Consider the following 144179-nt stretch of genomic DNA (forward strand, 5'->3'; position numbering starts at 1 on the left):
TATTTGTAGTTGAAAATACAAATTCCATTCCTCCAGCTTCTTCTGTGTTCTTAGAAGAGGGTAACATAATTAAAGACATTATTGTTAGAGTGATGTATGACTTGCCACTGACAAACTTAAAGTGAATAAAACACCGGGGCCAGATAAATATCTCCGCCTTTTCTGAATGAAGCAATGAATGTAGTATCTAAGCCATTACCTGAGCTATTAAATAATTTAATAAGAAAATGAAAGGTGCCTCAACAATGGAAACTAGCAAATGTGACTCCAGTATTCAGAAAGGCAATACATCTCAACCAGAAACTTACTGACCTATCGGCTTAACTTCAGTGGTGTGCAAGTTGTGGTTAAGCACTTAGAAACAGTCATATCATTCATTCAGATCACGATTTCAGGAATAATCGCTCGTGCCCTACGGATATTTTTTTTTTTTTTTTTTTTTTTTTTTTTTTGTGTGTCCGACTCTGGGCATAGGCTTCACAACCTGTTATCAAGGCCCAGCAGTCCTCCTACATACCAGGACCCATATACATACCTGTATATGGGTCCTGCTACATACCATACACCTCTGCATGTCACCACTTCGGCGCTAACATCCACCGTCCATATTGAATACATGCTAGGGCTGTCTCATACAAGACTGGTGTATTTGTATTAGCGGGGGTATTTTTACGACATGTCGGCGGGTCTTCTGGTAGATCAGTAAAGCCTGATTTAATGAAATTCAAATCCTTAAACTGTTCCCTGCCCCAGCCGGGATTTGAATGTGGGTCCGTTAGGACTGCAGGCCACCTCTCTACCGATTGACCCACCGCCTCCCCCAACTAGAGACACCTTCGTTAGAATCCCAGGCCATTCCTGTTTGCCTCACCTTTCCTCTGTTGGATTTCGTCTATGATACATTCAATATATACGATGAGAGCAGATTGGTTCACATTAGCTATCTTGTTTTTTCAAAAATTAATCGATAAAGGTCCTGAAAAAAGACTACTTCGGAAGTTTAAGGCGTCTGAGTTCGGCAGCGATGAGGTCGGGTGGGTCAACAGCAGGCTTACAGGAGGTAAACAGAGTCATAATAAATGGTAAAGAATTAGATCGGAAAGATGTAGCACGTGGACTGCCACAAGGCTTAGCACTGAATCTGGTTCTGCTTTTAAGTGCTACAGGTGAGGGTTTATTTTGAAAACAAAAAATCGTAATTTGCTGATAATACTAAATTTGAAAACAGAAACATTTGTTAAGAGGTTGGATAATCATAATGACCCCGATCGACAGCATAACTGGACCTAAACATGGCAAGTGGACTTTAATATATATATATATGCAGAATGCTAACCATTCAAAACAAAACTGAAAAAGCCCGTTACGCCATGAAAGTTGTTCAACTAAATAATCAGTCATGAAAATTATTTTGGAAATATAGCCACAGATATTCTTAAATGAAACCAAGAGCGTACGGAGGCTGTTAAGAAAGCAAACAAGTTAATCAGATTCCTTGGTAGAGCATTCGAATAAATACCAGAAAACATCGCCCTCATCTTGTAATTCTCTAGTATGCCCACACTCAGAGCCTTGTGTCCAGTTCTGGTCGCCTTATTCCAAAAAATACATAAATAAATAAAAGAGATCAACTTGAGAGAGTACAAATAACGGTGACAAAGCTGATATATAGATTGAGACATTTCCATGGCAACTTTTTTATGCTGCATGGTGGTCTTTCTCCCTGTTTCCTGCCGGCTTCGGCTGAAGGGTTTGATGGGTTGAGGGAGTCTTTCTGCCTTTCCATCCTTGTCTCTAGCTGATAGATTTTTTTTTTTTTTTTTGGGGGGGGAGGGCAATAACCATCTCTAAACAAAAGAGCCAAGAAAGCACCAAAAAATTTTGTTGTTGTTTACTGTTCTCCTTTGTATTTCCCTCCTCACCGCCTCCCCTCTCTTTCTCTTCACTCCCTCACTGACTCCCATCCCTCCCCTTTCCTCCCTCATTGACCCACTTCCCTCCCCTTCCCTATCTCCACTTTCCTGGTGCATCCTCTCCCCTCCTCTACGGTCCTGACATTTCAATTCTCTCCCCCACTGCTTCCCCTCTTCTCTCTCACATCCTCTCCCTTCTCTTTCCACTCCCCTTTTCTGTCTGTCTTCATTGGCAACCCCTGTCCTCCGTCCGCCCAATAATTCCCTTTCACTTCGTTCTGTTCAATTTCTAAAGCCCCCCATCTCTCTCTGAAAGGGATTTATAAATAAATATTCTATATATTTATATATATGTATCAGTCAATCAATCTGCCTATCTGCCTATTTATTTATCTAACTGCCAGTGTATCTGTCTATCTGTTCTCCATTGAAAATCTGTATGTACAAAAAAACTTTAATCGGTTTAATCAATTCGATTAAAGCCTGTTCTTAATGAACGTGGATCAACATTATACCTCTGCCACCACATGATATAAGCTACGTTGGTATCTCTAGTACTGGAATATAAAATCCACCCCACGGCCGCCAGCTTTCTCTGTGCTCCTCACTATCTCTTCTCTCCACTCCCTCTCTCCAGCATTCCTCCTTGCCGATCCCCGCCTCAGTATGACCCGCCAACCTAACACTCCCTCTTACCCGCTGTCCTTCCTTCCTCTCTGCTTGTATTATATCATTTACCTTCACGTATAGCACCAGTTTTTTCCATGAAAGTTTGTACAGAGCATCAAACAACCAATAATTTCCTCCGATAACTACTCGTATAAGTAATGCTCCTTAATAAGTAGCATATTATTTTGCTGTGCGTATCTCTCATGGTGTCCTGTTCCATTAACCAACTTAGTAGAAGCGGTCCTTACTAAAATACGCAAAGCTCAGTTGGCAGTTGCAATGGTATAGCTAAATTGTGATTGTGCTGGGAGTGTTACCGATGATTGTTTCTAGGCCCATGTTACGCGGGATCATTTCTAAGCTGAATAAACTGCCTGCGAGTGACATCTCTAAAGTAAATATGACATTACTGAAGTCTAGAGGTTAAAACTCAGCTATACTACCAATGAAATTACGGAAACGAACACGACATGATAGTCCCAACAGTGGGAGGAATGGAATTCAGGCCACAAGGATCTACATAAAGTCTAGCACATAACCAGTGAACCAAGATGTATTCTTCACTTAGATAACAGAATACACTGACTTTAGTATGTGTCCTTTTACCTACCTGTGCCGCGCTTTCGTACATAAACACACCTCCATTTTCCTTCTCTCAGTTACCTTTGGAGTACTTTCCTTCCTTCCTTCGTCCCTCCCGCTCTGACATACCACCTCACTCCTTTCCTTCTCATTCACAGATTTGTCTTCAAACCACTTAAGTATTTGCTCAATTACCTTTTCATGGCAGTTCCTGGGATTTCCTAGCCTTCAATTGTCTCCACTGCTTCCCCCCTGTCCATTCCTTCCCCTTATAACTCTCTGTTCCCTCCTACTTCTTTTAGAAGCTCCTTATTTTTCCTGCTTATTCCCATTTGTTAGTCACCTCTCTTCCTTCTTGCATTACGGACTTCGAAGTAGGTATACATTTCCGTCTTTCCCTCGTCAACCTCCAATCACTTTTCTTATCTCTTTCCCTTTTTCATTTTTTCTTTCAATATTTCTTCTTTAACATCACATACTGTATTACTTCCTCTGTACATTTAGCCTCTGCACTTAAATCTTCCCTCACCAAGCATCAGCATTATAATTTTTTCTGTTATTTGCTTTCCTTGTCCCTTCTTCCTTTCTTGCTCGTTGATCTTATCATGTTAGATACCTCCTTTCTTCCATCGTTTCTCATCCTTCACATAATTTCCTCACTTTATCCACAACATTAGTATTCTCTCGCTATCAGTCATTCACATATAACTCCTCTCATGAATCATTAACTTTCCTTCTCTTTGTCACTCATACCGTCTTCACTATCACTTCTCTCACCCCCCCCCCCCACGCCTAATTCTCTCTTCACACCTTGTATTATTTTAACATTCTTCCCTCCTTCCTCCCCTCATTCTTACCTCCAAATTCTTCCTTTCCTTCAGCGACTCACCTAACCAACCTCACCTTCATCACGCCTGTCTCTCCCTGCATCTTTTCCTTAGTTTTCTCCCCTGCGCACCTTTCCTTTCAACGCCCCGGTCATCTCCCCACCCTCCCCCTATTCAGTTCCTCTGCCCATTCGTCACCCTCATTATCGGTCTATCCTCTTCACAGATTGGTCTCTATCCATTCTTTCCTCCCCTCCACTCCCCATGTATTTTCCCAGTTTGACAATTCTTCCTGTTGCTTGATCATCACATTTTCTGCCTATGTTCCCTTTCAAATGTTAATGACTCTTTTCACCATTCCCTCTCCTGTCTGTCCGTCTGTCTGTCTGTCTGTCTGTCTCTCTCTCTCTCTCTCTCTCTCTCTCTCTCTGTCACCTCCACCGCCCACTCTTTTCCTGCGTTCCCACTTACCATGCTCCTTTCAGCTCCTCACCTCGTCCTCCTGCACTCACCCTTAACCCTCCACCTCCAGCCTAATCTCGTTCTCCAAACACATTCTTTCCCTTCCTCTGCTGTCCTCCAGTTTCCACACGGTACCTAGGCCTCTCTTATGCCCTGCTTCCGTCTCCACAGTCCTAGGAAATCCAGGGAAGTTTAAACGAGCCGAAAGACTTTTTTTTTTTTTTTTTTTTTTTTTTTTTAGGTCCGCCACTGAGAGAAGATGTAATTGGAGAACTGGGAGGAAAGCGAATGGCGAGAGGAAATATGACAGTTTAAAAATAAGAATGATGAGTGGGAATACAATTAGATGGGAAGTACAAGCGAAAGGGATAGTATGAGGAATTACTAGAGTAAGTGAATGCTAACAGGGGAAATGAGAGGGAAATGAACATAATGGTCATGAATTTATGGAAACTAAAGGGAATAAGTGACATTTCGAAAGGAGAAAGAAATGAATGTGTTCGCGGGAATGAGAGGAAGTTAGGACACAAGTTACATGCACTCTGCTTTAATTATTCACTTCCATTCATGCATGTATTTATTCAACTCCATCCTCTTCATCAACACCTCCCATGTAAACCATTCCCATGTCGCTGATCACTTACCCTCCACTGCCGACCATGATCTGTCGTCTCTCATCATATTTGTTTTACTCCCGTTCTCCCTTTCCGAACACCCGTTATTTCTGTGTATTCTAGTCAACTGACCTTTCGCTTCATATCTTTGCTCTCCTTTATTGAAAAGTCGTGTTTTCCTACTCTTTCCTCCCTCCTCTCTCTTCCTTCCTCTATCCTTTCATATTCCTACACACCTCGCTCTTCATTGCTTTTCAACTCTACATTCTTCTTTTTAAGTTCCTTTATCGGTGTATTATCTTACCTGTTCCTATCAGTTGCTAATATTCCATTTTACCCTATCACACTTATGTTGTTTACTTTCCTGTTTATTCCTTTTATCATTCACTAAGTTGTATTGTGTATTTACAGACTGCCTATCGAATCTAAAATAAGTCAGGAAGTTTATTTCTGTTCTTAACGCTGCCAGCGATGAAGGATGTAAGTGATCTAGACTATGAATGCTTAAGAGGACCCTGCAGAAATAGACCGAGGTGGTAAGAAGATGGCTGTTTGTGCTAAATTTCCATTGCGTTTTCACCTTTGCTTTCACAGTTCCTCATTCGTCAGTCAAACATTTCTTAATTCTCCAATCCATACATTACGTTAAGTCTCTTCCTCCTGTGAGTTCCATGTTATTCGTGTTCCCCCACCCTTTCTTTTTCTTCTTGTGTTACCTGTTCCTGATCTCGAACCCCTTTCTACCTTTATTCCTCTCCCGCCCTCTCGACATATTTTTCTCTTTCCCAGACTCCGTTTACACCTTTTCTGTTTTATTTTTAAAAGAAAAGAGGTGCGGCAATGTAGAAGTGACAGCGGAAAGAAATGTGAAAGTGTGAAGGATGTAAGTGGTAGATTATTAAACCATGGGGATGAAGTAAGGACCAGATGGAAAGAATATTTTGAAAGCCTAATGAATGGGAATAGAGAGAGCAGAGCCACTGTAAACATGATTGGTTTTGTTGGTGTGCAGAGAAGGAATGCAGTGCCAGGAAACGTGACACTCGCACAGGTGAAGAACGCTGTGAAGCGGCTGAAAAATGGGAAAGCAACTGGGGTTGATGAGGTGTATGCAGAGATGATTAAGTGTAGAGGAAAGAGCGGAATGCAGTGTTTGTTGGAGACATGTAAGAAGGCATGGATAAGTGAAATTGTGTCAGCAGAGTGGAAAATGGCTGTGATTGTACCCCTGTACAAAAATAAAGGCGAGCAAAGTGAGTGCAAGTGGCATAAGTTTATTGAGTGTGGTACGGAAGGTATATGGAAGAATTATTACAGTACAGAGAAAGTAAGAGAGATATCAGAAGTCCTAGTGAGTGATAAACAGGGTGGCTTTAGGAGTGGCAGAAGATGTGTGGATCAAATATTTGCAGTGAAACAGGTAGCAGAGAAGGCTTGTGAGAATGACTATAATGTGTTTATAGCATTCGTGGATCAGGAAAAAGCATATGACAAAGTGGACAGAGAAGGATTGTGGAAGGTTTTGCACATATACGGTGTAGATGGTAAGCTGCTAGGTGCCGTCAAGAGTTTTTATGATGGTAGTGAAGCATGTGTAAGGGCATATGGGCATCTAAGTGAACGGTTCACTACCAGTGAGGGTGTGCAACAAGGTTGTGTGATGTTCCCATGGTTGTTCAGTAAATGGTATATATGGATGGGGTGATGAGAGAAGTAAAAACACGAATAATGGAGAGAGGGATGGTGTTGGTAATGAATGGTGATGGATGGAATATCTCAAAATTGTTGTATGATGATGATGCAATATCACTTGCAAACACAGTACTGGACAAGAACTTGATAGACTAGTGCAGAGTTTTGCTGATGTCTGTGAGCATCATACCTTGAGAATAAATGTAGAAAAGAGTAAAGTGATGGTTATTGAAAGAGAAGGTGACTCCCAGTGTGATATTGCAATGAATGGAAGAAGACTGGAATTGGTGAGAGAGTTCAAATACCTGGGTATAGTGATAGAAAAGAGAGGAAAACGTGTGAAGGAAGCAGATAGTAGAGCGACACAAGGAAGGAAAGTAGCTGGTGCCATGAGGGCCTTGATAAGAAACAGAGGCTTGAGTGTTGCAGCTGCGTGAGGCTTACATGAAGGAGTGTTAGTGCCAACTTTAACATGTGGATGTGGCATGAAAATAAAAAGTCAAAAGTAAGAGCAGTGGAGATGGGGCTCCTGAGGAATGTATGTGGAGTACAGAGGGTGGATAGGATCCGAAATAATGTGATTCGTGAAAGATGTGGAGTGAGGAAGTATGTGGACACCAGAATTGAAGAGAGTGTATTGAGATGGTATGGTCATGTGGAGAGAATGGATAACAATAGAGTGATGAAAAAGGTATATCTGAGCATATTTGAAGGAGGGAGGAGGCGAGGTAGGCCATGGACAAGGTGGAGGGATATGGTGGATGAGTGTGTGAGGAAGAGAGGTTTGGAAGTCTGTGAGACTAGGGAACTGACAGGAGATCGAGCTGGCTGGATGAATGTTGTGAAAAGTGCATGATCAGGGATGCGGCACTCGTTTTTAACATGGCAGCATCTGGATGGACTCTATCAGATACGTTCATGTGAAGCTGCAGAATGTGGTGAATGTTTTTGGTGTATCAGATAGAGCCAGGATTCCGGGGGCTTGAATGATGAGTGAATGGAAGTGTGGCCCATTGGATTGGGCAAACTTGGGCTTTCTGGACGTTGCTACCCCTCGCCCTGCCCTAGGGGGGGAAAGGAGGTCCAGATGATTGATGGTGATGACCTTTGGATGACTGTACAGTATTCTGCTGAGGGGTAACTGTTCAAGATGAAGGTGTTAGATACAGACTTCCTTATCCCTTTCATTACTATAGGTCTCTTTCTTCAGATGAATATGTTGTAGTCGTAGTTGCAAACCAAAGTTAATATGACCGTGGACTTGATGGACTGCAGGCTTAACCCCTCCGTGGCCGTGCCTCCGGAATTTGTTGGGTCCCACAGGCCGACCACGGGGCCAGTTTTTCAGATTACGAAAATTGTTTTTTTTTTTTTCTTGCCAATTGAAGAGGAATGTCAGATGCACCTGGCAGTGCAATTTTGAGCTTCCTAGACCCATCCTGAGCCATGCACTGGAGTGCAGAAGTTGTGCAGATTTAAACATGATGTTGGTGACAATTTTTTTTTTCACCCCCCCAAAAATTTCAATGGTGCTGAAATGATTTGAAATTACTAGGTATGTGTATTACGAACAAAATCAGTACATAATATGATAGGTTTCTGAAATACGTGAAATACAGCATAGGGCCCCAGGAAACTCCCTAACACCCCCACCAGGACCCCACAGAGGAGCAGCAGCAGCATAGCGAGACTCAGCGCAACAACGGCACAAGCCAGCCTGGGCCGTACGCCCCTATAACGCGCAGCTGCCTCACCGTCGCCATAGCAGGAATCCTGCACTACCTTATGGGTGAGGTTCCACCAAATCAGATCGGGGTGGAGCTGTCTATCCAGCTCCAAACAGCGCCCCTCAGGGGTTGGCCTGTAGCCACTCCTGCCTTCAACAGGAGTGTGCCTGTAGCCTCTCCGAAGGTGTCTTCCTCTTTGGGACGGCCGGTAGCCGCCCACCCCTCATAAGGGAATCGTTGACTCATAGACCTGAGGGTAACCAGGAGACGGCCGGTAGCTGCTCCCACCTTCGTCAGAAGGTGTTTTTCCAGGGACGGCCTGCAGCCTCCCTACGCCCCCTCCTGCAGGAGTCGGCCTGTAGCTGCTCCTCCCCCTGGCAGAAGGAGACGGCCTGTAGTCACTCCCACCTTCTTCAGACGGCCAGTGGCCGCTCTGAAGGTGTTGCCTTCGAGTCAGCCTCTAGCCGTTCCTCCCTCCAGCAGAAGGAGACGGCCTGTAGTCGCTCCTGCCTTCGCCAGACGGCCGGTAGCCGCTCTGAAGGTGTTGCCCCCGAGTTCTCCTGTAGCCGCTCCTCCCCCTGGCAGAAGGAGACGGCCTGTAGTCACTCCTGCCTTCGTCAGACAGCCGGTAGCCGCTCTGAAGATGTCGCTCCCAAGTCGGCCTGTAGCCACTCCCCCTCCCTCCAGCAGGAGATGGCCTGGAGCTGCTCCAACCTTCGTCAGACAGCCGGTAGCCGCTCCGAAGGTGCCCAGAGGTGCACTGATTCCCCCACTCAGGCCACAGCCAATAGCCGGGCCTTGGTGCCTCATAACCGCGCCCTTGGGGAGCCACGGCCGGTAGCCGGGCCCCACAGCCGGAGACAGGCGAGAGCAGTACCACCCCCAGTGTGAGACGATGACCCAGACTCCTGACGCAGGGGACGTGGGAGGATTCCAGAGAGGCCCTAACGCCTCCCCTGACCTCTATTCCCTAAGCTTGGCGCTGGAGAAGACCCACCTGACGGACCCTGATTCAGGTCGGAGCCGCAGTCCCTCCCTGACGGCGCCCCTTGACTCTGGGGGCCGCGGCCCTAGGGTACTCCAGACCCTCCCCAGGACGCCCAGGTGAGACCTCCCTACGCCCCGACGGCGGAAGACCTCCACCTCCAGCCGAGATCTGAGCCAGAGGTTTCTGGACCTGTTTGGCCCCAGTCCTGAGGGCCACACCCCTGTACCCAGCCCGGAGAATATGGGCCCCTTCGCCACCTGCAGCCCCGGACGAGAGAAGACGCCCCTGCGAGTCGTCCTGTGCCCTCTTGGCACGCTCTTCCCTGGCGGTGCCCCAGTTCCGGCAGAATTGTCACCGGCGTGTCTCCCCACCACCCTCACCGTATAAGTGACTTATTAAGTGGATGTTGCCCCCAGTTAGTGTAACAGAGATATAGTGACATAGTGCCCCCCTAATAACAGGTCAAGTGTTCACGAGAAGATAGAGGGGGAATAAGTGATACCACGGGGCGGACTAATAATAACGAGTGCAGAGTCTTAAGTGCTGGTGAATCAGACTCACGGAGTGACGCCCTTATATGAAATCATTAAGACGCCCAACCCGAGAGATTCACATTAGTAAAATATTCAAATGTCCCTTGCTACTAGAAAATAGTGAAGAGAAAGTGTTAATAATACCCTCCCGCTCATATTACCATAAACATAACGAGACTCTCAGTGCCTTACACCCTCCCTTAGTAAATCTCCTCTCGGCATTCGAGGCATATGTGAAAACCTGGACTAGTGATATAATAAATTACCAAAACCCTCTTGCTACCAGAAAATACCAAGTCAAACTCTTTAACATCAATTCCCACTCGATACTACTATAACTATAATCGGACCCTCAGCGCGTCACCCCTCCCGCCCCCGTGTGAGACTCACCCCTCGGCTCCCCCAGGTGCACCGCGACCCTGTGTTCTAAGTAAACCTGTACACTAAACCTAGAGTGTTAGCATCAGTGCCTGTAAAGCTAGTATCCTGTGAGATACTGATTATCTAGTTAAGGTTTTATCATCCACCAAATATTGTGTTGTACTATCTGCTGTTTTGTCCTGTGTCTGACTGAAGTAATATACGTATAAAGGTTATTGCCTGGAGTTTTTGTGTCCTACCTCTCTCTTATTTGCACTAAACCCCGGTCTCGAAAGAGGACTCCGCTACACGTTAGGTGTTCTAGGACCGAAGAGTTGTGCCTTTTTCATCTAGCATTATAGTTTCATTAAAAAAAAACATAATTTTTTTTTCACATTTTTTGATGCTTGTTGTGTTTATCCAAGTATCGAGTTATTTCTGTGGTGTGGGTGGTTTAATTTGTGTCCAAAAGAGAAGTGAGAAATGATATTTTTAGACTGTAACCAGATAAGCGTCCTCCTTTGTGTGAACAGGCTGAACTGCAGAGTCTAAAATTGATATGACTTGTGATAAGCACCTAGCACGATGGAATTAGCGTGAACGGAAGGGATGGTTTTACATCCATAAATTCACCACAAGAACACCATATGTTGCTAAAATGCTAGTGCAAAACAAGCAGTTTGTATAATGAATGAATTCAGTATATAATATATGTACCTAAAAATCTATCTATCTATCTATTGCCAGACGCCTCAATCCCGTACGGGGGGGCCACAAACAAATTGCCTCCACGTTGCCCTGTCCCCCGCCATTTCACTGCCCTGCTCCCAACTCGCACCTAAAAATACAGTATCATAATTATTAATGTTTTCCCTCTTTTTTATGTTTATATTGCTTATTCCTGTATGGAGTTGTTGTTTTTTACTGTGGGTGGTATAAATCCTGGCGAAAGAGAGAACAAGGATGCTATTTTTAGTCCGCTGTGTGTGTATAGGCCAAACCGTTTTAACGAAGACTGCATCTCCAACGAAGGAATTAGTGTGAAGGGAAGGGAAGGCTTTACATCCACATATTCACTAGCAGAACACTTTATATGTTGCTGAAATTTTTGTGCAGAATAAGAAATATGTAAAACGAACAAATTCAGTACGTAGTATATTTATGTACTTATAATTATGAATGTCTTCTCTATTTTTTTTGTTATGATGTTTATTGTGGTGGCGACCATCATCCACTCACTTGATGTAGTGCCGCCTACTTCTTCCTTAGCCTTTATCATTCTTTTTCTGTGCCTGCCCGCCTCTCTTCCTATTTCTCCCATCTTTCCTGTCACTTCTTATTGCTTTTCTTTCCTTTACAGGTGGCTTTACATTGAGTGACAAGCCAAATGGTTTCCTGTAAGCCAAGAAACCATTTACAACGCTGGGTGGTAACCATATAACCAAACCATACGTGCTCCCTACGTGTCAACAAGTGGGTTGGTGGGGGGTTAGTGCCCCTCCCCGTAAAACAAATAACTCAAAGTCAAATGGCCACCCCTTACGGGATTGTGGCGTCTGGCAATAGATAGATAGATAGATGTTTATTCCTGGATGGAGTTTTTTTTTTTCTTTGGGTGGTTTAGGAAAGAGAGGAGAAAGCTAATGGGTGCAGCACTTTCTTTTCTTGGCTTTCTTGCTTTCTTATTCTTACTTCCACTAACACTTGAGGGGAGCAAAAGACTGAAATTCACTCGTGACAGATTCACGCGATGTACTGACTGTTGGAGTGGGTTAGAGGCTAGAGTAGGTCTATGTCAACATCTCCCAAAGCTCCATTCCTTTCCCAAAAATGTTTGCAGTTTTTTGTAAGTCGCGCTGCATTGACGCCGGCGACCACACTACAGTCACAGTCTACGTAATATTACTTAGACTGTGGCTACAGTAAAACGTCATTTGATGCCAACGGCCTCAGAAGGGTTAAGTTACCTATCTGCAGCCCACCATCATACTTTCATGGAGAGAGCCACATGTCACTGGAGCCACCCAGTCATACCAGTACTGTACCGTCATGTGCAGACATCTGTCTCCAGCACCAAGCTGAATATAATCTGCCAGTACCAAGAATAACATGAAAATCAGTAAAATCTCGTCAAGTTGGAAGTACAGTGCACATAACCTTCATTAACCCCTTCACCACTGTAGGCCTTACCTACCCTGAATATTAATGTCAGGTGGTTACTAGAGTGATGTCTGATGTCATGTTACTCGTATGATGTCTGATATTCTTGCCACCACCAGAGACGTTCATTCAGCTCCCTGGGAGACGTTGTGGTGATGGGGTTGCTGAACACTGCTTCTAATCCCTTTACTAAGTGAGAGCTTCCCCACATGGAATAAAACAATCTGGCTGTAACAAGAATACAATTAACACAGCTGGTTTATGATACTAGTGTTGTCCCTACCAGGATTAGGTATTGGTACCAGTATTAACCTTCATGCTCTCATTACTTGCTTAACTGAGTGGAATTGTCAGACATTAGGTGGAATAGAATAGTAAAGTTCACACACACACACACACACACACACACACACACACACACACACACACACACACACACACACACACACACACACACACACACACACACACACAATCTCCATCTATTGTCAGACGCCTTAATCCCGTAAGGAGTGGGCACAAACGAATCACCTCCATGTTGCCCTGTCCCCTGACATTTCACTGCTCTGCTCCCAGCTCACACCCCCCTCTCTCATATACCTCTCTCCATCCCTCCATCTCATCCTTAGCCTCCCCCTCCCTCTCTTCCCCTCCACCTCACTCACATACACTCTCCTCATCAGTCTTTCACTCTCCATCCTCTCCACACGTACAGAGTTCGTGAGTTCTTCACTGACGAGCAAATGGCCACAATATACAAAAGTCATGTGCGTTCTCAGATCGAATACTGTTCACTGTGGAGTGGATGTGGAGCGGTTGCACTAAGGCAGTTGGACAAAATTTAAAATAAAGCCATTAGATTAATCAATAATCCTGCCATCACGCAAGACCTTCCTCCGTTATCAGTACGTAGAGATGTAGTTTCTTTAGCACTGTTTTATCGATATTTTTACCGTAAGGATGGTGAGGATACGGAGAATGTGAGTGCATTCAAGTACTTGGGTAGTGTGATGAGTAAGGATGGAACGTTGGGGGATGAAGTGCGTGAAAGAGTACAGCAGGGAAGGAAGGTTGTTGGTTCACTGAAAGCAGTGATGAGAAATAGGGAGGTGAGTATGGAAGTTAAGAAGTCACTGCATGATAGTATTGTGATCCCTACCCTGACATATGGAAGCGAGGCGTGGACCCCGCAAGAGGGGTACAAGTCAAGAGTGAGAGCAGTGGAAATGAGTTACTCGAGAGGAGCATGTGGAGTGACATGGAGGGACGGGTTGACGAATGAAGAAGTGAAGGAACGCTGTGGGGTGGATGTGGATGTGGTTGAGATTAGGAGAAATACCCTGAGGTGGTTTGGACATGTGGAGAGAATGGAGAATGAAAGACTGACTAAGAGGGTATATGTAGGTGAGGTGGAGGGAGGGAGAGGGAGGGGTAGACAGAGGATGAGGTGGAGGGATGGAGTTGAGAGGTATATGAGGGAGGGGGGGGTGAGTTGGGGGGAGGGTAGTCAAATGGTGGGTGACAGAGTGACTTGGAGGCGTTTTGTCTGCGGCCACCCTTTGCGGGATTTGGACGTCGAGCTATAGATAGATGGATTTACCGTAAGTGCTCTGACAAACTGGCTTCAATTGTGCCTCCCCTTCACATTTTCTCCCGAAATACTCAGGCAGCTGGGAGCGCCCATGAACTCACACTCTCTCCCCCACAATGCAGAACCTCTGCTTATCAAAATTCATTTATCCCCAGAACTACTACTCTCTGGAATTCACTTCCTGGGAGTTGCTTCCCACATACATTTAATCCTCTCAATTTTAAATCCAATTGTTATAAGTATTTTATGAATGGAGGATGCCTTTAGGCACATGGACTTATTTTTTTTTTCCTTTGTTTTTCCTTCCTCCATTCATAAAAAAAAAAAAATGGCCAAACCACCTCAGTGTGTTTCTGCTAATGCTCCCTATCACATCCACATCCACACCACAACACTCCTTCTTTTCCTCATTTGTCAGTCTGTCTCACCATGTGACTCCACAGGCTCCTCTCAAATAACTTATTTCCATTGCTCTCACTTTTGACTTGTGTCCCTCCAACAAGGTCCAAGCTTCACTTGCATACATTAGAGTTGGTATCACAAAACTGTCATGCTTTCTGTTTGTTGTTTTCATTTTTAAAGGCTCCAACTTGCTTGCATGTGTCGGCCTTGGTCACCTAATGACGGCTCTCCATGCTCCACGATCTATGGCAGCCTCCCTGTTCAGTCCCTTATCCCTGAGGTCACACTTAATGACCTCGTCCAACGCCTTTTTCAGTGTACCCCTCGCAACCCCACCCCCAGTATTAACACTTCTCACCTTCCTCACCCAATTATCATCCCCCATCCTCTCCACATGCCCAAACCATCTCAATCTACCTCTCCTCATCACAACACCAATACACTCCAGTCCCATCCTACTACTCAACTCTTCCATCGTAAACCCAGCCCCACCAGGCCTTGCACGCAAGGACGCACTACACATCCACCTAATCATTGTCATTTCTGTACGTTTGAGCCTGCGAATATCCTCTGCCCTTACTGACCAGGTTTCACTACCATACAGCATCACACTCCTAACACATGCTGCATACAAAGACCCCTTAGCACGTAGGGAGAGTCCTCTCAGTGTCAGGAGAGGCAACAGCTCCCTGAACTTCTTCCAACCACTTCTCACCCTAGCCACAGAACTAGCTCCAGCCCCGCTTCCAGTACATAACAAGTCTCCCAAATAACAAAACTCTTCCACACATTCAAGAGACTCACCAGCAAGTTCAATCCTTTCACGCCTGACAATCTCCACCTGCTCACCCCGACACGCCACACACATAAAATCAGCATTATCTCGCAGTGTACCTCTAATACCACTACATCTCTTATGCACCCATTTATCATAAACACTGCACAAGATGGAACTATTTCCCATGCCCTTGTGGCAAACTGCACATGGCCACTCTCCCTCTTCTATGACTGTACCGCCACCAACCCTAGATATCATCACTTTTGTTGTATCTGCATTTACCCTTAAGCCCTTGTGCCCCATACCATCTCTCCACTTCCTAAATCTTTCATTCGCCTCCCTTTCGTTCTCTGCAATCAACACCAAATCATCAGCATACAACAACTCCCACGGGAGTCCGTTTCTGAAGTCACGTGGAAGGGCTTCAAGTACCATGATAAACAACATGGGACTCAAGACTGACCCCTGATGCACATCAACATTCACGGAAAACTCATCACTCAAATCTCCATTCACTCTTACCTGGGTGTGAGCACCCACATACATAGCCATAACCACCCTAACCAGCCACTCCTCCAAGCCAAGCTTTCTCATTGCCCACTTCACCACCTCTCTAGGGACTCTGTCAAAGGCCTTTTCCAAATCAACAAAAACAAAATAGAGATCCCTTCTCCTACCAATATATTTTTCCTGAAGCTGTCGAACAATGAATATAGCATCAGTGGTTCCCCTACCTGGCATAAAGCCAAACTGCATCTCATCAATATTCACTCTTTCTCTAATCATACCTTCTAAAACTCTCTCCATTACCTTCATTATCTGATCTAAAAGCTTTATACCTCTATAATTTCCTCTTTCCAGGGCATCACCCTTCCCTTTATACACATTTACAATTACACTCTTCAGCCAGTCATCTGGGACAACACACTCATAAATAATCCTATTTATCAGGTCAGTGACTAAACTCACCCCTATATCGCCTGAGGCCTTCAACATTTCGGCAGTCAACCCAGACACACCTGCTGCCTTCCCCACCTGCATCCTGCCTATTGCCTCACTCACAGTAGCAGTATCAATCAAAGGCCAAGGGCCAGACACTGGATCTGCTGGCTCCAAAACCTTCCCTGTCCCAGTCAAACTCCTCATTCAACAACCGGTTATAATGCTCTCTCCAGGCATCTTTAATATCCTCACTGTTCACCACTACCCTTCCTTCATCATTCTTCACACACTGCTTACCTGTAATATCCCGATTATCCCTCTTCACCTAATTTGCCACCTGAAATATATTTTTCCTTTCCTCATGATTTAGGTTATCAAGTAAAGTCTCTGTGACTCAGACTTTGCCCTGTATACCTCTCTTCTAGCCCTACGCTTGGCAGCCAAATATTCCTTTTTGCTACCACCCTTCCTCCATTCCCGGAAAATCCTTCTTTTCTCCTTAACTGCAGCTTCTACACCCTCATCCCACCACCAAGTTACTTATGTCTTGGTGGGCCTCATGTCCAACCGTATATTGCATCAGTAACTCTCAAGAGATTGTTCTTGAGGGCTCTGTACTGTTCATTAACACATCTGTCTACGGCTCCCTGTTCAGCCAGCACTCTCCTCATCTCACTATAGAAGGCATCCCTTACTGCTTGCTTTTCCAGCTTCCATATTTTCCTCCTGGGGTACATAAGTCCTCTTTTTCGTCAATCGTTCTTTACGCACCATATCACAAATCAATAGTTTGTGCTGGTGCACACACTCCTCACTTCCTATAACTTTAACATCCCTCACTGACCTCCTATCAGCCCTCCTGACCAGAAAGTAAGCTAACTGACTGCTATTTCCCCCAGACTCGTACGTAATTAACCTACTCTCCCTTTTCCTAAAATGTGTGTTGCACACAATCATGCTCATTGCCTCCCCAAAATCGAGTATCCTTTCCCCTTCCCCATTTCTTATACCATACGCACATCCCCCATGTACTCCTTCATAACCTTGAGCTGCATCACCTACATGATATTTAAGTCCCCTCCCAAAACCACTATCTCATCATCCCTCATACCACCCACTACACGTATTAAGGCATCCCCAAATCTATCCTTCTCTACCTCATCCAGGCCTGCCTGTGGAGCATATGCCGATATAATTGCAGTGATCATTCCACCGAACAAAATTTTCACTACCAATATCCTATCGCTTACTCTCATAACATTCATGACATATTCCACGCATTTCTCCGCAACCAACACACACACACACCCATATCCGTCTATCCCCCCCTGCCAAAACAACTTATAGCAGCAGTCCTTCCCAACAATCTTTCTGGCTGATCCACCCCTGTACTGGACTTCCTGGAAACATGCCACATCCACCCACCTCCTACTGAATGCCTCAACGACTTCCCCCGCTCTTCCCCTCAAACTTACCACATTCCATGAACCCACTCTTATCCCCTTGGTTGATTTACTGTCCTCAGGCTTGCTTTGAAACTTATTCTTGTGTTCTGTCATAGTCAGCATTAATAAAGGGGGACAGACACAGCACAGGTCCCACTCACTGCACAGTCCCAGGTCCAGGCAATGGATCTGGGACCCCTAGCCCACCAGCTTACCAGTGGCTGTGGTAGTGGCCTCGGGGCACCCCGCCAGGACAGCTGCAGGGACACAATTCAAGCACGCCTTGGCACTGCAATTGTCCCGCCATTATACACCTACTGATAGGGCAGCCTCCTGGGGCGCTACTACCAGGTTCGGGCCCCTCTCTATTGGGCGGAAGTGGCGGCCTGGGAACCGCAATGCCCTGTTCCCTCTAGCACAGGTTCGTGCCCCATCTCGCCCCGGACCCATTATCTATGCCGGTGGAACCCCCGTCACGTCCCCCCCTCCCCCCAGAAGTCCGCCACTAGGTAGCGGGGGCAAAGATTTCTGGCCGCATGCCCTTGCTGGTGCCAACCCCTGTAACGTAGTGGGATACATTGTGTGAAATGCAAACTGCATGTGGTGTAGTGCATAAGATCGATAGAGGAAATGTTTGGGAGAGTATGCTGGTCTACTTTCCATGTTACTGTCACACTGAAAAGGTCAGCAAAGGGGGGTGGTTAGATAGCTAGAGAAACAGGAGCTCCAGCTTTCCCTATTACCAGCATTCCCATTCCCCTCGGGAGGACCACCATGTTCGGCCCGTGCTACAGCCTCCTCCTATCATGTAGTAACTTTTTCACTTCCGTGCTCATTTCCCTGATTCTTATCACTGTTTTCAAAGAACCAGCAACCTTTCTTCCTTGTTTGGACCCTTTCAAGCACTTCACCCTCTAAATTTCCTTCGTTACTCATCAAACTACCCAAGTACTTAAAGGCACTCATATTTTCCATTTCCTTCTCATCCAGCCTCACTGCACATTCAGTGACTTTATTTCTCTCGAGGACCATAACTATACTCTTCCCTACATTCACCTTTAAATTCCATTTCTTACACACTCTCACACACGTTTGTGTTGAATTAGAATACGTTTTCCTCCTCATTTATTGATGGAAAAAGTATACAAAGACTTGGTGGTCTTCACACGGTCACTCACATACCTGTGTATAATTGCCCTCAGATCTGAACAGATGCATGTGTCTCACACTAGCAATCTTCTCTGGCGAGACCAAACAATCCAACAACAGAATGAGGTGATACTGTAGAAAACATAACTAGGCTATAACCTTCTTATATAGGGAAACACCTTAAAGCAACTCACATTCACACATTTTCCTAACACACATACTGTTTGCAAGATAACTAAACGCACTGTGATGAAGGGAAATACATCAAATACTATTACATTACATTACATTGGTCAGCCATGATGTGAACTGTCCCCACTGGATCAGTTATTTATTTTTAAAGCAATTTAAAAAGCATGGATAGGCCAGCAGAACTGTATAAAATGGCATGGGCAAATAAACGCAGGTACAGTACAAGGATGTAACCTAAGGAACATGGTAGAAACTACTGTATAAGACACATGATATAACAATACAGAAATATGATACAGTATATCCATGTAAACATACCATACTAGAAGCCATTGAATATAGTATACTGAACTAAAGAAAATATAGGAAAGTATGTTAATATTAAACAGTATTGCAAACTTACTAAATCAAAGTAATATGTAAATATTAATTATACCATAATAATAATCATACTGTTATGTGAAACCGTCTAACATGCCTTTAGAACTGGACTCCTATGGGAGGTACTGGGTGCTGGTAACTTGGTGCTGGTTGTCAAGACTGAGAAGGTAACAGAGGAGAGATTTAGGAAGTAGAGAGACAGAATGGGGTACAAGTGCTTCAAAACAAATGCAGACAAAACAAAAGTTGGAGATGATACTATCAAAGCAGAGGGAGTTCGACCATGCAGTTTGCTACAAGGATATGGGAAGTAACTCCACCTTGTTCAGTCTTTGTGATAAGTGGGTGCATGAGAAATGTAGTGATATTAGAAGAAGTCTGTGAAATAATGCTGTTTTCATGTGTGTAGGAGAACTTTATTGTCTGGGGGACATGCTGTGTGCTGAAGGTGGGTAAGAGTGACTGGAAGAAGTTCAGTGAGCTGTTGCCTCTCCTGGCAATGAGAAGGCTCTCCCTCTGTGCTAAGGGGTTCTTGTATTCAGCATGTGTTAGGAATGTAATGCTGTACAGTACTGAAACCTGGGCAGTAAAGAAAGAGGATATTCATAGGCTCAAATGTACAAAGATGATAATAATTAGATCGATATGTAGTCCATGCCTCAGTGACAGATCGAGTGGGGGAGGGAGGGTTAGGATTGTGAGTGACGAGTTGGGAGGAAAGGTGGAACTTTCATGTATTAGTGTTGTGATAAGAGGGGGCAGACTGAGATTGGCTGAACATGTGGAGACGAATGATGACAACTGGTGTGGAGGGTGAGAGGAGCGAACGTTGAGAGTCAAGTTGCGAGAGACAGACCGGAAAGACCTGGGACGAGGTCATAGGATGTGACCTCTGGGGTCAAGGGCAGAACAGAGAGGCTGGTAGAGGTCAAGCAGCACAGAAAGCTGTCATTATGTGACCAAGGCTGATGCAGCAGGCATGTTGAGCCTTTATAAACAAAATGATGAAACAAATGTGAGAATATAGAAAACAGTTAACAAGCAAAACAAATAATAAGTACCAGCAATACATGTAGCTAAATACAGTGCAGTGCAAAGAATGAAACATTCAGTTAAGTAACATATGCTTATAGCAAGCAATGAAAGTGAATACACTTAACTAGAGGAACACAAAATTATAATGAAGATAAAATGACCATTACGAATATAGCTCATAATAATGAAGATAAAATGAACACTCGGAACGTAGTTCATAACAGTGAAGATAAAATGAACACTAGGAATGTAGATCATAATAGTGAAGATAAAATGAACACTAGGAATGTAGTTAATAATATTGAAGATAAAATGAACATTAGGAATGTAGTTAATACAACTAATATGAGTAATCTAAGTAAAGTAAGAAACATAATTGGGATATGGACAATATTAACATGTGCAATGAGACGAACAATGCCAATTACAGTAGATACGTAATAATGCAAGTAGCCATCAAATAACATAGTCTATGCTTATCTATCTATCTATCCGTCTATAGCCAGACGCCATAATGCCGTAAGGGGTAGCCATTGGTCTCTGAGTTAGGTGTTTTACGAGGAGGGGCACTAACCCTCCGCTAACATACTTGCTAACACGTGGGAAACACGTGTGTTGGTTATATGGTTACCACCCAGTCCTGTAAATTATTTCCTGGTTTACAGAAAAGTATTAGGCTTGTCACACTTTGTAAAGCCTCCTGAAAAGGAATGAAGAGTAATGAAAAGTGACAAGGAAGATGGGAGAAATAGGAAGAGAGGAGGACAGACAGAAAAAGAATGACAAAAAGGTGTAGCAAGAAGTAGGCAGCGCTATATCAAATAAGTGGATGATGGCTGCCGCTGTGTGTGTGTGTGTGTGTGTGTGTGTGTGTGTGTGTGTGTGTGTGTGTGTGTGTGTGTGTACAGGCCCGCAACCAGACTTTTCGAGGGAGGGGAGGGGGTCGTTTTCTGCTGAGTCTGGACTTGCGTAGCAGCTGGCTGGTCAAGGGTCTGTTGCGTGCGTGCTATGGGGGTCTGCGTGTATGCATTAGCGACGTTGACAAGCAGCACAAAACTTTTGAACAACGGAGAGGGACTCTTTTTGCAGATATTAAAAAACAGACCGTGAGAAAGTGAACTTTTAGGCAGGTGGGAGGGGGGGTCGTGGAACCATCTCGACCCCCCACCCCCCCAGCTACGGACCTGCGATGTGTGTTCTTACCTAATTGTATCTTAAAAGGAATGAGCCAAGCTCGTACTGCCCCGCGTATTATACCATTTTTATCATACACAGCCTTCAATTTATGAATTGTTTTGGCACACCTAATTCATTCGGTAGTGCATTCCACTGATCAATTGTCCCATTTGAGAAACTGAATTTCCTTGTCTTTATCACCTCTCTGTTTATGTAGTTTTTTGCAGTGTGTGTGTGTGTGTGTGTGTGTGTGTGTGTGTGTGTGTGTGTGTGTGTGTGTGTGTGTGTGTGTGTAATCAAGAATACAGTGGACAGTAGCAATACATGGAAATATACAGTAGACTATGCAGTAATACAGGCTAAATCAAAATGTGTCCTTAAATAGGATTACATGGAATTGAGATGAAGGTAGGCATATCCAGAGAACAGGATGACAATAGGTATATCCACAGCAATAAATAAAAGATGCAAAATACTGACTTATAACACAACTTCAAAATTGCCATATGCATCCTGTTACGAGTGATGTTAGCAATGGGCTGGAAGTTCATTGCCTAGTGCCAAAACCAACCAATTACATCCCAACAGTTCCTGGAAGCGGTTTGGCCATGTGGAGAGGATAGAGAGCGAGAGACTGACGAGGAGAGTGTATGTAAGTGAGGTGGAATGGGGGAGAGTGCGGGGGGGGGGGGCCAAGGATGGAGGGAGGGATGGAGTGAAGAGGTATATGAGAGAGGGGAGTGTGAGCTGGGAGCAGGGCAGTGAAATAGCAGGGGACAGGGCGACATGGAGGCGTTTGTTTGTGGCCACCCCTTACGGGATTAAGGCTTCTGGCATTAGATAGACAAATAGATAGTTCCTGGAAGCTCTTGGGAAAAAATATATATTTGATATGTGTGATAAGAGCCGTGGCAATGTGAGAGTTTCAGCTTGGACTTTGATCTGTGTAAAGATACTCCGAGGAAATATTACCAAGGTTCACATTCTCGACGGTTAAGGAAGTTTCCTAACATCTCTTCCTTGCCGATTTATTTTTGGATACGGTTGACTAATATAGTTATTTTTTTATTTTACGTTATTTACACAGAGAATGGTGGTGATATTAGAAATATTTAAGTAACACAGAGAAGGACGGCAAGGTGTAATAAGCAAAATAAACTGCAGAGGAAGAGGAGGACGGCAAGGTGTAATAAGCAAAATAAATCGCTTAGAATAGGTGTTACGGAGCTTCCTTAACCGACAAGAATACGAGCCCAAGTGACTCCTTGTGGGTGAATGTTTCCTGCCTAAGAGTGGTGATTGTTGTGGCTAATTACCAAGCCTGTAGCCACATTTCACTCTCATGGCAGTACATGTACAGTACATCCAGGGGCGGTGGTAGTGACCCAGCTACTACCTATAAACCTCATAAATATGAACAGGAGTAATTATGACTTAAGGAACTATTATTATTACAAAAAGCAAGCAGGTAATCATCAAATAATACACCTAATAAAATAAATGACCCAACATGAAAATAATTTAACATCCAATCTCTTTTGGACTTTGAACAAGACCAGCAGCAACTTCGAGATCATGGAGATGAACGTCCATGCGCTTCAAATACTGGAACACAAGTATAACACACAACAGAAATATAAAGCAAGTAATCCAGGTAGCATACACATAGTAAGGATGGACAGGAGAACGGCTAATAAATAAGGACATGAGGGCCTCCGAAATACTACTGTCATTGATTTTTGGCAACATCTTAAGCTTATCTGAGGTAACAGGCAATTTGGAGACTGGTAAATTAAAAGAAACATTCAGAGGCTCAAACATCTCATAGCTGTGAGAACGCATGTCATAATGGTAGCGAGCAGGGTAAGTGGACAAGGACTCTGACTTCACTGAACAATAACCAGGCACAACATAAAAACCATCTGCTGTCAACGAGCGAACAGGAGCACCAGGACAGGCAATACTGACAGGCACAGGAGAACGAAAATAAAAATAGTGAACCTGATCAATGTGAACATGGAACCAAGGAGACTCAGGTGCGGGGGTAAATGAACACATGGACCAGGCTGAGAGGTTACGGACCAGAGAAGCCTCACAGGAAGCAGCAGTACTAGGGAAGACAGTAAACAAGTAAGCGGGGCACACATAGAGAGAAGAGAGGCTAGTATAACATTTATTTAGCATGGCAGAGTCAGCAAATGAGACAGACATATGATCATGAGATAAGAGGACAAAATTAGAAGAAAGAGAAGCCATCAAAAGAGAACCACTGATCATAAAAGGAAAAGGAAACAACTGAAAAATATCAAAAGAAATAGAGGAACTAAAGGGAACATGAACAACAATGGAATCAGAAAGCAAAACAGTCTCAAGGACAGAGTAATACAACTGAAGCTGTGGATCAGAAAAAATAGGCCTAAGCCTGAACTTGGACTGGGCCCACTCGACGACAGAGCGAAGATCAGACAAAGGCACAAGTTGAAGGGCAACTGTACTCACATCATCATCCCTCAAAAGACGAATGAAACCTGTCACATCGGAGGTAAGAGAATCTAAAGAAAGGTACAGGTCATGTAAATACGAGGTAACATAAACTATTTCATTAACATTAATCTTCTTCACAGACAAGTCATCAAGAGCCTGTGTAAAGTGGTTAAGCCCAGCATGTACCTCATTCATATGGGTGTGCATTTCCTGTATCAAGTGGTGATGGACATTAAAGACTTTATTTTGAGACTCAAGTACTGAAACTAAATCATCTAACTGAGACTGAAAGGCTGATAGAGCTTCAGATATGGCAAGATCAAAAATACTACCCAAAACACCACCACCCAGGTCAAAGTAAACACTCTTGTCATGGGATCTGACCGCAGAAGCCTGAGAAAGTAAGTCTTCCGGGTGTGCAGACAGATCCTGAATATCATCTAGTTTCCATTTCAAAGCGTCACACATGGGAGACCAAAACGTTGTGTTAGTAGGGTTCATGACTGAAGATAGCTGGAAAAGAAGTGTATCAAGTCTTCCAGCAAGTGTTGGTAGTGAAGATGTCAACTCCAGGAATGGCCGTAGATGATAGCGTATGGACACCACGTCTTGGACAACGACCACTGACCCCATTGGACGCACCAGGGCACCCGGACGTAACACGTCATGGTCCAGTGGTGAAGCACGGGAACATAACACCAGAATGACGATCCACTTGAACCACATCACCTATAAAAGAAATGCAAATTGATATCCAACTCCTCAATACACTCCTGTAAAGAAAGTCTATAAGGAAAAACACAGGGTACGACAGAACGATGAGCAAATCTGAGTTTCAGGCAAAAGTCATTCACATGGCGGGAAGCAGGAAGAGAGAAAGAAACCTGTGGAGAAGAGGTCGGACCAACTGAAGGAGATGCAGAAGATAAGGATGACTGATTAAAAAAAAATATCCTAGGTGCACATATCAAATCATCAGCATAACTTAGCCTTCGGAAGCAGAGCTCTTTAAGAATATTAAATTTATTGCAAACACGGGATGGGACACAGGAAGGTTCCTTGAACTTAACATCAGACTTAGAGCCACGGTTCTGGGCAAGAGCCAAAACTATCTTCCTGGCCACTGGCATCTGAGGCATACCGATTTTGATGACGCGGCATTTCAACACTGGAAAGGTTAAGTTATCCTGAAAGTACTGGCAAATCTTCTGAAAATATAACTATGGATAACGAGCTCGTATCCCAAACCCATGGAGAAGAAAGAACGGGTCTTCTATCGACTTAATGGCCATTTACAGACGTAGCCACTTGGGTAATCCACTCATCCATAAAGGTTAGTCATAAAGTGTGGTAACGCTTTTGTCTTTCCACCAAACCATTTGGCACAGGATGATGAGCAACAGCATTACATGTAGGAATGCTATATTGGTGACAAATCTCCCGAAAGCATGGCATTAAACTAAGTATCATTGTCCGTAATTATCAAGCTAGGAGTCATAAAATAGCAAATCTATGAAGGTGCGTGAGATGAATGCACCGCTATCTTAGCTGAGTGGCACAAGGATGCAGAAACGAGAGAAGTGATCAGCAACGACGAAAAGGTACTTAAAACTGGATTAGCGAGTGAAGCCTAATAAGTAGATCGATAGATAAAGTCTCTCAGTGTGAGTCGGTACTGGATATTGTAAAAGAGGCGCTGGAGGTCCAGCAGTACCCTTTTGTTTAGCACAAGACAAACGGGAATCAACAGGAGTGGATTTATGCATGGTTGGCCAGTCATTCCCTAAGTAATAGGCAGTCCTTTTCCTCTCTCTCTCTCTCTCTCTCTCTCTCTCTTAAACGTAGTATATATAGATAGATAGATAGATAGATAGATATAGATAGATAGAGAGATAGATAGATAGATATAGATATAGATATATACAGTAGATATATATATATATATATATATATATATATATATATATATATATATATATATATATATATAAAAAAACACACACACACACACACACACCAGTGGACAAATAACATATCCATTCATCGGCAACATGATGTGAAAATGGCATTCATGAAAGTTCTTTCTCATTTGTTGGAAAACCGAATTTTCCGCCGGTGGGTCATATATACAATAGCACTGGTGAAGATTCCGCGGAGCTACGGACGACAGAAGGTGGCAAGGGCTATGACCATGGCCTAGAACAGGGGTCGGGGAACAGGAGTTAATTACCCCAGATGGGGTAAATCTAAAGTCTGAGGGGTAATGCTTGCGGTAAGAGAGGTAATGCGTGCTGTATATTACTGATTTTTCACATAAATGATGTAAGTTTTAGTGAACAAGATGTAAAACCATGTAACATGTAGTATGATATTCGTTGCTTAGCCACAGTACTATTGACATGTGTACACAGACGAGGCAATTTTTGTTTGTTCGTTTCTTTACTTTGAATTCTGGGGGTAATTTCATTTTACTCAAATAAATTTGGGGGTAATACCCTAAACAGTCCCCCGACCCTTGGCCTAGGATAACGCAGGCAACGGCTGGGAGGCCGAACCAGGGAGGGAACACAGGATAATGAATGACTGCATCTCACAGGACTTAGCATCAGGGAACTTTGGTTGTTGGGCGTACCACAACTTAAGTGACGTCACATAAAGGTGTGCCAGCAGCTGTTGCAGTCACCACAGACGCTAATCAACGTTCACAGCGCGGTAACTGCAGACGCTACCGGGGGCAACAGGGGTCTCCACGCATAGCAGCCGCGCGTTGTGACTGGATACGAGTGGGCTCCACATGTCGACTGGGGCGGGCGGCATAATTATTTCTGTTCTGCATGCTTATTCGTCTCACCACCGGGAACCCTCGTTTCAAAACTAACCGTAGGTTATTCTCGAAAATATGCTCAACTTGTTTCCCAGGTAAAAGTACTAGTGCTAACCTAGCTTCACCTAACCTAACCTATCCCACTAGGGCTGCTTGGCTGAGGTGGCTGGCTGTGGTATTGAGACGAATACCCATACAGAATGGAAATATGCGGGCGGGTCCTATTTTATTGGGGGGGAAGGGGGTTGGGAGCAAATATTCATATAAACCCCAGTTGATTGTAGAAATTACCTGTGGAAATACACTGGCATATAACACAGGAATATCAGTGCAGATACAGTACAGGAACTCGATCTTGAGTGCAGGTACACTACTGGTATACGTACGTCAGTGCAGGATCAATATCGCTGTTGAACAGGAACAAAGTTGGCCCAGAACAATGGTCAATCAGCAGGAATAAAGCAGTGGAGGACTTGGGAGAAAACCTTCGGGAACGAGGTCCATCAGCGTTGCTACCCCAGGCGAGTTGACTGATACTCGATGGCCTGAGGGTGAGCATCATATTAGCAGGAATATAATGACAATCACCCCTATATCAGAAATATATCAGCGTCACAGCCACACTGCACCTAAGCATCCCACCTCTGCCCCTAGTTTGTAGATACATTAATGTTGAATTAAATTTCCTCTTCCTCATTTACTGAAGAAAAGAAAAAAAAATCAAGGCTCGGTATTCTTCCTACTGTCACTCACCTGTCTTTAGCCGCCTCCAGATCTGGACTGTGGCACTGTGTGACTGTGTCTCTCACGCTCATACAGTCTTCTTCTCCAGCGACACCAGACAACCCAGAGATAGAATGTGCTGGTACGGGAGAAAGTATGCATGGTTACATCCTTCCCATGCAGCAAACATCTTACAGCGACCCACACTCACACATTTACCCAACACACACAGAACATACCATGTAAATTAAGTAAACGCATTATTTGATAAAGAGAGATATATTTAATAGGCGTTCATTACATTGCATTACACACACACTGTCAGCTTTTACGCAGTTGTAAAATACAGTCAGTGGTTATTATAAGGGAAGGACATGTTAAGAGACTTCACTATACTATACTCTTATTACTCTAACTTGGCCTAAATTTTCCATCTCTCCATTTTAAATGTTGAATAACAGATGAACAATTACATTCGGTGTTAATCACAAAGGAGTGTTGTAAAAATGATGTAGAGCTGTAGTGCTTGTTCTGCTACTGAATTACGTGAAATAAGCTGCATGAGGACGAAAATTTGGGCCAAGTTAGGGTGAAAACAGTATACTGTAGTGATGCACCTTGAACGTGAAAATCCCCGGACAGCCAAAGTGATGTACCGTATGGGGTTTTGTTCGAATAAACCACCATGCATGTGAAGATCTTTAGGGCTTGACTGACTAACCAGGCCACTCCAAAAAATGCTCCTGTGTCTAAAAAATAAACCAACAATATAAAGTTTTGGTTACACTTTTTTTCTTATGTCAACTTGGTAGTGTGTGTGTGTGTGTGTGTGTGTGTGTGTGTGTGTGTGTGTGTGTGTGTGTGTGTGTGTGTGTGTGTGTGTGTGTGTGTGTGTGTGTGTGTGTGTGTGTGTGTGTGTGTGTGTTTAACAGGTGAACAGAGGAAGGAAAAACAAACAAGAAAAAAATCCATACACCGTCAGTTGCCTATAAAAGTTTCAGTGATACCCATAAAATCGATTTGCCAGTTTTTCCCAGCTCACAGTACCATCTAAGTTACCAATATATATAATGAGGATTTACTACACGTAGCAAAGAACTTTTAAATAATTAATCTAATCACATGGCATATTTATCCCCACCAAAGTTCCGTATGGCGGGGATATAGGAATCGCCTCTGTCCATCCGCCTGTCTCTCGATCGGAAACTACCACGTCGATTGGCTTCATGTCACACAGAAAGAGTATGTGTCAGAGTTGATGCCCATACATGTAAAATTACCATATTAACTTTATGAGCTATGACCATATAAGGAAAAATCTGTCTTGAGGTAGATTTTGGAAACTCCTTGCTGGATTCTCCTCATATCTTAAAGAAAGATAGAGTATGAGGCCTAGTTTATGTTCTTAGATATGAAATTCCCACATATTAAGTATTTTACAAGCTATTTCCAAACTAATCTGTAAATAACTATATCTGGGAAACTACTTGCTGGATCATCTTCACTTCTTAAAGAAAGATATGGTGTACGAGTGCTAGTTTATGCCCCTATATATGAAACTGCCATATTTATCAGTGCATATCTGTATACATTATTCTTTACCACATGGTGGGGATACGTCTTTGGTAAAGGTTCTTGCTGTCTCTATCCGAGGAGAGCACGTCCATGTTAGTAATGAAGGCGTAAATGAAGACTATGAAATGCATCTTGTTGTAAACGTATACTGTGTACATAATTATACAACAAAAGCAGGTGATCTGCAATATGCTACAGTTCGTGTTCCGCTTGTATACTTACGTCATAGCATATGTCTTCCACATCTTAGCGCAAGTCGCTAGCAAAATTAATATACTTCACAAGCCAGTGAAAGAAAACACAAGAGTGTACCAATGTATAAAAATAAATGATAAATAAAAGTTGTCAAGCTGAGAGAGAGAGAGAGAGAGAGAGAGAGAGGTGGTGTTGGTGGGAGAGTCGGCTCACTCACCAGCCCCATACGACCCAGCCGCTGACAAGGCGGTGATGTCATCACCTCAGGCTGTGGTAAGTGCCTGTGTTTCTGTGCTGCCTCTCTCCTTGATGTGATATATCTTATGAATTTCTTTACATTTTATAGCATATACTATTATCCACTTAGTTTATGTTACTCCATCTATTTGCTAAAGGCCATGAAGCAGGACCGACATTATTTTATTATTTTATGTATTATTATGTTTTGTGGTAAGTGGGGGCGCTCACCATCCACTCAGTCGATGTACAGTAATGCTGCTCTTGTGTGCCTGCCCTTTCCCTCCATCCTTCTTTCCTTCCATCCTCTTCTGTCTTTCTTTCCTTCATTCTTTCCTCGTCCTTCTGCCCATGGGTGACTTTACACTCCCTCTTCTGTCTTTCTTTCCTTCATTCTTTCCTGTTCCTTCTGCCTGTGGGTGACTACAATGACATTTCAAATGGCTTCCTGTACACCAGGAAACCATTTACTACGCTGGGTGGTAACCATATAACCAAAAGTTGGCGCCTGGTGGTTTAGTGAGTAATAACGGCGCTCCAGTCGGATTGAGCCGGTGAAGGTTTATATCCAAGGGAAGGTTGGGGTTTACTGCTCACGTAATGCCACTCAGGGATGAGTGAGGCTGGTCACTCATCTGAAATGTCAGGACCAACTTGCCTAGCCCCAGGCTCCTGTGCTCTTCATGGGGCAATGTAGGATTGGATGATGTATGAATGATGATTTTTTTTTCTCTCTCTCTCACCATATGCACGAACCCGTGACCGAGTATGTTTGCTGATGATGTGTGGCAAGACCTACTAACTACTTTTGTTGTGTATTACGTACTCCGTATACCTTTACAGCAATAAATATTTCATATATAACGCATAAGAACTGATAAACATAAATCAGTATTGAAAAACAGGATCGGTTCCCGCACTGGAGAAAAAGGTTGAAATGAATCATACGACGATAACAATATTCATAGCTGAGGTATCTGATAATTTTTAATAAAGACCTTAAACCAATTTCCGATATTTAAAAAGGCTTCACAGCATTTTAAAGCATTAGAACTAATACTGTTTGGTCGATTGTTTCGGGTTTTATATAAATATATATATATATATATTGGCTTGGTTGCATGAAAACTAAAAAATAAACAAGCAATTTTATACACAATCCCGGACGCTCAAAACATTTATAATTTTGGAACCTGGGCTTAGTTACTGATGTGATGCCCGCGAGGTTCAAATTGGTGTTCTAGTTTTGATCAATTCGCTGGTTTATATGCTAGTGTCGCTGCACTTATGATCGAGTTAGCTGTGTAAAAGATTTATATGCTACATTATTTGCATGGATGCTACCCTCTTACGGGATATTTTGGGTTTGCTGACGATAACATGAAGCCAAGGTCAATAATTACGTACAAAATTCCCACATCTGGCATCCGCTTCTAGTTTCAAGTTCTCTCCCTAATATTAGTTTAAACCTCAGCAGTATTAAATGTTACCCTTTTAGAGACTTGGAAGGGGAATCACGGTACAATTTGCTCTTGCTTCCCTTAGACGAATGTAATGTACTGTGACAGATATCGCGATGCAGTAACAAATAGCATGTGTAGTTAGGTAGCGAGATTTTTTAAGAATACACAAATTACATACTTCTGCCTGTCTTGATGAGTTGTCTAATAGTTCGCTGTCGATATTACACACCCTTCCCAGCACCTTACACCCTTCCCAGCACCTTACACCCTTCCCAGCACCTTACACACCCTTCTCAGCACCTTACACACTCTTCCCAGCACCTTACACACCCTTCCCAGCACCTTACACCCTTCCCAGCACCTTACACACCCTTCCCAGCACCTTACACCCTTCCCAGCACCTTACACACCCTTCCCAGCACCTTACACACCCTTCTCAGCACCTTACACACCCTTCTCAGCACCTTACACACTCTTCCCAGCACCTTATACCCTTCCCAACACGTACCTTACACACCCTTCCCAGCACCTTACACACCCTTCCCAGCACCTTACACACCCTTCCGAGCACCTTACACACCCTTCCCAGCACCTTACACACCCTTCCCAGCACCTTACACACCCTTCCCAGCACCTTACACACCCTTCCCAGCACCTTACACACCCTTCCCAGCACCTTACACACCCTTCCCAGCACCTTACACACCCTTCCCAGCACCTTACACACCCTTCCCAGCACCTTACACACCCTTCCCAGCACTTTACACACCCTTCCCAGCACCTTACACACCCTTCCCAGCACCTTACACACCCTTCCCAGCACCTTACACCCTTCCCAGCACCTTACACACCCTTCCCAGCACCTTACACACCCTTCCCAGCACCTTACACACCCTTCCCAGCACCTTACACACCCTTCCCAGCACCTTACACACCCTTCTCAGCACCTTACACACTCTTCCCAGCACCTTACACCCTTCTCAGCACCTTACACACCCTTCCCAGCACCTTACACACTCTTCCCAGCACCTTACATCCTTCCCAGCACCTTACACACCCTTCCCAGCACCTTACACACCCTTCCCAGCACCTTACACACCCTTCCCAGCACCTTACATCCTTCCCAGCACCTTACACACCCTTCCCAGCACCTTACACACCCTTCCCAGCACCTTACACACCCTTCCCAGCACCTTACACACCCTTCCCAACACGCACCTTACACACCCTTCCCAACACGCACCTTACACACCCTTCCCAACACGCACCTTACACACTCTCCCCGGTACGCATTCCGTATGGACATACACAGTCACTTGTTCCTTTGTACGTAAACTTTTCCTGCAAGTGTATGTTTGTATTTTAATCTGTGTAAAGGTACTGGCCAGCCTGTCCTTGGCACTTATGGCCTGCCTGTAGTTTGTACCTTGTTCTGGATGTCTGGTTCAGTCATTCGTAAGGCTTCATTACACTGGGTGGCACATAGTCTTGAATATCGTCCGAACTTTTCCTCATCACTTAAAAGTCCTTGGTCTTTTCACGTTTGTCTCATGTACCCATTTCTTTTCTTTTTTTTCATCTTCTTGGAAATGGCTAGAGTGAGCAATAACAGCTCCTCCTCCTCCTCCCTTACGGCCGCATGGTACTGTCTTCCATGGCTCCAGTGATACAATTGATCGCAACATCCGCAGCGTAACTCCCAGACATCGCTTCCCGTGTGAAAAGTCTCATCTTAAGCATCACGAACGGACTGGGGTGTATTGGTGTTGTGATGAGAAGGGGCAGACTGAGATGGTTTGGGCACGTGGAAAAGATGGAGGATGACAACTGGGTGTGGAGAATGAGAGAAGTGAATGGACAGTTGAGAGGAAGGATGGGACTAGAGTGTATTGGTGTTGTGATGAGAAGGGGTAGACTGAGATGGTTTGGGCATGTAGAAAGAATGGAGGATGACAACTGGGTTTGGAGAGAAAGGAGTGAATGAAGAGTTGAGAGGAAGGATGGGACTGGAGTGTATTGGTGTTGTGATGAGGAGGGGAAGTTTGAGATGGTTTGGGAGGAAGGATGGGACTGGAGTGTATTGGTGTGTGTGATGAAGTGGGGTAGAGTGAGATGGTTTGGGAGGAAGGATGGGAGTGGAGTGTATTGGTGTTGTGATGAGGAGGGGTAGACTGAGATGGTTTGGGCATGTGGAGAGGAAGGATGGGACTGGAGTGTATTGGTGTTGTGATGAGGAGGGGTAGACTGAGATGGTTTGGGCACGTGGAGAGGAAGGATGGGAGTGGAGTGTATTGGTGTTGTGATGAGGAGGGGTAGTTTGAGATGGTTTGGGTATGTGGAGAGGAAGGATGGGACTGGAGTGTATTGGTGTTGTTATGGGGAAGGGTAGACTGAGATGGTTTGGGTATGTGGAGAGGATGAAGGATGACAAGTTGGTGCGGAAGATGGGATGTGTAAACGTCGGGGGTGGGGTTGCGAGAGGCAGACCGAAAAAGACCTGGGACGAGGTCATAGAGTGTAACCTCAGGGGTAAGGGACTGAATAGGGAGGCTGCCAGAGATCAAGCAGCGTGGAGTGCCGTCATTAAGGACTGTCTGTCTCCTCGAAGTTGATGTTGCCCCATGCTAAGGTTGTGACAGATATTAAAAATTAGTCTGGGAAATAAATCGTTAAGGAAAAGGTGTTAGGGAGCCTCCTTACCCGTATGTATGTTTCTTAGCACTGTAACCTCCTGAAAATGATAATCTTTGGTCCGCATTCTCGTCGGGCAAGGCAGATCCCAAGAACCTCTTCCTTAACAATTTACTCTCCAAACAGCTCATTAATGTCTTCTGGCTGGTTTATGTCTTGTCAATATCGACATAGACTGCGTGAATTACACACAAGAATATAGTAACAGAGCAGAATTAGAAATCAATTGTAAGGAAGCTCCCTAATGCCTCTTCTTAACGATTTACTTTCCAAACTACTGTACTGATCAGGTAAATAGAAATAAATAAATTAATATCATCCTAAATATGAGAGATTTCATTGTACCTCTGCATCAACAATTTACTTTGCATATTACACGTTAATATTATTATTCATGTAATCTGTGACTTTTAATATCAACGTAGATTCCATTTTTAACATACTGGAGGATTTTAAGGTATATGCGCAAAGACCATTATGAGAGATTACGGCTGAAGCATTAATGTCGACACAACTGCAAGTCAGCAGAGTAACACTGAAGAGAATACTAAGGTGTATGGTGCAAAATAAATCGCTGAAGAAGTGTTGCGTAATGATCAGAGTTGAAAATTAATCCGTAATATCGGTGGAATGGTGGCCTTCTCATCATTTTTTCCTTAGCGATTTATTTGCAAATTAGGGCTTTCTGTTGGCTTGTATGATATTAATACTTTGCTAATACCGCCACAGTTTGCATAAAAAACACACAAGAGGATATTAAGGTCGTGTGCAAACTAGTTCGCCGAGAAGGAAATGTTACGAAATCTCCTATATGAGAGAATACGGCATAATTTAAATATCGGCACAAATGCATCAGTTACATACAATAGAATATTAACGTGCAATGTGCAAGACAAGTCGCTGAGGAAGAGGTCTTACGAAGCGTCCCAGGTCGGGGTTGAAAATTATGCCTTTATCTCGTTGAAATGGAAGGATTATTAGTGCCTTTTCCTGAGCAATTTATTTTGGTACAGTGCACCTCCTTGTCCTCTTTGATGTTATTGGTATTTTTTAATACAGCTGTAGTTCCTATTAGCACCACACTGGGGGATATTAAGGTGTAGCGGGCCAAATAAGTCGCCGAAGAAGGTATGTTACGAATTCTCCAAGGCCTGTCCCGCCAAATGTCAACAAGATCAGCTGGTTGATGCGCGCCAGCATGATTTTCTGATAATATTTTATTCTACTTCTGTTTGGTGGTATTGGCATGTGTCTATATAAGCAGAAAGAGTGAAAACCTGGAGCTGGCGGAATTTGCTACGATTTCGCTTGGCAACACTGCAAATCCACCTTTTACTCTCAGTCAACTAAAACAAGAAACACTGTCGTGCTCAAGGAAGTTACCTTTTTGTGTCGGTCACTATTTTATATCACTGCTGTTTTCAAGGCAAGCACTATGCCTCCAATGTCCAAAAAGCTACAGTACTGTACCTGGTATGTTCTTGGCTAGAGATAGTTGTTGAGAGACGGGAAGGGGTCCATCGCTGGCGCAGACAAAACCCTGTCAGTGATACACTACGATATCCTAAAAACCTCAGCAGTGAGATTCACAAACCGCATGCACAAAACTTCATTCATCCATCATTCATTCATTCATTCATTGCCAGACGCCATGTATCCCAAACAGGGTGGTCAAGGGCTTAGAGTTAATTGTTTTACAGGGAGGGGCACTAATCCTCCACCAACCCCACTTGACACGTAGGACATATACAGTTAAGTCGACCTTGATGCTTATTTTCTCAAAACATGCTGTACTATTTCTAGCTTCTATTTGCATCTGCTCCTATAATTCTTCTCTGACTTTAATCATTTTTGTGTCATTCCCCACCCCCCATTTAAATACCTTTGCAGTATTATTTTACAAGTTGCCGATGTACAGTTCACGAATATTACCACCACAAGCGCATAGTATATTAGCTAAAAATGATAATGAACCCCCATAATCCCATTTGGAAATTGATATTTACAGAGATAATGAATTTAATTATAATTTCCCAAAAAACCATACCTTGGATCTTTACTCGGCCAGTCCATATAAAAAATGCATGCGTTCGTACGTGTGTTTCTCTTTCCTTCAACTGCGCATGAGTCTGCTAGGTCTGTTTCATCCACTCATAGGAATACTTTATGTCACGTGATGGTATTCTACCAATCAATTTGAAGCACGGTCTTTGATTTCTTCTGGGTGGAAAATTCAAATTCTTCTCGCTGTGGGCGTGGCCTCCGAAGAAGAAGGACGTGATCTGAGCACCGGGTGTGATACTGATTATTTATGCGTTAATAAGCGTTTCCAGTCGGTGGTTTTTGGTGCGATTTGAGTGATTTTTGCCTTCGTTTTCTGTCGAAAGTGCTTCATTTCAGCTCCTCATCCAGTCAAAGTTCATGATTGGAAAAGAAGCAAAATGAAGCATTTCCCACAAAAATGAAGGTCCTCAAATCTCGTCAAAAACTACCAGAAAAATATACTGCACAACCTGGACCATCACATCTCTAAGGTAAGCATTCCACTGCAGCAGGTTAGGTTAGGTTAGGTTGGTTAGGTTAGGTTAGGTTAGATTAGGTCTGTTTGGTTAGGTTGTCCGGTTGCGCAATATATTTTTCTGGTGGTTTTGATGCGATTTGAGTGATTTTTGCCTTCATTTCACCTCCTCATCCAGTTAAAGTTCATGATTGGAAAAAAGGCAAAATGAAGCATTTTGACAAAAATGAAGGTCAAAATTACTCAAATCTCATCAAAAACTACTAGAAAAATATACTGGGCAACCTGGGGGGTGTATTGGCAACTTGTAAATATTTACCACCTTTGCTTCCTAAAATGTAAAGTATCCCTTACTCCCTTTTATTTTTTTAATCCACATGCCATTTTCTGTGAGAATATTTTCCGCATTTTATTGCCTTAGGTACAAGCTAACAAAACCATTTTGCACAACAGATAAGCCATTATGCATTTCCAGGAAGTTTAATTATGATTTGACCAGTTTGCAGGAAAAGAAAAATCTTAATACAGTATATTCGGTAACTCCAAGCCTGATGTGGTGTAGCAGAGGAGTAACTGGAAGAAGGGAACCCAACAGCACATCTGTGGGCATCACACCTTTGTTTTCCAGGCATGTGTCCAGGTCAGTTCCAAACTTGTTTTATCAAAAGCTGTGCAGGCTGCCTACCACTCCTTCCATAATTGCTTCATTATAGCTTAATATTCTACTGCCAGTTACACGGGAAACGGTGGCAACGATGATGATGATGATGGTAATTATGATGATGATGGTAATGGTGATGATTTATCTTACTGTCTTTATTCATGACAGCCGTAGTTCAAGCCAGTGGTGGGATGCACAGGTGATGGAAAGTCTACCCATACCTCTAGGCCATGTCAGCCACAGAACCCAAGGTCACAGACTGTATGGTTGTCAACTCCCTCGGTGCTCCTTCCCCCTACCCATCAATCCCAATCCAATCCTACTCCTACTTCCTTCACACCTCTACAGCCAAACCCACCGACCCTTCCCATACCATCCAGTCCCCCAACTCCTTCCATTCCAACCCATCCTAATCCACCTCAACCCTTACCTTCATCACAGCCTCCTCCTACCCCTTCCCCTCCGCCCACACCACCTCCCCCCCCCGTGCTGCAGCAGCCAACACACATCTCACACACAACATAAACATCCTTCAGTTAAACATAGATGGCATTGACACCAAAAAACATGAACTCACACAATTCATCAAACAACAGAACATACACATTGCCATCTTACAAGAAACAAACTTACACAGAGCACAGAAAACACCGACATTTCATAACTTCACCACCATTCGACAAGACCGGGCCGACGGCGGTGGTGGACTCATCACCCTGGTACACAAATCCATTAACTTTGCCGATACCAGTGCACACACAAAGTCACTTCTCCCCCCACATGACACCACAACAGAAATACAATCAATTAAAATACGCTCTGGTAACAAATCACACATAACAATCGCTAACACATACATTCCCCCCCAGTCGTCCCCCACAGTACCACACAATTACTCTCCACAGATACACCACATCACTAACATACCCAACATCATCCTGGGTGGTGAATTCAACGCCAAGTCGTCGGCCTGGCATGTCAACAACCCTGACACAGACAGAGGGACAATCCCAGACAGATCATCTTTTCATACTAAACAGTCTAGACCAACATACCCATATCCCACACCAAGCCCTCTTCCTCCCATCATCTCCAGACATCACCTTCTGCTCCCCAAACCTCGCCCCCACTACATTATGGAGAGTGGTCAAAACCCTTGGTTCTGATCACCTCCCAATCATCATCACTACCAAAACCAGAATCACCCCAGCTGGCCACAAACACACATACACTAATTATAAGAGAGCCAACTGGGAGGCCTTTGTAACTGAAACAGAACAACATTTCGAAACACTAAACAGTACATCCATCACAAACATCAACACCGCTGTGAACACTTTCAATACAGTCATACAAAACGCAGACAAAAGACACATCCCTAGAGGCAACAGAAAGAGACACAACCCCAACTTCACACCAGAAATTCAAGGCCTCATCAGACAACGGGACACACTGCGACACTCCCAAACACCCCATACACAAGACACCATACAACAAATACAAGAACTCAACACTCAAATAAACAATAAAATATCAGAACAGCAAACACTAAACTGGAAAAATTACCTCCAAACACTTGACCACAAAACAAACATCAGCAAACTCTACAAAACACTAAACAGCATCACACTTTCCAACAGCAACACCACACAATCACACGCTGCCATCACAACAACAGACACCATACCCTCAAACAAACAACAAGCAAACACTCTCATCAATCACTTTTCACAAGTCAGCCATCTAAACCCCCATCCCGAAGACCGACGTATCATCCGACGTAAGAGACAGTTCCCCACAGACCCAGACTACGCACCTTTCACTTACAACCAGACGAAGCACATCATTAACAACCTCAAGCACTCATCTGCCTGCGGACCAGACAACATAAGCAACATTCACCTTAAACACCTAGGACCACAAGGCATACAAGCACTCACCAACATATCAAACTACGGCTACTCACACAACATAGTACCCAGCATCTGGAAGCATGGCAATATCATCACTATCCCTAAACCCAACAAAGACCCCACGTTACCCTCCTCACATCGCCCCATCACACTCCTCTGCACCCCCTCTAAAGTCACTGAACGACTGGTACTACAACTAGTCACACCTCACATTCCCATCGCCCAGTCACAATATGGCTTCAGGCCACTACACTCCACAAACACCTTTCTTACAGACCTTACACAGAGAGTTTTCGATGGCATGAATTCAGCTAGGCCACCACACAGAACACTCCTAGTCACACTAGACATTAGCAAAGGTTTTGATTCCATCCCCTGCCACAACCTCACAAACAAGATACTCAACACAAACATGCACAATAACACAAAAAGATGGCTGGCAAACTACTTAGCAGGCAGGTGTGCACACGTAACATTTGCCGGTCAGTCTTCTAACATCAGAAACTTCACAGACGGCGTCCCCCAAGGATCTGTTTTGTCCCCTACACTCTTCAACCTATACATGCACGACGTACCCACACCCTACACACCACAGATACACATAGCTTCCTATGCAGATGATATAACACTTACATGTACACACCAAAATGCAAACATAGCTGCACACATCCTCCAACCTTACCTCAACACACTACACGAATGGTTCACCATAAACAGGCTCAAAATAGCCCCAGCCAAATCTACAGTGACTCTTCTCACAAACTGGACAGCAGAACACAGTCACATCCCACACCTCACCATAAACAACACTCCCCTACCACACACACACACACACACACACACACACACACACACACACACACACACACACACAAAATCCTTGGTGTAACATACAATACATCAATGTCATTAAAACAACACATCACAAACATTAAATATAAAATAACACCAAGACTCAATGCTTTGAGGTCACTTGCTCATACAACATTCGGACACAACAAAGAAACCACCACCACAGTATACAAACAATACATACGTTCAGTGATGAATTATGCAAGCCCTGCCTGGGCTTCTAACCTGACCAAAACACACTACAACACTCTACAGACCATACAGAACAAGGCCCTAAAAATAATCACAGGCTGCACAGCTACTACAACCACAGACCACCTACATCAAGAAACCAAAGTCCTCAAAGTCAAGGATCACCTAGACATGAGAGGCACCCAGTTTCTTGCTGCAGCCTCCACAAACCCACAACATCCACTACAGTACATGGCAGCACATCCACCCACACCAAGGAACATCAAAACAACACCCAGCTCACGATACCATACACAAATACTGTCATCTCTCCCCCCTCGCCCACCTCAGACCAGCTTCCAGAAGCATATCCACACTCAGATCACTCGCCGCTTCATTCAGTCACTTAAAGACAACAAACAGCTGCATGCACGGCCTCCTGACATCCACCCTTCTGAATCTTATCTTCCTCGTGAGGACAGGGTCCACCTGGCCAGGCTGAGATGTGGGCACCATCCAGCCCTCTTAAGCTACCAGAAGAGGCTGGATGACTCTGTCGCTGATGCCTGTCCATGATGCAACACAGCACCCCATACTATTAAGCACATTATGGAAGACTGCATTGCACACAATCACCTACGCCAACAACACAACATACACTCTTTGAGAGCTCTGTGGGAAAGCCCGGTCTCGGCCATGGCCTTCCTAAGGGACTCGGGGCTGTTCGGCCGGACTGCCTAGGGAACAACTACTACTACTGCTACTCCCTCGGTGTCATGACCTGTTCTTGTATTTTTTCATGCCATCTCCAGATGATCTTGTTTGGTTTAGGAGAGACTTATTACTGGGGTTAGGTACAGCCTTCATTAATCACTTCACTGTTGTATCATCATCATCCGGACCTCCTTTCCCACCCTAGGGCAGAGTGAGGAGTAGCAACATCCAGACAGTCCAAGTTTACCCAGTCCAATGGGCCACGCATCCATTCACTCATCATTCAAGCCCCCAGAATCCAGGCTGTATGTCATACACCAAAATGAATTAAATTATCTAAAAGCAGTAACTGGACCCGGACGGACCATACGTTGACGACAAAGGAACGGACGAAGGACATTCTTAGGGTGGGGACATGGAGTGTGAGAGGAGTGAATGATGAAGTGAAAGAGAGAGAGATTGTTCAGGTCCTTGAGGATGCAAGAGTGGATATATGTGGATTGACTGAAACTAAATGGAAAGGTGAAAGGGTGAGAGAATGGGAATATGGTTTAGGTATATGTGCGGGAGTCATTGAGAATGAGAGGGCAAGAGAGGGAGTATGTCTGATGATAAGCAAGAAGTGGAAGGAGAATATAAGAGAGTATGGAACAGTGGGTGCAAGGATTGTATGGGTGAGGATGAAAGTTGGTATACAAGCGTGGGCGATTGTATGTGTGTATGCCTCGACAGAGGACCGAGTGGCAAGAGTGAAAGATGAGTTTTGGGCGAGAGTAGAAGCATGTATGGATGGAGTGAGAGAGTGCTGTTGATTGGAGACATGAATGGCAAAGTTGAGAATGTACGAGTGGTTGGTCAGTGGGGTGTGCCAGCTGAAGTAGATGGGAATGGTAGAGCTTTGGTGGACATCTGTGCTTGTAAGGGGTTGGCAATAGCCAACACCTACTTTCGTCATAAGATGATCCACCGGTATACATGGAGAGTAATGAGGAGGATGGATGGTAAACTTGTTGAACGAAAGGCAATGATAGACTACGTGTGTGGGGATGAACGAATGAGAAGACAAGTGTTGGATGCAAGAGTGTGGAGAGGGTGGGGGAATGGAGTTTCGGACCATCACTTAGTGATGGCCAAGGTAAAGCTGCAAAGAAAGTGGATGAAGAGACGAAGGGGAAGACAGGAGGAAGCAGCTCCTGTGAGAAGAGTGGAGAAATTGCAAGATAGTGAGAAAATGGCAGAGTATAAGAGCATAGTGGAAGAAAGATTGGGAAGGTATGAGCTAGAGCAGATGGAAGGGGTGGAAGACATAAGATATTCACGGAAGAGATAGGCGCCGCGTGTGAGGCGGTTTGTGGAGTGAGGAGGAGATGCAAGGGTTTGCAAGGGACAGCATGGTGGAATGATGAGGTGAAACGAGCTGTGGAACAAAAGAAGAAGGCATATAGTGAATGGTTAGCGAGTAGAGGTAGGGGAGAAGATGAGAGAGAGAAGAGAGAGGTATATGTGAGCAGGAGAAGGGAGGTTAAGAGACTGGTGAAGGAGAGTAAGAAGAAAGTGGATGAAGAGTTTGGGAGGAATCTGAGTGTGAAATGGAGGGAGAGTAAGAAATTGTTTTGGAAGGAGGTAAAGAAAGTAAGGCAGTGTGAAAGGGGAAATAGTAGGGGAGTGAAAGATAGGAATAATAGATTGTTGGTGGAGAAGAGAGAGAAATTGAGGAGATGGAAGGAGCACTTTGAGCATTTGTTGAATGTAGAGAGTGAGAACAGTGCGAGTATAAGTGGTTGGGGAATGGCTGGGAGAAGAAGAGATGAGAGGAGGGAGGAAGAGATCAGTAGGACGGAAGTAGTGGAAGCGATGAAGAAGATTAAGTTGGGAAAGGCCCCAGGAATTGATGGAGTGTGTGGTGAAATGCTGAGGTATGGGGGTGAGATTGTTGTGGAGTGGATATGGAAGTTGTGTAGATTGGCTTGGGAAGAGGGAAGGGTTCCAGAGGACTGGAAATCAGGTATAATTGTTCCTTTATACAAAGGAAAAGGGGAGAGAGACGTATGTGGTAACCATAGGGGTATTTGCCTTCTTAGTGTGACTGGTAAAATATATGGTAGAATACTCATTGATAGGGTTAGGCATATGACAGAGGAGCTAGTTGGAGAAGAACAAGGGGGATTTAGGAAGGGAAAAGGGTGTGTAGATCAGATATTTGTTCTAAGATGTTTAGTGGAGAAGTATCTAGAGAAGGGAAGGAAAGTGTATGCTGCCTTCATGGACTTGGAGAAAGCTTATGACAGATTAGATAGGCAAGGTATGTGGAAGGTATTAAGAATATATGGAGTGGAGGGGAAATTGTTGAGTGCTGTGAAGAGTATGAACGAGGGAGCTAGGGCTAGGGTGCAAGTGGATGGTGAGCTGAGTGAGTTCTTTGATCTCAATGTGGGACTGAAACAGGGTTGTGTGATGTCTCCATGGCTGTTTAATATATACATGGATGGGGTTGTAAAGGAGGTGCAGGGTAGGGCAGTGGATGTGGGAGTGGCTCTAATGAATGAGGGTGAGATTTGGAAGCTTCCAGTGTTGCTGTTTGCTGATGATACAGTATTGTTGAAAGAAGATGAATGGGAGTTGCAAGGTTTGGTGAATGAATTTGGGACAGTGTGTAGGAGGAGGAATCTGAAAGTTAATGTAAACAAAAGTAAAGTTATGGTGTTTGAGAGGAATGAAGTCACAGAGTGTGCAGTGAGGTTGGATGGTGAGGATATGGAGAATGTGAGTGCATTCAAGTACTTGGGTAGTGTGATAAGTAAGGATTGAACTTTGGGGGATGAAGTGCGTGAAAAGGTACAGCAGGGAAGGAAGGTTGTTGGTACACTGAAAGCAGTGATGAGAAATAGGGATGTGAGTATGGAAGTTAAGAAGTCACTGCATAATGGTATTGTGATCCCTACCCTGACATATGGAAGCGAGGCGTGGACCTTGCAAGAGGGGAACAAGTCAAGAGTGAGAGCAGTGGAAATGAGTTACTTGAGAGGAGCATGTGGAGTGACGTGAAGGGACAGGTTGACGAATGAAGAAGTGAAGGAACGTTGTTGGGTGGATGTGGATGTGGTTGAGAAGATTAGGAGAAATACACTGAGGTGGTTTGAACATGTGAAGAGAATGGAGAATGAAAAACTGACTAAGAGGGTGTATGTAGGTGAGGCGGAGGGAGGGAGAGGGAGGGGTAGACCGAGGATGAGGTGGAGGGATGGAGTTGAGAGGTATAGACCGAGGATGAGGTGGAGGGATGGAGTTGAGAGGTATATGAGGGAGGGGGGGGCGAGTTGGGGGGAGGGTAGTCAAATGGTGGGTGACAGAGTGACTTGGAGGCATTTTGTCTGCGGCCACCCTTTGCGGGATTAGGGCGTCGGGCTATAGATAGATAGTAACTGTAAACAGTGCTAGGTGGTGACGACCGTCATCCACTCATTTGATGTAGTGCTGTCTACATCTTCCTTCACCTTTATCATTCTTTTTCTGTGTCCGCCCTCCACACTTCCTATTTCTTCCATCTTTAAAGAGGGTAACGATGAGGAAGCAGTAAAATTCATGCGTTTTCACACACAGTGCAGTGAGTGTGAAAACAGTTTTGTGGTCGCTTTGTGTTACAGGGTGAGAAAAAAATCTGCTATTACAGTATGTGACAAGTTTACGCTTTGACTTAAGAAGTTAGATAAGATATTTAAGTGAGTTCAGTTCTTGTGAATTATGGTATCATACATATTTATACTGCATCGTTGACATGTTTATTATTCAGGTTTATTGGAGTCATGTTTACCACAGAAGTTGTATACAGTCACTAGCCAGAGTTTGTAGTTTGTGGATTCCTGCACAATTCCAGTGGCATCTCTTGGGGGTCTTATGCTTCCGTTACAGTAGATATGTATTATTCTAGGTTATTATGTTAATCATGTGTGTGTGTTTTAGATATTACTAAGTTTTATTCTTGTTTAAAATTGCCTTACATAGCATGTATACTGGCAGTGGTCAACACCATATCCCCTTTTTTCCCTTAGGTTATTATATACTCTGTTCAAGCTGTCACTTAATGAGTTGGTTTCCATAAACGTAACTGCTCATTACATCAGGACCCCTTGTATTATTATTGTTATTATTATTATTATTATTATTATTATTATTATTATTAAATCACTGTCATCTTAAATGTCAGGACCAACTTGCCTAGCCCCGGGCTCCTACGCTCCTCATGGGGCAACGTAGGACTGGATGATGGATGGATTATTATTATTATTATTATTATTATTATTATTATTATTATCATTATCATTATTATTATTATTATTAATATCTTCATTCATATTATTGCCATCATACAACTAATCAACAATTTTTCAGGTTGCAACAAGGCCCCCTGCAGGAGTCAGTGCTGCTCTCACAGAAAACATCATGATCTGGAATACCATTATCTTTGGGTGAGTTTCTATATTATTTTCACTGTAACGAGGCTTAGAGAAGTTAATCCTGGAATTGATAGAGGAGGAAAGAGGCATGGTGTGGGGGTCAAGAGAAACACTGCTGCTTGCGCTTGGCTATATTCCGAGCACCGGGGACAGGCGCGAGTGACGCCTGGGGTTGTGATTAATTCAAAAGGCTCCGGCAACGCCCAGTATATTGTATGGATGGGTCCATCAACAGGTAATATCCTACATCCCCCTCCCCCCAAGATTTTTAGATGGTTAACATGCATAATTCTGAAAATCTGATATAAACAGTGGAATGCAGGGGCACATTCAGTAGTTTACAATCATTAAAATATACAGCATAACATATTTGTGGCATACAGTGACAACGGTGTATCACCTATCCTGTGCATGAGGATACTACATGCGCTCACAGTTCATAATCATGGCACCACCGGGGTTGTCTTTGTGTGTGTTGAGGACGTCCCCTACTCGATGGCTCTGTCAGTGGGGGCTGAGTCATGGCAAGGTGATGGGGTGACAATGGAGAAGAGGTCTGCTGCTGCAGGTCGGCTGCTGGCAGGGTGTTGTTGGGTTCCACTTGCCTACAGGGCGGAGGTGGACACGATTCCTCACTGAGAGCCTGCCAGAACCATGTAGCCTTACGTGGTACTGCTGAAACCTGCTAGCCTCCACCTCAATGCCAGTTTTATCCCAAAGTTTTGTGCCAGGGTTTTGAATCCTGACTTGCTGGCCAGCCAGGGGGTGGGCACTTTGGTCTCACTTGTCAGCAACTCTCATTTTTCTCAGTCATTTGCCGTTCTTGCTTGCGAAGAGCCTCCTTCCAGTGGTGGTCTGTCATGTAGTGTTGCTTGGCTACTGGCATGGAGTCACACAGCTGCCTTCCAGTAGCTAACAGTGCTGGAGAGTTAGTACCATGGAGTGGGGTGTTGAGGTATTGGAGGAGTGCCTCCGGCACACTGACAGTATGAAGACTGCCACCAGTCACCGTGTTGTTCCTAAGTATTCTCCTGGCTGTCTTCACAACAGCTTCGGCTATCCCATGGGACTGGTGATAGTGTGCTGATGATAGGCGAGCAGACACTCCCCAGTGCTGGAGGAAGTCTCGCATTTCCTTGTTCACAAGATTTAAGCCACCATCTGTTGACATTTCTTCTGGCATCCCCCATCATGTGAAGTAAGTCCTACGCTTCTGGATGATGGTGCTGGATGTTGTCTGCCTTGGGAAGTGAGCCACATCAATCCACCCAGTTAGCTTGTCTGCATAAGCAAGGTAGTTATGGCCATCTAACTGGAACAGATATGCTACAGTTTGCTGGAACAGGTACTCAGGACGAGGTGTTGCCAGCGAGGGTTCATGACGTTGGAACGGGGCATTGGTTTCACACGTGGTCCAGGCTGAGCAGTGAAACTGTAAAACTCCTCCTAAACCTAGCCAATACACCACCTGTCTTGCTCGTCGCAGCATGGAGTCGAGACCTTAATAACCCGCATGCAGGTTTTGCTGCTGCCTGGTGCTGGAGAGACTTGGGAACCACGAGGCGCAACTATCCTGGTCGTACGTGTAGGTCACTAGTTCACCAGTCATGGAGAGACGGTCCTGGACATTGTAAAATCGGTGGAGTGGTGGCACCTCCATGGACCTGCTTACTGGCCAGTCCCTTGTCACTACTCTGTTGGCCAGTAACTGGTAGTCTGGGTTATCAGCAGCAGCCTTGGCGATGGATTCCTGGTCGAGGACAATACTGTCTGCTTCAATGAGTGCTGCAACCAAGGATGCTGCTGCCACTGTCAAGTCTTCCTCCCAGGCCAGGTCTAAGTCGTGTGGAGAATCCTTCAGAACCAGATACCTTGAGAGAGTATCGGTAGCACATTTCTTCTTTCCTGGTAGATATCTTACTTAATATGTGTACTGTAGTGTTTTTTCTTTTAGCCTGAATAACCTGAGGCGCACTCTGTCCTTGAGCGACTTTTCACCAAAATGCTTAACCATAGGACAGTGGTCTGTCACTATTAGTTGGCACCCCAGAAGGACGAGGCGTGCTTTGCTGAGGAAACACGCCCTAGCCAATGCCTTCCCCTCTATGGCTGCATACCCTGACTCTGCTTGAGTCAGATGACGGCTGCCACACAGTGCTAACTTCCAGCCGCCACGACAGCAGAAAGGAGTGTTGACTGACACACATGAACAGTACTGCTGCAACACCACGAAGCTACTCCCATCCTTACTCCAATCAGTGATAGCAGCTGTACGTTGTGCCTTGTCATAGTATACTAATCCATCACTTGCCACCTTGGTGATGAGTTGCCTGGACTCCTCAAATTTCTCTTGCAACTGGCCATCCCAATAAACTATCTTGCTTGTGGGCTTCTTTAGAAGGTCCCTAAAAGGTTGCATGATAGGGGCCGTGGCCAGGAAGGGGGCCAGCTGCATCGTTGACCAGGCTGAATAGGCCCGGATGTCTGTGAGATTTGGATGTGATGGCATGGGGAAGTCCTTGACTGCTGACAGTCTGTTATCTGTAGGGAAGTATTCTTCTCAATCGAGGTGGAATCCCACAAATTCCACCTCCCTTTGGCAGAACTTGAACTTCTCCGATTTGAGAGTTCCAGCTTTGCCGCAAGTCTCTAAAAACTCGTACACATGCCAGAATAGTTGAGGCACGCTGTCATCATAAAGAAATGTGTCATCCACGCACTTGTGCATGCGTGGGATTCCCTGAATTGCATCATCAAATCGTTTGGTATAGGCATCTGACGCAGAGCAATGACCCATGGGTATGCGCAGGTAGTGGTATCTGCCCCATGAGGTTACGAATATAGGGAGATGTCTGCTGGCCTCATCCAGTTCAACCTGGTGGAATCCCCAATATTCATCGGCAACAGTCTTGAAAGACCTCCCTGGGATTCCTGATACCACGTTAAATGGGGCTGGGGTGCGGTGGGGCTCACGTAAGCAGCTTGCGTATAGCCTCTGGTAGTCAACAATACAGGAGGGTTGTCCATTCTTTATCGTGACGACCACCATTCTTGTACACCACACAACAGATTTCCCAGCAAAGACTTGGTGGAGCACTGCTCTGCATACATCGTCATCAAGCTGTTTCTTCACCTATCTTCCCAGTGTTTAGGAACTGAAGCTGGAGTATGCTTTGTCTTTTCTCTCACCATTCGATCGTTTCCTCACTCGCTGTCAAAACCGAAGAATATTTTCCCCTCCCCTATTTCATTCTGTCCATAACCTCTCCTAAACCTCAAACTCAAAACTGCATAATTACTGTATCCATTTACTTACCATGCGGACTTTTTTCTCCGCTCCCCTCTTCTCCTGTCCCTCCCCATGGCTACATTATGCAGATTCCTGGCCTCCTTGGTCGAGTTGTCCTTGTCTCTCAGTCAGATCCAGTTGCAAGAAAGACTGAGTAACACCATTACCCTCTATAAGCACCAGTGAGTGGTGTTCTCATCCATCGCGCCAGATGAGTTCCAGTCCTTTGCACCCAAGCTCCGTCGTGCCAGGTCGGTCCCCAGCACTATGTAGGGGAGTTTCATTGTGTCACATGGGGATGTTGCACTCTGTAAGGGAGCTCCATCATGTCATGTGAGACCGCTGCACTCTGTGAGGGAGCTTTGCGATGCCCTGCCAGGCAAATGCACTCTGTGAGAGAAATCCGTGATGTCATTAAACGTTAGAAGGGAATTTTTGGCTGAGAGCTTTTAAACTTAAGCAAATCTATACCTTCCTCTCCATGAGAAGCTTTTGTGTACCCCTTTCCTGAAGGCAAAACTGTTTCCTTCCATGTGCTGTTTTTTGTCTCCCACTCTTTACTCACGTTTGGACCAGGATGTCAGGTATTTATATAATTACCGACCATCAGCAGCTTCCATAACCATGTAAATACCCTCCGAAACCAAACTGCCTCACTAACTGATATGTCATTAAGTACACCTTCACATATTTTCCCTCATTATCTGCTACACATACCCTTCCTCAACACTACCTTTGCCTCGTTAACCCCATACTTGACTGTCCATCGATGCCCTCGTCTTCTTATACACTCCACTTGCCACTTTCAGCTGTTTCTCCACCACTGCCCTCTCCTCATAAACAACTAATCAATCCTTCCCACTGCCTCACCGTCAGTGGTCTCCGCTCTCCACAAAACCAGTCAACAGCTCTCTCCTCACCTTCACCTCATTGGCCTTCCATTGCCTCTGTCCAGTCCATCAACCTTACTGTCCTTTCCCTCCAGGTCTTGATGGGTCTGTTCTCGTATCATTACCCACAAGTCAGTTTCTTTCTTCCAAATGTCTCTTTACGTGTCTTCTCTCTTCTCGTTCTCTCCTGGTTCACCTGTTTTGCTACACACACTGCCTTTTAGCTGTTTTCTTTTCCTTTTACCCTGCTACCCGTATTTTTTCATTTATCTCTCCACTCTAAACGCTTCAACCAAATTTAAAAAAAATTTTCTTACCTTCTTACCCCTTCTCTTTAATGCGTCGTCTTTTCTCTTTCTTTCTTTAATCATTCCATGTACTGCTAATATAACAGGAAATTGTGTGCACTGGAGGGAGGGCAGCTTGATAGAAGAGGACAAAGTGTCATGGAGGGGAGTTGCTTGTAGCCATCACCTCTGTGATGAAGGCCTCTGGCTATAGACAGATTTTTCTCTCCTCCAGCTCTCCCTTCCTGCTTCTTCTCTTTCTTCTTACATTAACTCACGAAATTTCTCTTCCCATAACGTTTGCCTCTTTTGTTCTCACATCCTCGTGTGAAAATGTCTCTGCCTCAGTCATGAAATCTCTCCAAAATCGCCCTTCCCAGCATACTTCACCGAAAACGTTTCAAGCAGCTCTTGGTCTCTATGTCAGTGTAAATATACCAGGCGAAGGGGAAGAGTGTGTGCTGTGGAAGGGAACTGTAGCTTTGAACATTTGGATGTAACGAACTTGGTGTAATCAAGAGAGATAAAGGATGGGGAAGAAGAGTATGAGCGAAGAGAAAGGAATGCTAAATATATGACTGTCGGTGGAAAGAGGGAATGAGAAACACATAGCCTATGTTAAGGATGTTACGGTCCGGAGAGGAAAACTGAAAACTTGAGAGGTAAGAAAACGAGACATGGAAGAGAAAGAAGATAAAAAGAATGACAGTATATTCAAAGTGCCAAAGAGGGAATAAAGTAGTTGAAGAAATTTGGAGGAAGCTTTTGGAAAAGAAGAAAATTTCCTGCGAGGGAAGGGTAAGTTAAGGAAGAGAAGTGAGGAAAAATACTGTGTCGATGCATGCCCGTGTGATGTTTCTGTGCCTAAGTGTATTATTTCTACATGTGTTTGGTAAATGACCACACATTGGCCTGTCCTTGCGTTTAGGGATATTTCTATAAAGGTGCGTGCGGTGGATCTGTGTTTTTGTCTCCTTGTGGCTATACGTGCGCGCATGTGTATGTATGTGCGTGTCCGTTTGTGTCTGCTTATGAGCACCAGTGTTTGTGCCTGCTTGCGTCCCTGTATATCCTTATCTGTCTGCCTGCGTGTGTGAAAATGTATTGTTATGAATCCTTGGCTACTGATTCTTCTTAAAGTAATGAACTCGAAGAAAAATTTTATCATTAGGAAGGTCAGTTTTTAAGACGAGGAAGTGACCTTGGTTTGATTGGTGCTATCTCGTCATTAATCCCTTTGTACTTTAACCTTCACCCTCTCTACGGTACTAACAACAAGTGCTATATGCAACAATTCTCTCTCTCTCTCTCTCTCTCTCTCTCTCTCTCTCTCTCTCTCTCTCTCTCTCTCTCTCTCTCTCAACCGACGTAAGTAACCTAAAACATTTCATCATAGGTTTTATATTACAGGCAACTAACTACACAGTCCATCTGCCCAGACGGTGGCGTGATCAGAGAGGTGGAACTGGCCATATCTAAAGTATACCTGTGCATCCAGAATTTTCGCAGGAATATCCTCTGACCTCTCTGAAGATTTATCCTTGAGCCACTTGAGTGAAGAGGTATATGAGAGAGGGAGGTGTGAGCTGGGAGCGAGGCAGTTAAGCGGCATTGGACAGGGTGGCATGAAGACGATTTGTTCGTGGGCCTCCCCTTATGTGATTGAGGCGTCTGGCAGATGATAGATGGTAGATAGACACACCAGTTACGTTTGACAAGCCCTCATTCACCCCATTTTAGTACTTCTGGCTAAGGCCCTGCCCCCGAAGCTACTGACGATAAAGAAAACTCCACAAAAGAGACATCAAAATAAGAAAATCGCAGCGGCCTAGCCATTAGCCATCGTAACGCCGCACGGTATAGGTATGGCGGGCAACACACACACACACACACACACACACACACACACACACACACACAAGCATGCACTCACACACACGCACACACACACGCGCGGGTAAATACAGAACACATCACGACTTTCAATTTGCCACAGCGTCTAGCCCAAATTGAACTTGGTGTTTGCACAGGGAGGAAGTGTGGGCTGGGGAAGAGGGAGAGGAGATGCAGAAGGAGAGAAGGGGGAGCAGCAGGAGAGCTTCACTGTATGTCGATGACCGCACTTAACTTTCCCTTTGAGTCCATCGTCATTTCCCTTCCGTCGCACTGTACACAAGGTAAAAACAAGTATCGGTGCACAGTTGACCCGAAACAGTGTGACGCCACGGACGATGGGCTCTAGAAATGTTTAATGATTTTTTACCTCTTGTCAAAAATGCATACATAAGTACGTCATAGATAGGTTTCATATGACAGTTTATGGCTGGTATTGTTACTGGATGCATATTCAGATGATAATGAATTAATTTTCCAAGTACTACACAAGCTATATCGATCATTTCGGATATCATCGTACCCCTCCTGCACAATTTTTTTTTTTTTACCTCGTGTACATTTTATGACGAATGAACTTTCCACTCAGTACTGTAATGCCCTTCATGGATGGAGTGGTGGCTTTGAAATATTCTGTATTTCTCAGTTAATTATTCTGTTATAGTCCCTTACTTTTATCCTAAACATACCTTAAGCCTATTTTAATAAACTCCTACCTCCACTTTTGTATAAATACCGTATAATTTGGGTAACAACAACTGGCATCGGAACCCCTGACTTTTCTCATTTACGTTACAAGACGAGGCTTTGAATACGTGATTAATGTGACTAAACTCTTTGATGAATATTAAGCAGTACCGAATAATAATTTAAAAAAAAAATGTATTTATGACACTACATAGAGCGATCCTGTCATTTTAATTTAATGAGCTTTCATTTCTAGATATCTTTGTATTCATACTTGCATAATATACCTGCATAAATTAACCATATGCCTAACTATGTAACTTAATAGAGCAGTGCGGGCAGTCTTTGCCCCGTCATCTTTACCTGTGGCAACAGCTCACTCTGGAACAAATATTCCTCGTGTTTGCCCTTTGGAAAATTAAATTAGACAACGAGAACTGTTTGATCAGACGACATGGCGCTCTTTTTTCCCTTCTTGATCTTTTCCCATTCTACAAGTGGGTGTGTCACGGAATTTCTGGAGGATGGAGAGGGCATATGGTGATGATGATATTAATGATAATACTGATAATGATTATGATCATGATCATGATCATGATGAGGACGAGAAAGAAGAAATGGTTCTAAAAGAACCCACTTTCTGGCAATCAGTAGCGTTCAGGAGCGCCTAGAGAACGTAATTTTGCGTAGTTGTAGACCTCGACTAGAATCAGATATCAGGCAGAATGAAACCCTCAAGTACTACGCCTTCTATGGGCTGAGAGAGGAGACTATACCGAGTGGTTCTAGTCTGTTGTCAAAATACAAGACCAGTTTTTACCTAGGAAAACAAAATGCATTATCGTAAGTAAACAAAAAAAGAATAATATATCTTCAGAGGCGTACTAACATGTTATATATATATATATATATATATATATATATATATATATATATATATATATGTGTGTGTGTGTGTGTGTGTGTGTGTGTGTGTGTGTAGCTTCAGCTACCCTGTCATTCTGTTACTAGCTATAAGTCTGCTGTGTACTTGTCCGCTTATTCTACTATGAAAAATTCTTTGAATATCTTACTTCTAATATGGAACACATACCATCTGTATCTACTTTCTCTGAAATCTTCATCCATGGTCATTCAATGTTCACCATGACCTTTGGCCCCTATCTCCATTCACTGATCCACCTGGTTAACAAGCCTACATCTTTTCTATCTTTAATGATCAAAAGCAGATTGTACAGCATCCTACCCATATCCCTGATCGCCTTGGAGAGAGTTCCAACATACTTGACCTTTTCCTTACAACCAATCCCTCTGGTTATGCTGTTAATCTTTTCTCTCCTTTGGGCTCCTCCGAACAAAACTTTATCATATTAACCTGTCCTGTCGTTCCAGTAAGGCCTGTGAACCCTCCCAGGTGGAAGATTAATGCCCCTTCCCTTAAAACAACGAACTCAGAGGCAAACTGTCACCCCTTACGGGATTATGGCGTCTGGCTCTAGATAGTTATAAAAGAAAAGAAGGAAGAAAGAATACTGGGAAGAAATTCGGTGAATAAGGAAAGGTGAGAAGAAGGGTGGCCAGAGAGTTAATTAAAACTTCATTTCTTAGGAACAAAGAATTTAGGCCCGTCAAGATTCCAACATTTTCTTTTTCGCCACTGCAGTTTTCCCTCTCTCTCACTCCAGCTCTTTGACAATATTCCTCTCTTGTTCACTGTTCCCTCTGTTATAAATTCCTTTTTCATCATCAGGAGCGTAGGAGACGAGGCAAGACTGTTCAGTTTCGACATAGTGGGTTAAGGTGACCAGTCTTGCACGCACCTAAGTGGCACTGAGGGAGCATTAAACCCCAATCACTCTGTGGATCTTCTTTCCGACCTGCCTCTTCCCCACAATAAACCCCTTTCCTTCAGCACACCTCTCCCCTCCTACACACTTCCTTCTGGCTCCTTCAAAAAGTGCCAAACAGCCACGAAAGGACTAACAGGTCTGTTTCTGTTTGATATCCACTGTACTCCCTTTCTCTTTAACCTCCCCTTCATATCCTTTCAAACATCAAACAATATTAGCATGTACAATTATCCCTTTATCCACTCCTTTATTAGCCAGTGTTATTGTCGCTCACACGCCCACTTTGTTGACGCACCTGAACACATCACCTATCTTCAGCATGGTCACACGCAGCGAGGAGTGATACGGGGAACAGGAAGAAGGAGTAAACTTGAAGAAATACAAAGGAAGATACTATAAAAGGGTGGGTTGGGAGAGAGAGAGAGAGAGAGACGGATAATGAAGAAAAGACATTACTGAGAGGAATAAACTTATTATGCTTTAATCGGCAAGGCAAGCAACATAAACATAACAAGCATAACATGAGACCTTCTAAAATGTATCAGTAAATGGAAGGAAGAATATACTGCACGCGAGGAAACCGAGAGAGCAAAAGCTGAAGAGATCATTAAGGAAACAGTGGCCTTAAGTTCACTCTCCCTACACAACTGTTATCTCTGAGACAAATGACAGCATGAATTTTATGAAAGGCAGCTGAGGAAAATAGACTGCAGGGTAGTGGGGAGGGGGTCTTAAAGTTCATATGCCACCTTCACACACACACACACACACACACACACACACACACACACACCATGGTGGTGCCTTTTATAAACACTTAGGTGGTCATTTATAATTCCAGTCAGGAATATCTTTTCATCAGGTTAAAGGCTTGTAATACTCATGGGATAACTTGTTAAACCCGTGCGCCTAAGCGCGAGGGTATTATGTGTTTTTTCTTGTTTGTCTGTCCTGCAAATTATCTGTACATTAATTAAGAAGGTGCAGGAATACTATTAGATAGAAATTCACCAAACGTAGCAGAATGATTTGAAGACTCTCCGGAAATCAGGTGGTTAATTTTTCGGTGATAACCCTATAGGTCACAGGTCAAGGACTAAATCACCTCAAGCAACTTGGTCGAAAGGTTGTAGGACAGAAAAGGGTGAAGTGATTTAGTTTTGACAACAATCAGAAGAATGTTCAGGTCACACGGCAGGGTCAAAGGTCCGGCCTTTGACTATTTTTTTAAAATTCTACTTGGACTGAACTTGGTGGAAAAGTTTATGATTAACTTAGGATGAAACACTCAGTTTTCAGAACAAGTGAAGGCTAGACAACTTAAACGCTCCTGATTAGATGTGAATAGAACTTGATGAATGGATTAAAGAGTAAGTAATGATGAAGGTTTATGATTTTGAAAACAATCAGTCAAAGGACTTGGGTACAGGGAAGGGTCAAATGTTCGCCCTAAAGGTCCCTCTATACCACCAATGGGCATCTGTAGTAACCAAGCACGCTGCTAATCAGTTTCGTAGCATAATATCTACTCACATTACAAACACTAAATCATCACGTGTACAAAATAAGAGGCGTCCACTGACTGTATGGACAGACTTGTAGACAGACGGTACAGCGTGGTTGTTTCCCTCTCCTACTGCTTCTTTGGACACATGGATGCCTACATGTTCATCCCGATTGCATACCATGTTCGTATTATCACACACCGGCTATTCGATAAATCAAAATGAAGTAGATTACTTTGTGGTTCAAAGAAACTTTTGTGTCTCGTGACTTGTCACAGGACCGTATTCGTCGTAGAACACAAAGCTTATAAAAAACTCTTCCTTGGCGATTTATTTTGCATATTCCCCATTAACATTATGTAGTACACTACTTACATCATCCTATTGTCGACGCACTTCGCATCATTGATATACGAAAGAATGTTGTTATGTGCAGTGCAGAATAAATAGCTAAGAGGGAGGTGTCACGAAATATCCCTGACCACGTAAGATACAGACTGTTGTTGGATGAAAACTGCTTCTGGATATATAATTTCCATTCAAAACAAGTAAAAACATCTCCAAGTCAATTTTGCCAAGAGAGCGTCGCAGTTAATACTAAGCCCTGATACTTGGTCAATCTGCAAACGTACAACAGAGATGGTGATCATGTCGAAAACAACCCATTTGAAACAGATTTTGTTCACCAGTGAGTCAGAAAGTACAACAACAAAAACAAAAACAAAAGCAACAAACTGTAATGTTCTGAGGACAGCGGTGAAGACCTTCCAGAGAGCCCAACTACTATGTGATGTACCATAAAACACGCAAAACCAGAGCAGATGTAAATGGAGTGACTATCTATCTATCTATATACCTAGGCTGCTTCCCCCAAAGAAAGGGAGGTAGCCGAGACAGGACGACACACTCCCCATTTACTCATCCATTCAAACACATTCATTCGCATCTTAGCCCCAAAGGGGAGAACGGACAGATCCTCACTGCACCACAGCTAGTGAGGTCAGGTGCGGGTAAGGGGATGGGTCCGTTATGATGTGGCAGGGGTAAACCAGTTCTGCTGTCGGGCCCTGCTGCGGATGAATGGAGTGACCCAAACAAAAAAAAAAAAAAGAATACTTAACTAATAGATGAAAACACAGACAATAATAGAAAACCCACATCGAACTACACAAAAGGTCGCCAAAAATGACCGTTGGTGACCTTGATCCCGAGTGCCCATTTTCAAACTCGTCCAAGATTTTGGCCATATCTTGAGATCCTGAATGTTTCATGTTGATAACCCAAGCAGTTCATGAGATACTTTGTTTACCCACATACAAAGCCAGCCAGCCAACCTCAACTGAAAACATTACCACTCCGCTCGCTTACCACCCGCGTTGCGATTGTGGTAATGTTTTCAGTTGTGTGGTTGGCTGGTTGGCTTTGTGTGTGTTTTACATCCTGAATTTGCGCCAAATCAGAAATGAAGGTGTTTATTATGTGCCAGGGATAAGCTTTCCGGGTACGCGGGTGGTGAGATCTCATCGTGAGATGGCTTCTGGTTTTTAAGAAGTGAATAAAACTCGTGCATTTTTATTGTTCAGTTTATAGATTTAATGGTCTGAACAAGCACTAGACAGTACATAAGAGACGTAGTACTTATTTTACATTGGTTCTTTGCCACCGATATTCAACGCTAGGCAGCTTGCAAGAGGAGACACTGTAGATCCCCACAACTTTCATTTTGTTTCAGTTTATTTTTATTTTTTGACGCGATATCAACCAAGCAAAAAATTGCGTCCTCACAGAGATACGTGCACTCAAACATCGTCAGATCATAAATAATCACCACAAGATAATTAACCAACATAGGGAAAGTCATAAACGCAACCATCTAGTCATAAATACCGTCTCGAGGCCACAAGCACTGTCATATGGTCAAAAACGCCACAAATCAGCCACAAATACCTTTAGCTGGATATAAACATCACCACAGGGTCATAGATACCACCACATACTGCCCATAAACAGACCCACGTGGTCATAGTCACAATCACGTGGTCATGAAAATATGCACATCATCATAAACACCACCAAATTGTCATAAAACTCTTTCTAATAGTTATGGTCGTAAACATTCTAGACAGGATTCCAACATCACCTCAGAGAGAGAGAGAGAGAGAGAGAGAGAGAGAGAGAGATTGGGAAAGAAAAAGTTACCAAAAAGCTGTTAGGGAGAAAAACATGGAAAGATGTAAATTCATGGCCCCAAGTACTTGCAAGAACAAGAAAAAAGTAAATGATGGACGTGTAGGGTAGCACAGAGTGAAAAGAATGAAGAGGGGAGGGAAGAAGGGGTACTATAAAAATGATAAATGAGATCTGGTGGAAGAAGAAACAAGGAAGAAGTTGAGGAGATAAGCGTGGAGAAAAGTGTGAATGAAATGGAGAAAAAGGGGCGGGAGGAAGGAATGTAGCAGGAATATGGAATGGGAGGGAGGGAGGGAGAGGAGCGGGAGAGAGTCTGGTACCGCTAGGAAGGTAGCAATCCACCACGAATTCAATTTGCTTGAAAGCCTGTGTCTCGACCCACTTACATCCCTGATCTTCCCTGCTGTGCCTCATTTTCCGCGCTCTGTTTCCTGTTTGTTTTATCTCTGCTCCCTTGTGTCCACTCGCCTCTCTTTCTCGTTTGTTTGCCTCTTCGGAATAATGTTGCTTTTCAGTCTTTTCCCCTTCGGTTTTTCTCCTTCGCATGTGCTCTCAGCTTTTCTCACTTCTCGTCGTTTCCTTGTATATCTCGCCTACAATGTTAACTTATCCTTTAGTCTCATCTTTTCCTCTCAGATGCACACCATTTGTCCACTATGTCTCAATTTCGTCATTTACCTTTTAAATTTCCCAGCATCATCATTTTTTTTTCTTTCATTTTCATCCCCTTTCCTGTACTTCCACTTCTTTCAGTTCCCCATCCCACTTCCACGCCCCACGTCCAGTCCCCTTACCTACATCCCTCTTAAATTGTTCTCCCGTCTCTCGTCGGTCTGCCTAGAGTACTTCCATTTTGCATCCTATTTTCTTTCCTATTTTTCAGCCGATCAGCCTCCAGACAGTTCACGTTGCCGTTCTCCATCACCTCCACCTATCCATATTTCCAACATGAAGAGAGCCGTCATCTCAGAACCCAGAATATTATCTTCCCCAGGCGCTACTCGCTGGCTGACTCTCATGTCCTTCAGGCATATGTTGGGGAAAGGCAAGTGGGTTTGGTAGTGTGATGATGCTAGAGGAAGGGAGTGGGGGCAGGGGCAGTGGGTAGGGGAAGGAATGACAGTTTGGATGCATGGGCGAGTGGGATAAAAGAGGGAGGATGATCGAGGTGAGAACAAAGATGATCTTGGGAGAACTATGAATAAATGAACGAATGCAAGAAGAGAAGATAGGAATTAATGGAAGAAATGCTGGCAAAGAGAAATAACCGAAAACAAAAGAAATGAGAGAGAGAGAGAGAGAGAGAGAGAGAGAGAGAGAGAGAGAGAGAGAGAGAGAGAGCAATTTGAAATGATGAGGTTGTGATGACGGGGGGAGGAGTGGGTGCATTAGAGGACAGGAGGCCAAGGAGAGCACGTGTGGAGGAACAACAACAATAATAAAAACAACAACAACAACAACAAACAGTACTAAGAGGTTGCACTCGAAATTAAATTACTTCATTCTCCACGCTGATAAAATCACCCTGTCGTGATCAGTAAAGACTTGAAGAAAACCCATACCATTAGATAGAAGGTTTATTTCATTCTAGCTTGACCCTTAACCTTTCCTCTTTGGTTCGAATGGGATGCAGACTGTCAGCGGTGACTTTACTCTGTTACTTTGACCTTTGACTTTCCCCAGAAACCTTGGCCTTTGACTGATTGTTATCCAAATCGCATCTGTTTGTCTTTGTTTTAATCCAATTCCTTCCATAAAGTTTAATCCCCATCGACCATCAATTGCTCAAGTTACCCTCGCCATGTAACTTTCACCATAATCTGTTATTATTACAAACAACTGGTCAGTTTCCTCGGTGATATTCAACGCATTCACCAAGTTAATTCAAACCAGATTTAAAGTATTTTAGTCAATTTATTCACACACACAGACACATGAACGAACTTTAAGCTTTCACAGTGACATTTACCTTCGATTCTCAAACTGATTCCCTCCGTTCTTGCCAAACCCATGACGCTTCCACCAAGTATGGCTCAAAGCAGATCAAAACTGGGCTGTTATTTCCCTGTAACCTTAGCTTTTGACCTTTCCTTGTAACCGTAGCCTGTGACTGATGGTTTCGTATATTTAATCGTTTTATTCATGCAGTACTCTCAAACCATTAACAAAGTTTGATCCAAATTAAAAACTGTCTAAGGCCACCTTGCCGTGTGACCTTCTCATTTAGTGCACTTAAAAACAATAATTTAATCCTCTGATGACCCTCAAACATTCTACTAAGCTTCACAGAATGGGATCAGAGTTCTTCGAGTTTTTTTCTTATTAACCTCACATGCACTGATCGAAATTTGACCGTTTCTTGTGACCTTGACCTTTGACGGATTGTTCTCTACTTCATCGCTTCACCCTTGCCTTTGCCATCAACCTTGTCGTGAACTCTGATCTAATTTGTTCAGATAAGTATTGACGCTGATTTTGCCGGGTCGAAGTTTGTACGTCTTATGGCCTCGACCTTGGAACTATTGCTGTGATGAACAAAAGGGTCTACGTGTGCCTGACCCTGAACCCTTGCACAAAATTTGTTTAAAATCGAAAAAAGATTTTTTAGCTATTTTGTTCACACACACACACACACACACACACACACACACACACACACACACACACACACAGACTCATGAGAGAGAGAGAGAGAGAGAGAGAGAGAGAGAGAGAGACAGACAGACAGAGACAGAGACAGAGAGAGGACGCTAAAAAAAAAAAAAAAAATCTTGTTCCACGAGGGTGGGTGTAATTAACGATGGTAGGAGGTTATGACGGATGGTGATGGGAAGAGGGAAGCAAAGAAATGTGTAGGTGAACGAAGGGAAGACAGGACACAGTGAGGAAAAAAAAAAAAAAACGAAGAAGGGCTTTTTTAGAATAGACTATGTGATGTTAAAGGGAATCCAGGAATTTATGCACCAGGTAATTACACTGGTCTTCTTAATAAAGTTTCATTTCAGTTATTATAACATCTCTAGTAACTCTTCTCATAGTTAATTGAACTTAGATTTACGTGGGAGCCACACCTTGCGCAAAATTGGCCTGGGTGCACGTCTACTTCTGTGCTAGGTATCAGTTAAGTATGTAAAAAGAAATACCGATGGTTATATGTCAAACTCCAGTCATCCTTCTCGTGTGTACAGGAAACAGAATACTACGGTAAGCTGGCTGGGGTCCATTCTGCCAAAAGCCTGGTCCATAATTATGGGGGTCCACCTCTGTATAAAATTCCAGTTTCCTTGATTAGAGACAAAAAAAAAAAAAGAAAAAAGAAAAGAAAAAGAAAGTCGTGGGCTGACGGCACACAGTCACCCAGAGACACACAGTCCTACAGACTTTATCTATCTGCCTATCTAGACACATCTATCTATACCTATCTGGATTTTTGCTGTCTGTCTATATCTGTTTATCAGCACACACACACACACACACACACACACACACACACACACACACACACACACACACACACACACACACACACACACACACAAAATGCCAGGAAAGGAGTGCTGAAGTCTGTGATGACAAATTATCCATCCATCCATCATCCAATCCTACGTTGCCCCATGAGGAGCGTAGGAGCCCGGGGCTGGGCAGTTGGTCCTGACATTTAAGATGAGAGTGACCAACCTCACTCATCCCTGAGTGGCATTACATGAGCAATAAACCCCAACCATCCCTTGGATATAAACCTTCACCGGCTCAATCCGATTGGAGCACAATAATTACCCACTAAACCACCAGGCGCCAAAATTTGGTTATATGATTACCACCCAGCGTAGTAAATAGTTTCCTGGTGTACAGGAAACCATTTGGCTTGTCACTCAGTGTAGAGTCACCCATAGGCAGAAGAAAGAGGAAAGAATGAAGGAATGAAAGACAGAAGAGGGAGTGTAAAGTCACCCGTAGGCAGAAGGACGAGGAAAGAATGAAGGAAAGATAGAAGATGGAAGGAGAGAAGGATGGAGGAGAGGACAGGGCAGACACCGGAGAGCAGCACTACATTGAGTGAGTGGATGGTGAGTGTCCCCACCTACCACACATGGCAAATTATTATTATCCATATTCCAGGGAAACCGACTGTTATAGAAGACTGATGTAGTCAAAGGTCGCTTGCTGCTCATGGTATCCATCACAAAGCAGGAAGCACCATTCGCATCTCACTGTCGGTAATGAAACGCTGCCACAAATCAGTCACTTGGACACTCACGTACGAGTACACGGCATGGAAAACAATCAGTCACATCGAACACAGGTGAAAGGTTTACAGGAAGATGTGGGCACTATTTCAAACACTGAACAGCACGGTCTGTGTTTTACACAGACACTATCCACAGAACACAAAGAAGCATTGTGTCTGACTAGCAGAGTCACGAGAAAGTGGTCAGTGGTTCTTGGTGTCACTAAATGCGGTCACACACTAAAAGACTCACGAGTCACTGAAAAAGCAGGTATGGGTTTGAAAACAAGAAACGTACGGGTGAAGGGTAACCAATCCAAGTTCTATCAGAGTGTAAGGTTTGTTTACTGCCTTCCCATGACTAGCCATCCTAGGTCGGTAGACACCCGCAAGCGAATGCTGTTCCCATTACCTTAGCCTTGTTACAATGAGTGTGAATTTGGTCGAGAGCACTTGTACATTTGTAAGGTAAGGGGGAGGGGAACATGATCAGCCTAGCTGTAGGAGTGAGTGAGAAGTTATGCCACCATGCCCGTCGGGGAGGGAACGTCCGCTGTACTTCCCTCGTCTGCAGCCCCTACCGGGAAGAGGACCGTCCACTGTGCTTGCCGGGGAGAGGACGTCCAACTTACTCCTCTCACCTGCAGTCACAGGGGCTAGTAGAACCGCGGTGGTGCCCAACGTGCCCGTCGGGGAGGGAACGTCCACCATACTTCCCTCGTCTGTTGCCCCTGTGGCTTCTTTCGAGGGCAACGCCCCTTGCTCGCCTCACTCCTCCAGAGGCCGAGTGGGACGCCCCTCTCACTCCCCCCACACTCTAAGGGGCAGAGCTCACTCCCTAGCGGAGTCCCTGTTGGAGAGTGCCTGGAGAGGCCCCATCGTGAGCCTGGGAATGTGCTCACTACAGCCAGCGCCCCAGCGTCACCCGCCGCTGCCAGACTCCCCGAGGAAGAGACGCTGCAGCCAGCCCTTGACGGCCTCTCAACACCGGCGAGACCGCTGCCCCCAGCCGCCGAAGGACGCACCAAATACTCCCGGCCGGGACCTGCCCAGACCAACCGGAGAGCCCTCCTCCTCCTCAAAGGGCAGGCGCTGAGCAGCGCGCCTTGCACTGTTCGGCCCCAGTCCCGAGGGCCGCCACACGCACCGAGGCCCCACCACAAAAAGGCTTCGCTCTACGCCACTCCGCAGCCCACTCCGGATCACGATCCAGCACGCTCTCTCGACAGTGCACACATGACGGGACGCCTCCCACACCTGGGCGACACCTGCAACTATCTGGTCTCCTGTAGTCGAATTAACGCTTATCCTTGTGTACTAATATTGTGTTTAGTCCGTGTCATTGTACTGTATCCTGCACTTGTATCTTTTTGTGGTAATATACGTGTAAGATTGATTAGCCTGTGTTTGAGCCCTGTTTCTTTGGTTGCATGCTCCAAACCTCGTCTTGGAAAGAACCCAAGTAGAAATATTCACTTTTAATTAGCCACAATTTCCAACGACTAACCATAAGAACGTGAATAGTATTTTAGAGGTTTCTCTACAGTTTTAGCTCAATTCGATAGATTTAACATTTTTTTATAGCGGGTTTTTGGATATCTCTGACAAACTGTTCAGTTCTCTGTTTACTGAAGGAGGAATGTGGTGGCAAGACTCCCCATCATCTTTTGTTGTACATATTCTTTATATATTTTACAACGATAAACATTTCAATCTAATTTTACTCCAATGTAATTCTAGCGACTTTTGAAAGTTTAGCGAAATGTGTGAACTTGGATATGGCAACAAAACATAAACAAACACCCGGGAACGATGGCGGTACGCGTGTTGCCGCAGGATACTATTAGGCTTATTAAGAGCACCCAGGTGATAACAACTCCAGCATCCATCGTAAAAGAACTTGTGGAAAATGCCCTTGACGCCGGAGCCACAGCAATCACCATTAAAATGGTTTGTTTTGTAATGCTGTGTTTCCCTTTCAGGCAGGTATTCGTGCAAGTGACTCACAGGGATTCAGGATATTTTCTCGAGTGGTTGTGTAGTGGTCATGTTGAAGTCATTAAATTAATTATGTGTGTCGGTGACGTGGTATTACCAGATTTTCTATTCGAATGAAGTGTTGACAGGAACCTTCGTTATTTTTTATAAATTAGCATACATACCCGGTGGTGGGCTATTTGATATGTTGGTTTTTAAAAACGTTTGTAAATAGAAGGTTCCATTATTGTACTTCTTAGTGTGTGTATCTTTGATTGTACAGATTATGAAGTGTTTTAATTTAATCACCAAGTGCTACTTTGCTAACCTGTATTTTAATGAATATTTTCTTTGTGATTTATAGACAGATATGCTTTATCATTGCACCTACATTCACCATTGCATGGTCATGTGATGATTGCCATACACACCATGATTAACAATCTCTTTTAATGCATGATACTGTTTTGGCACAAGTTTTACTTAATGCACATTTTTAGTTTGCATGCTGTGAGGTAGGTTATAAGCTTTGAGAGGTCTGGGGGGCAAAACCCCCTGGTTAGGAACCAATGACTCTAGTTAGGCTTCCACCGCTATTTGTGGTTTTAAATTGTATTCATTTGAGTTTGGTGTGCTGACGTCATGTCCAGTCAGCGGGATTAGCAGTAAATGCACTATTGAGGGTGTTCAGGTGACTTTCTGTAATATCACTAAGAAGGTGTACTGCTAGTTCGTTTGTTCTCTAATGTTTTTTTTATTGAGTATTAAATGTTAATGAGATGTATCAAATACTAAAAATATTTTCCTTGAGAGTGTAGGTCAATAAGAAAACAACTTGAATCTGTGCATCTCTGTCGTTTTTATTTACCATTAGTAGCCAGATGCTTTAGCCTAATTTTGTGAGGGGTAGCCACAAATAGATCACCTCCAAGTTGTCCTCTTCCCTGCCATTTTTCTCCCCTGCCCCCATCTCACACCCCTCCTCTCTCATATACCTCTCCACACCAGCCCTCCATCTCACCCTCAGTCTCCCTGTTCCTCTCTCTTCCTCCACTTCACCTACATACACTCCTATCATTAGTCTCTCACTCTCCATCCTCTCTCTTGTAAATAATTTCCTCATATAGATATAAATTACATTTTTAATTTTTTTCCAGGACAAATTGACAAATTTTTGGCAACTTGTAGGTGGGGTCCCAGGCAGGTTTTAGCACTCCCTCACCACCAGACCATAAACTAGTACCGTAATAACTGGGATATTGACTGGTAAAACAGTACTGGTATGGAAGAAATAATTGTCTAAAAAAAGGAAAAAGTAAATACCACAGTTGAATTTTTACTTTCAGCCCCTATTGTATTTGGTCAGTAAATTTTTTTTTCCCCAAAGTTTTTATGTGATTCATGTGATTTTGACTTACTGCCGTACTATTGGAAATCATTACATTTTTTGAGATAGGCCCATCTTTAGTGAGGGACCCAATGGATATTTTTTGGGGGGAGTAGTGTGAGAGGGAACTGCAGACCCTCCTGATGATTATAAATATTTCTAACAGCCTAGCCTAAGTGGCAGAGCACTGCCCTGCTCCCTCTGACAGTTATTAACCACATCAGACCCTGTATATCAAAGGTACACAAAACTTACCTTAGTCACCAGTCTCAGGATCAAGTCATTGTATGGGGCATAGGCAGGGTAGGAATCCACTGTCCAGTATGACCGCGAGGCAGCTCCCAACACTGCCGTTGATGCCTGTCTTTTCTGTAATTATCTTCTTGTTTACAGTTTTGCCACACTATACACTTTGGCAAAACACCATGTTCTTCTTAAAACTGGATGCTGGCCATGTTATTCTTGTAATATTGTCATAATATGTGAATGGGAAAAGACGTGCACCTATTTCATGGAACTGTCATGATGAAACTAAATTTGAATGTAACCCATGGACTTGGCTGAAGAAAGATGTCTGCAGCTTGTCTGAATTAAATATATATATATCCTGACAGGTACCTAAATCTTGGGCTGTGATTGGCTGAATGGGCAGAATGAAATATAATTTTGTGGCTGGCCTCACATGGGCACCACCATTGTACAGTACCGGTATTTCATTTTCATAGATGGGGTGCAGTCAACACAGCAGCTGTGAAGGGCCACAGCCTTGTGGTTTTTATGAGTGCTTTGTCTCTTTTATTAATAATTTCCTGTGGAAGTGCTGTAGAAGAAAATATATGTGTAAAGGTAAAATGTTAGCCTAGAAAAAAAAAGCAAGAAGGAAAGATGTTCATTGTCAAAGGTGAAAGAATTTGCCAAAGAAGATTGTCAGCTGAGATGCACAGTCCTATGAAGACTGCTGAGGACAGAAAGTGCATCCTTTGGTAAATTTTTTATGACATAAGAAAGTCAGAGGGGAAGGAGATGGAGGTCACTGAAAACATCCAAAGTACAATTAGAGCACCCTGAGAGCTATCGTGTGGAAACAAAGGAGGGGAAGAGGAAGCAGTAAAGTTATTAGAGAGTTTTTTGATAGGATGCCAGAAGCAGCAGGAAGAGTTGATGTCTAAAAGTGCATGGCACTTGTATAGGATGTTTTTATTAGCAAGAATTGCAGCTTATGAGAGATCTTATGAGATGAAGAGGTTATTTTGGCAGTGAATGTATCAGCTGGGTGATGGGTGCAGGTAGACAGAGTTGCTTAATGCATGTGGAGGGTTTGTGTGGGTATAACTGGGTGAAGTACTGTGTTGCACAAATATGTAAGCACTCCCACCTCCACCCTCCACCCCCCAAGAGAGAAAGATGGGATGTCATCCTAAAAATGGCCCTCAGGGTTATGTGACATGATATTGATACCCTGAGAGCTCAGAATGTACTGTCTAACCTGGGAAGTATCCATCACATGAGCATAACTGACTTAGGCATTCATAGAGTACTACCCATTAACGTGTATTTATGTACGACAAATGATAATACAAAATACTGGTGATATTATATTGAGGGTATTTTTACACATCATAAATTTATTGCTAATGAACTTTCATTTTCAGGAGAAACATGGATTCTCCCATATTGAAGTTCGAGACAATGGTAGTGGCATCAAAGAAGAAGATGTGGAGTTCATTGCAAAGCCACATTATACTTCCAAAATTTCATCATTCTCAGATCTGGGTAAGGATTTGTATATCTTGCATTGTACCATACTCCAGTTTCCATTCCATCCATCCATCATCCAATCCTGTGTCACCCAATAGAGGAGCGTAGTAGCCCAGGGCCAGGCAAGTTGGTCCTGACATTTAAGATGAGAGTGACCAGCCTCACTCATCCCTGAGTGGCATTATGTGAGCAATAAACCCCAACCATCCCTTGGATATAAACCTACACAGGTTCAATCCGATTGGAGCACCTTAATTACCCATTAAACCACCAGGCACCATAATTTGGTTGTATGGTTACCACCCAGCATAGTAAATGATTTCCTGGTGTACGGGAAACCATTTGGCTTGTCACTTAGTGTAGAGTCACCCAGAGACAGAAGGACGAGGAAAGAATGAAGGAAAGAAAGACAAGAGGAAGGAAGAGAGGATAGGGAAGGCACGCGAGAGCAGCACTACATTGAGTGGGTGGATGGTGAGCACCCCCACCTACCACCAGTAATAATAAAATAATAATAATCCATCCATTCATCCATCATCCAATCCTACATTGCCCCATGAGGAGCGTAGGAGCCCGGGGCTAGGCAGTTGGTCCCGACATTTAAGATGAGAGTGACCAGCCTCACTCATCCCTGAGTGGCATTACACGAGCAATCAACCCCAACCATCCCTTGGATATAAACCTTCACCAGCTCAATCCAATTGGAGCACAATACAGTAATTACCATGAGCCGGGGTGAATTCGGACACGGGGTGGTTTCGGACGAAATTTGCATAAAAAGATTAAATGCTACGCAGCTGCTAAACGAAGAAAGATATCGTATATATTTAAACGGGATAATGTTGCATAGGTTTTGTAAAATGTTATGTATAATTATCTTTTTAAAATATTATGTTCCACTGGTGAATATATTGTAAAAAAGACAATGCTATTTTTTGGTGAAAAAATGAATACGGGAAAACTTGGTCTGGTGTGAACGAATCATAACAAACCGCACGCTTATACACATTTAGAGGTTTACTTGAACGTCTAACTTGAAGATTGGAACAGAGAAAGGGTTAAAATCTGCATTTTAAATGTATGTAAACATGACATGAGTGAATGTGTACGCATTTTTGGGATTTAAAGGGGTAACTTGGACAATGGATATTTAAAGGGTTGAGGTCAGACAGCATATCTAATTTGCTTTTTTTTATATGTAATAAAACATATTTTGTACAATGTACACAGTCTGCATGCTTATCTTTGTTTTTGCTGCTAATAAATATGATGTTAGAACACAAATTATTTAATTAAAAATATGTTACGGTAACTGTATGATATCCTTATAGTTCTTCTACACTCCCACCTCATGATCCTCATTCCTAACTCCTGTTTCTCCTTCCCAAGCTCCTTCTCTCATTCCTTCCCAAGCTCCTTCACTCTTTAGCTCTTTCCTTCCTATCTTCTGTTCCTCCATTCCAAGTTCCCTTTAATTAGGCATTTAAATAGCCAGCACGCTTTAAACCGTCCGGTCAGTCAGTCACAATCGTGCCTTTAACCTGCGCATAGCGTGAGAATGTACTCCCTATAATGTATATGTATAATCAACTAAACTGGGGTTGTAAGTCAATGGAAAATTTATTTTTTCATCTATTTTTGCTATATATCACTACTATTTACTTGTAATTTTTCTGTATTTTTTTGTATTTTTTTCAGCAATTTTTTTAAAAGTCGCGCAGTGTCCGAAGACCCCCCAGAACTGTCCAAACATTCAGCTGAGCTACTAGGGGCCCATTTCAGTGCATTTCTAATGAGTGACCGGGGTCACCCCAAGGCAGTCCGAAGTCTCCCCAGTCCGGGGTGACCTCGGACACCTATAAAATATTTTACTACGTCTAGATGGAGATACTGAGATTATCTGGCTGTTAGATACTTACAGGTTATTGGCTCACGTACGTATGTAATACTTAACATCAGTATTTTGGCCAAAATAAATTGTGTCAGGATGAAATAACCTTCAAAATCGTACGAAGTCACCCCGGTTCACGGTACCCACTAAACCACCAGGCGCCAAAATTTGGTTATATGGTTACCACCCAGCTTAGTAAATGGTTTCCTGGTGCACAGGCTTGTCACTCAGCGTAGAGTCACCCACAGGCTGAAGGAAGTGGAAAGAATGAAGGAAAGTAAGACAGAAGAGGGAGTGTAAAGTCACCAGTAGGCAGAAGGACGAGGAAAGAAAGACAGAAGAGAATGGAAGAAAAGAAGGATGGAGAGGAAAGGGCAGACACCCGAGAGCACCATTACATCGAGTGAGTGTAAAAATAATAATAAAAATAAAAGTATAATATGGACTGACTGTTTGGAAGGGAAAGTAGAGCAGTATATTAGGGAGAGAAAAGAAAGAGAATGGCAATTAATTGAAATTGTTGTTGTGGCCCCAGACTCACCTGGAGTTGAACGTGATGGACTGCACTAAACTAGTCACTTCAGTCGTGCTTTTCAAGAGATCATTTATTGGGGTTATTTTGAAGAATTGTGCTGTGAGAGTGAGCAGAACAATGGTTTGAAAGTGCAATGGATGTATAAAATTGTAACGGTAGAGTAGTCTGGAGGCATTTCAGTCGTGACCCTCTCTTGAGTCCATTGGAGGGCAGCTGTGGTATATTTGGAGGACTACTTGGCCAGCAGCTAAGATCATTGGTTCACTTCGCACTACTATGAGACCTTGGAGCAGGGTGTTTATATCCGAGTCTCTTTGCACCTAGAACAGAAATGAAGGTTTAGATTTGTACATTGACAGCTGAATAATGTAGTTGGGGAATATTTGTTGGGTGGGTCTCTAGTCAGTTACATTTGCCGGAGGGTTCCCAGGAGAGGTTGATGCATTGAAGATGATGTTACTATCCAGCTGCAGTATTGGATTGTTGGAAGCTGTGAGTTTTACCTTATTCATGACAAGAACAAAATATCCAGTGTTCACGTTCCATGTGAAATTCTGTGACTGGCTTGTGGTAGACCAGCATCAAAAGTCTGGTAACTCAGAAAACAAAAGGTACAGAGGGTGCCATGTTCAGCAAGGCCAGCCAGCTTTGTTTTGGTTAGATTATATAGGTGGGGGCACTCACCATCCACTCACTCTATGTAGTGCTTCTGGTATTGTTTTTTGTGCCCACTGTGACCTGTCTTATCATTAGTTGTGTATTGTGCAACTTTATTGTTTTTTGTTTTGTACACTGTAACTTCCTGTTTTACCCCACAGCGTGCCTTACCTCATATGGTTTCCGAGGAGAGGCTCTGGCATCATTGTGTGCTGTATCAGATGTGAGTGTGACCACCAAGACCAGCACTGACACCATGGCTCATATCTACACCTTCAGCCACCAGGGACACATTGTAACTGTCAAGCCAGCAGCAGCACCCACTGGTAAAATCTGTCTACTGGTATCTGTCTGTCAGTCTCTCTATCCATCTATCTGCAGAAAAGCGATCCAGGTGAGAGTGAGGGATGAAGTGTTGCGAGTGGCTGGTTTCAGTGTTGTATAGTCGCAGCGTACGACTCTGAGGTTGTTATTATCGTGCTTTGGCAACCTACCATTCAGAAGTGCGTCTTATTTCGTGTTTAATATGAGACGCATGTGATTTGTGTATAATATATTTGTGTATAACAATATTCGTGGATATTATATTCGTGCATAGTAATATGATACGAAATCGGACGCACTTTTGAATGGTAAGCTGCCAGGGTACGATAATGACAACCTCAGAGTCGTGCTCCGCGACTACAGTAGGTGTTGCCTCTGGTTCATCTGAAATCTGAACATGGTGGATTCCAGGCTGAAGTTGCCTGTCTCTAGCAGGCTACCATCCTCCTTTTGTGGGGTAGGAAGGGAGTTGAGGGATGTTTGTATAACCAGGCAGAGGAACCACGGGGTTATATCAGTGCCACTACATGAAGGTTACCCTCTCCAGCACTTGCTTTCAGTGTGAATGTTTTTTTTTTTTTTCTTGCTTTTTCTTCCATCCTTCCTCTTCTGTCGTTCTTTCCTTCACTATTTCCTCTGCCTTCTGCTCATGGGTGACTTTACACTCCCTCTTCTTTCTTTCATTCCTTCATTCTTTCCTTTTCCTTCTGCCTGTGGGTGACTCTGCACTGAGTGGCAAGCCAAATGGTTTCCTATACACCAGGAAACCATTTACTACGCTGGGTGGTAACCATATAACCAAATTATGGTGCCTGGTGGTTTAGTGGGTAATTAAGGTGTTCCAATCAGATTGAACCAGTGCAGGTTTATATCCAAGGGGTGGTTGGGGTTTGTTACTCACGTAATACCACTCAGGGATGAGTGAGGCTGGTCACTCATGCCAGGACCAAATTGCCTAGCCCCAGACTCCCACACTCCTTGTGGGGCGACATACGATTGGATGATGGATGGATTTTTTTAAAATAACATAACAGAGGGAGGAAAAAGAAATGACTAAAAAAATAATCCATACACCAGATTACTGGTGTCCTCCATTCTTTAAAAATCTGTAACAGTTGGACTTGAACAGCTGTAGGTTGAAGTTTGAGGGGAAACAACTCAGGGGAAGCGAGTTCCTAAGAGATGCAGTTTGGGGAATAAGAGAATTCTGATGGGCAGAAGTTCTGCAGTATGGATGAGCTTTACCAGATGCCTGTGTAGCATGAGGGAAGGCATGGAGAGGTGGCACAATGGATGCAACTTTGTCTGAGCATTTGCCATAAAAGTATCTGTAAAATAATGCAAGAGAGGCAGCATTCCTTCTTACGTGCAGGGGAGGTAGTTTATTTGTAATAGCAGGGTTATTAATAATTCTGACAGCTTTGTTCTTAATTTTGTCTAGTTGTTTTAATGCAACCTCTCCACGTCCATTCCACAAGGGTGAGCAATATTCAAACTGAGAGCGCACATGAATCTTATAAATTATAGCTAACTGCTCATCAGTGAAGAAGTTACGGACTCTGTACAATAATCCAAGTTTCTTTGAGGCGGTTTTAGCAAGTGATCTGACATGAGAGATCCAGCTGAGGGCATTGTTAAATGAGATGCCGAGAATTTCAATACTTTTGGAGATGGGAATATTAGTAGCAGTGAATGTAATATACGAATCTGGCAATATCTGTCTATTAGTAAATCGTATATATTTAGTTTTACTAGCATTAAATGAGACAAGGTTGTTTTGTCCCCATTCACTGATCGTAGATAGGTCTTGATTTATGGAGATGGCTGTACTGAGTTGAGAGTTAAAGATATTAGACTTTGTAAATGTGTGTTTGAGTGTGAATAAACTAGGTAGTGTTGAGTCATCTGCATGTGAATAGATGGGATTGTGGGTGACAGATAAGAGATCATTATTATGAACCAGGAACAGGGTTGGCACCAGAACTGATCCATGTGGCTTGCCAGTGTTAATTGAGTGGAAATTGGAATATACATCATCTACTTTTATTTTTCTTTCGCTGAGATGTGAGGAAAAGCTGTTGTTTTTATTCACACGTAGACACACACTGGCCAGACTTTGACCTTGCCTTATGACCTTGACCTTTGTTCTTGAAAATCAGATCCCTTCCTTTTTGTTCTACCCTCATCCCATCCACCAGGTTTGGTCTAAATCAGATAAAAAGTGCTGAAGTTGATCTTGGCATCAACCCCTTGGCTTACCCTCAGCCCATTGTTCAAGGTTATTGTATTTTATTGCTGTCATAATGCTTGTACCAACAGTAGCTTGGTGACAGTACATTGCCACCATTTTGCCCTACCTTCTCTATTTCTCATTCTTCAATGAATGTATGTGCCTGCTCATAGACTTCTGTAATGTGCTTCATATTCCTATCACATAAAGTTTGTATTTACACAGTAACACCTTCCACCACCACTGGTGGCAGGGAAATGTTAACAGACCAGATTACTCATATATTAATACAGTGTTCATGTATCCAGTGATATATAATAATTTTATTCAGGCACAGCAGTGATTGTGAGTAACCTCTTCAAGAACATCCCTGTGCGTCGGCAGTATTATAACAACTTAAAGCGGCGGAAGGATGAGATGAAGAAAGTAGAAGACGTTGTGCTGGCATTTTCACTGGCAGCTCCCACTGTATACTTCACATTGTCACATGAGAAGTATGCACACTGACTCTCTGGGGAGTGGCTTCTAGCTCTCCCCACCGTAAATGAACATTGAAATCTAAGTACAGATAAAAGTGGTGGGAATACATATAGTGTAGTGCTTTTTAATGTGCATCTTGCCTGTCATTTACATTTAGCATGCTTACCATTGGTACATGAGTTAACTCAGATTAGCTTTTGAATTAAGGTGATGCTGAAGGTAGATGGATAAGACTTAATGACATGATTACTGTATTCCTTTTTCTGCAGAAGTTGTGTTGTGCAAAAGAGCCCGGCACAAGATATGTGTGGAGCCCTTATCAGTACATTTCCTTCAGTTTTCAAAGATCTTGTTAAAAGAGAATTCTTCATTGAAGATATATCAGTAAGTACTGACTGTGTGGCTGGTTTTAGAATATAATCTTCCATTTGCTGGCTCAAAGGTTTTAGTATCTGCAAAGCTGTAGTATCTGCACAGTGTGGTGCTGTAGCAGAATCCTTTTGTGTAGTGACATCAAAGTGACTTTATTAATGGCCCTCAGGTCTCTTCCTATCCCATGAAAGGGGAATGGTGGACTGTCAGAGAAGGACAACTTCAGTCTGCAGTCCACTAGATTCATGTTTCAGTTTAACCTGGGCTGCTGTTGCTGCTGTCTCTGCTGCTGCTCCATTATCTCCTAATTTCTTCAGTCAGAATCACATTGATGTTGTAAAATAGCATTAGCCAGGCAGTTAGAATACTTTTCATGCTAACCTTATCACCCATTACAGCATTGTTGTACAGTAATTGAGACTTGTGTGAAGTCCTTGCCTCTGTTTTCTCCAGCAACATTCTTTTGGAGGAAGCTACCTTGCCTGCTTGGCCTCAGCAATGCAACACAGCTCAGTGATGCTTCAGAATGCACCTACATCCCAGACAAAAGGGTGAATCCCCAAAGCTGGAATCAATAGACCATAATTATAGCTCTGTAGGGCAGGGGAGAAAGGTTGTTGGTTCTTTGAAAGCAGTGATAAGAAACAGGGAAGTGAGCATGGAAGTGAAAAAGTTACTACATGACAGTATTGTGATACCAGCTCTAACGTATGGAAGTGAAGCTTGGACATTGTTGAAAGGACACAAGTCAAGAGTGAGAGCAGTGGAAATGAGTTATTTAAGAGGAGCCTGTGGAGTCACATGGAGAGACAGGCTGACGAATGAGGATATAAAGGAGCGTTGTGGTGTGGATGTGAATGTGATAGGAAGCGTTATGAGGAACACACTGAGGTGGTTTGGCCATGTGGAGAGGATGGAGGGTGAGAGACTGACGAAGAGAGTGTATGTGTGTGAGGTGGAGGGAGGAAGAGGGAGGGGGAGGCCGAGGATGAGATGGAGGGATGGGGTGGAGAGGTGTATGAGAGAGGGGGGTGTGAGTTGGGAGCAGGGCAGTGAAATGGCGGGGGACAGGGTGACGTGGAGGCGATTTGTTTGTGGCCACCCCAAATGGGATTGAGGCGTCTGGCAATAGATAGATAGATAGGGCGGGGGGAAATTGTCGGAGTGACTGCTCCTTCTCCCACCAGAAAATACATTACTCTGGTGTGGGCTGGAACTGCCAGCCCTACAGTCGTGAAGCATGAGCGCTACCACAAAAGCATGCTTTGCTCCCTTCCCCACAGACATCAGATTTTGTTTGTCCACACTTTCACACATCAGCCCCTGGCAGACGGAACTCAAACTTCCTATATATCACCATTCTGTGTGTGTGCTGGTGTGCATAGTTTGTTTTTTGTCTGCCACCTTCATTGTTATAGCAAGAGTGATGCATCAAATGCAGGGAAATGGTCCTAACATATGGCACATTGTTATAGCTTTTTACTGATTCTCAGGAGATCAAATAATGGGCGTGTGCTGTATGTGCTAATGCAATACTGTATACATATCAGGTGAATACAGGTATACCCCGGTTTAACAGTGCAGTTGGTCAAGTAAAAACCCATCGTTAGGCGGGGTATCACATCTCAGGGTAGATGTAACATGTAAAGGATAAGGATGCTTATTTGAGCCTTGGGTTTCCCCCCCAACCAAGTCCTAAATCCACCCAAATGAGTCCAAAAACAAGTGTAAAGCCAATCTAAATGGCCTAACAGCTGTAAAAGAAGCTAACCTTACCCTAACGCCTGTAAATAACTCACTAAAGCCAACAAATAAAATCTGAAAATTGTCAAATATAAGTCTGGAAAAAATCAAGCTTAGTAAACTGTACCCCAAAAAGACAGTATTCACCTCCCCTGTGGCTAAAACACATTAATCTCAGTCCAAAGGTAGTTTATAAATCAACCTAAACACACAATTTTAGTCTAAAATGTCATCAAAATCAGTTTTAAAAAAATCAAAACCCATCGTTAAACCGGGGTTTTGCCATCGTTAGGTGGGGTATGGTGGTATTTCTGCCCCCATTGTTAAGCTGGGGTATTGCGTCTAGGGGTATCATATATGGAGGTATACCTGTAGGTAGTTTTCAAAAGGCCTGTATATGCTGCAGCCTTTAATAGTTACGCTGATTATTTATTTCATTTATTTTTGTTACATCTCTTGCTATTTTTGCTTCTTTCAGGTCAAAGTAGAAGCCTACCTACCAAACCCAGAGAATTGCATTAATCCAGGCTTGACTCGCACCACTGCTGATCGCCTGTTTATTTTGGTCAACCGCCGCCCCATTACACATAAATCTGTAGAGAAGGTAAGGACTGTAGGCTTTTTATTTTGGAGTCATGTATACAGTATATATCTAATTTGTGCTCCTTATATACTGTATCATCATCATCATCATCCGGACCTCCTTTCCCACCCAAGGGCAGGGCGAGGAGTAGCAGCATCTAGACAGCCCAAGTTTGCCCAATCCATCGGGCCACGCTTCTATTCACTCATCATTCAAGCCCCCAGAATCCTGGCTTGATCTGATATGTCAAAAAACTTTCACCACACTAGGTAGCTTCACATAAACGTATCCGATAGAGTCAGTCCAAATACTGTTATGTTAAAAAGAGGTGCCAAATCCCTGATCATGCACTCCTTCTTACAACATTCAACCAACCAGCTCGATCTCTTGTCAGTCCTCTTGCCTTGCTGACATCCATACCTCTTCCCCACACACTCATCCATCATATCCCTCCACCTTCTCCATGGCCTACCTCGCCTCCTCCCTCCTTCAAATTCACTCAGATATACCTTTTTCACCACTGTTTTTATCCATGCTCTTCATATGACCATCTCAGTACACTCTCTTCAATTCTGACATCGACAGACTTTCTCACTCTGCATCTTTCACAAATCACATTATTTCATATTATATTATAGGTTATATGTTCAGTGCTAAAACACGAAATATTCTCTGTTGAGTCACCTAGTTGGTCACACTGTTTAGTACCTCATATGATGGGTGAGAATCTGTCCAAACAGATTCCAAGCTTGCCAGGGATCTATCTATCTATCTATTGCCTGATGCCATAATCCCGTGTGGGGTGGCCATTTGACTCTGAGTTGGTTGTTTTACAGGGAGGGGCACTAACCCTCCACCAACCCACTTGTTGACACGTAGGGAGCACGTATGGTTTGGTTATATGGTTACCACCCAGCGTTGTAAATGGTTTCTTGGCTTACAGGAAACCATTTGGCTTGTCACTGAATGTAAAGCAACCTGTAAAGGAAAGAAAAGCAATAAGAAGTGACAGGAAAGATGGGAGAAATAAGAAGAGAGGAGGGCAGGCACAGAAAAAGAATGATAAAGGCTAAGGAAGAAGTAGACAGCACTACATCAAGTGAGTGGATGATGGTCGCCACCACCTACCATTATACCGTTGACATTTACCATGATATTGTGCCGATTTACTCTCGTTTCCTTGGCAGACCTCATACAAGATACCATGTGATACCCTCTTTTAGGAAGCCCTTGGGTGAGGTCCTGTGTGGGAGCTTTTAGAATAAGGGTTTGAGTAGGGAAAAGCCCAAGATCACAGTACAGTGAGGGCTACTATCAGTTGCAAAGATCTAAGGTTTGTGTGGTGGATGGTATTTAAGCAAAACTTATGTTTTAAGAGAAAATAAGAACCTTACTGAGAATCTGAAGCTGTGTGTGTATTGTAATGAAAGCTATAATGCTGACAACAGTATGGGTGTATGTCACTGTCCTTGGTTTTTCAGCTTGTGAAGGGGCTGTACAAACGTAGACAAGAAGGCAGTCACACCCGCTACCCTGTTGGCGTTCTGTCTTTCACACTTCCACCAGAGTCTCTTGATGTCAACTTGGAGCCCAACAAAACCAAAGTGTTCTTCAAAGATGAGGTTAGGTTTTTATTTACAATTATGTGGATAGTGTGTCATGATATCACAATGCTGAGATGTATTCAGATGGAAGAATTATGCTCACATTTGGGAAAGTTGGTTATTGGGAGGATGAAACAGGATCAGCCCAACTTGGACCCCTTCAGGCAGCTTTTCCCCACACTGATATAATTCTTCCAGGGTTACTATTGTTTAGGTATGTACTCTACACTGGAATTTGCAGTATGACCTTTTGTTCAAACAATATGCCAATATGTAGGGTCTGAATAGTATTATGTAGCTAGATAATACTGTAGTGGTAAAACCCTTCATTCTGGTGTCATATCTTCAGTGTATTGTTGCTGTATTTGTATGGTAATGGTCAGCTTTGGAAGGAATTCTGAGTAAAGGGGCTGGATACAGGCTTTTTGAACTCTTTATACTAGAGATCTCTTTAAACTGAATAAACTTTGATTAGTTGGATTTATGGGTGTGTAGTTTGTCCTTGAATACGAGGCCTGGGGGCTTAGGATTGCAATTGAAGAGCTGAGAGGAAGGATGGGACTTGAATGTGCTGATGTAGTGAGGAGGAGGAGGAGGGGTAGATTGAGATGGTGTGGGCATGTTGACAGGATGGAGGATGACAACTGGGTGCAGAGAGTGAGAAATGTGAACGTTGGGGATAGGGTTGTGCGAGGCAGACCAAAATAGACATAGGATGAGGTCATAGAGTGTGGCCTTAGGGCTAAGAGACTGAATAGGGAAGCCACAAGATATCAAGCAACATGTAGAGCCACCAGTAGGAGACCAAGGCCGATGCATGCTAGCATGTTGGAGCCTTTACAAATGACACAATGAAGGGAGCAAGAATAAAATACATCACTGTATTGAATGGGTTGATGGCTGTGTTATATTTGTACAGTTATTCCACACTTTTTCTTGTGTAGGTTTTGGCTCCTGGAATTTCATCATGCCCTGATTTATCTACAAAAATTGTATACTGTATAAAAGCATGGTAATGGGGTCTATAAATGCCCTCGTTGCCCACAACTAAAGCGGGGATTCTCCATTTGGCTCAGTGGTAGCACATGCATGTGGAGTGTGGAGGCCCAAATTCAAATCTCGCCCAGACTAGTGATTAATTTGTTAGTTTCATTCCAGTTATTACATTGGTGGCAGCGGTGGGATGTGAGGTGAGGCTGGGTTGGCAATTTGATGTTGTTCCTTGATTAACTGAGAGTGTCCTTGTCCTGAAATCCCGGAGATGAGCTGTTCGGTGTGGTCCCTAGCATCCCCAATGGTGGCCTCCGATGCTATACTACCATGTGTGTTTGAAGCTCATCAAATTAATCACTGAGGGGAGAAGAGAGGAGTGAAATGAGGTCTATAATTGCCCACATTGCCCTCAGTCAAAGCAGGGATTCTCTGTTTGGCTCAGTGGCAGTGTGTGCATGTGTGGAGCGCAGGGGCCTGAGATTCAGTCTTGGCCAGACTTGTGATTAATTTGTCAAGTGTCATTCCAGTTATTACAGCATAACAGTGTGTCTTTTGTTGTAGTTTTCATGTTTTTTTTTGGCTCCTGTTGATCCTTTCGTAATATGGTAATTCTTCACTTAACTGTTCGTCACACACACACACACACACACACACACACACACACACACACACACACTCTCTCTCTCTCTCTCTCTCTCTCTCTCTCTCTCTCTCTCTCTCTCTCTCTCTCTCTCTCAACTGACAGAAGTAGGCCTCTCTCAGTACTAAGTTGTGGTTGTCTGAAAGTCAGGTGGTCACAGTTAGGAGGTAGAAATGAGTCTCCTTGGTTTCTGTTCAAATCAACTCTCCAGTCTGACTACACTTGGCTGTCAACCCATATGAATGAGGTCAGAGAGTTTCATCAGGTCAAAACAAATGCACTGCTGTAGTGAAAATGTGGATGAACCGTGTTTTATGACTGTAGTCGCAGCACACGATTCTGAGGTTGTCATTATCCTACCCTGGCAACCTACCATTCAAAAGTGCGTTCAATTTTGTATCATTATACACGAATCATATTACTATGCACGAATATATTATACACGAATATTATTATACACGAACACATTATACACAAATCACGTGCATCTCATATTATTTACAAAATCAGATCCACTTTTGAATGATAGGTTGCCAGGGCACGATAATAACAACCTCAGAGTCGCATGGCACGACTATAGTTGGAGCAGGTGGTGGTCAAGTGGGTAGAGAGGTGGTCAGTTTTCTGAATGGAATAAAATGTTGCATGACGTTTTCTTCCTTAATTTGAGGAGATGATGGTCAGGTGGAAGAGAAATGGTGTGTTTTCTGAATGGGGTGTGAGGTTGAGGCCAGGCAAGGGCAGGGAACAGTTTGATGTTTTGAATTGCATTAAAACAGATTTTACTCCTCTTCCTTAAGACCCACAAACATGGCATCAATACACCCCTGACAATACTAGTACACCAGTTCTGAATGAATTAGCATATACTGTGTTCAGTATGGATGGTGGGCATTAGCACTGAAGACTGGCGGTGACATGAACATGTGTGACGTGTAGTAGGACTGCTGAGCCTCAGGGAATGCACCATTGATTCTGTCTAGACCTGGTTAAAAAAAAATAAAAAATAAAAAATACAGTACAGTTAAAAACTCTCACATTAGAAATGCCTAACTGCATAGCCTTTTGGAAAATGGAAAATCTGGAATTGTATAGTAGCATTCATAATGATAACAATGAGAAAATCATATATGACTTGGGAGGAAGGTAGAGTCCCGGAGGATGGGAAGTCAGGTATAATTATTCCCATGTACAAAGGAAAAGGGGAAAGAGAAGAGTGTGGTAATCATAGGGGCATTTGTCTTCTTAGTGTAATAGGAAAGTTGTATGGTAGGATACTTATTGACAGAGTTAGGGAAAGAACAGAGGAATTAGTTGGAGAAGAACAGGGAGGCTTTAGGAAGGGAAGAGGTTGTGTAGATCAGATGGTCATTCTTAGATGTTTAGTGGAAAAGTTTCTAGAGAAGGGAAAGAAGTTGTATGTGGCTTTCTTGGATTTGGAGAAAGCATATGACAGGGTGGATGGACAGGGAATCATTTTCATTTTCAAAGGCTCCAACATGCATGCATGCATTGGCCATGGTCACCTAATGACGGCTCTCCATGCTGCTTGATCTCTGGCAGCCTCCCTATTCAGTCCCTTAACCCTGAGGTCACGCTCAATGACCTCGTCCCAGGTCTTTTTTCGATCTATCTCTCACTACCCAACCCCCAACATAAACACTTCTCACTTTCTGCACCCAGTTATCATCCCCCATCCTCTCCACATGTGGAAATGTGAAATGTGGAAAGTATTAAGAATATATGGAATAAATGGCTAGTTGTTGAATGCTGTGAAGAGTATGTATGAGGGTGCTAAGGCTACAGGGCATGTGGATAGTGGACTGAGTGAATTTTTCTGTTTGAAGGTTGGATTAAAACAGGGATGTCATGTCTCCCTGGTTGTTCAATCTGTATATGGATGGGATTATAAGAGATACAAGGTAGAGCAGTGGATGTTGGAGTGGCCCTAATGAGAGAGGTCAGTGTTTGGAAACTGCCTGTACTGATGTTTGCAGATGATACTGTATTGTTAAGACAAAGGGAACTGCAAGGCTTGATGAATGAGTTTGGGAGAGTGTGTAAGAAATGGAATCTAAAGGTGAAGTAGAGAAGAGTAAAGTTATGGTCTTTGAGAGATGTGAAACCACTGAATGTACAGTGAGGCTGGAAGAGGAGGAAATGGAAAATGTGAGTGCATTTAAGTACAGTACTTGGGTAGTGTGATGAGTATGGATGGAAGTTTAGAAGGTGAAGTGCTTGAAAGGGTACAACAGAGAAGAAAGGTTGCTGGTTCCTTGAAAGCAGTGATAAGCAACAGGGAAGTGAGCATGGAAGTAAAAAAGTCACTGCATGACTATTGTGATACCAACCCTGATGTATGGAAGTGAAGCTTGGACCTTGTTGGAAGGACACAAATCAAGAGTGAGAGCAGTGGAAATGAGTTATTTGAGAGGAACCTGTGGAGTTATGTGGAGAGACAGACTGACAGATGAGTAAGTGAAGGAGCGTTGTGGTGTGGATGTGGATGCGATAGAAAGTGTTAGGAGAAATACACTGTGGTGATTTGGCCTTGTGGAGAGGATGGAGAGTGTGAGACTAAAGAGGAGAGTGTATGCAAGTGAGATGGAGGGGAGGAGAGGGAAGGGTGGCCGAGGATGAGATGGAGGGATGGAATGGAGAGGTATATGAGAGAGGGGGGTGTGAGCTGGGAGCAGGGCAGTGAAATGGTGTTGGAGAGCGTGACATGGAGGCAATTTGTTTGTGGCCATTGCTTACGGGATTGAGGTGTCTGGCAATAGATAGATAGATCCTATTGTGAATACTGGCACTCCTCATTGTTGCTGTTGTTTTGGCCTCAGGCTCATTTGAATATAAACCCAGCAGGCCAAAAGTAGAAGCAGCTTTTCCTCTTTCTAGTGGATAGGAAGGTAGGAAGGGAGTTGAGGTGTGTTTGTATAATCAGTCAGGTGTGTATAATAAGGCAGCTTCATTGTTCAGGTATGTCAATGCCAGCACGTTCAGGCATCCTTCCCCAGCACTGGCAGTCCCAATTATAAGTCAGGGATTTGATTCGATATATCACAATAGTTTTCATATACAATTGGTAGTGTAAATGAGGAGTAACTGTAGTTGCGACACTCAACTCTGAGGTTGTCATTATCGTACCCTGGCAACCTACCCATCAACTGTGCTTTCAGTTTCGTATCATATTATCCTCAAATTATATTATTATACACAAATATATTATACACGAATATTATCATACACAAACATATTGTACTCGAATCATGGGCATATCTTATTATACACGAATCACGGGCATATCATATTATACACGAATCACAGGCATATCATATTATACACGAATCACGGGCATATCATATTATACATGAAATTGGAAACGCAGTTGACAGGTAGGTTGCCAGGGTAAGATAATGACAACCTCAGAGTCATGTGCCGTGACTTTAGTATATTTGCTTTATACCATGAAATTTTAATGGACCTTTTTTTTTCTACATATTAGTGTGGACTTCTGTCTATCTATCTATTGCCAGACGCCTCAATCCCGTTTGGGGTGGCCACAAACAAATCGCCTCCAATTCGCCCTGTCCCTCGCCATTTCACTCCCCTGCTCCCAGCTCACACCCCCCTCTCTCATATACCTCTCCACCCCATCCCTCCATCTCATCCTCGGCCTCCCCCTCCCTCTTTCCCCCTCCACCTCACTCACATACACTCTCTTCGTCAGTCTTTCACCCTCCATCCTCTCCACATGGCCAAACCACCTCAGTGTGTTCCTCATAACGCTTCCTATCACATCCACATCAACACCACAACGCTCCTTTATATCCTCATTCGTCAGCCTGTCTCTCCATGTGACTCCACAGGCTCCTCTTAAATAACTCATTTCCACTGCTCTCACTCTTGACTTGTGTCCTTCCAACAACGTCCAAGCTTCACTTCCGTACGTTAGAGTTGGTATCACAATACTGTCATGTAGTAACTTTTTCACTTCCATGCTCACTTCCCTGTTTCTTATCACTGCTTTCAAAGAACCAGCAACCTTTCTTCCCTGCTGTACCCTTTCAAGCACTTCACCCTCCAAACCTCCATCATTACTCATCACACTACCCAAGTACTTAAACGTACTCACATTTTCCAATTCCTCACCATCCAACCTCGCTGTACATTCACTGACTTCACCTCTCTCAAAGACCATCACTTTACTCTTCCCTACATTCACCTTTAGATTCCGTTTCTTACACACTCTCCCAAACTCATCCACCAAGCCTTGCAGCTCTCCTTCGTCTTCACTCAACAACACAATATCATCTGCAAACAACAGTACAGTAATCCCGCATTTTTTGCGGATTTCTTGTCTACGGTTTTGCCCTCTCGCGGATTTTCTTAGCATTAATAAGTTCAACAAAAATATCCTTGAATATACAGAAAACAAAAAATTTGAAATTCCCGCAACTTCCAATTGTAGCGTGGTAAACTCACGCCACCCTCTGTCCCTTTCCCGTGGCCCCTCTGCCAGTGTTACCATATCTAGCATAATTTTATTCTTTTAGCATAATTTTGATAAAATTTTCGAGTCTGGAATATTTTTTAGCATATTAGAAGTTTTAGCATCATTCTAGTATAATTTAGAATGGAATGGAATATTTTTGGAATAATTTTATAAAAGCTACAAATCAGAGAGAGAGAGAGAGAGAGACGAATAAGGTGAGAAGATGTAAGGTTTGAATAGTTGGTTACTTTCAGTTTGGGCTTGGTTGGGTTGGATTAGGTTAGGTTGGATTAGGTTAGGTTAGGTTTTAGGTTAGGTTCGGTTTGGTTCGGTTAGGTTTGGTTAGGATAAGTTTGAGCTTTGTATTTTACCCATGAAACCTAGGTTTTTCCGATGGATTTTGGTATGATTCATTCGATTTTCAGCTTCATTTCAGTCGGAAATGACCATTTTCTGTGTTTCCCCCCCTCCCTATAACCCCCGATTCCCCAAAGCTCCCCCATTGTTGCAGGGGGATGGGGGGGTCATATCTCAAAATCTGGTTATTTCTGACGGAAATGATGCTCAAAATCGAATGAATCACATCAAAATCCATCAGAAAAACGTAAGTTTCGTGGGAAAAAGCAGTATGGGTAGATACCGATATTTACCCTCTTACTGTATGTAGGTTCATTTTAATATTTTCATAGTAAACAGTACATAATTAATATGTAGCATGAATATGTATAGAATTTTATTATTTAGCTTCAAGTTAGCATAATTCATTTTTTACTTGGAACAAATTTGCTCAATCTAGCATAATTTTTTCACTGCCCTAGCATAACTTCGTTGTTTGGATATGGCAACACTGCTCTCTGCCCCACATTCTTCAGTCAACGCCTGACTGCCTCACGTGTTTGGTGTTCTTGTAACTGCACTATGATACGAGCCTCTTGCCTCCCACTTGCTTTCCACATGGCCCCAGGACGTAAGCCAGCCTCACCAAAGGCTAATAATACAATTAGTAAGAACTCCAAAGTGACAAAACGATCAAGTTATGACCTTAGCAGAGAAAATTGTGTTACTGGACAAGCTAAGAAACGACCGTGCGAGTGTTTGCTATCACCAGTTAATGCATCTTTTTATTTTGTACTGTTTTGTTAATAAATGTGTAGATAATTGTGTATTACAGTACGGTGTTTACGTTTTTCCTTCATAATGGAGTATGTGCTTTCAATCTTGTAAGAAGGTATTTCGGGATGAGTATGGAGGTTTCGGGACAATTCGCAGTCACAACAAACACGAAACAATTCGCCTTCATTAATGAAGATAGCTATGGGTGACGCTAGAATATAATTCAAAGGCGACTACAGCGAGGAAGAAACAAGTTAATTATTGACTAAAGGTGCAACTAATAAATAATATCCAGAACCTACGCTACTGAACATAGACTGCTGGATCCCCCTGAAATATAGTTATTAAAGTATTGATTAATTAATAATAAGTATATTGATGAAAGTATTGATTAGTATATTTATAGAATGGCGGGGAATCGTCCAGGGTGCGAATTGTTCTGAAGGGGAATCGTCCATGTTTTGACGGGGAATTGTCTGACGGCGAATTGTCTCGCAATCAGTATGGACATGGACTGTGTGATGGGCAGCATGGTGGACACAAGTGCAAGTTTTCAATTGTTAATAGAGTATTCGCGGAATTGACTTTTCGCGGGGGTTACAAGAACGTAACTACCGCGAAATATGCGGGATTACTGTACAGGGAGTTTCCAAACACTATCCTCTCTCACCATGGCCACTCCAACATCCACTACCCTACCTTGTACCTCTTTTATTACCCCATCCATGTACAGATTGAACAACCATGGAGACATGACACATCCCTGTTTCAACCCAACCTTCAAAGAGAAAAATTCACTTAGTTCACCATCCACACGCACTGCAGCCTTCGCACCATCGTACATACTCTTCACAGCATTCAACAACTTTCCATCTACTCCATATATTCTTAACACTTTCCACAATCCTTGTCTATCCACCCTGTCATATGCTTTCTCCAAATCCATGAATGCCGCATACAACTTCTTTCCCTTCTCTAGACACTTTTCCACTAAAGATCTGAGAATGAATATCGGATCTACACAACCTCTTCCCTTCCTAAAGCCTCCCTGTTCTTCTCCAACTAATTCCTCTGTTCTTTCTCTAACTCTGTCAATAAGTATCCTACCATACACTTTTCCTATTATACTAAGAAGACAAATGCCCCTATGATTACCACACACTTCTTTTTCCCCTTTTCCTTTGTACAAGGGAATAATTATACCTGACTTCCAATCCTCCGGGACTCTACCTTCCTCCCAGGCCAATCTGCACATCTTCCACATCCATTCTACTACTATCTCTCCCCCATGCTTCAGCATTTCACCACACACTCCATCAATTCCTGGGGCTTTCCCCGATTTAACTTTCTTCATTGCTTCCACAACTTCTATCCTACTGATTTCTTCCTGTCTTCTCACCTCCCTCCTTCTCCCAGCCATTCCCCAGCCACTTATACTCGCATTACTTCCATCCTCTATGTTCAACAATTCCTTAAAGTGTTCTCTCCATCTGCTCACTTTTTCTCCCTTCTCCACTAGTAATCTACCATTTTTATCTTTCACTCCCCTGCTAACTTCACTTCCACCCTGTCTTACTCTTTTCACCTCTCTCCAGAACATTTCTTTACAGTCCCTCCACTTTACACTCAAATTTCTTCCAAATTCCTCATCCACTCTCTTCTTACTCTCTCTTACTAATCTTTTCACCTCTCTCTTTCTTTCTACATATAACTCTCTCTTCCGCCTTTCAACCTCTTCCACGCCCCTATTTCTCATCCATTCATTGTATGCTTTCTTCTTTTGTGCCACAGCCTGTTTCACCTCTTCAGTCCACCACGCTGTTCCTTGCACCCCCCTCCGTCTTCTCTTCCTTCCACACACCACATCACATGCTGCACATATTTCTTCTGTAAATATTCTACACACACCTTCCACGTCTCCCATCTGCTCCAATTCATATTTGCCCAATCGTTCCTCCACTTCTCTCTTATACTCTGCCTTTTTCTCATCCTCCTGTAACCTTTCCACTCTCCTTGCAACTACTCCTTCCTCTCGTCTTTCCCTTCTTCTATTCCTCCAACTTTCTTGTGCTTTAATTCTGGCCATCACCAAGTAGTGGTCAGAAAGTCCACTCCCCCAACCTCTATACACTCTTGCATCCATTACACATCTTCGCATCCTTTCATCCACACACACATAATCAATCATTGCCTTCCTTTCATTCAGTTCACCACCCACCCTTCTCATCACTCGCCATGTATACCTGTGAATCATTTTATGCCTGAAGAGGGTATTGGCTATCACCAACCCCCTCCCACCACAAATGTCCACTAACGCACTCCCATTCTCATCTATCTCAGCAGGCACACCCCACTCACCAACTATTCCATCCACCTTCACATTCCCAACTTTACCATTCATATCACCAATCAAAAACACTCTCTCATTCCTTCCAAACTTTTCCATGCACACTTCTACATTTGTCCAGAACTCTTCTCTCACTCTTCTAGCACGATCTTGCGTTGGCGCATACACACACACAATCGCCCACATTTGTATTCCAACTTTCAACTTTACCCACACAATCCTTGACCCAACTGATCCATACTGTCTTATGCTCCTCTTCCATCTTTTACTCACAACTATACATACTCCTTCCTTTGCCCTCTCATTCTCACCTACTCCTGCACATATACCCCATCCATACTCCCATTCTCTCACACTTTCTCCTCTCCATTTTGTTTCAGTTATTCCACATACATCCACTTTCGCATCCTCAAGCACCTGGACAATCTTTCTCTCTTTCACCTCATCATTCGCTCCCCTTACATTCCAGGTTCCAATTACAATGTCCTTTGTCCGGTCCTTGGTCGTCATCGTTTGGTCAGTCCTTGTCGGAGGCTTATTGTTTGTTTTTTTAGTTAGTTGTTTTCCGGGGAGGGGCACTAACCCTCCGCCAACCCTTTTAGTCGCCTTTTACGACAAGCAGGGATACTGGGGGAGTATTCTTGAAAACCCCCCCTACCCCCAGGGGGGGTAAAGAATGTCAAAACATAAATAGGTGAAGACATATTAAATGAGGATTTATTGTATTAAGTTTGTCTCATACTAAAAATCAATTACAGGATGAGGTTTTGGAAGCATTGAAATGGATGTTGATTGCCCTGTACCAGCCGACAAACTCATCTGATGTGAGTGCTGAGGCTGGGGATGTGGACACAGACATCACTTGTACCTTCTCTGCCATCACACAGTCACCCATGCACCAACACCCACCTAACGTACCTAAGACAACTATACTGAATGGTGACTCTTGCTCTAATAGTGTACAAGAAGAGGAAAACATGTTTGTTGAAGAGAGTGCAACATCAAAGGGAAGAACAGAAGTGCCAGGCATGAACCAAATTGAGAATATTAATGATAATAAGAATGTTCAGCAAAATATTCCTGAGAAGACAGACTCCAGTAATAATTCACGATACTCGGATTGTACGCAGAATCAAAATACTTCCCTTATTTTACCCGCTACTTTAAAAGTTATTGGTCGTTCTGAACGCGGTATATCTACTAACCATGTTGGGAAAGGGTCTGTTATTACTTTTGAAAATAAAGTACTTACAAGCACCCAGGACAGCAAAACCGATGGCATTTTCCCTTCTGTCTCGGATATTTGTGTGACTCCTATTGAAAGGAGACATAATTGCATGGAAGTGACCAATGATGATATAGTTGGCATGCAGGACAACCCTCAGGATCAAGTTTCATCTCTGACTGAGTGTTTACAGATGACAGATGACAAAGCTGAAGATCAAAGAGAACCAGTCAAACCTAAATCATGTGTGCAAGAGGCAGACAGTGTTATAGGTGGCCAGTGTAGACAGGACACAAGTAAGCTACATGATACCATAATGGGCTCAGATGGTGTTCCTGTGTATCTCATACCACCACTGCCTCAGCCTGAAAATGTAACCACTCAAAATACTACTCCAAATCACACCACTCCCAGAGATATTGGGCAGAACAGTGAGCACGATCAGAGCAGTGTGCAAAACAAGCAGTATAATTTTAAGAAACTGTCTTCAGCTCAGAATTCAAATGCTCAGAATAAACCAGTGTGCGAATCTCCAGATGCATGCAGTACCAGTAGTGAAGCAGGGCAGGAAGGCAGTAAAGGAGGATCATGGAGCAGAGGTGGTACAATAAATGGCAAGGATATTCAGGTAAGCTGAGAATTGACACAGGCTTTGTTGTTGTGACCTTGAACTGATGTGGATATGATCCTGGTGGACTGCAGACTGAAGTTGCCCTTCTCCAAGCCACCATCCTCCTTTTGGGGATTGGTGGAGGGAGGGAGTTGTAGGACATTTGTATCAGTGCCATCATATGAAGATTAACCTCTGCAGCACAAATCACGGTCTGTCAGTTCCTTATAGTGGTAGGAGGGGGCACTCACCATCCACTCACTCGATGTAGCGCTGCTCTCATGTGGCTGTCCTTTCCTCTCTTCCTTCCTTCTTTCTTTCCTTCCTTCCTCTTCTGTCTTCCTCGCCTTCATTCTTTCCTCTTCCTTCTGTCCATGGGTGACTCTACACAGAGTGACAAGCCAAATGGTTTCCTGTCCACCAGGAAACCATTTACTATGCTGGGTGGTAACCATACAACCAAATTATAGTGCCTGGTGGTTTAGTGAGTAATTACGGCACTCCAGTCAGATTGAGCTGGTGCATGTTTATATCCAAGGGCTAGTTGCTCATGTAATGCCACTCAGGGATGATTGAGGCTGGTTACTCTCATCATAAATGTCAGGACCAACTTGCCTAGCCCCAGGTTCCTATGCTTCTCATGGGGCAACATAGGATTGGGTGATGGATGGATGGACAAAGGAAATGGGGAAATAGAAGTGTGTGGTAATCATGGGGGCATTTGTCTTTTTATTGTAATAGGAAAAGTGCCTGGTAGGATACTTATTGACAGAGTTAGGGAAGGAACAGAGGAATTAGTTGGAGAAGAACAGGGAGCTTTTAGGAAGGGAAGAGGTTGTGTAGATCAGATATTCATTCTTAGATCTTTAGTGGAGAAGTTTCTAGAGAACGGGAGGAAATTGTATGCTGCTTTCATGGATTTGGAGAATGCATATGACAGAGTGGATGGACAAGGATTGTGGAAAATACTAAGAATACATGGAGTAAATGGGAAGTGTTGAATGCCAGGAAGAGTATGTATGAGGGTGCTAAAGCTGCAGTGTGTGTGGATGGTGATTTGAGTGAATTTTTCTATCTGTATGTTGGATTGAAACAGGGATGTGTCATGTTGTTCAGTCTCTATGTGGATGGAGTTATAAAAGAGATACAAGATAGGGCAGTGAATGTTGGAACAGCCCTAATGAGGGCAGTGTTTGGAAACTTCCTGTTCTGTTGTTTGCAGATGATACTGTATTGTTAATTTAGGACAAAGGGGAACCGCAAGGCTTGGTGAAGGAGTTCAAATGGAATCCAGGGTGAATGTAGAGAAAAGTTGTGGTTTTTGAGAGAAGTGAAGTCACTGAGTGCACAGTGAGGTTGGATGACGAGGAAATGGAAAATGTGAGTGCATTTAAGTGCTTGGGTAATGCGATGAGTAAGGATGGAAGTTTAGAGGATGAAGTTCTTGAAAGGGTACAGTGGGAAGAAAAGTTGCTGGTTCTTTGAAAGCAGTGATATGAAATAGTGAAGTGTGCATGGAACTAAACAAGTCACTGCATGATAGTATTGTGATACCAACTCTGACCAATGGAAGTGAAGTTTGGACGTTGTTGTAGGGACACAAGTCAAGAGTGAGATCAGGGGAAATGAGTTATTTGAGAGGTGCATGTGGAGTCTCATGGAGAGACTGACAAATAAAGATGTGAAGGAGCATTATGGTGTGGATGTGGATGTGATAGAAAGTGTTAGAAGTACATTGAGGTGGTTTGGCCATGTGGAGAGGATGGAGAGCAAGAGACTAACAAGGAGAATGTATGTGAGTAAGGTGGAGGGGAGGAGAGGGAGAGGGAGACCAAGGATGAGGTAGGGGCGGTGGAGAGGTAGGCCAGCATGCTCTCCAGTACAAATTTCTCTAACAATCTACACCAACTACATGCACAGTACACACTACACTTCCTATTCAAAGTTTAACAAATGGCGTCTCTTCACCAAGCCTCGGAGTCCCCAGGGGGGGAGGACCATAAATGCCCCCACCATCCGCCCCTCTCCCGGTGATGACTCGAGGTACCTGGAACCACTGTCTGACTCTCTTCTTCTTCATTTCTGCAACACTCGCGGCCTTTCCTCTAACTTTCGCTCTGTTGAGCACCACCTCTCCTCCTCTAAACCTCACCTTCTTTTTCTAATGGAGACTCAGCTGTTTGAGGCAACTGACAGCAAACCCTTTTCTGTATCCTCCTACTTTCTCTATACTCATTTCAAAGCCAAAGGTGGCTGTTGTGTATATAATTATATGCAACGACTTATCTTGCTCTCGTGTTCCTGAACTCGATTCTTCTGAATTCTCTACACTCTGGCTTCGGCTTTCCTGTCATTCTCTGACTAAATATATCTGTGCTGTTTACTTATCCCCTAATTCTACTGACTATCAAAAATTCTTCGACTATCTTACTTCTACGATGGAACACATTCTGTCCATTTCTCCTTTCTCTGAAACCTCCATTCTTGGAGATTTCAATGTTCACCACCACCTTTGGCTCTCCTCTCCTTTCACTGATCCACCTGGTGAACAAGCCTACATCTTTTCTATCCTTAATGACCTAGAGCAGCTTGTACAGCACCCTACCCGTATCCCTGACCGCCTTGGAGAGAGCTCCAACATATTTGACCTCTTCCTCACAACTAATCCTTCTGATTACTCTGTTAATCTTTTCTCTCCGTTTGGCTCCTCCGATCACAACCTTATCACCTTAACCTGTCCTATCACTCTGGTACGGCCTGTGGACCCTCCAGGGAAACGTCGTCTGTTGCATTTTGGAGCCACGGACTGGGAGGCCCTCAGGCAGTACTTCTTTGATTTTCCCTGGAATGATTATTGCTTCCATGGCTGGGAGCCATCTGAGTGTGCCTTGCGCATTACGGAGGTTATTCTCTCGGGCATGGAAGCATACATTCCTTTCTCATATCCTTTGACTAACGCAAGAAAGCCTTGGTTTAATCACGCTTGTTCTAATGCTGTCCACAACAAGGAGAGGGCCTACAAAAGGTACTGGAGCCAACCCACACCTGAATCACATAATCTTTACGTTTCTGCCCGGAATCGTGCTAAGTCTGTTCTTCGCTCTACTAAAAATAATTTGATCCATACTGAATGCTCTCAACTCTCCAACTTGAATTCTTCCCACTCCTTCTGGCACCTTGCCAAAAATCTTTCTAACTTTACCTCATCATCCTTCCCTCCTCTTTTCTGCTCTGATGGTTCTGTAGCTATTTCTTCTACTGATAAAGCAGATCTCTTCGCACAGACTTTCTCCTCCAATTCCACCTTAGACAATTCCGGTGCTGTTCCTCCATCACTTCCCCCCTCTGACTTCCTCATGGCTGACATTAAAATTTCTTCGGTTGATGTATTTTCTGCCATCACTGGCCTCAGTGCTAACAAGGCATATGGGCCTGATGGGGGTCCCTCCTGTTGTTCTCAAGAACTGTGCTTCTGTGCTTACACCCTGCCTAGGCAAACTCTTTCGTCTTTGACTGTCAACTTGTACCTTTCCTTCTTGCTGGAAGTTTGCTCTCATTCAGCCAGTCCCAAAGAAGGGTGACCACTCCCAACCCTCCAACTATCGTCCAATTGCTTTAACGTCCTGTATTTCAAAAGTTTTCAAGTCAATTCTCAATAGAAAAATTTTAAGGCATCTTTCCTATCACAACCTTCTTTCCGATCGTCAGTACGGGTTCCATCAGGGACGCTCCACTGGCGATCTTCTCACCTACCTTTCAGACTCCTGGTCATCCTCCTTTCGGGACTTTGGCGAAAGCTTTAACATTGCACTTGATATCTCAAAGGCTTTCGATCGAGTCTGGCATAAATCTTTAATTTCCAAACTGCCCTCCTACGGTTTCTATCTGTGCCTTCATCGCTAGCTTCCTTTCTGGTCGTTCTATAGCCACTGTTGTAGACGGCCATCATTCTTCTCCTAGATCTATCAACAGTGGTGTTCCTCAGGGCTCTGTCCTATCACCAACTCTCTTCCTTTTATTCATCAATGATCTTCTAAGCTGTACATCTAACCCTATCCACTCATACACTGATGACTCCACCCTTCACCTTTCCATTCGATTCCCGCAACGCCCATCTCAACAGTTACTTCAACAAACAAGGGATGAGGCTATGGCACACCTAATGTCTGACTTAGCTCGTATCTCTGACTGGGGTAAAAATAATATGGTTGTTTTTAATGCATCTAAGACTCAATTCTTACACCTATCAACCCGACAAAATCTTCCACAGGTATACCCACTAATGTTTAATAATATTTAGCCTAATCCCGCATCATCCTTGAACATGCTTGGGGTTTCATTTACTCGGGACTTATCTTGGAAAGATCATATTACATCTCTTGTAAAATCTGCTTCCAAGAGATTGGGTGTGCTAAGCCGACTCCGCTCTTTCTTTACCCCTGCACAATTGTTGACTCTATACAGGGGTTTTATCTGCCCCTGTGTGGAGTACAACTCTCATGTGTGGGGAGGCTCCCCACATACAGCTCTTCTCAATAGGGTGGAGTCAAAGGCTTTTCGTCTCATTAACTCTCCTCCTCTTACTGACTCCCTTCAACCTCTGTCTCTTCGCCGCACTGTTGCATCTTTATCTCTTTTCTGTCACTACTTTAATGGTCACTGCTCCTCTGAACTGTCTGCTTGTATTCCTCCACCTCTACGACGGGCGCGTAGCACCCGTCTAGCAGCAAACTCTCATCCCTTTTCCGTCCAACTCTCTAATGCAAGAGTTAACCGTTACTCCCAGTCTTTCATTTATGCAACAGGTCAGCTCTGGAACTGTCTCCCTCTGTCTGTATTTCCTGCTGCGTATGGTCTCCAGTCTTTCAAACGCAGTGTGTCGAGGCATCTCAAAATGATCGGATCTTGAATTTGGCTCTGTACTGTATTATGTTTTTCTCTTGGAGGGAACTGTTACTGCGGGCTCATGGCCTTTGGTTCCTTCTTCCTTGCAAAAAAAAAAAAAATAAGTTAGGCGGGTATGAGCTGGGGGGAGGGCAGTGAAATGATGGGGGGACAGGATGACATGGAGGCAATTTGTTTGTTTCCACCCCTTGTGGGATTGGCCTGTCTGGCAGTAGGTAGATAGATAGATAGACTATTTTAAAGAACACAAATGAACATCCATACTTCATCATGCAGACTGTACAGTATTCTCCTCTGATGTCACTTTTTTTCCTTCTCATATATTCATACACACATCCATGATGACATCGTACATTTTTCATCAGACCCATCATCATAACAAATCAATGCCGATATTGAGCCCAACACAATCTGGAATGAACCACTTAGAGAGTGTGATAAGTACACTAGAAACAAGTCTATTCAATACAGAAGTCAAGGAGAACTCTTAAATCCAGGTGACATCAGTTTAACTTATTTATTCTTGCTCTTATGACTTTGCCTGCAGTTGATGGGTCTGCTCATTCAAACAGATTGAGGTTGTTCTGTTCTACACTACAGTACTACTAATTAGAGTAGTAATAGACTTTACCAATCCACCCTCTGCATCCAGCTTGTCAAACACATTTTACTATACTCCAAGGAGTACCTCTTCATCATCATCATCATCATCATCATCATATGATAATGATGATGATTACTCAAGTGTAAGCATGGAATTGGTAGACCAAAACAATGACAGTTTTATTTCTCTCAGAACATAATAATAAAAACTGCTACAACCACCTCCACTTTCCAGTACTGCACTACAGCGGTGGTGCATTGGAGGTCTTTTGTGACACTTGTACAGTATATTTGTTTATGTTTCGTGTTTACTGTGTTGCAGCAAGACTGTTCTGAACACCACCCCATGTAGTACACCATCCCTACTTTGCTGTGTCATAATCCTGGTGATTTAATTAATTTTGCTTCCCTCTTCCAAGACTGTGCGGTTGCTGACACCAACAGTTGGACCCAAGAGCAAAGATGGTCAAGTAGGGAGTGTGCAAGGGAAGAGGGACAGACCAGAGGGAGGTGCTGGTAAGGAAAGTCCACAGACACCACCGAAGAAGGTAAAGGTCAGCTCACTTGGACCTACCAGTTTTGACTATATATGTGGCAAGCCAGTCAAGAAGCCGTCAAGCCCATTTATTATATTTTCAAGGGAAATTCGAAGTCAAGGTAATATACAGAAGTTTATGTTGATTTTGACAACTGCTTTGATATGCCTCTTTGTTGATGTCAGTGAAGTAATGTACCCCTTATTGGGTAGAGGTTAAGTGAACTAAGAATTTAAACTAATTTAATTTCCAGTGGATTAGAAAATATATATGGTAGAACATTTGATGACAGGCTTCAGGAGAGAACTAAGGAATTGGTTGGAGAGGAAAAAAAGGGATTTTAGAAGGAGAGGGGATGTGTAGATCAGATATTTTCTCAAAGGTGTATGGCAGAAAAGTACCTGTATTTAGAAAAGGGATAGTTGTATGGTGCCTAATGCATTTGGAGGAGGCATGTAATAGAGTAATTAGACAAGGAATGCAGATGCTGAAAGTATATGGAGTAGATGGAATATTTGTGAATGTCATGAAGAGTACTCTAGGCCATCAGACAATTAGAGTCCGTGGAAAATAAACCACGTTGTTTCCCTTATTTGAATGCTGGACTGAAATGAGGATGTGTCTTGTCAATGTGAATGTTCATTCTATAATTATAGATAGATAGATGGATATTGTACATAGACAAATAGATGAGTGACGTTATAAAAGAAACATAAGGCAGGGCAAGGGATGATGGAGTATGCTTAGTGAGAGATGGTTGTGTATGAAAATTACTTGTACTCATGCTTGCTAATGATACTTTTTTGTTAATGGAAGATGAGCAGGAGTTGCAAGGCTTGGTGAATGAGTTTGGAAAGTATGAAGGTAAATGAAGCAGGGAGTAAAGTTATGGTTTTGAGGAGGACGGAAGTCATGGGGTCCATAATGAGGCTGAATGGTTAGGAAATGGAGAATGTGAGTGCTGTCTTCAAGTATTTAGGAAGTATGATGAGCTAAGGCAGGAGTTTAGAGGATGGTGTACAAGTTGGGGTATAGGAGGGAAGGTAGCAACTGCTGTGAGGGCAGAGACGAGGAGTAAGGAAGTGAACTTGGAAGTAAAGAAGTAATTGCATGACAGCATTGTGATTCCCACTTTAATATATGGAAGTGAAACTTGTACTCTGTCAGAATTTAACTCATCACTCACTTGTCATTTTTTTATAATATATGGTGGTGTGAGGTAAGCTCAAGAAACAGGGAAAGATAAAATTCAGACTTAACGTGGGAGAACTATCGACAGCATATCCAGTGCAATGTGTCACTCATTATTGAAGCCCTTGAAATCCTGTCTATCTGATCCAGTTGTCAGTCTCTCCAAATTTGAATATAATTATCAGCTAGTAGGAAGAATGAAATAAAATTGGCCACTGGGAAGTGAAGGTGTTATTGTGGTTTGTGTTGTGTCTTCAGTGTTGTCGGAACATCCCGGGGCAGACTTCGCATTCATTGCCCAGCAGATGGCTGCCAGGTGGAAGGCTCTTCCACCTGATCAAAAACTTCATTACAATAATCTGGCCAAGACAGAATCAGAGAAATACCAAGAGCAACTCAGGTGAGTTACTTTTATAATTATGGTATTATTTTCTTACAGTTCACCGACAAGCTTAATTTGGGGGAATGATATCAACATTTGGATGTTTATGACTCATGTGACAGTTGAGTGTTTTCTCCTTTATGGAACAGTTCTTTGATGCATGCAGGGAGATCAAGTTTGGATCTGTGTGCTGTGTGTTGGTGCAGTTCATTAACCCATTGATTTCATACAAATTTTTTTATGCCAGGTGGTCTAGTGAGTTAAGGCACACTAACCACGTATGACCCATGAGGGTTACTCAATGCTGCTAATGGACAAGCAACAGATCACGTTTACCTTTGTTTGGTAAGAGTAGCCAACCTGAGGCCCCTATATTTCGGATGAGGCAGTATTAGATTAGATAGTGGAGAATGGAAGTTTATGATGCAGAAAGGACTATTATTAGGTTTACAATTGAATAGTTGAGAGGAAGGATGGGACTGGAGTGTATAGGTGTTGTGATGAGGAGGGGTTGATTGAGATGGTTTGGGCATGTGGAAAGGATGGAGGATGGCAGCTGGGTGTGGAAGGTGAGAAGTGTGAATGTTAGGGGTAGGGTTGTGAGAGGCTGATCAAAAAAGACCTGGGATGAGCTCATAATGTGTTAACTCAGGGATAATGGACTGAATAGGGAGGCTGCCAGAGATCATGCAGCATGGAGAGCCACCATTGGATGACCAAGATATGTGCAAGCATGTTTGAGCCTTTGTAAACAATACAGTATTATACTGTATGGTTTTGTTATTGCCTCCAGAAAGGCGCAGGAGAGCCGAGGCCTCAACACCAGCATTAAGCCATCTGTATCCAGAGGTCGCATGACTAAAGGCTCACTAGATAGGTAAGCAGTAGTACTGTAGTGTAGTGGTATTTACAGCTATATACTGTACAGGCTGTGAACTATGTTAAAAAACTGCATACACACTTGAAAGGACAGTTAGTCACCATTTAAAGTCATTTTACATAACCTTGTTTAATTGTAAAGTCCATCTGTTCATGTCTTACGAATAATGATTTTGTATAAAGAAATTATATAATTATTTTAACTCATGATATATGTATGGATTTTTAAAAAAACATTACAATTGTTGTGTGTATTCAGATATGTGGCTCCTCTCACTCCCAACATGGTAAGAAAGGTGAGGAAGGATGTGCATGTACAACCAGTGATATGCCAGCGGCCTTGGCAGAATCGCAGTCGACAAATTGCCTTCACAGTAAATGCAGTGAAGAGGAAGCTGAGCAGGAGACAAGCACACACTGCATCATGCCCAGCCTTTAGTCTTATTGGCTGCCTCAGTACCGCTGGTGGTGGTGGTGGATGGATATGTGTGCAGCAAGGCAGCGTCACTGCCCTTAACATCTACCGGCTGTATGAGAGGACACTGTACCATACCTTGCTCAGCACATTTAGACTGCCAATGAAGTCTATAGATGACGCCCTGCCTTTCAATGCGAGGTATGTATGATTTCATCCTTGTCATTATGGCTCATGTTGCCTAACAGAACACATCAGTGCAACTGAATATTAGCACCACCAAAAAAGTTCAGCAGTAGCATGATGAAGCAAGACAGCCTTTACATGGCACATGGTCTGCATTATTTTTACATCAGGGATCTATTGGTTATAAAGTTTACATAATATTGAATTGATCCCAATATCCAGTTAACACACAGCACATGGCCACACACCCTCCACCATCAGTCCTCTTATCATCATCATCATCCTGACCTTTTTTGCCACCTGAGGATGGGGTGAGGGAAGGTACAGAATGCAAGGAAAGAGAAAGCACAACAGATAGAGAACTGTCAACAGCATGCCCAGCAAATTGGGCCACACACTCATTCACCCACCATTGAGGTCATTGGATTCCTGGCCCTACTGGATAACTGGAATAGTGCTGAAAGGAGGAATATGGCTTTTAAGGCAGGTAAACAGATGATGAGAGAAAACAGGAATATCATAGGTGAGCAGTGTGTGAAGATTGATAAAGGAAAGGTAGTGGTGGATAGTGAGGATATTTAGGATGCTTAGATAGAGCACTATAACTTGTTGCTGAATGAGGAGTTCAGAACAGGAAAGGTTTGGAGGTGGCAGATCCAGTGTATGACCCTTGGCTGTTGAGTCTGACTGGAACAGGAGAGGTTTGGAGCCAACCAATTCAGTGTTTGGCCCTATGGTTAATGTCTCTGCTGTGAGCAGTGTAATTGGCAGTACTGTATTCAGTTAGGGACATTAATAAAGGTGATTCCTACTGGCATCATACTGCACCATACCCTCCTTCCCACAGTTTTCTTGGTCAGGATAACTGGAACACGTTACTTCAATTGCCACGGGAGTTGTGTGCCGACCGTAACGTCTACACTGTCACTGATCAAAGACTCACCCACAGTGGCTTCAAAGTCCTGCTTTTTCCTGGTAAGTTGGTACACAGGTTTTGTTGTGGATACCAATTATTGTACAGTAATTCCTCACTTAGCACTAGAGGTGCTCTGTGAAACTGCTATGTTGAGAGAAATATGCTTTAACATCTACATATGTACATCATCTAATCCTCTGTTGCTGCATGAGGAGCGTAGAAGACCGGGGCTGAGCAAGTTGATCCTGACATTTAAGATGAGAGTGACCAACCTCACTTATCTCTGAGTGGCATTACCTGAGCAGTAAACCCCAACCACCTCTTGGATATAAACCTTCAGAGGCTCAATCTGACTGGAGCACCCTAATTACCCACTAAATCACCAGATGCCATAATTTGGTGATCACCCAGCATAGTAAATGGTTTCCTGGTGTACAGGAACCATTTGGCTTGTCACTCGGTGTAGAGTCACCCTGAGTTGGTTATATTCCAGCAAGAAAGATCATTCACACAAATAGTGCTTATACTTATTCAAGGCTGCTAATTTGAATGAGCATATAGTTTATGTTGTACAGCCAGATCTTTACTTACAAAGCATCGACTTATGAAAAATCCGCAGAGATAAAAAATATAAGTGTGTGGGTGTGTGGGTGTGGCTGGTCAGTCGTAGGAGGAAGGATTGGGTCACTTGAAGACACTGACAAGATGAGGTGATAATTGCAGTTCAGGGAAGGATAGGAGATAAAAGGAGTGGAGACAATAATGGGCTTTAATCTGGGTGTGAGAGTGAGAGGGAGAGAGATAAGAAGAGTATAAGAAGGAGTGTGAGAGAGAGAGAGAAAGAACAAGAATATAAGAAGGAGTGTGAGAGAGAGAGAGAGAGAGAGAGGATAGTACAGCAGTAGATATGGAGTAGAAAGGCGATGGGGTTAAGGGAAAGAACTTTGTGTCCTTAGTAATTATGGGATTAGTGTTGGACAGGTACATGTGGTGGAGGGTGAGAGGGCTTCAGACAATGAGATAGAGGCGGGGGAGGTACAGGGTGGTCATAATAACTCTGGTGCAAATTGTGTGATGAGGGAACAGCAGTATTCAGGAGTTTTTACATATAGCTAACTTCAGTGCAGTAACTGTGAACAGGTTTTGTGGCTGTTGTAGCAATTTGCTAACAACTCAGGATCAGAAAAATTAGGTTCTTATGGTATGCGATGGGTTTACATGTTGATGTTAATCCAGTAGTAGAGTCCATGTATATTAAGTTTCATACAAATTAAATTGCCTGGCTGACTTCCTTCTTATTTAAAAGCAAAAATAAATACGAAATTGATGGTCATAGTTCACTGTTCTTGGACTTGGATGCAATACCAATGGCCTTTCCTGAAGAATTTCATATTTAGGGGGAAAATATGTGGCCTTCAGATCCTAACCCCTTATTCTACATGTAAATATATGTCACCATTTAACACAAAATTGATTTAACATGAGGTTCCATATAACCTATCTTATGTTGAACGTAGACTCCACAGTAGTAAACTGCACCCCAAAATGACAATGTTCACCCCACCTATGACTAAAACACATTAATCTGAGTCTGAAAACAGTTTATGAATCGACCTAAACACGAAGTTTAAGTCTAAAATATCATCAAAATTGGTAAAAAAAACAAAAAACCCATTGTTATACCGGGGTTTGGCCATCGTTAGGCGAGGTAGGGTGGTATTTCTACCCCCATCACTATGCCGGGGTATTGCATCTTGGGGTATCGTATCTTGGGGTCTGCCTGTATATATCTGTAATTATTTATTTATTCATTCATGAAGTGAAGCTTGGACGTTGTTGGAAGGACACAAGTCAAGAGTGAGAGCAGTGGAAATGAGTTATTTAAGAGGAGCCTGTGGAGTCACATGGAGAGACAGGCTGACAAATGAGGATATAAAGGAGCATTGTGGTGTGGATGTGGATGTGATAGGAAGCGTTATGAGGAACACACTGAGGTAGTTTGGCCATGTTGAGAGGATGGAGGGTGAAAGACTGACGAAGAGAGTGTATGTGAGTGAGGTGGAGGGGGGAAGAGGGAGGGGGAGACTGAGGATGAGATGGAGGGATGGGGTGGAGAGGTATATGAGAGAAGGGGGTGTGAGTTGGGAGCAGGGCAGTGAAATGGCAGGGGACAGGGTGATGTGGAGGCGATTTGTTTGTGGCCACCCCAAACGGGATTGAGGTGTCTGGCAATAGATAGATAGATAGATAGATTCATTCATCTATCCATATATCTATCTGTCTATTGCCAGACGCCTTAATCCCGTACAGGGTGGTCACAAACAAATCACCTCCACATCGCCCTGTCCTCCTCCATTTTGCTGTCCTGCTCCCAACTCACACCTCCCTCTCTCATATACCTCTCCACTCCATCCCTCCATCTCATCGTTGGCCTCCCCTTCCCTCCCTCCTCCTCCACCGCACTCACATACACTCTCCTCATCAGTCTCTCACTCTATCCTCTCCACATGGCCAGACCACCTCAGTGTGTTTCTCCTAACGCTTCCTATCACATCCACATCCACACCACAATGCTCCTTTACATCCTTATTTGTCAGTCTGTCACTCTGTGTGAATCCACAGGCTCCTCTTAAATAACTTATTTCCACTGCCCTCACTCTTGTCTTGTGTCCCTCCAACAACGTCCAAGCTTCACTTCCATACGTTAGAGTTGGTATCACAATACTGTCATGTAGTAACTTTTTCACTTCCACACTCATTTCCCTGTTTCTTATCATTGCTTTCAAGGAACCAGCAACCTTTCTTCCTTGTCGTACCCTTTCAAGCACTTCACCCTCCAAACTTCCATCCTTACTCATCACACTCCCCAAGTACTTAAACGTACTCTCATTTTCCATTTCCTCACCATCCAACCTCACTTTACATTCACTGACTTCACTTCTCTCAAAGACCATCACTTTACTCTTCCCTACATTCATCTTTAGATTCCGTTTCTTACACACTCTCCCAAACTCATCCACCAATCCTTGCAGCTCCCCTTCGTCTTCACTTAACAACACTGTATCATCTGCAAACAACAGTACAGGGAGTTTCCAAACACTATCCTCTCTCACCAGGGCCACTCCAACATCCACTACCCTACCTTGTATCTCTTTTATAACCCCATCCATGTACAGATTGAACAAATGTGGAGACATGACGTAAATACATATATTTATATATCTGTCTATCTGTCTATCTATCTATCTATCTATCTATACATGTATATGTGTACTGTATATATACAGTGAGTCCTCAAAATACAAAAGGGATAGGGACCAAAAAAAACTTTCATAATCCGAAATTTCGTATATCGGAACGATTTTCCCCATTGAAATATACATATAAAGGGGGGGATGCGTTCCAGGACCCCATTGGACCCCCCACTTAAACTTTACCCCTCCTATTTAGAGTATGCAATACACGTATACAGTACTATACTACTGTACAGACATAAAAAAATAAAACATACAACTAATTACTGTAGTACTAGTACACTGTACAGTTAAATATAGACCTGTGCTGCGGCTGGAGTTTCGTGTCATTGATATGGTGGGACCCTATTGCTCTTACGGTACATCCCTGACTAGTGCAGGTGTATCTGAAGCTGTTGATGGTCCAAATTCCTCTCCAGAGTCAGAGTATGGTGTTGTTTCTTCTTGGCAGCTGGTTCCCCGGATGCTGGAGATGATGCAGGGCACTTGGGAGGCATGGCGAAAATACGAAATGAGGAAGAACAGTGAAAAACTGCATAACGTACAGCGAAGCTGAGAGGAGAGGACGGATGTGACTTGACATAGAAGCGCGCGAAAATGTGTTTACCAGAGAGGAGTTAGTTCGTTTTCTTACCGCAAGCGAGCGCAGCGCTGTGCAGTGCGCCCATTTTGATTTTTTCGTATTTCTTCTCGTATCGTTTTCGTACCATCGAGACAGATACTTTCCTATTGTGGAATTTGTCCTACATTCATCGCTTTCGTACCATCGGAAATTCGTACATCGAGTTTTCGTATTTTTAGGACTCACTGTATATGGTAATCCCTTTAAGACCCAGATGCCTAAGTCTTGGACATTTTGGGCTTGGGTAAAAAAAAAAAAAGAAAAAAAGTGTTCATCTCTACTCTAAATTTGCTGCGTGGTGACGAACAGCTGTGCGAATAATTCCAGCAGTGTCCTCTAGAGCGCCCCCGCATCCTCCCCACCTTCCGCCTGCCTACTGTCATGACTGCATGCTCGTCGCCATGGCTGCCCAGTGCCCACATGCTCACTTTTGTGATGGAGAGTAAATAAACTGCAATACCTCACCACTAGACCATGTGGGAATTTACAGTGTTGTGCAGTATTAAGAAATCAGAATTCAGAGTGCAAAGGATTAAGTGCAGAGGGCAACACTGGTGTGTTGCAACTGGTATGATGCAAGTAAGAACAGAATGTGCAGTGTTAAACAACTATAATTCACAGTGGAAAGGATTAAGTGCAGCACAACACTGGATTATTGTACATGCTTCAAGTGCACCTTCACCTCTGTCAGAGCCTTAGAGAAGGCGGGTTAATTTTTGCGACGGTCAAGGACGTGTTTTAAGTACCATGTACACTGCTAAATATTTTCCATACTCACTTCTAATCTCATTCTCTGGTTCATTTTCATTTATTTTATGGTTTCTGTCCCTTATATGTGTCAATAGGGTCTTAAATTGGTGCTGTGCATGTCCAGTAGGGAATTATTTAGGTGACTTTCAAAGTTCGATTGGGTTGGGGTCTATAAGTACCTGTCCAGGGGCATTTTTCCCAAGTCCCACAAACCCATGTCCCGGACATGCCTTTGGCTCTATTATGTCGGATCTTGGAGGGATTATTTTATACTGTGTGTATATATATATATATATATATATATATATCACTCATCTTAAATGTCTGGACCAACTGCCTAGCCTCGGGCTTCTACGCTCCTTATGGGGCAACGTAGGATTGGATGATGGATATATATATATATATATATATATATATATATATATATATATATATATATATATATATATATATATATATATATATATATATATATATATATATATATATACATACAGTAATCCCTCATTTATCCAGACATAATAGAGCCAAAGGCATGTCTTGGTAGTGGCAACATCCAGATGATGAACACTATTCCCCTACCATACCCAGACCAGTATACCCATCTCCAACCTTTACCTAACCACACCCAGGCCTGGCACAGGTTTGGGGGGAATAGTATGGCTACTTGTGTCAGGCATATTTCTGCAACAAGTACAGAACCCCTACTTTTGGAGGTAAGCCTTACAGTGTTTACAATCGCTATTTCATATGCTACAGTATTTGGTACACTACTATCCTCACCATATTCTTTATGAGTACATATTTTATGACTTAGTCAGTACTATATGCATTACTGTCAACATGTACACAAAAATGCACTTAAGTGGGGGTATTAATTATGGGTTCAGACTGCTGTGTGTAACATTGAGTTGGCATAGTTTGCAGGGTTTGGGTGTGCTTTGTCAGGAACTCGGCATGACCGTTGGCTTCAAGAATTTAGCCAAAAGATCCTCAGAATACCTGAAAAGTTTCCTTTATATTGAACCTTGGTTATGGAACTTGATTTAACGGAAAATTTGAGATAACGGAATGGGGGCTGGCTGAATTAGTTCATTAAATCAAGCATCTGCTGTATACTGAACTACTTGTACTGTATGAAAACTTCAATAATGACTAAGTTTTTAATGTGTATGGTTATAAGAAGTTAGGGTAAATTATGTAACTGATGACTTCCCCAACAAATCTGTGAATATGTGAACCTGTGAATGGCGCTCCTACGAAGAGTGGGTGTTGACTGTATGTGATGTGGTTTGTTGTAGGTGCTAATGGTGTTGTGACGCATGGTGAGGTGAGCCACATGACACCTGCTGTTGGGTATATTGGCATCATAGACCTGAAGGAAATCCTAGCTGCCATCACAGCCAACCCCACTGCCTCACTCCTTCACACTCGCCCACTCAAGATTCAGCACTGGATCAAGGTGAGTCAGAGAATGGTAATACTGACACTGTTTATTCCATAAGATTCAGACAGCTAGTATTTTGTTCCACTTAATAAATTATTTGATTCAGCTGAGATCAAGCTATAAAGGTCATTAACTCTCATGATCAGAACAGCTCCAGTGCTGTATTTTATTCCAGCTAACATTAGACAGTATTCATTGTACTGTTTATAAAGGCTCCAACATGCTTGCATGCATCAGCCTTGTTCACTTAGTGGTTGCTCTCCACACTGCTCGATCTTTGGCACCCTCCCTATTCAGTCCCTTATCCCTGAGGTCACACACTTTGACCACATCCTAAGTCCTTTTTAGTCTGCCTTTCACAACTGTGCTCTCATCACTTACCTCTCAACCTCCACACCCAGTTGTCATCTTCTATCCTCTCCATATGCCCAAACCATCTCAATCTACCCCATATTATCACATTACTAATACATTTAAGTTCCATCCTTCCTCTCAACCCTTTATTCGCAGTCGTAACCCCCCAGACCTGTTATTCAAGGATGCACTAAACATCCATTTGATCATCGTCATATCTGTATGTGTGAGCTTACAAATATCCACTTCCTTTACTGCCCAAGTCTGACTACCATACAACATTACACTCCTGACATCTTGCATTCAAGGAGTGCTTTAATTCAGTGGACCACCTGGCAGCTATAGTACATCAGTGTACAACAGGCTATAATGTTTATGGTGGAGGCTTTTGCTCTGCAGACCTTTCACAGCAGTTGGTGTATATAAATATCTTGTTCAGGCTGTCCCCAGAAAGCTTTATTCAGGTGAATGAAATCCCAGGAATTTTATTATAGGCTACCGGGTAACATCAAACTATTTTTTTCTTGTTCTTTTTAAGCTATGTGGTGGGGGGTGCGTTCACCATCCACTCACTCAGTGTCATGCTACTTTGGGTGTCTGCCCTTTCCTTTCTTAATTCCTTCCTCTTCTGTCTTTCTTTCCTTCATTCATTCCTCATCCTTCTGCCTATGGGTGACTTTACGCTTCCTCTTCTGTCTGTCTTTCCTTCATTTTTTCCGCTTCCTACTGCCTGTGGGTGACTCTACACTGAGTGACAAGCCAAATGGTTTCCTGTACACCAGGAAACCATTTCCTGTGCTAAAAGTGGTAACCATATAGCCAAATTATGGCACCTGGTGGTTTAGTGGGTAATTAAGGTGTTCCAATTAGATTTAGCTTGTGTAGGTTTATATCCAAGGGATTGTTGGGGTTTATTGCTCATGTAATGCCACTCAGGGATGAGTGAGGCTGGTCCCTCTCATTTTAAATGTCAGGACCATCTTGCCTAGCCCCAGGTTCCTATGCAACATAGGATTGGATGATGGATGGATTAAGCTAAGAAAAATCCTAGCCTTCAAAGAGCTAAAAGTACGTCATTGGCGTGAGATGTGGCACCATAGAATATGCATATACTGTGTGTGTGTGTGTGTGTGTGATGTGTGTGTGTGTGTGTGTGTGTGTGTGATGTGTGTGTGTGTGCGTGTGTGTGTGTGTGTGTGTGTGTGTGTGATGTGTGTGTAATTCACGGGGTAATTCACCGGGTCGGTCAGGATCACTTGATGGTCGTGATCGTCAGCTTTTACTCTCCCGGAAGGGAGCTGAGAGCTCATATAGTCCGATCTAAGGGCAAGGCTGTGACCTTCACACACGCACACACCCGTCCCCTTGCTCAAAGAGGACAGTAACCACCCACTTCATCAGTGAAACTTTTCGCAACCTGAGCGAGGCGCGAACTCCCGTCCACCAGTTGGCAAGCGAGAACGTTACCACTGCACCAGCGAGCGGTGTGTGTGTGTGTGTTTGTGTTTGTGTGTATTTACCTAGTTGTATTTGCCTAGTTGTGATATATAGGAAATGTGCTACGCTCATGGGGTCCCGTCTCTGTTTCTCAGTAAGTCAGATTTTGCTTTGAACTCGTTTAAGTTTTTAGACTGGACAATCTCTTTGTCCAGGCAGTTCCACAGGTCTGTGCGTCTATAAGGAAAACTGTATTTCTTGATATCCTTCAAGCAACTTGACTTCCTCAGTTTCATTCTGTGTCCTCTTGTAACTTTCCCATCCCATTCAAACAAATGTTCTCTGTCAATTTTTTCAACTCCCATCATGGCCCTGAACACTGCACTCATGTCGCCCCTCTCTCTCCTTTCTTCTAAGGAAGGCAGATTCAGCTTTTCCAGCCATTCCCTCTTCCCTGTACAACAGATCTGCCAGCCTTATGACCATCTTGGTTGCTGTTGTCTGTATTCTCTCAATCTTGTTTATATCTTTCTTTTTATATGGGGACCACACTACTGCTGCATATTCCAACCTTGGGTGGATCATGGCCACTATAAATTTTTTCATCATCTTCTCATCCATGTAAGGAAGGAGTAGTTGCAAGGAGAGTGGAAAGGTTACAAGAGGATGAGAAAAAGGCAGAGTATAAGAGAGAAGTGGAGGAACTATTGGGCAAATATGAATTGGAGCAGATGGGAGATGTGGAAGGTGTGTGTAAGATATTTACAGAAGAAACATGTGCAGCATGTGAGGTGGTGTGTGGAAGGAAGAGAAGACGGAGGGGGGTGCAAGGAACAGCGTGGTGGACTGAAGAGGTGAGACAGGCTGTGGCACAAAATAAGAAAGCATACAATGAATGGATGAGAAATAGGGGCGTGGAAGAAGTCGAGAGGCGGAAGAGAGAGTTATATGTAGAAAGAAAGAGAGAGGTGAAAAGATTAGTAAGAGAGAGTAAGAAGAGAGTGGATGAGGAATTTGGAAGGAATTTGAGTGTAAAGTGGAGGGACTGTAAGAAAATGTTCTGGAAAGAGGTGAAAAGAGTAAGACAGGGTGGAAGTGAAGTTAGCAGGGGAGTGAAATATAAAAATGGTAGATTACTAGTGGAGAAGGGAGAAAAAGTGAGCAGATGGAGAGAACACTTTAAGGAATTGTTGAACATAGAGGATGGAAGTAATGCGAGTATAAGTGGCTGGGGAATGGCTGGGAGAAGGAGGGAGGTGAGAAGACAGGAAGAAATCAGTAGGATAGAAGTTGTGGAAGCAATGAAGAAAGTTAAATCGGGGAAAGCCCCAGGAACTGATGGAGTGTGTGGTGAAATGCTGAAGCATGGGGGAGAGATAGTAGTAGAATGGATGTGGAAGATGTGCAGATTGGCCTGGGAGGAAGGTAGAGTCCCGGAGGATTGGAAGTCAGGTATAATTATTCCTTTGTACAAGGGAAAAGGGGAAAAAGAAGTGTGTGGTAATCATAGGGGCATTTGTCTTCTTAGTATAATTAATAGGAAAAGTGTATGGTAGGATACTTATTGACAGAGTTAGAGAAAGAACAGAGAAATTTGTTGGAGAAGAACAGATTAGGAAGGGAAGAGGTTGTGTAGATCAGATATTCATTGTTAGATCTTTAGTGGAAGAGTTTCTAGAGAAGGGAAAGAAATTGTATGCGGCTTTCATGGATTTGGAGAAAGCATATGACAGGGTGGATAGACAAGGATTGTGGAAAGTGTTAAGAATATATGGAGTAGATGGGAAGTTGTTGAATGCTGTGAAGAGTATGTACGGTGGTGCGAATGCTGCAGTGCATGTGGATGGTGAACTAAGTGAATTTTTCTCTTTGAAAGTTGGGTTGCAACAGGGATGTGTCATGTCTCCATGGTTGTTCAATCTGTACATGGATGGGGTAATAAAAGAGGTACAAGGTAGGGTAATGGATGTTGGAGTGGCCCTGGTGAGAGAGGATAGTGTTTGGAAACTCCCTGTACTGTTGTTAGCAGATGATACTGTGTTGTTGAGTGAAGACGAAGGGGAGCTGCAAGGCTTGGTGGATGAGTTTGGGAGAGTGTGAATCTAAAGGTGAATGTAGGGAAGAGTAAAGTGATGGTCTTTGAGAGAGGTGAAGTCAGTGAATGTACAGTGAGGTTGGATGGTGAGGAATTGGAAAATGTGAGTACGTTTAAGTACTTGGGTAGTGTGATGAGTAAGGATGGAGGTTTGGAGGGTGAAGTGCTTGAAAGGGTACAGCAGGGAAGAAAGGTTGCTGGTTCTTTGAAAGCAGTGATAAGAAACAGGGAAGTGAGCATGGAAGTGGAAAAGTTACTACATGACAGTATTGTGATACCAACTCTAACGTACGGAAGTGAAGCTTGGACGTTGTTGGAAGGACACAAGTCAAGAGTGAGAGCAGTGGAAATGAGTTATTTAAGAGGAGCCTGTGGAGTCACATGGAGAGACAGGCTAATGAATGAGGATATAAAGGAGCGTTGTGGTGTAGATGTGGATGTGATAGGAAACGTTATGAGGAACACACTGAGGTGGTTTGGCCATGTGGAGAGGATGGAGGGTGAAAGACTGACGAAGAGAGTGTATGTGAGTGAGGTGGATGGGGGAAGAGGGAGGGGGAGGCCAAGGATGAGATGGAGGGATGGGGTGGAGAGGTATATGAGAGAGGGGGGTGTGAGTTGGGAGGAGGGCAGTGAAATGGCGGGGGACAGGGCGACTTGGAGGTGATTTGTTTGTGGCCACCCCAAACGGGATTGAGGCGTCTGGCAATAGATAGATAGATAGATAGATGTTAGTCAAGATTATACATCTCTCTAACTATCTTGTTAATGTGCGTTTCATTTGACAAATTATCCTGGACCAGCACTCCCAAGTCCATCTTGTCTCTTGCTTTTGTGATCAGTTCATTACCCATCAAATAATTCAGTGATGGTCTCTTGGTACTTTTACCCATTTCCAATATTTTACATGTTTTTGCATTGAATTTTACTTTCCACATCCAGCTCCAATCATGAATCCAATCCAGGTCCTCCTGCAGCATTTTAGTCTTTCTCAGCTTCTACTCTCCTCATGATCTTTGCATCATCAGCAAACAGACTTGCATAACTGTTCATTCCATCTACCATATTATTTACGGGCGCTAACACTGAGTCCTGTGGGAATCCACTTGTTACTTCCCTCCATCCAGACATCCTGTCTTTTACTACAGTCCTCATTTGTCTGTCTCTCAAGAAGTCTCTCATCTGTTCTAAGTGGTTCCCCTTCAGTCCTCCAGTGTGTTCCAATTTCCACATTAGTCGCTTGTGGGGTACTGTGTCAAAGGCTTTCTCTAGATCTAAATACACACAGTCCACCCAACTATCTCTTTTAGCATGTCAGTCACGCTTGAGTAGAAGCTCAACAAGTTGGAAACACATGACCTTCCACTTCTGAATCCAAACTGACTTTCTGCCAAAATATCCATCTCCTCCAGGTATTTTATCCATCTATCTTTCAGGATTCTCTCACAATTTGCAACCATGCTGGTCAGGGACACTGGTCTATAATTCAAGGATTCTTCCTTGTTCCCTCCCTTATAAATTTTACCACATTCACACTCTTCCATTCCCAAGACATTTTCCCATCTTTTTGAGAACTCACAATTAAACCATGAATCTTATCCGCCAGTTGTTCACTGCATTCCTTTAGTATCCAGTTAGAGGTCCCATCTGGTCCTGGGGCCTTCCTCACATCTTGAGTTTCCAGTAATTTGTATACTTCATGCACTTCAATTTATACATCTTTTCATTCTACATTTCTAGTCACTCCCTCCTCCTCCACAAAATCGCTTCCTGCAGTGAAGGCTAATTGGAAGCATTTGTTCATTATTTCAGCTTGCATAACTGCATCGCAATAGAAATTTCCTTCTACTTTCAGCTTGTTGATTCCTTCCTTCTGTTTCAGTTTGCCATTAACAAACCTGTAAAATAATTTAGGGTCTTCCTTACATTTGTCAACTACTGTATACCTTTTTCGAAGTTTCTTTCTTCCTCTCAACATATTCTTGCACAGTATATTCATTTCTAGTTCTTTTATATTCTTCCTTCGTTCTGTCATTACCTCTCTTTCTTCATTTGTTCCATGCCTTATCCCATTCCATTTTTGCTATCATACACCTGTTGTTGAACCAGTCGTTTCTCCAGTTCTCTCCCATTAACTTTTGGCACATACTTTTCCACACCCATATTATAGAAGTCTAGAAAGATATCCCACTTCTTTTGTGTCTCTCTTGTTTCCCTGAATTCTGGCCAGTCCACTTCTTGGAAAAATTTTCTCAGTCCTGTAAAGTTTGCATTCCCAAAGTTGTATCTTCCAGGCCTGTATAGCTCATCTCGTCTCCCCATTTCTTTCTGTCATTCGGAACTTTGTCACTACATGATCACTTTTTCTTACAGGACACAATTATTTCAGAGAGTCAGTTGTATCAGGTTCTTTGGTTAGAATTAAATGTAGTCTTGCTGGTGTGTCATCGCCTCTAAATCTTGTCTCATCTTTGACCCACTGGGTCATTATTGTACTTTGTCCATTGCTATATTTAACAGTATACTACCCCATGAATCTTCACTACTTCCTGAGTCCCACTCCTCCCAGTTTACCTCTACAGTTTGCAGGCTCCTGGCCTTTGGTTCCTTCTTCCTTGCATTTAAAAAAAAAAAAAAAAAAAAAAAAAAAAAAAGTTGCATTTTTCAATCACTTTCTGTAGGTATCTAACCTTGTCCAACAACATCTCCTGATATTCCTCTTCATTCCATGCCCCTGTCTTTGGGGGGGACATGTGCTACTGTGATGTTTCTCTTGCCTTTCCCTCTGGTTTCAAGTATCATGTTTATCACTTCAGCCCAACCCTCTCCCAGTTCCACATTATCCACATTTATGTTGTTCTTCACTGCTATCATCACTCCTCCCATTTTTTCTTTTCTATCTCATCTCCATATTTTGTATATCCCATCTCCCATTTTGATTTCAGTATTCTGCATTAGCTCGCTCTCTATGAGGCACATAATGTCTAGCTCATTTACCCTCAAGAAATCGACTATTTCCAGCCTTGCTAAGATTAGACCAGACCATCTACATTAGCGTACGCCATTTTCAATCTTTCTGCATTGTTTTTGCTTATGTCCTTCTCTCTCCCTCTCTCCTGCAGTACCACTTCCTCAATTTATGATCTGTCACTCTCCAATAGAACTCTGTCTTCTCTTCCTCTGTTCTCTGGTCGTTTTTTTGTTTAGCTTCCTAAACAAGTTCCTTTATTTTAGCTTTCTCTTCCTCATTTGCATCTCTCCTTATCCAAATATTTTTGAATCCCTTCTTATCTGCTAATTTCCAAGTCATGTTGATTGTTTCATTTAAGGTACTGTAACCTGAGATTGAAATTTTACTTTTAGTGGCCTTGCCCCTCCATCCACATATTTGTGTGTGTGTGTGCACACACACACACACACACACACACACACACACACACACACACACACACACACACACACACACACACACACACACACACACACACACACACACACACACACACACACACACACACACACACACACACACACACACACACACACACACACACACACACACACACACACACACACACACACACACACACACACACACACACACACACACACACACACACACACACACACACACACACACACACACACACACACACACACACACACACACACACACACACACACACACACACACACACACACACACACACACACACACACACACACACACACACACACACACACACACACACACACACACACACACACACACACACACACACACACACACACACACACACACACACACACACACACACACACACACACACACACACACACACACACACACACACACACACACACACACACACACACACACACACACACACACACACACACACACACACACACACACACACACACACACACACACACACACACACACACACACACACACACACACACACACACACACACACACACACACACACACACACACACACACACACACACACACACACACACACACACACACACACACACACACACACACACACACACACACACACACACACACACACACACACACACACACACACACACACACACACACACACACACACACACACACACACACACACACACACACACACACACACACACACACACACACACACACACACACACACACACACACACACACACACACACACACACACACACACACACACACACACACACACACACACACACACACACACACACACACACACACACACACACACACACACACACACACACACACACACACACACACACACACACACACACACACACACACACACACACACACACACACACACACACACACACACACACACACACACACACACACACACACACACACACACACACACACACACACACACACACACACACACACACACACACACACACACACACACACACACACACACACACACACACACACACACACACACACACACACACACAGCTTGCTGGTGCAGTGGTAACGTTCTCGCCTGCCAACTGGTGGATGGGAGTTCGCGCCTCGCTCAGGTTGCAAAAAGTTTCACTGACAAAGTGGGTGGTTACTGTCCCCCTAGAGCAAGGGGATGGGTGTGTGCTTGTGTGAAGGTCACAGCCTTGCCCTTAGATTGAACTATATGAGCTCTCAGCTCCCTTCCGGGGGGGTAAAAGCTGACGATCACGACCATCAAGTGATACTGACCGACCCGGTGAATTACACACACACACACACACACACACACACGTAAAGTAAGTACGACATGTTGTCACCAGGCTGAGACAGTGAGGATGATCCGAGCCGGACCCAACATTGTGCAGCGTGATGATGTTATGGACAAAATTAACCGGTGGATGACAATGGGAGAGGGATGGAAAGATGCTGATGATGATGCACCTGTAAGTCAGAGAGACGTGTGCCTACACAACAAACCCATCCTCACACGTCTGTACTGCCTCCATGACCTTTCCATGTCTCAGTCGCAACTCTCACTTTAACGCTGTCACCCGTCCCCAACCATGTGCCTTGTTATATAATTGTTGTGTCTGTAGATTTAGACAGCTTAGAAGAGACATGCCTGTACATTAAACCAGCTGTACATCCTTTACTTCTGTTCTGACTGTCCCCACACCTACTTAAACCTCCTGAATCGCGTGACTTATTCTGTTCCTTTATTCCTGCTATTTCCAGGCAATTTTATTCAGCTTGGGAGAGACTTGTCAGACTGAAGGAGTTAGATATAGCCATAATAAATCCCTTTAGTATGAAAGGCTTTTCCCAAGTTGAATGGAGTTGTAGAAGTAACAGAATAAATTTTTTAAATGCATCACAATATTGAAGGTGTTAATGCAGATACCAGAACCACAGTTTGCTCTAATGGAAGAAGGAAGGAACTGTCTGTATCTGAAAACACAAGTGTGGGTATAAATGTAAGCCCTTTTACAAGTACAGTACATCACCAGCCGCATGTATATTGCTTCAGAGTACTGTAATTATGAGCAAGAAAGTGGTGTTTACTCTTAGTTAAGTTTGGAAATGAGCTGCCCGGCCTGACCCGACCCAGTCCGGCCCAACCTTACCCTCACACTAAGCAGAAGCAAATAACTTATTCTCCTTTGTGAAGCAGAATTGAAGTTCTCTCTGCATGTGATAAATTCATTCAGTAAATTTTGTTATCAACAAAAAACTCACTCATGAAGGGATAGGAACCCCTTGGAATCTTGAGTTTTCCAAGGGAGAGTTCGGCTGTAATTGGTGAATGTCTTATTTACAAAATCAAAATTTAAATGATTTTCCGTTGTAACAATGTTTTTGGCATTAACTTTAGCAGTTAAATAATGGAGATTCTGCCTATACAATAAAACCTCAATATAACGCACTTCAATATACCGGAATTTGCTTTTAATTGGAGTTGAGGAGCCAATCGGACTTAATTCTTACATATCGGGAAAAGTGTGAGGGTGACGAGTGATAAGTGAAATATACGAAGTGAACATCTTCAGTTTGTAAGATCATAAATAATAAGGTTAAGTGTACAATATGGTATTTGAAAAGTGTTTAAAATTAAGTTGTAGCAATAAAGTATTTTCCAAGTGCTTCCCGTCTCGCTAGGTTAGAAACGAGCATGTCGGAACGCAGATGTGGTGGTTTATGCATCTCTCCCAGTCCTCCCTCCATCCCTTCCCCTCTCCCCCCCATCTCTCCTCCATCCCAGCTATGGGGGCCTTTTCCCCGGCACAAAGAAAAAAATTCCAGTCAAATTTGCCCCCGGAAATTGGTCATATTGGTATAAACTGTATACAGTTCGCTGGTGTTTATACTGTAAGATAAGCTAATAAAAACACACAATACTGATGAGTAAAAGTACAGAAAGGCAGTGAGAATAAAACTTGTTCAAGTGTAAATATAGTTTCAAATAACTTCCAAACATCCCAGCCCAAAATTGTGCACACACCATGCAGGAGCAAAGCATGTGTCTGGATGCAGAATTTCACAGGCTTTCTTCTGACGTTTTTTGGAATTTTGATACAACGAGTAGTTTTCAAGTAAATTGCCAAAAACAAAAAAAGATAAAAAATAAATAAATAAATAAAATAAAAATAATCGCTGAGCGTGGCAGGAGATGGAGGTGGGGCAGAGGGAGAAGAACGGGAATGGAAGGGATATGTGTGTGTGTGTGTATCTGTGTGTGTGAGAGAGAGAGAGAATGAGTGAGTGAGACTCTTTTACTTCTGATTTTTTGGGATATTAACTACTTCTCACCAGTGATGTAATAGTTTTAGTTTAGTCTTGCCACCACCAGATTATTATTATTATTATTATTATTATTACCATCCACTCACTTGATATAGTGCTGCTTTGGGTGTCTGCCCTTTCCTCTCTTCCTTCCATCCTCTTCCTTCTTTCCTTCATTCTTTCCTCTTCCTTCTGCCTGTGGGTGACTTTACACTCCATCTTCTGTCTTTCTTTCCTTCATTCTTTCCTCTTCCTTCTGCCCGTGGGTGACTCTACACTGAGTGACAAGTCGAATGGTTTCCTGTACACCAGGAAACCATTTACTACACTGAGTGGCAACCTTATAACCAGATTATGGTGCCCGGTGATTTAGTGAGTAATTAAGGTGCTCCAATTGTATTGAACCAGTGCAGGTTTATTCCAAGGGGTGGTTGGGGTTTATTGCACACGTAATGCCACTCTGGGATGAGTGAGGTTGGTCACTCATGTTAGATGTCAGGACCAACTTGCCTAGCCCTGGGCTCCTATGCTCCTGAGGCATCAACATAGGAGTGGGTAATGGATGGATGGATGGATTGTTATTATTATTATTATTTAAATTGGTAAAGACTCATACTCCATGGATTATTTAAGGCTGTATCTAATCCTTTCAAACTTAGGGTGTCTCATGAGGTCGATAAAATCCACTGGTGATAACATAAATAGTTCTAACCTTTTCATTCCAGTTATTTATTTATTATTTATTTTTATTTTTATCATCCTCAGAAGATCTTACTTACCTTAGGAGACATTTATTCAAACAGGAGGGATGAGCTGTAACCCTCATCAGCTTTTTCAGTACTCTTGCAGTGTCCTAAGAACCATGAGAAATTAGCAAGGAAGAATAAAATACTATCAGAAAATATATAATGGGACTGGAGAAATTAAGGTAATGATTATTGTATGTGGCTGTGTAGATTTTGTAACACCTTGCAGCAGTTTACTGTGTACATTGCATCTCAGTATCCTTTTGTATGGTATTGATGCAAACTGTGTTGATGTTTAAACACTAAATAGTGTACAGTAGAGCCTCAGTTTTGCACCAAACACATTTAACATAGGAAGGTAACCCTGACACACCTCAGTAAATGCGGAAAAACAAAATAGTTTACATGGGAAAATCCCGGAAGCCCCCATCCACAGCCATCCCCTCCAAAGTTCCACTATCAGACCACATGGACGCATGCTCACCCCACCTAGAATAAACAAAACATTGTGTTGTGTTTTTGTAGGATTTGCTAAAAACAAATGGTTATAAGTCAGCACAGCTAAAAATATGGACCTTGCAGTGATCTGTTTACACTCGATCAGCTGCTTTCACACACACACACACACACACACACACACAGACTACAGTACAGTACAGGAGAGAAGGTTAAGAGGAGACATAAATATGCTATATAAATGCATCTCAGGGAAAGAGAACACAGACATAAATGAATATATAATCTGTGGGGAAGCATCAGCAAGAAGACACTGCAAAAACTACATAAAAAGAGAAGCGATAAAGATGTAAGGAACTTAAGTTTCCCAAGTAGGGCAGTTGATTAGTGGAATACACTTCCATATGAAATAGTGTGTGCCAAGACTGTTCATTAATTTAAGGATATGTACGATAAAAATGGTTTAATACATGGGACAGTACAAGCTTGACTCATTCCTGTAGATACAATTAGGTAAGAACACACATCACTTACCTCCTGCCTCTCGTCTCTCACCTCTCTTTTTTTTATGCAAGGAAGAAGGAACCAAAGGCCAGAAGCCCCCAAAATTGTTCCTTAAAAAAAAAAATAAAAAAAAAATAACAGAGAGCTGAATTCAAGATCTATTCATTATGAGATGCCTGGATACTGCTTTTGAAGGACTGGAGGTCACAGACAGTAGTGAGGAAATATATCAGGGGGAGACAGCCATTTGCATACATAAAGGACTGGGAGTAACAGTTAACTCCTGCATTAGAGAGCTGGACAGAAAAGGGATGAGAGTTTGTTGCTTGATGGGTGCTACACATCTGCTGTAGTGGTAGAGGGATGCAGGTAGGCAGTTCAGAGGAGCAGTGACCATTGAAGTGGCAATAGAAAAGAGATAAAGATGTAAAAGTGTTGTGAAGAGACAGAGGTTGAAGGGAGCTGGTAGGAGGAGGAGGGTTAATGTGATGAAAAACCGTTTGACTCCCCCTTGTTGAGAAGAGCTGTATGTGGGGAGCCACCCCACACATGACAGTTGTACTCAACACGGGCAAATAAAACCCATGTATAAAGTCAACAACTGTGCAGGGGTGAAAAAGGCACAGTCTGCTTAGCACACCTGATCTCTTTGAATCAGATTTTATAAGAGAGGTAATATGATCTTTTCATGATAAATCTTGTGAGATTGAAACTCCAAGTATGTTTAAAGATGATGGAAGATTGAGTTGGATATTGTTAAAAAGTAGAGGATACTGCTGTGGAAGATTTTGACGAGTTGAAAGATGTAAGAACTGAGCTATTGAAACATTGGCTTCCCTGACACCCAAACATTGCTCGGTAGCCTGCCATGGTTAGTGATCACCACTTATTTACCACTTTGTACTCTCCACAGTAATTAACCGTTTTTTATGCCCAGTGATGTTCATAGAGGTTTTATATGTACTATAGTGATGTTCTTAGAGGTTTTGTGTGTACAATAGTTATGTTCATAGAGGTTTTATGTGTACTATAGTTATGTTCATAGAGGTTTTATGTGTACTGTACTGAATGTTAGGTATGATCAGGAATGAATAAAAATTCATCAAGAGGATTGAATGGGGGACATGGGGAAAATTTTGGTATTTCACCTTACCAGTTAGCCATGTAACTTGGATTTCAGTGGTGCAATTTGCAAGATAAAATTCCCTGATACATTAGCCACATAAATTGAGGATCTACTGCCAAAGAGGATGCTAAGGTGTAATAATGTGCTTAAATATAATGCTGAGGGTGCAATAAAACCTCCCATTCCATGTTGAATATGGTCATTTGAGCTAGTTATAAAAGCCAAGATCAGTGTGCAGTGAGGTTCCCCCCCATTCTCTCTCTCTCTCTCTCTCTCTCTTTCTCTCCGGTGACATTTTTGTTGTGTACTGTTATCGCAGCCACTAGGTAACTTATTTATTCAGCTCTGAAGATACATTTTGAAAAGGAATAGTTAGATACTGCTCTCATCTACCTCTTCATTGCAAAATGTTTCCCTTAATTTGAGTATAATTGTATGATGATAATAATAATAAAATGTCATCAAAGTGAAGGAGCCAAGTCCGTATGAAAATGCCTGTTGAATTTCCATTGGTACTTCTAAAGCTGATCTATCAATTAACCCCAATTTACAGTACCAGTTGAATGTAAAGTTATATTAGACCAGTGGTTCTTAACCTTTTTACCATGTTGCCCCCTGGCACACCCAGATAGGCTGTTACTTCCCCATGTTACATAACCGGGAGAAAGTAGAAAACCATTGGTACTGGTAAAGTTTTTTCCAAGTGATTATATAAGCTATAGAAAAGTCAGTATATGGTTTTCAAGTACATTAAATTAGGTGTTTTCAGTAGAACATACACTTGGTTAGACTGCTGGTGTGATGAGTGAAATAGTTTTTATCTTAGTTTCTCCGTGTGTGGCTCAGAGGCAATACAGATAGCATATCATAGCCAATAAGCATCCTGGTTTTGGCCCCTCCCCCTTTTGTTGGCATTGCAGAAAAGTCCAGTTCACAAGTGGTATGTAGCTGAAAGGCATCAGGATCCTGTGTGCTCACTATGACAGAATGGTGTATACTTTACTAAGCTTTATCCAGAAAGTATCCAGATCCTGCTCATGATAATCTTTTTTATTGTCTAAAAATAAGAAAAAGAAAAGTTGTCAAGCAGTGTTTTACCAATATTACCCCCTTGAAAAGGCAAACTTAGGGGTAATTACCCTCAGGTTAAGAAGCACTGTATTAGACTATATCTCCTACTTGTAACAAGGACTACTCATACAGTAGTGATCATTTATAGATGTGAAACTTCTAGGTATCAGTAATATAGTATGATGTGTGTTCTGAAATACAATATGTACATAGATATTGTATTTATTTTTTTACACATGAATAGATGTTAGAAATAGTAAAAATCAGTAAATATCAGGATGTTGTTATTTAAGTCTCAGATCATCCTTAACCTGTTGATTGTGGGTGATGTTCTCTTTAGTTTAATTGTGCCTTAGCCAGAGGATTTTTTTCAACCTAGGAAAGGTCTCTTGTATTGAAGAGCATTATTAAAACTATACTGTATCTAACCCATCAGTTTGAAAAAGTTGATTCTAATCTGAACATAATCATCAGATGGCAGGAATAAACCATAAAAGACACCCTCTGCTGACTGTTAAATTCTTTTGTGATTTGTGTGCTGTAGGATGTCAAGGAGTGGGAGGTGGGGGGGATGGGAAGATTAGTTGTCTCTCATTTGAGGCCTGTGTCCATAGGTTCTCCCCATTCAGACTGTAAACATGCATTATTAGCAGGATGGGGCACCCACAACTCACCTGATGTAGGACTGTCTTCAGGTGACTTATTACAGGGTGAAGAGTTAAGTTTTTTGTAGCCCAGGAAACACTTACCACACATAAGTGGTAACCATAAAACCAAATGAATGCCTGGTGGTCTAGTAGGTTAAGGCACTCCAGTTATTTACTATATACACTACAGTATATGCCTCCTTGCTGGAAGAGTATTTTCCCCTGGTTTAGGTGGCCCTTCTCCATTGCTTGCAGAAGGAGTGGGACCCCCTTGCCACTGTTGTAATAATTTCAGCTTACACATTTTCTCCTCGAAGTATTTTTTGATGCCATGTTGATTTGGGATAATATTGATACTGAATGTTTATGAGTATGCTGATGCATCAGCCAACCAGGGTGATAGTCCTGAGGAGGATGGGAAAGCTGGTAACAGGCAGAGCTGGAGCTCCTGTTCTAGCCTTTGGGTTATCCTGGCCATCCTATTTTGCTAACCCCTTTCATTGTGTACTGACACAGAGAGTAGCCCAGCAAACTCTCCCAAACACTTTTCTCTGTTCTATTTACCACACTGCAATGTGTGGACTTTACAGACCAAACACTGTACCCTACTACATCACAGGGGTTGTTGCTAGCAAGGGCATGTGGCTGGAAAACTTTGTCCATGCTGCTGCCTAGTGGCAAACGTGAGTAGAAGTGCGGGGTCAGCTCTGTCAGTGTGGCTGTGGGCTTGGACGGGATGGGGTTTGGATTTGTGCCAGAGGGTACGGGGCATTGTAGTTCCCAGGTTTCTGCTTCTCCCAACAAAGCAGGGCCTGAACCTTGAAGCAGCATCCCAGGAGGCTGCCCTATCATCAAGCACATAATGGCGGGGCAGTCACAGTGTCAAAGGGTTGTCCCTGTGGTTGCCCTGACAGAGTGCCCTGAGGCTACTGTCACTGGCCACAGCTGGTGGGCATTGGGTCCCTGGTCCCTTGCCTGGGCTAGGGGCTCTGCAGGCAAATGGGACCTGTGGTCTGTGTCCCATTTTTTGCCTAGCCATGACTGAGTTGATGCCAAACGTAAATTAAGAGTAACCTGAGGAAATTAAATAATCCATGGGATTCAGAGTGGTATTGTGGAATGTGGGTAGCCTGAAGGATGGGGCAGGGGAGTGGTGGAGACCTTGAGCATGAGGTGGATGGATGTCCTGCTGCGTACAGTTAGGTCAGGTTTAGAGGAGAATCAGCAAGGATGATTGTTGGGAAGGATAGTAGATACAAGTTATTTTGGAAGGTAAATCTGGATGGATATGGCTGGGTGGGTGTGCTTGTCCAAGAAAAATGGTGGACTGTGTTATGAATTTATTGAGAGTCAGTGAAAGGATTACAACATTGAAAATATTCTTTGGAAGACTTCTGCGGAAAACAGTATCGACATATCGCCCACACGTTGGCTTGGATGGTGATGACATTCTTGGATGATTTGACACATGTTTGGTGGTATGGAGATGATGAGATTGTAGTTTTGGGAGGGGATTTAAATGGTCACATGGGTGAAATAGCTCAAGACATGAAAGGGTGTGTGGGGGATGCAGGTGAGAGGATGCTAGAGTTTGGAGAAGCAATGAAAATGTAAACAACACAAATTTAGGAAAAGAGAGAGTAGACTGATTATATATGAGTCTTGAGGCAACAGTAGCTAGACTATTTCCAGGTCAAGAGGGTTAATAGGAGGTTAGTAAAGGGTGAAGAATGTGTGCAGCAACACAAATTACTGATATGTGACATGGTACATTAGTAACATGTTCGAAACTGACCAAATTAATCACCAATGGGAGAAAAGGGTGATGTAATGGGGTCTATAAAAGCCCATGTTGCTTAGAGACACAGCAGGGATTCTCTCTCTGGCTCAGTGGCAAAGTGTACGCATATGAAGCACAAGGCCTGAAATTGAATCTCTGTCAGACCAGAGATTAATTTGTTAAGTTTCATTTCGTTTATTACACACCGACCACTATTAGACTTCCTTAGCAGCAGCTGTGGTAGTAACAGCAGTAGACATCGGTGGTGGTTGAGTAGTAGCAGCAGCAGTAGTGGTCTTAGTAGAAATAATGTAGTTGCAAACCTCAGTCTCATCAGAATATGCACCCAGTGGACTGCAAGCTAAAGTTTCCCTTCACAGCCCACCATCCTTGCATCGGGAGATAGGAAGTTGAGAGACATTTGCATTAGCTACCAGGCAGTGGATCCTGCCAACCATACCAGTGCCACCACATGAGGGCACTCATCTCCATCACCACTAGTAGTAGTACTAGTAGTGGTGGTGGTAGTAGATGTACAGTAGTAGGAGCAGTAGTAGTAGTAGGAGTAGCAGTAGTAGTAGTATAACCAGACAGTGGATCCAGCCATCCATACTAGTGCCACCACATGAAGGCAGCCATATCCACTACCAAATTGAGAATAAAGCTTTTGTAATTAAGGACCACAGGACGTAGGAGGCATCTTTAGCACCTCTTCTTTGGCTATTTATCTATTTGTATAATCCGGGAGCTTGGATGGTGGGTGAATGGGAATGGGCTCATTCAACTGGAAAAAATTATTATGTTATCTTTATTTTATTTATTGCTCTCTGGACCCTGCCTCGCTCCAGCTGGGAATGAAAAAAGGAGGTCTGGGTAATGATGATGATGGTGGTGGTGATGAACTGATGATAATTATATGGTGGTGGTGGTGATGATGATATTGATGGTGATGATGATGGTGGTGGTGATGATAATGATGGTGGTGGTGGTGATGAACATTCACGAAGAGTAGTGCTGGGGGAAAAAAAAAAAATAATGACTGACATCTTTTTGACATTCCTAACGCCTCTATACACATTTTACTGTAGCTTGGCTTAAATTTGCCGTCTCCCAATCTTGAATGCAGCAACAGATTAATATGTTGATCCCAGTCACGAAAATGTGCTGTGGAAAAGATGTAGAAGCGTCCCAATGTCTTTTTGCCACTGAACTACGTGTAATAAGTTACAATAGGTCGAATATCTGAGCCAGATTAAAGTGAAAAGAGTATAGTAATAAATTTTACATGTTTTATAAGCCTTTCATATCTTTTCATAGTGATGTTCTAGTCTCTGACGTGTAAATCAAATCGTGGGGGAAATGCTACGAAATTTTAAATAATGAGAAATAATTTATCTCAATATAATTTAGTCACAATTTACTGATTGAAAAAATGATGATATAATAACGAAATTTTCTACCTAAAATTTGGCATTGAAAAGTAAATATGTTTATAGGCTTGTATTGTGATGCACGGCTGTTACGGGGACGGAGGTGATTGGGAAGGTTAGTGACTTTATTTATTTTTTTAATTACGTTGTTTTTCCAATTATTTTCTTGGTAACTCACATGCCCGTATATTTTCTAGTGCCTGGTGCCCTTATAGAGGTGTATACTTGGTTGTTATAGCGGATAGTTAGTTGCTATAAAGATATTTGACTATATACCCAGCCTCCCAGGTGATGAAAATGCCACCTTTAAACCAGGTAGGTGTCATGTTAATTCTCTTATAACTTCCGCCATCCTGATTTAATGGAAGTTTTGAATATGATGCGGATTATGAACCAGAACTGGAGATGAATATGACTGAGGAAGTATTAGGTTATACGATAATTTTGAGCATTTTGGAAGGTGAAATAGTTTCGTTTTAAAGATGAAGAAGGCCTGAAGGTGATAGTAAACAGCAAGCATTGTAAGTAAATAAATTGGGAAATAAAGCAACATTTTAGTTGTTTATGCATGAAAAAGAGATTAGGCCGATTAATTTATGCTCGGCTATTCCTATAAGGTTATGACTAGAATATGTCTTAGATAGCAAATGAGGCTGTCCCCCACCCACCAAATCCTTCAGCTGAAACTGGCAGGCAAAAAGTGAGAAGGAACACCACACACTATAGAAAAGAAGTGGGAATTTTGTAGGAAAAGATGGATGGCATAAAGGAGGGTAATTTTTGCCTTTCAGCCCATACAATGTAGTGATAAATATATGGCTTTTTTGCCTTGGGTTTTTATGTGTAGTGCTGTTTGTTTGACCAGTATGTGTGGCTATACAGTATATTCGTTTTTTTTTTTTTTTTTTATAGCACCCCCATTCTTGGTGGAGGTGGGGGGGGGGGTTCAGTTGAAAGATTTCCATGTTTTTAATTTTGTGATGGTCATTTTTATTGGAAATTTTTGTGATGGTCATTTTTATTGGGATTTTTTTTGTTATGGTCAGTTTTGTCAGAAATTTTTGTGATGGTCATTTTTTATTGGAAATGCCTAGTTTAGCCATTTTCAGCCTCCCCGTTCCCTCTTGTATGGTGGAAAACAAGCATATCTCACCAACATTGCCATCAAACATCAATTGAAAATCATGGAAATCTTTCATTTGAATCCCTCCTCAAAAAAAAAAAAAAAGTGGGTACCTACAGTAACTGGGTGGGAGGGCTGTGCCTGACTCAAAGAAGTGCTGTAATAATCCAAGCAGTTGCCTAACTCAAAATTTGTTCACGATAACCTTGAAATTCTAATCAATACCTTTTTTTTTTTTTTTTTTTTTTTTTTTTTTTTTTTTTTTTAAACCATCATAAAATTTGAAACGAATCATTTAGTTTTGTTTTATAAAGGCTCCAACATTCATGCTTTGGTCTTGGTCTCCTAATGGTGGCTCTCCATGCTGCTTGATCTCTGGCAGTCTTCCTGTTCTATGCCTTATCTCTAAGTTCTCACTCTATGACCTCGTCCCAGGTCTTTTTCGGTCTGCCTCTTGCAGCCCTACCCCTGACATTCACACTTCTCACCTTTTGTAACCAATTGTCATCCCCTTTCCTCTCTACATGCGGTGGCTCAGTCGTTAGAGAGGTGGCCTACAGTCCTGACGGACCCAGGTTCAAATCCCGGCTGGGGCAGGGAACAGTTTAAGGATTTGAATTTCATTAAATCAGGCTTTACTGATCTACCAGAAGACCCCCCGACATGTCGTAAAAATACCCCCGCTAATACCAATACACCAGTCCTGTATGAGACAGCCCTAGCATGTATTCAATATGGACGGTGGGTGTTAGCGCCGAAGTGGTGACATGTAGAGGTGTATGGTATGTAGGTGGACTGCTGGGCCTTGATAGCAGGCTGTGAAGCTTATGCCCAGAGTCGGACACACACAAAAAAAAAAAAAAAATCTCACATTACCTCTCCTTATCACAAACCATCTCAGTCTACCCCCCCTCATGACAAACCTCCTCAATCTACCCCTCATCATCACAAACCATCTCAGTCTACCCCTCTTTATCACAACACCAATACACTCCAGTCCCATCCTTCCAAACTCAACCACCTTAAACCTAACCCTCCCAGGCCTTGCTTTCAAGGACACACTACAAATCCACATACTCATTGTCATTTCTGTATGTTTGAGCCTGCGAATATCCTCTTCCTCTACTGGCCAGGTCTCACTACCATACAGCATTACACTCCTAGCACATGCCACGTACTTCTCACATGCTGCATTCTGTCTGTCTGTCTATTGGCAGGTGCCTTAATACTGTAAGGGGTGGCCACAAACAAATTACCTCCATGTTGCCCTGTTCTCTGCCATTTCACTGCTCTCCTCCCAGCTTACACCCCCCTCTCTCATATACCTCTCCACTCCATCCCTCCATCTCATCCTAGGCCTCCTCCTCCCTCTCCCCCACTCCCCCTCACTGACATACGCTCTCCTCAGTAGTCTCTCACTTTCCATCCTTTCTATATGACCTGTTCTGCACCCAGTTGAAGTTAATGTAAAGAAATACTATGACCAATTTTTTTTTTATGACACTCTCCAACTCCTGATGAAAATGGGGTGACAGTGGGAATCAGTTTTTGAGGGGGGGGGGGAATTGGTCTTAACAAAAAAAGTAGAACAAAGTGAGTGCAAGAATTATTTTGGCATAAGCTTACTGAGTGTGGTAGGGAAGGTATATGGAAGAATTATTATAGAGAAAGTAAGAGAGATATCAGAAGTCCTAGTGAGTGATGAACAGGGTGGCTTTAGGAGTGGCAGAGGATGTGTGGATCAAAAATTTGCTGTAAGATAGATAGTGGAGAAGGCTTGTGAGAAGGACCATAAGGTGTTTATGGCATTCATCGATCTGGAAAAAGCATACGACAAAGTAGACTATGTAGGTGGTAAGCTGCTAGGTGCCGTCAAGAGTTTTTATGATGGTTGTGAAGCATGTGTAAGGGTAAATGGGTATCGAAGTGAATGGTTCACAATCGATGTGGGCGTGCGACAAGGTTGTGTGGTATCCCCATGGTTGTTCAGTATATATATGGATGGGGGTGATGAGAGAAGTAAAAACATGAGTAATGGAGAGAGGAATGGCGTTGGTAATGAATGGTGATGGATGGAATATCTCAAATTTGTTATATGCTGATGATGCAGTACTACTAGCAAATGCTAGACAAGAACTTGGTAGACTAGTGCAGAGTTTTGTTGATGTCCGTGAGTATCGTGCCTTGAGAGTAAATGTAGAAACGAGTAAAGTGATGGTTATTGAGAGAGAAGGTGACTCCCAGTGTGATGTTACAGTGAATAGAGTGAGACTGGCATTGGTGAGAGAGTTCAAATACTTGGGTACAGTGATAGAAAAGAGAGGAAAATGTGCTAAGGAAGTGAAAAGTTGAGTGACACAAGGAAGGAAAGTAGCTGGTGTCATGAAGGCCATGCTAAGAAACAAAGGCTTGAGTGTTGCAGCTGCAAGAGGCATATGAAGATGTGTTAATGCCAACTTTAACATATGGATGTGAGACTATGGTGTGACATGAAAACGAAAAGTCAAGAGTGAGAGCATTGGAGATGAGACTGCTGAGGAATGTACGTGGAGTACAGAAAATGGATAGGATACGAAATGTGATTTATGAAAGATGTGGAGTGAGGAAGTCTGTGGACACCAGAATCGAAGAGTGTACTGAGGTGGTATGGTCATGTAGATAGAATGAATAACAACAGAGTGGTGAAAAAGGTATGCCTGAGTGATTCTGAATGAGGGAGGAGGTGAGGTAGGCCAAGGAGAAGGTGGAGGGATATGGTGGATGAGTGTGTGAGGAAGAGAGGTTTGGAAGTCGGTGAAGGTAGGGGACTGACAAGAGATCGAGCTGGCTGGATGAATGTTGTGAGGAGAAGCGCATGATCAGGGATTTGGCACCCTTTTTTAATGTGAGTGTCGGGATTGACTCAACTGGATACGTTTATGTGAAGCTGCAGAATGTGGTGCATGTTTTTGACGTATCAGATAGAACCAGGATTCCGGGGGTTTGAATGATGAGTGAATGGAAGTGTGGCCCATTGGAATGGGCAAATTTGGGTTGTCTGGATGTTGCTAATCCTCCCCCAGCCTTTGGGTGGGAAAGGAGGTCCAGATGATGATGATTACTATTATTATTATTACAGTATTATTATTTTTTTGTTTTACTACTCCCATCTAAGAATGGGCAAAAGGTATAAATGATGACGATGCTGGTGATTCTTTGTAGTGTAATATTTGTGCAATGTGTGATGTACTAACAGGTGTTGCGTCATTGGTATGTGCTTGCTGCTGAGCCTTAACCAGCCATGCCACAAGACGTTAACACCAGTCACCTCTGTCAGGTCAAGGTGTTGGTTGGGAAAGTCACACCATCATGCCACGTACATATTTCCTGTTTTCATGTTTGTGAATCCTGCATAACCTGTTGTACTTTTCTTTTTCCATATTTCTGGACCCCACCTTATCCCCAGTTGTTAATGAGAACTGTCTGTGTTTTCCTCTTGGCCAAAATGCCTGGAACTGACAAAACTGGCAGAGAATGCTAATACTGGTTGGTGTTTAGGTGATAAATTGGTTTTCTGAACATGTTTATATTCTAGAGGTAAAAGAAAACCTGGAGAAGAAACTGTGCCATTTATTATTAGGCCCCCCTATGCCAAATCTTTTCCTCCTCAGTTTACCTCAGAGTCTGAAGATTTTCATTGTGACAGCTGGGTTTTTAAGCAGCCATGTATGATTTTCTTGAGAAACACACACCAGCAGTGACCTTTGTTGCTGTCAGGAAAGTTAACACATAAACAGCCTACTGTATATAACATTCACACCCCACGGCCATTCCATCCAGATTTCAAGAAGTGTGTGAGTACCCTGAGTGAAGTACAAGGAGTTGGTGCCAATGCTGCATCGTGAATTGAGTAAACTATCCATGGTGCCTGGAAGCAGACACCCCTGACCACCACTACTGGCCCATCATCTTCACCCGAGGCCACACCAGCTGAGACGTCCAGGCTTGACTGCTGAGATCTGGGGCAGGTGTAGCAGTTAAACTCTGAGATGGCTGCCACCCCTATACCAGAACCAACACCCCTCACCCTGCTGCTCCTGCTAACTTGCACCTTTATATACAACTGGTCCAGCTGCTTGTTGGATCATAAAGGTACATTGGTTCGTAAACTGTGGCAGACACATTTGATCTTCCCACTGAGGTTGTCCCTTGCATACTCAGTCAGTACAGTTTGTCATCCATTTCCTACCCTTATGTGAAAATCTCATGTGTACTTGTATGTACTCTTTATTAATAACCTTGGTGTTCATTCATGTTAATAACCTACCTTGGTGTTCATTCATGTTAATAACCTTGGTGTTCAGTCATGTTAATAACCTTGGTGTTCAGTCATGGTAATAATCTTGGTGTTCATTCATGTTCATAATCTCAGTGTTCATTCATGTTAATAACCCTAGTGATCATTCATTTTTTTCCTAACATGAAAATCCTTTATGTACTTGTATGCATCACTTAAGACTTTCATTGACACTTCAGTTTTCTTATGTAACTTTGATTGGTGAATAAGAGTTGGGATGAATTGATGTAGTTATTTATTTATTTGTCATACACTATATCATTCCCAACACTTCCAGAGCTGTGTACTTAGTGAGGTCAATGGCTACTTTGTTCAGCTGGTATATACATATGCTAGTTGGCAGAACATCACCCTCATCGTCGGCAGCATCAGCCAATACGTCATCCTGGTCATCAGCCAAACCATCTTCAGCATCATCCAGGTCACTGAGGTCATCTGAAGGCTGCAGCAGTGAGAAGAAAGGAGGAAAATGAATATGGGTTCACTTCAGCACTTATGACAATTGTATACAAGTATCTGTCTGTTGGAATGCACCAGGCCATACCCTACTGGTTGGCAGCACCACAGGTGATATTTATTATGTCAGTGTAATACATAAATCCTGTACTAGCACCACACAACACATGTAGTAGTGTCCTAAAGCACATCTGAAATGTGAACCCAGTGAACTGTGGGCTCAAGCTGCCCTCCTCCTGCAGTTCACCATCCACTTTTCTGGGGATAGGGAGGCAGCTGAGGAATGTTTGTCAAACCTGGCAGTGGAGCTGACCAGTACACCACATGAAGGCATCCCTCTTTATATACTTCACTAAGCTTATATTGTTTGTAAAATGGCCTGTGTACTACATCTGGCTTCACTCAGTGTCAACAAACACTTCACAATGCAGTCATTTAGATGGAATATCATAGCAACAGAAACTAAACCATTTTAGTTACCTTAATAGTAAACTTATGGAAGGTTGTTCATGCTGTTAGTTGGGTAGTGACCATTATAAATATTTGCCAGTGTATCACCTCAGACATTGCAACAGTTGGGTCAAGATTAAGATATCTAGTATCCTGGAGTTTTGTAACATGTTAGGAGTAATTTTCTGTGAACTGGTGGGTTAATCAAGGGCAGAAAGTACTATCCATGTGGGGAGGATGAAGAACAAGAGACTGTGCATGAGGTGGAGGGGGAGACTGGGGATAAGATGGGAGGATGAACTGGAAAGATAAATGAGAGAGGAGGATCTGAGTTGGAGGGAGGGCAGCCAAAGAACAGGGCAATGTGAAAGTTGTGGAAGCAGTTTGTTTCTGGTCACTCCATACATGGTTAAGGCTTCTGGCACTAATGAGATAAATTAATCTGTGTATTGCCTTTAAGAGTTACTTCACTTGTGTGTACAATTGTTGTATGCAATCAGTAGCCAGAGTCAGGAGTTTGAAGATGTGGTTTCAATTCCAATAGCTTTTCTTGGGATCTTTCCATTACAATAGATATGCATTATTATAGGTCATTTGTCAATTTTGTTTGTGTTTTAGATATAACTAACCTTTATTTTTGTTTAAAACTGCCATGTATTTAGCATTATAGGTGTAAGTTGGTGGGGGTTAAACACCCAGTCCCCATTTTTGCCAATAGGTTATGTACTCTTTTATACGAGCAGATTTCCATAACTACTGGTACAGGTAACATCAGGAGCCCTTTTGTATAAGGGTTTTGTAAGAGTAACCCCCTCCACCTCATGTGATAGGAAGCATTAGGAGGAACATACTGAGGTGGTTTGGCCATGTGGAGAGGATGGAGGGTGAGACTGACGAGGAGAGTGTATGTGAGGTGGAGGGGGGGAGAGGGAGGGGGAGGCCAAGGATGAGATGGAGGGATGGAGTGGAGAGGTATATGAGAGGGGGGTGTGAGTTGGGAGCAGGGCAGTGAAATGGCAGGGAACAGGACGACGTGGAGGCGATTTGTTTGTGGCCACCCCGTACGGGATTAAGGCGTCTGGCAATAGATAGATAAATAGAAGAGTAACCACAGTGTCACTTTGAGTAATGCATGTGTGGATGGTAGAGAAAAAGTTGAGTGGTACCATTAATACTTTAAAAATGTAGGAGTTACAGAAGGAGTTAAGTGCTAAAGGGAAGATGATCAACCAGCTTGTACTTAAAAGGTGGAACCATTACTTCAGATTGTTAGGCGATGTGTTGATGACTGTGGCATATGTCACTTGGTATGCTGTTTGATTGTTATAATCTCTCTCTCTGGTGGGGAGGACAAAGGACCCTGCCTTATCCCTTTTCTTAGGTAGAAATTGGGGGAGAAATATTGGGATGCTACGTATGAACAGGCAGTTCTAGTGGTGTGTGTTCTCCAGTTTGTTATATTTACTCAAGCAGAATAAAGTTGTCTGTATATAGCAGGATTAAACAGTACTGAAAATCAATGTAGAGAAGGAGTTAAAGTGACTTGTTATCCCACAGGGCATTCGGCAAATATCAAATCTGAGCCAGCGAGCAGGACTGTTAGTGTGGGAGGCAAAACTGATCAGCCGAGCCGCCCACTTCCTCCACCCTGTCACCCCTCATCCCCTGGCCTGCCCATCATCCACTGTGGAGGGGCAGCAGCAACACACAAGGCCTCTAATGTCGTTCAAACAATCACTGTCTTTCAGTAAACGCCTCCAGTCACTCACCAATACCTGGATGATGCAAGGTTAGTCATATCTGCCTGTGTTTATTGTCATTATATGCACTTACCTTTGTATGTGTCCAGCTCTGCATTTTTCATGAGGTACAGTAATGAAACTCCACGGATATCTGGATGATGCATAGTTTGTCTAGTGGATTTATATTACAAAATAATGTGGCATGTCATTTTTGGCATAGTTTTTATTATTAGCTAGTGGTAGGTGGGGCATTCACCATCCACTCACTCGATGTAGTGCTGCTCTTGGGTGTCTGCCTTTTCCTCACCTCCATCCTTCTTTCCTTCCATCCTCTTCTGTCTTTCTTTCCATTCTCTTGTCTTTCTTTGCATGCTCTTCTGTCTTTCTTTCCTTCATTCTTTCCTCATCCTTCTGCCTACGAGTGCCTTTACACTCCATCTGCTGTCTTTCTTTCCCTCATTCTTTCCTCTTCCTTCTGCCTGTGGGTCACTCTACATTGAGTGACAAGCCAAATGGTTTCCTGTACACTAGGAAACCATTTAGTACGCTGGATGGTAACCGTTTAACCAAATTATGGTGCCTGGTGGTTTAGTGGGTAATTATGGTGCTCCAAGGGAATTAAGCCAGTGAAGGTTTATATCCAAGGGATGGTTGGGGTTTATTGCTCACGTAATGCCACTCAGCGATGAGTGAGGCTAGTTACTCTCATCTAAAAGTCAGGGCCAACTTACCTAGCCCTGGGCTCCTGTGCTCATAGTGCAACACTGGATTTTTTTTTTTTTTTCAGCCAAGATTTCAAGGGACGTAACTGGAGGAGTTAAATATGGCTTTCAGACACCTCATCACTAGAGGTTCATATAATGCTGAAGTAAAAAATCTGGCAATAGTGAAATAGTGAATGTATATTTAAAGAAATTACTGAAGTTTAACCTTTTGTGCTGTGGACCCATTAGACATTTCAATATGATACCCGGTAATGTATTTTATTTTTAAAATTCATTTCAGTAGAGGTTCATATAATGCTGAAGTAAATACTCTGGCAGTAGTGAAATAGTGAAAGTATATTGAAAGAAATTACTGAAGGTTAACCTTTTGTGATTTTGGACCCATTAAACATTTCAATATGATAATGTATTTTATTTTTATAATTAATTTTTCTAACAGTTTTATTGAACTGTGACGAACCACTTTCTGCCAAGATGCTGGTACTCTCTTAAAAAATACAGTAATTTTAAATTGTCTGTGGATAATGTTTTGTGATTTGGACCTAAACCTTTCCATGTGATTATGGTGTACAGTATTTTTCATTTTTAAAGTTTCTTCTAACAGTTTTATTGAACTGAGAACTTCTTTTAGCCAAGATGCTGCTGGTACTCTCTTCAAAGTAAAGTACAGCTAATGTAATTTGTCTGTGGATAAAGAAAAGGAATATTTGAAAGACATCATATTGAAAGGGTCAGGTATAAAATTTTATTGGTACCCACATAATGACATATTTTTATCAACTGGTCCTAGGATTGAAACTTCTTTACTGGTAACTTTTCAGTAAACAGATGTCAGTACTCGTCTCCCTGTGCCAGCCTCATCCTCTTCCTCCTTTCTTCATGCCAGCCTCCTCTCTCTCTCTCTTCCCTCAGTGTTAGTAATTTCCTTCTCCTCCCTTTTTCTCTCAGTGCCAGCCCCCCCACCACCACCCTCTATCTCTGTCAGAGACTTATCCCCCCCCCCCCTTAATTTGCAGACTTCTCCTCCCCCCCTCCTTTCTCAGTGCACTTCCCTTACTCCTCCCCCCCTCCTTTCTCAGTGCACTTCCCTTACTCCTCACTCTCTTCTTTGTCAGTGCACTTCCCTTACACCTTGCTCCCTCCTCAGTGCCCTTTGTGCCAGCTCTGTACTCCTCCTCCTTTCCTTTGATCACATTGCCAGCCCCTTCCTCCTCCATTCTCTCTCAATGCCAGCTCCCCTCCCCCCTTCCTTTTCTCATAGTGCTAGCCTCTTCCTCTACTTCCTCTTCATTTTCATCATCTTCTCTTTCAGTTCCAGCCTCTTCCACCTCCCTCTACCCCCTCACTGCCAACACTTCCCTTATTCAAAAAAGAGCAACTGGTCACTTGCCTCAAAATCTAGCCTGGACTAAGCTGTGTAGACCCCGGCACTTGTGCTTCAGTTGGGGCACTGAAGGATTGTAAAATGGTTGGAGGAGTGGTTTTTAACTTTTTTTTTTTTTTTACAGTTTTGTTCTGATCCCATTCACAACAGAGGTGCGAGGACAAGTGATCAGCTACGTTAAGGGTGAGACAGACTGCCAGTTGACATCTAAGTGTGCCTTCATACTCACCCTTCTTGATGGCCAAGGTAATTAATGTATTGAAGGTTACAGTTGTTTTTAAGTAAAATACATTTTATGTCCACTTGATTAAAAATTGTCTTACTCCTTTATCATTTGTCTTCCTTGTGAAAGTTGTAACAGTGGTGGTAATGGTGACTGTATTTATCATTAAATAATTACAGTAAAACCTTGATATAACAGACTTCAATAGACCGGAATTTGTCTTTATCGGACTTGGGGAGCTACCGGACTAAATTCCTATATATCGGAAAATGTCTGATAAAGCCAGAAACAGTCCAGACTGCCTGACCACTTCAGCTGTGTTCACCACAATAAGGTAAATAAAAGACATGTTTATTAGTGTACAGTACAGTATTATTATATACATTACATCATTTGATAAATGTAGTGAAGTTATAACACAGTACAGTACTGCACTGGTAGTCAGAACAGTTTAAAAACTGTTCATGTGATCTGGACTAATGTCTGATATATCAGAAAAAGTCCAGATTGGCAGGGGGAAGTCCGGATGTCGCTTTTATCAGAATTTCACATTTTTTGGAATGGTTTGGGCCCCAATTAGTCCGTTATAGGGAGGTCTTACTGTATAATAGTGGAAGGTGGGGGTGCAGTCATCCTCTCTCCCTTCCCCCCCTTTTCTGTCCCCACCCCTTCCTCCTCTTCCCATTTGATAGTGGCTCCATCTCTTCCCCCACTCACTGTAGTGCCTACCCCCTCCTCTCTGCTCTTCTTGATATAGTCCCCATCTCCCCCTCTCCTTGATGCTGTCCCCATCCTCACCCCCCCCCCCTCTCTACTTGTGGTCCTCTTCCCCCCCTCTCTCACTTGATGATGTACCTATCCTCCCCTGTCTCCTTGATGTAGTCTCTCTCATGTAGTCCCCCTGAGTGACAAGTGATATTGTGTGCTGTATGCCATGTCTTCTGCTATTCTGGCTGGTGGTTTAGTGGGCTAAAGTGCTCCAGGTGGATGGACACTGTCAGGGTTACATCTGAGGGGTGGGCAAGTGAGGCTGGTAACCATTGCCTCGTTGGCACTGAGTACCTCCAGCTGCCTGTGTAATACGCCACAAAATAGCATTAGTTGTTGTATTAGCATAACTCCTAGGGCCATATTCATGTCAGTTGAGGAAGATGCCTAGCAATTTTTCCTTAGCTAATTATTTTTGGATAGGGCTGCTTACTGTCAATTTGTATGTTATATACTGTATGCTGAGTATGGAGGTACTGTAATGATTTAAATGACAAGATGATAGTAAGGAGTAATAGGCAGAATAATCGCTTAGGAGAGATACTAGGCAGTTTCTAACTGATGGGCCTTGGTCATCCCCTTCCCCCACAATCCTACTGTTCAATTTTTTTTTTTTTTTTTTTTTTTAAATAAGATAGGGTTGAGATGATTAATATCCCCCCACCCACCCATTAATAAGATAGGGTTGAGATGATTAATATCCCCCCACCCACCCATTAATAAGATAGGGTTGAGATGATTAATATCCCCCCACCCACCCATTAATAAGATAGGGTTGAGATGATTAATATCCCCCCACCCACCCATTAATAAGATAGGGTTGAGATGATTAATATCCCCCCACCCACCCATTAATAAGATAGGGTTGAGATGATTAATATCCCCCACCCACCCACATCCTTATTACCCTAACTTGTTGGTAAGCAGGGGCACTCACCATCCACTCACTGAGTGTAGTGCTGCTTTGGGTGTCTGCCCTTTCCTCTCTTCCTTTCCTTCATTCTTTCCTCTTCTGCCTGTGGGTGACTACATTGAGTGACAAGCCAAATGGTTTCCTGTACACCAGGACACCATTTACTATGCTGGGTGGTAACCATATAACCAAATTATGGCATCTGGTGGTTTAGTGGGTACGGTAATTCACTTGCTTCAATAGGATTGGGCCTGTGTAGGTTTATATCCAGGGGGTGGTTGGGGTTTATTGCACATGTAATGCCATGCAGGGATGAGTGAGGCTGGTCACTCTCATCTTAAATGTCAGGACCAACTTGCCTAGCCCTGGGCTACTGCACTCTTCATGGAGTAACATAGGGTTGGATGATGGATGGATGGATTACCCTAATACCACTAAAAGATCAGGTTAGGTAGGATCCAGAAAGAGAAAGCATATAAGTAGTATTTTGATATCTTGTATCAAGATGCTATTGAAGGATGCCTTCATGCAGTGGCACTGATATAACCATGTAGCCAGTATAGAGGGATGCCTTCATGCAGTGGCACTGATATAACCATGTAGCCAGTATAGAGGGATGCCTTCATGCAGTGGCACTGATATAACCATGTAGCCAGTATAGAGGGATGCCTTCATGCAGTGGCACTGGTATAACCATGTAGCCAGTATAGAGGGATGCCTTCATGCAGTGGCACTGATATAACCATGTAGCCAGTATAGAGGGATGCCTTCATGCAGTGGCACTGATATAACCATGTAGCCAGTATAGAGGGATGCCTTCATGCAGTGGCACTGATATAACCATGTACCCAATATAGAGGGATGCCTTCATGCAGTGGCACTGATATAACCATGTACCCAGTATAGAGGGATGCCTTCATGCAGTGGCACTGATATAACCATGTACCCAATATAGAGGGATGCCTTCATGCAGTGGCACTGATATAACCATGTACCCAGTATAGAGGGATGCCTTCATGCAGTGGCACTGATATAACCATGTAGCCAGTCTTGTTATCCCCTGAAAGGAGGAGGATTGACTGCAAGATAAGAGCTTGTAGTTCACTGGTTCACCTTCAGAGCCTGGGACTACAGCAGCAGGAAAAACATCATAATGATGATGAATATGATGGCAGTATTTATATTATGCTGATGATCAGTTATGATCATCAGCACAATAAGAAATATTACCATCATATTGATCTTTACCCTTATGATGTTTTTCCCGCTGTACTAGAACACAAGTCACCAGTTAACTTCCTAATATCTCTTCCTATGCAGTTATTTTGCTTATTACTATAGTAAAACAGTGTCTTTCTCCCTACCAGGTTGCAGCAATCCACTCTCCCTGTTGTCCAAGCTCCCCAACTCACTGCTTCCAACATGTCGTATCATCACTTGCTAGAAATTTTATTTACTGACCATAGGTAGAAGGTGGTCATGCAAATACTGTAGGTGTATTCTGTACATATAAATGGTTATATATTAATTGAACTGGACTAAAGTGATTATGTACAGGTCATTTTTATGTTGAAGGTTTTCTGGGGGAGGGGGGACTACTGTTATTTATTTATTGTTTTTTAATCCCAGGTTAGAGCTGTAATACATATATACAGACAGACTTAGGCTTAATGCTCATCATGTGTCTTCGGCACAGACATGAGTAGATCTGGATCAGTGGATCTTTTTCTTAATGCTTCATTATGTGAATTTCTGTTACCCTTTGCATCAGGAGGACAATTTTCTAAAGCTATTACTGGTAGTTAATTCATACTAAGTCATTGATGTGTGTAGGCAAAAACTTGAAGTAACTTTTAACCACTTCACACTGAATTTTTACCAAGCCATTCAGTATGGGGCATAAGATGTTTGCTTTCAGAGACAACACTGCAAAAGCCAGTCAGTTTGCCATTAGTTTCTTGTGATGGCCTGAATAAGTTAATGTAAAATAGATCCACAAAGGCTTCAAGTGTCAGAATAATAGTTTGTCTGAACGCACAACTAATATTACTATACATTTTTTACCGGCACTTGAACTTGGCCTAAAATTAACATCTTTTCCATTATCACTGTACAGTACTGTACTTGTAACAAGAGATTACCTAGAATATTGTGCTAGTCATGAGGAAGTGCTATGATGATGATGTTTCTGGCACTGAACAAGAATTTCAGCTACAAAATTATGAAAATTTGGCCAAGGTAAGGTGAAGAGAGTATAGCCATGTACCATATATGTATAGTAAATGAATGTTATGTTGTAAAAATAAATTTTTGTGTGTACATTTTTACAATCTTGTTTCAGTTGCCTGTCTATACCTTTTTTACCTTAACTTGGTCCAAATTTCTTTGTCTTCTGTTTTTGTGCTGTTTGGAGTACAGCCCTTGTTGATATTGGTTTTGTCAATCAGTTATACCATTGTTCTGTATCACTGTATAATGTAAGTATTAGTGTACAATGTAACACTGACGTTGCCACTACTAAAGCTGGCAGCAAAATAATAACAACAGCATATGGAGACATCAAAACTTACTGATTTTAAGCATAAACATATATATATTTGGGGGACCAAATAATTGTATTGCAGTGGCATGTTTAGTATTACATATTACACACTGTTTAGTTACATCATTACACTATGTTAAAAAAGTTTACCCCCTACACCTTATGCAGGAGAGGCAGGGTACACAGGTGTGTGTGTGTGTGTGTGTGTGTGTGTGTGTGTGTGTGTGTGTGTGTGAGAGAGAGAGAGAGAGAGGGAGAGGAGGGTACATAACAAGGGGAAATAGGATTGTGTGTGTGTGTGAGAGAGAGAGAGAGAATGTATAAGGGGAGATGGTATGTGTGTGTGTGTGTGAGAGAGAGAGAATGTATAAGGGGAGATGGTTGTGTGTGTGTGAGAGAGAGTTACAAGGGGGGGGGGGGTCCTCAATTTATGGCCCAGAAGAAATACAAAATGCTTTCCGTGGACTCACCCACACCATATGAAGATATAATACTGGATGGTTTAGTAGTAGTAGTAGTCGTTCATCTGAAATGTGAACCCAGTGGACTGCAGGTTGGAATTATTGTGTACTGCTGATTATTTTCTCACCAATCACCAGTAATTTATCACTAAATTGTCCCAGGTTTCCTGCCCATATCCCATACCCGTCATGCTATCATTATCCTGCCCATATCCCATACCCCCGTCATGCTATCATTATCCTGCCCATCTCCCATACCCCCGTCATGCTATCATTATCCTGCCCATATCCCATACCCCCATCATCCTATCATTATCCTGCCCATATCCCATACCCCCGTCATCCTTATTATTATCCTGCCCATATCCCATACCCCCGTCATGCTATCATTATCCTGCCCATATCCCATACCCCCGTCATCCTATCATTATCCTGCCCATATCCCATACCCCCGTCATCCTATCATTATCCTGCCCATATCCCATACCCCCATCATCCTTATTATTATCCTGCCCATATCCCATACTCCCGTCATCCTATCCTGCCCTGCCACCCCTCTCCAGCTCTCTTCCCTTTATCAATACCGAGATTGCTTTGGAAAATAATCAGTTACACAATAATTTCAGCCTCTGGCCCACTGGGTTCGCATTTCAGATGAACTTGTGGCTAGAACTACTACTACTACTAAAACCATCCAATATTGTGTCTACATGGAGTGGATGAGTCCAGAGAAAGTATCTTTGATTTTTTGAGTCATGAATTGAGAAAAAAAATCCCCCCCCCCCGTGTGACTCTCTCTGCATTAACATTTCTCCCCCTTCATTATTTACATCCTTTTTCACAGCCATGAACCTCATATACAATTAACTTGAAACTCAAATGTCACGTGTTGAACACTGGAATACAAAATAAAGTGGTGGCAGTACTACCTACCCTGTTTCCTATATCCTCTGTAGTAGTGTAGAAGACAATACTTACCAGGCCCAGGGATGAACAGGGCGGAATGAGGCCTTGGTGTTCACCACTGGTAAAATTAGTTCACATATTTTCTACCAGATGGCACCACTGGTACAATTAGTTCACATATTTGCCAACAGATGGCAGCACCGTCGAATCTGATAGGCGACGGTGGCGCCATCTACCAGGCTAAAAATCAGGGGGGGGCCATCAATAGGGCATCATAAGGCCCAGGTGTTCAGCAGTGGTACAAGCTTCCAATTTTTGCCACCAGATGGCAGCACCAGTCTTGTCAGGAACAGCGAAACATAAGACCCCTTCCCTGTGCAACCAAAAATAGTTCAAAGGATGACCAATAGATGGCAGCACTAAATGTCTGGTGCTGCCATCTATTGGTCATCCTTTGAACTATCTTTGGTTGCACAGGGAAGGGGTCTTATGTTTTCCTGTTCCTGAGAAGACTGGTGCTGCCACCTGGTGGAGAAAATTGGAAGCTTGTACCAGTGCTGAACACCCGGGCCTTATGATTCCCTATTGCTAAAGCCCGGAGCTCACCAAATTTTTTTTTTTTTCGCTCTCTCATAATATGGAATTAAAACACAGAAGACGACTTTATTTGCACAGGCGAAAATATTATTGAATAAAGACTACATAAAAAATAAAAAAAACATAAAACCGCGTGTAAAAGCTGGAATAAAATACATATAACATCATCGGCTCTTCAAGCAGATGACGTGGACGAGGAGGAAGAGGAGGAGACGAGGAAGAGGGGGGACGAACAAGAGGGGGGCAAGGATTAGGAAGACGAAGAATAGGAGGGGGCAGAGGATTAGGAAGACGAAGAATAGGAGGGGGCAGAGGATTAGGAGGGGGGACGAGGATTAGGTGGGGAAAAGGATTAGGAGGGGGAAGAGGATTAGGAGGGGGGACGAGGATTAGGTGGGGAAGAGGATTAGGAGGGGGCAAGGATTAGGAGGGGCAAGGATTAAAAGGGGGACGAGGATGAGGGAGGACGAAGGGAGGAGGATGAAAGGACAGTGAGGAGGGATGAGGATGAGGGGGAAGAGAGGGGACGAGAAGGAGGAGGGGGGGATGAGGAGTGGGGATGAGGGGGAGGAAAAGGGGATAGAGAGGAGATGAGGAGGGAGAGGAGAGGGGATGAGGAGGAGGGGACGGAGAGGTGATTAGGAGGAGGAGGAAGGGACGAGAAGGAGGGGGAGGAGAGGGGAGGAGAGGGGACGAGAAGGAGGGGGAGGAGAGGGGACGAGAAGGAGGGGGAGGAGTTTTAGGGGTGGAAGAGGAAGGGGGACGAGGGGGAAGAGGAAGGGGGACGAGGGGCAGAAGAGGAGGATGAAGAGGTTGAGGGGGTTGGGGGTGAGGAGGATGAGGGAAGTGGGGAGGAGGATGAGGGGATGGGGGAGAGGATGAGGGGGTGGGGGAGAGGATGAGGGGGTGGGGGAGAGGATGAGGATGAGGGGGGTGAGGGAGAGGATGATTACGAGTGGGGTGGAGGATGAGGAAGAGGGGGGTAGGGGAGCGGATGATGATGAGGGGGTGGGGGAAGAGGAGGAGGAGGATGAACGGGGGGGGAAGAGGATGAGGATGAGTTAATGGGGGATAGGATGAGGATGAGGGGGTGGGGGAGAGAATGAGGATGAGGGGGTGGGGGAGAGAATGAGGATGAGGGGGTGGGCAGAGGAGGAGGAGGGGGTGGGGGAGAGGAAGATGAGGATGAGCGGGATGATGATGATGTTGATGATGATGATGAGGAGGAGGAGGAGGAGGAGGGGGAGGGGGATGGGGAGGGGGAGGAGGAGGAGGAGGAGGAGGAGGGGGATGGGGAGGACGAGGAGGATGGGGAGGAGATGGAGGGGGATGGGAGAGGATGAGGAGGAGGGGGTGGGGGAGAGGATGAAGATGAGGGGGTTGGGAGAAGAGGAGGATGAGGGGGTGGGGGAAGAGGATGAGGGGGTGGGGGAAGAGGATGAGGGGGTGGAGGAAGAGGATGAGGGGGTGGGGGAGGAGGGGGGAGTATGATGACAAGGTGAAGGAGAAGGGGGATGGGGACGAGGAGGAGAGCGGGGATGGGGGAAGAGGAGATGGGGGAGGGGGGAAGAGGAGACGGGGGAGGGGGGAAGATGACAAGGAGATGGGGAGGGGGGGGAAGAGAAGGGTATGGGGGGAAGAGGCTGGCACTGAGCAAGGGGAGGAGGAGGCTGGCACTGAGAGAGAGGAGGAGGAGGAGGATGGCACTGAGGATAGCAGGAGGATGGCACTGAGGGGGACAGCAGGAGGATGGCACTGAGGGGGACAGGTGGAGGATGGCACTGAGGATAGCAGGAGGATGGCACTGAGGGGGACAGCAGGAGGATGGCACTGAGGGGGACAGGTGGAGGATGGCACTGAGGATAGCAGGAGGATGGCACTGAGGGGGACAGCAGGAGGATGGCACTGAGGGGGACAGGTGGAGGATGGCACTGAGGGGGGGAGGTGGAGGAGGAGGTTGGCACTGGGGGGGGGGGGAGGAGGAGGAGGAGGTTGGCACTGAGGGGGGGAGGTGGAGGAGGAGGAGGAGGTTGGCACTGAGGGCGGGAGGTGGAGGAGGAGGAGGAGGTTGGCACTGAGAGGGTTAGGTGGAGGGGAGGAGGCTGGCACTGAGGTGGGAGATGGAGGAGGAGGTTGGCACCAACGGGGGAGGTGAAGGAGGGGGTTGGCACTGAGGGGGGGAGGTGGAGGAAAAGGCTAGCACTGAAGGGGGGAGGTGGAGGAGGAGGTGGTTGGCACTGAGGGGGGAGGTGGGGGAGGAGGAGGTTGGCACTGAAGGGAGAGGGGGGGAGGTGGAGGCTGGCACTGAGGAGAGGAGGGGGAAGTCGGGACTGAAGGAGAGGAGGTGAGGAGGTTAGCACTGAAGGGGGGGGGGAGGAAGTTGGTACTGGTGGGGAAGGTGAAGGAGGAAGTTGGTACTGAGGGAGGGAAGTGGAGGGGGAGGATGGCACTGAGGGGGGGGGGGAGGCAACTCACCTGGAGGTGTCTTGTGTTGCGGAGGGGCTCAGTCTGCTGGTGTGGTCGTGGGTGTGGCAGTGGGGGTGCTGAAATGAGGCAATAGTAAATTATATACCTATTAACTGCACACACACACACACACACACACACACACACACACCTTAACATTATACTGCATATTGTTCATATCCCATAATGTATTTTGTTACCTGACTCTTCCTACCAGCACACCATTTTATTTCATTTAAGGAGTGCTCCATTAGTGAAGGGGTTGATGTAGACTGTGCCCAACCCCTTCGCTGCCAAAAGTCTATCCTAAACTAAATAAAGTCATATGGATATAGCAACACCAAAATATCTGACAGCATCATTACGTGAGAGAGACAAATGACAAGTGAAGGAGTATAGGGGTGTTGATGTGGAGGTTGTAATGAAAAGATACATTTTGAGATGGTTTGGCCAAGTGGGGAGGATGGAGAAAAAGCCACTGACTAGGAGTGTGTAAGGTGACACGGGAGGGACAGGGAAGGGCAGACCCAGGATGAGACGGAGGGATGGCATACAGACGAGAAGGGGATATGTGAGCTGGAGAGAGGTCAGTCAGATGGCAGAGGCTAATGCGTGTGTGGCCAACCCTGACGGCAATCCAACGTGTAGCGATACAGATAGATAATTAGACATAGATAGATGTAGACACAGATAGACATGCCAGGAGACACAGGCCAAGTAATATATAGTGTTAGGGGAGTCCAACCCAGGCTGCTGTAAGCTGATATCACTAAAGATAAATAATACAAGTACTACTATAACGTAGCATTGACTTTACTATCACTACAGATAAATACTACAAGTACTACTATAACGTAGCATTAACTTTACTATCACTAAAGATAAATACTACAAGTACTACTATAACGTAGCATTGACTTTACTATCACTAAAGATAAATACTACAAGTACTACTATAACGTAGCATTGACTTTACTATCACTAAAGATAAATACTACAAGTACTACTATAACGTAGCATTAACTTTACTATCACTAAAGATAAATAATACAATACTACTATAACGTAGCATTGACTTTACTATCACTAAAGATAAATACTACAAGTACTACTATAACGTAGCATTAACTTTACTATCACTAAAGATAAATAATACAATACTACTATAACGTAGCATTTACTTTACTATCACTAAAGATAAATATTACAAGTACTACTATAACGTAGCATTGACTTTACTATCACTAAAGATAAATATTACAAGTACTACTATAACGTAGCATTTACTTTACTATCACTAAAGATAAATACTACAAGTACTACTATAACGTAGCATTGACTTTACTATCACTACAGATAAATAATACAATACTACTATAACGTAGCATTTACTTTACTATCACGAAAGATAAATATTACAAGTACTACTATAACGTAGCATTTACTTTACTCTTCTTAACTTCAAACCAATTTACTTGTTACTGGGGTTGGTCTTCTCCAGAATTTCGTAACACATTTTTCAGAGTAACCTATTCCAGTATTACATGTCAGCCTTCTTTTGTGATATATATCTCGTTTGACAGCAATTTTTGTATTAACATAACGAGAAGATAATGAGGCATATGAGCAGAGTACATCAGGACGGATGAAGTGTTACAGAATAAATATATTACACCTAAACATTACAGTACATGC

The 144179-nt window shown here is 43.3% G+C and overlaps 1 protein-coding gene across 1 annotated transcript; it reads left to right on the forward strand.

The window, feature by feature from the left end:
• Positions 1-63724: 63724 nt before the first annotated feature.
• LOC145414893 (PMS1 protein homolog 1-like) lies at positions 63725-113894 on the forward strand. Its single transcript, XM_080284313.1, has 15 exons — positions 63725-63862; positions 66929-67049; positions 70279-70443; positions 73003-73165; positions 73421-73539; positions 75755-75870; positions 77331-77471; positions 87800-88894; positions 94804-95041; positions 96370-96511; positions 97287-97370; positions 97632-97988; positions 98821-98948; positions 104817-104977; positions 113673-113894. The coding sequence occupies exons 1-15, from the start codon at positions 63725-63727 to the stop codon at positions 113892-113894; spliced, it is 3390 nt and encodes a 1129-aa protein (XP_080140439.1).
• The last annotated feature ends 30285 nt before the right edge of the window (positions 113895-144179 follow it).

Source organism: Coenobita brevimanus, chromosome 13 (genome assembly GCF_032717465.1).
Source record: "Coenobita brevimanus isolate Jiangsu-jjx chromosome 13, ASM3271746v2, whole genome shotgun sequence".
In the NCBI taxonomy this organism is placed as follows: Eukaryota; Metazoa; Arthropoda; class Malacostraca; order Decapoda; family Coenobitidae; genus Coenobita; species Coenobita brevimanus.

Bases quoted from the DNA above. Each gene is read 5' to 3' on its own strand.
- LOC145414893 (XM_080284313.1), top strand. From the start codon at position 63,725: ATGGCGGTACGCGTGTTGCCGCAGGATACTATTAGGCTTATTAAGAGC. The intron at 67,050-70,278 runs GTAAGGATTTGT...TTTACCCCACAG, and splicing joins TTCATCATTCTCAGATCTGG to CGTGCCTTACCTCATATGGT. The intron at 70,444-73,002 runs GTAAAATCTGTC...AATTTTATTCAG, and splicing joins GCCAGCAGCAGCACCCACTG to GCACAGCAGTGATTGTGAGT.